The 131,112-nt window shown below is 36.6% G+C and overlaps 7 protein-coding genes, 1 long non-coding RNA gene and 1 pseudogene across 15 annotated transcripts; 5 read left to right on the top strand and 4 right to left on the bottom strand.

Moving 5' to 3' along the window:
* The first annotated feature begins 15,819 nt into the window (after window positions 1–15,819).
* LOC142605333 (DUF21 domain-containing protein At2g14520-like) lies at window positions 15,820–20,945 on the top strand. Its single transcript, XM_075776789.1, has 11 exons — window positions 15,820–16,134; window positions 17,455–17,531; window positions 17,628–17,711; window positions 18,102–18,215; window positions 18,314–18,400; window positions 18,727–18,866; window positions 18,962–19,049; window positions 19,725–19,798; window positions 19,930–20,054; window positions 20,223–20,494; window positions 20,593–20,945. The coding sequence occupies exons 1-11, from the start codon at window positions 15,957–15,959 to the stop codon at window positions 20,635–20,637; spliced, it is 1,284 nt and encodes a 427-aa protein (XP_075632904.1). The 5' UTR covers window positions 15,820–15,956; the 3' UTR covers window positions 20,638–20,945.
* Window positions 20,946–26,506: 5,561 nt separating this feature from the next.
* LOC142643855 (uncharacterized) lies at window positions 26,507–30,233 on the bottom strand. Of its 6 annotated transcripts, none has more exons than XM_075818578.1 (5): window positions 29,793–30,233; window positions 29,135–29,244; window positions 27,950–28,123; window positions 27,100–27,355; window positions 26,507–26,982 (listed from the first exon to the last, which is right to left on the bottom strand). In XM_075818578.1, the coding sequence occupies exons 3-5, from the start codon at window positions 28,116–28,118 to the stop codon at window positions 26,655–26,657; spliced, it is 753 nt and encodes a 250-aa protein (XP_075674693.1). In that variant the 5' UTR covers window positions 28,119–28,123; window positions 29,135–29,244; window positions 29,793–30,233; the 3' UTR covers window positions 26,507–26,654. The 6 variants fall into 6 exon arrangements, with proteins under 6 accessions (XP_075674693.1, XP_075674691.1, XP_075674692.1 ...); XM_075818576.1 differs by having other exon boundaries at window positions 26,507–26,988; window positions 29,793–30,167; XM_075818577.1 differs by lacking the exon at window positions 29,135–29,244 and having other exon boundaries at window positions 26,507–26,988; window positions 29,793–29,977.
* LOC142643858 (uncharacterized) lies at window positions 29,982–41,025 on the top strand. Its single transcript, XR_012845926.1, has 2 exons — window positions 29,982–30,755; window positions 40,930–41,025. It is a non-coding gene; the product is annotated as an uncharacterized LOC142643858 (long non-coding RNA).
* Window positions 41,026–64,695: 23,670 nt separating this feature from the next.
* LOC142643276 (LL-diaminopimelate aminotransferase, chloroplastic) lies at window positions 64,696–75,359 on the top strand. Its single transcript, XM_075817823.1, has 10 exons — window positions 64,696–65,166; window positions 65,291–65,367; window positions 66,285–66,352; window positions 67,002–67,118; window positions 69,312–69,374; window positions 69,535–69,639; window positions 69,841–69,891; window positions 70,626–70,946; window positions 73,817–74,023; window positions 74,680–75,359. Exons 1-10 carry the CDS (start codon window positions 65,087–65,089, stop codon window positions 74,971–74,973), a joined length of 1,383 nt encoding a protein of 460 aa, XP_075673938.1. The 5' UTR covers window positions 64,696–65,086; the 3' UTR covers window positions 74,974–75,359.
* Window positions 75,360–76,018: 659 nt separating this feature from the next.
* LOC142644660 (uncharacterized) lies at window positions 76,019–79,997 on the bottom strand. 2 transcript variants are annotated; one of them, XM_075819235.1, is made up of 2 exons: window positions 79,883–79,997; window positions 76,019–78,140 (listed from the first exon to the last, which is right to left on the bottom strand). In XM_075819235.1, the coding sequence occupies exon 2, from the start codon at window positions 77,967–77,969 to the stop codon at window positions 76,218–76,220; it is 1,752 nt and encodes a 583-aa protein (XP_075675350.1). In that variant the 5' UTR covers window positions 77,970–78,140; window positions 79,883–79,997; the 3' UTR covers window positions 76,019–76,217. The 2 variants fall into 2 exon arrangements, with proteins under 2 accessions (XP_075675350.1, XP_075675352.1); XM_075819237.1 differs by lacking the exon at window positions 79,883–79,997 and adding an exon at window positions 78,232–79,868.
* Window positions 79,998–82,651: 2,654 nt separating this feature from the next.
* LOC142644763 (uncharacterized) lies at window positions 82,652–83,356 on the top strand. The gene has a single exon (XM_075819336.1). It carries the CDS (start codon window positions 82,719–82,721, stop codon window positions 83,283–83,285), a length of 567 nt encoding a protein of 188 aa, XP_075675451.1. The 5' UTR covers window positions 82,652–82,718; the 3' UTR covers window positions 83,286–83,356.
* Window positions 83,357–85,927: 2,571 nt separating this feature from the next.
* Window positions 85,928–90,701, bottom strand: LOC142644181 (squalene monooxygenase SE2-like; annotated as a pseudogene).
* Window positions 90,702–95,028: 4,327 nt separating this feature from the next.
* On the bottom strand, window positions 95,029–99,898 carry LOC142643294 (squalene monooxygenase SE1-like). The gene is made up of 8 exons (XM_075817847.1): window positions 99,501–99,898; window positions 98,014–98,125; window positions 97,687–97,861; window positions 97,114–97,282; window positions 96,679–96,897; window positions 95,996–96,271; window positions 95,537–95,815; window positions 95,029–95,383 (listed from the first exon to the last, which is right to left on the bottom strand). Exons 1-8 carry the CDS (start codon window positions 99,732–99,734, stop codon window positions 95,279–95,281), a joined length of 1,569 nt encoding a protein of 522 aa, XP_075673962.1. The 5' UTR covers window positions 99,735–99,898; the 3' UTR covers window positions 95,029–95,278.
* Window positions 99,899–124,841: 24,943 nt separating this feature from the next.
* Window positions 124,842–128,662, top strand: LOC142641964 (uncharacterized). 2 transcript variants are annotated; one of them, XM_075816288.1, is made up of 10 exons: window positions 124,842–125,184; window positions 125,628–125,692; window positions 125,787–125,848; window positions 125,944–127,008; window positions 127,126–127,201; window positions 127,304–127,426; window positions 127,513–127,623; window positions 127,707–127,793; window positions 127,905–128,110; window positions 128,204–128,662. In XM_075816288.1, the coding sequence occupies exons 1-10, from the start codon at window positions 124,848–124,850 to the stop codon at window positions 128,472–128,474; spliced, it is 2,403 nt and encodes an 800-aa protein (XP_075672403.1). In that variant the 5' UTR covers window positions 124,842–124,847; the 3' UTR covers window positions 128,475–128,662. The 2 variants fall into 2 exon arrangements, with proteins under 2 accessions (XP_075672403.1, XP_075672402.1); XM_075816287.1 differs by having other exon boundaries at window positions 127,513–127,632.
* The last annotated feature ends 2,450 nt before the right edge of the window (window positions 128,663–131,112 follow it).

Below are 131,112 nucleotides of genomic sequence, written 5' to 3'. Positions count from 1 at the left end.
CCTTAACATTCGGAAAAAAAAAAAAAAAACGGCTGCTGATGCTTGGGGGAAATGGTTTCAATTTTCTGGTCGTCGTCTGGTTGATCTTGAGCAAGAGTCTAGCTTTCATCCACAAGAGGAGCAGTGACGGCAAACATATCTTCTGTACTCTCTGAATGGACGGAGTGAGCTAGTGTCTGCCCTTGAGCGTCTACAGAGACATGGGACACGTCCAAATCAGGATATGAGGCTTTGACCTGACGGAGGGCATCATCAAATTCGTCAGCAAAGGATCTCCCAAGCTCTACTAAAAGAAGGTCGGAGTCACGATACTCCTGGATCGCCTCTTCTTTAGCATCACGAATCTAGTTCCTGGCGTCCGTCACCTCCTTTTCTTTGTCTTTCAAAATTTGTGTCAGCTGCTCCATCTGCCTCTCTAGCTCTCCTCTAACCTGCTCCGAACAGGTGAGTTTTCTCTCCATATTGATCTTCCAAGCTTTTAGATCATGAAGCTCATCCTCTATCAGCTTATTCTTCTTCCTAAGACGGTCCAAAGTTGTCTCATGACTAAGACAACGGCCCATCAGCCCTTTCATCATCAACATGGCCTGAAAACAAAGTCAAAGTAAATATGATGTAAACGACGGATAAGGAAGGACGGTTTCGAGGTTGAGGACGGGTTTAAAATACCTGAGCAATAGTAAAAAGCCCCGTCTCTCCCATTGCCTCTGTAGCGTGGTTACCAAGGTCCTCATAATCATCAACGGTGATGATAGACGAGAGTTTTTCCAAGGCATATTCAGAGTCTTCTCGCAAGAGGACGGGTGGTTTCTCACCGGTAGGAGGTGGACCCTTCATCAAACATTTACCTTTCCCATGCCTCATGGGAGTGACCGTTCTTTTGGTCTCGGCCTCCAGCGCTACGACGGCCTCAGGGGTGGTCTTCTGCTTCTTTTGTTGACGGTCCATCTTCTCCGGTTGCCTCCATTTGGATGGAACGGATGAACCCGTCCCCTTAACTTGTTGACCGGCCTCTTGTTTCTTCTTTGCTGCTTGCTGCTTGATGAAGGCTCTTCTCTTGGCAGCGTCCAATTATGCAAAGAAAAGATGGATGTGCAGCATTAGAAAAGAATGAGTAAAAGAAACTGAAAGCGTTTATGACGGGCTTATGTTTGCGAACTCTACTGCCGTAACGACGGGCGGCAGAAGTTGGTTCGAGGCCTTCACAATACCAGTGGAGTGTGTCGAGGGTGACTAATTGTGCCCACGTCCTCTCTTCAAGCTTCGTCTTGTTAAAAATCCTCTCGAGGAAGCTCCACTCCTCCAAAGTAACTTGCGGACGGTCTCAAGCTGCAAAAGAAGACGTTTAGAATAACTTACAAAAATTAAAAAGTTTGAACACACGGGAACTAAAAGCAATTGCATACCTGACGGAAGCATTATGCCCTATGTTGTGTTGACGGGCATATATGTGTTATCCCCTGGACGACACATCTACTCGTCCCCTTCCATGAAAAAATACCTACTCTTCCAGTCCCTATTAGAGTCGGGTGTATCACGGACAAGCCTCAACAACGGGCTCCTAGCTACGAAACTATACATATCCTTTGACTTTATGATCTCAGTAGGACTGTAACAGTGAAAGAATTTTTCCACCGCCAGCCTTCGTGCACCGTCTGACATGGCCCCGTACAAGACCTCCACGCCTATGAAAACCCTCCAAGCATTTGGGGAGATTTGTATGACGAATAGACCAAGATACTGAAGTAGTCGACGGTGGAGAGAGCTTAGAGGAAATCTGAGCCCTGCCTTTAGCGCTTGCTCATAAATCCCAACGCCGTTAACACCCCTGTAGTAACATTTCTCGGATTTGTGGGGGAGACGGAGACGGACGTTGTCTGGAATTTGGTACTTTGCCCTAATTGTTTTGAAATGGGATTCGGTGACCGTGGACCTAAAATCATTGACCGTCCACAGGGGTAGCATGACGAACTCCCTAAGGCCGTCAGGACCGATTACAGATTGAACAGGGGGATTGACGCCGTCTAGGCCATCACTTGAAGACTCCTCTGAACTATCCGACTCCAAACCTTCGTCATTTAAGAAAGGAGAAGTAGCGGACAGATTCCTTTCTTCACTTGAAGTGTCAGGGTCTCTTTGACCTAACAGGAATCCCTCATCGTAGCCCGCCCCGTCGCGGACAAACGATTGATTACTCGACACACTAGACATTACCTACATATGACGGTAAAACCTAAAACACTGACGGATCTACAGAAAGTGCACGAAAAAGAGAAAAAGTTCAGAAGTACATACCGGATTGAGATCAAGCAATATAAGATGACGGAGATATTAGCAAGATGGTGCAAGTGCACAATGTAAACGACGGTGGCGCTCCGATTGCAAAATTTCTATAAGAAGGTGAAAATGAAGAAAGAGAAGGCAAGCTTTTATAAAGCAAAGGGCATGGAATACAAAGGGATGCCTCGCTTAGGGTGAACAGCCAATCAATAAAGGCCGCGTGTCCATTGTCATAAATAACCCTGGCCCGTCTGTCTCGATATGTGGCCATGAGAAAGGAAGACTGCCACTCCATGAGTCCATCTAGTTTGTAGCAACGGACTCAAGGAGTGAAGGGGCAACTGAAGAGGATCAAATATGAGACGGATCTCTCTTCGTGAAGCACGACGGTACAGTCTTGACATGTGGATGGTCGATGGGTCAATACTACTAGGACACGTAGTGGACGGCTGTAACATTTGGCCTCCATCGGCATTGGTTGGGCTTCATGGATTCCTAACCGGAATCAACTTGCATTTCGCGATAAGTCTGATATGGTTTTGCTTGATCCACACAAACGTGAATAAAGCGAGTTCTTGCATTACACGTTTGACCACAACCAAAAGACTCCTATAAGGAAAAGAGCTCTATAAGGAATGCAGAATCGAAGAAGAATTATCCTAAAAGGAAAGGGTTTCCTGGCCAAGGCATGGATGATAACCCTACACCAATATAAATACCCCAAAAACCCTCATGAATCGAGATACGCATAATTAACTCGACTCTGGCACCCTAGCGTTGTGAAAAGACTCTAACTTGACCTTCAGAGGGTTTTTGGCCGGCACCACACCGGTGCTCTCTATTAGGTCTTCTATTTTCTTTTTGTAGGTGTTGTCTCGGTTTGAGAGTGCTTGTAGCTTATTGGTGATTTTTTTCGGCTTCATCAAGGTCTATATTTGTATTATTTTGTTTTGTTTTTTTAAGTTAAGAGGCCTTTGGCCCATCTTTCTCTTTTGTTCAAACCTCAAATGGCCCATCCTTAGTTTGTCTATAGACCTATCCTTGTTTTGTCAAAATAATAATTTAAAACTTTCTGAGTTTACAAAATGATACAGACACCATGCAAGAGGTATGTTGATATTTAGTGTGTTTGTAATCTAGATCAATCGTATAATAAACTAATACTAATTATGTATCAACGAGAGGGCACGTTGTAAATTGTGTGAGGTTTTTTTTTTTTCCAGTAAATTTACTTGTATGATATTAATACAGTATTAAATCCATGGTCAAGAGTTAGTAGTGTAAATTATCGATTGAATTTTGTCATATTCAAGCTTGTTTCAGCTGGATTTGAAAAAAATTAGGGTTAAGTATTTACATTTTTATTTTAAGGGGTCAAAACAAGAAAATATTTTAAAAATATTATATATAACATTTTTATAGTCAGTTTAAGGTGTTCATTTGAACCCCATAGGCTTCAAGTGGAGCCACTCCCGGCCACAAGGGATCATTCAAACCAATAAGTTATGCCAAGAGCCTGATATCTTAGTGCTATTGCCTATTCTCTTTTATGATGGAGGAATCATAATCAAATATCTCTTTTTTATTGTTGTAACTTATAAGTTGTAACTATCAAATTATTTAATATAAAAAACATATAATTGCACCAACCTATAATGGTGAGGGCTGACTAATAAAAATTATTAATCTCTTGGCTCAAGATAAGCTGATAAGAATCTTACTATACAGTTTTTATAAGATAAGTAGATAACCATCCAGCTAAAATGCACTTTTGAAACTCAGTTGATAGTTACTAAAATAGATAATAATTTTATACGAGTTGATGTGAATGCTCTCAATCCTCTTATACTAAAAAAGTATCAGGAGCAATATTCTTATTAGTTACTTGCTACCAACTGAATTTGTCTTGCCTAATTGTTGGGATTGATTATTGGTTGTATAATCCCTATTCTATACTCTCGTTCTGTAACTGTGCCGATCCTTATCTACTTGATATTGATATGCAAAGAGATTTTGATGACACAAACATATAAACCAAGAAACAAATTTGCCAAAGTCAATAGTAGTAACACTTTGCTAGTTCCTTTATTTTCAAACACCCCCCCTACCCCTTATCTCTCATGTCGGGAAGGGTATATTCGAACTTAACTATGAGGATCATTTTAAGGTTTAGGAGCCACCAGGCTATCTCAATACTCAAAAAATCAATTGAATTTGTCACAAATATCTTGTCATAAAATTATTAGCATTAGTTGGCTCAAATGATTCTTCCTTTTTATGATAAAATTTAATTAGAAACTAAACTCTTTTACTTAGCAATTTTCTTTTCTTTTTCTCCGGGGAGGTTAAATAGATTGAAATCTTTAACTCATTTGACCTTCATTCCATTTGAATAGGAGAAACGTTCTTATCAAAAACAAAATAGGAGAAATGTTTTGGTCATTACAAAATATTTTATTATATAAGAGTTACAAACTGATCCATTTCTATACCCAAAAAAAAACCAAAAAAAAAAAAAGAAACAAATTGATCTATCCTTTAAATTTGAAGCACAAAAATGTACAATATACAAGTATCATAGGTTACATTTGACAATTGACATCATTAAAATGATTATTAGGTGTAGGGACGTTATTGGTGCCTAAGCCCAAAATAGGAAAGAGAATGGGCCCAAAGAGCCCAATATAATGAATTTATAGAGAGTGGGTTGGAAATCTAGGTTCTAATAAGTTTAGATAACAATCACAGTGGGCCAAAATGACAATAGAGTAAAGATGAAGCAATTTTATATAAGGAAAACCATCATCGGACCCAATCCGAGGAGGCTAATTCTTCTATTTATCTCCCTTAGGAACAAAATACAAATATTGTTCTTCAGTCTACAATGTTTTTCTCCCCTTCTTTCGATCCCCATCCTCTGGGTCCTTTCTCAATATTATATTATCTTCCCCCTCTGCTTCTACCCTCCACATGTAGATCAAATTGCTAGTATTCATCCTTATCTCATCAGCACATTCCTGAAGTCTTTGGGAATAGCTGTAAGGTTGAAAACTGCTGCAAGGTTTAAAACTTTTGCTCAGGTATCACTTCCTCATTAATGCGGCCAGAGAGTTAGCTAGAGAGTATTCAATGTGGTGAAAGCAGCTTTCTCTTAAATATTTCATAGTTTTTCTTTGTCTTATGCTCTCACGATATATATCCTTACCACCCCCTACCCCCTTATCTCTCATGTCGGGAAGGGTATATTCGAACTTAATTATGAGGATCAGTTTAAGGTTTAGGAGCCACCAAGCTATCTCAATACTCAAAAAATCAATTGAACTTGTCACAAATATCTTGTCATAAAATTATTGACATTAGTTGGCTTAAAATGATTCTTTCTTTTTATGATAAAATTTAATTAGAAACTAAACTCTTTTACTTAACAATTTTATTTTCTTTTTCGCCGAGGAGGTTAAATAGTTTAAAATCTTTAACTCATTTGACCTTCATTCCATTTGAATAGGAGAAATGTTCTTATCAAAAACAAAATAGGAGAAATGTTTTGGTCATTACACACAATATTTTATTATATAAGAGTTACAAACTGATCCATTTCTATACCCAAAAAAAAAACAAAAAAAAAAGAAACAAATTGATATATCCTTTAAATTTGAAGCACAAAAATGTACAATATACAAGTATCATAGGTTACATTTGACAATTGACACCATTAAAATGATTATTAGGTGTAGGGACGCGATTTGGTGCCTAAGCCCAAAAAAGGAAAGAAAATAGGTCAAAAGAGCCCAATACAATGAATTTATAGAGAGTAGGTTGGAAATCTAGGTTCTAATGAGTTTGGATAACAATCACAGTGGGCCAAGATGACAATAGAGTAAAGATGAAGCAATTCTATATAAAGAAAATCGTCATCGGACCCAATCCGAGGAGACTAATTCTTCTATTTATCTCCCTTAGGAACAAAATACAAATATTGTTCTTCAGTCTACTGTGTTTTTCTCCCCTTCTTTCGATCTCCATCCTTTGGGTCATTTCTCAATTTTATATTATCTTCCCCCTCTGCTTCTACCCTCCACATGTAGATCAAATTGCTAGTATTCATCCTTATCCATATATCACTTCCTCATTAATGCGACTAGAGAGTTAGCTACAGAGCATTCAATGCGGTGGTAGCAGCTTTCTCTTAGATATTTCATAGTTTTTCTTTGTCTTCTGCTTTCACGATATATATCCTTACCAATAGAATCTCCTGGAACATTGCTTCTGAGGGGCAGACCACACCTTCTAACCTCTGACATACCCAACCAATGAGGCATCTCTCCTCAGCCCCCTCCTCAAACCATTGTGACTAAACCTGTTCTCTGTTCATTAACGCTGATCTCTATAACAATGTCTACCCCATCCTCAAACAATTGGGCATCCTCAGACCGGGCCCCCAGCCCAGTATACACTATTGGCCCTATCCTCCCTACATTAGTTTTTTTTTTTTAGAAGAAAACGATTATTAGGTTGTAACTTATGCTTACGCATGAAAATATTTAACAACAATGATGACAAGATAATTTTACCTAGTTAAGTGAGATTATCATCTCAACTTTTGTGCCAAGTATTATGAATCGGTGACTTCACACGAAAATTAAAAAAAAAAAAAAAAACAAAATTAACAAGTGATGCAAAATTAGACTACAATTAAAAGCAGTTTAGATTAGATTTAAATTATATAATTGTATTCCAATTATAATGTAATATATACGATGAGATATGGTATGATGTGATGTGAAGCTAAATAATACTTTCTTTTAAGTAGTTTTAACAACTCTTCTTGAACTCATTGGCTAAGAAAAATTGGACAAGTAATGACTAGATTATTGTGTGATTGGAGGGATTATTAATCCTTTAGGAAGTCTTATTAGTGTGCGTTTGGGAGGGGTTGAAACGCCCAGCGTCTGCGTTTCAGCCCCTTCCCTTTTTTTTTCACTGGGACGTGTATTGTGTACTGTTCATTGGCCATGAACAGTGATTTTAGACCAATGAACAGTAATTTTAAGCGTAAACAGTGTTTTTTATACATTAAAAATTATTTTGCTACAGCATTTTTCAGTTTTCAATTTCAGCTACATCCAAACGGATCGTTAATGTCTTGATTTTGAGATGAAAGTGTCGCCAAATCAAATAAGTCTAGAACCCATGATTTTTCTCTTTTATTTATTTTAATTCAACAGTTAGGGAAAGGAGAATTCTAAACTCTAGAGTCTAAACGTCATTTTTGGAAACATAATAATGAGAGAAAGTGCTCGAACTTGAAAGCTCATGACAACTTCATGATTCTCTTAGGCAAATGACAAAGCATATGATATGATATAAACAAGTTTTTTTTTATTCGAGCCAAATATAAACAAGTATATTATATCACAAAGTTGTTTGGGAATCAGATACGTGTTTATACTTTATCTTGGCGGTGTACCACTCGTCTTAATATTAACGAACCTCAAATCCTATCATGAGGCAGATTTGTACAGAGCATTATTATAAAAAGTGTTTTGGGTCCCCATTGGACAATGGGTCCAGTGTTTTGACAATTCCACTAACTAGTTTATCTAGGGTCATTTCGTGCCCAAATTCTTGGCCTGCCATTTGCTGTTGTCTTCATTGCTAAATTTAAAATTCAACTATTTTAGAAAACAATCGGCTTAATAAGTAATGACAAATGGTTAGGTCTAGCCATTTGTATTATAGGCATGTTACCAAACTATAATAAATGTCTTTTTCATGAAAGCTTGTTTGACGTTTACTATTTTACCGAACTAATTTAAGCTTGGTTTGGATACAGTTGATAGCCTCCACGTTTTGGTTTTGGGCGTTTCAGTTTTTTTTTTTTTTTTTTCTTCTGCTGCACGCGTCAGGGGGACACATTTTACTGTTTATGCTACTGTGCCTGAACAGTAGCCGCATATTGTTGACTTTTTAACTACTTTTCATCACATCAATGACTTTTACGATACTATTCACACATTTAAAAATTATTTTGCTACAGTGTTTTCAGTTTTCAGCTGTATCCAAATGGACCCTTAGTTTATTTCTACAACAGTCTTCATTTTTTTTTTTTTAAATTTAGATGGCATAATAGTACAGTAAAAATCACTTTCATAGTTTATACTTTATAGTTTCATACAATAAAAAATGATTTTGTTTGACATTGACGATTTTACATAAATAATTTAGTTTGTTTCTACTTCAGTCTTCATTTTTTTGAATTTAGAATAAAGAATACTACAGTAAAAATCAGTTTCATTCTATAAAAATTGACCCAAAAAAACCAAGTTGTTATTATCCACGGCTTGATTTTATAGTTTTCGAATATTTTCTAAAGAGCATTCACATTGATGTTAACCCAAAATGCTAAAAAGGCATGTGATTGCTACATTGGTGGTGGTATATTTATGAAATTTTACAAACGGTAAACAGTAAACTGTCATCTTTGCAAGTCTATTGTGGCAAAGGTATACAAATTATTTTTGTTTATTTTGGTGGTAGTGACTTTTCGTCATTAAAAAATATTCTCTTTTTTTTTTCTCAAATTAAGTGATAAAAAAATATAACTTTTAATATTGAGTATACTATAAAGTAAGATATTAAAATAAATAAAATAGATTTTTGAGCCCCTAACTCGCATGAATACTACTAGAGAATCACTTTTTAGTATTGAGTTCTTTTTTCTTTTTTCCTTTTTTGAACAGTTGCTTAGTGTGAGTGAGAGTGACCTAACTTGGGGCCAGAGGCGGAGCCAAGGGGGGGGGCGAGAGGGGGCAAGTGCCCCCCCTGACTCCTCCTAAAATATTTCATATTACTACTATTAGGAATTTTTTTAAATGCTTTACCTTCCTTGATGCAGAAATCAAACAAAAATCAGGGAAAATGCTTCCTGGCCTACTAAAATAAAGGAAAAATGACAAGCTTACCTAATACCCAATTAGTCAATGATAGCGTGTAAGGAAGGAAAAAAAAAAAGGGAAAAAGTTTTCTGACACAAGAAAAAATAAATGGAAGAATTTCCCTCAGGAACAATAACACACTCCAAGAGTTTTGACTTGTCAGCTATTAGCTTTTAATTATCATGCACTTACCATAATAATAATAATAATAATAATAATCATCATCATCGTGCATTTTAGTGTCTTTCTTATGACATTTCAATTGATAGTCTTATATTTTACACAATTTTTTTTAATGTCCTCAATTTCTTGACATTTCAGTTTTAAATTGTGGGTTTATGTTATGAACAAAATTTTCATTATTTTTTTTTAAAAAATACAAAGTCGAATTTTACATATAATTTCAAAAACAATTAAGAAAAGATAGTGAAACGTGTATACAACTTTGCAAGTAAATTGCTATACTTTTAATATTTTTCAAATTAATTTATTTCCGCAATTTATTTTATAGTATTAACTTAAATGTCTAACTATAGTTTAGGTTTAATTAGTTTTTGTATGACACATATAGTTGTTATTGCTTTTTTTTGTTAATATAGATTTTTTTTTTTTAATATTGACTTCTAATCTTGCCCCTCCTGGATTGAAATCCTGGCTCCGCCACTACTTGGGGCCACCAATTCTAGAAAGGATCTTCATATTAATGCTGTGAAATGAGGTTTGGGTAGCCTGGTGTGGGAATGAAAGGTCTACATAAGGGTGTATATTGGTCAAGTTGGGTTGGATTTGAGGTTTTTTATTTTTTATTTTTTAAAAAGAGTCTTAATATCAATTTCATGAAAATATAAAAAGCTATAAAAAAAATCAATCGTTTTATCTTTTTTAATAAAAAAACTTTTAAAATAGTTATTAATTAAACTAATACTACTCATTTAACTTTATCTTATAAGTAATTACCATACAGACAATGTTTTTGAAGTAGAATAAGTTTTTTTTTTTTTTTTTTTGCGCTAAACTTGAAGTGGAATAAGTTAGAAAGTATTTTGCGTTGCACTTGTATTTCATGATTGTGACACGTACGTGTTCTATATAAGCTTAATGGGAGCGAATGCTTGGTAAGCCATCTCTCTTCACAATAATATAAAAACTCTTGACAGTCCAACTCGCACTTTGCTTTCAAGTTTCAAGTGGACCCTACAATCCTTTAAAACCCAAATCAGCCCTATGCTATATATCATTATATCGATCCTAGCTTTATCATCAATGGCACTATAATTCCTCCAAGAGAATAAAGTTAAGCTTTTTTCAACCATTGGTATTTGTTTATTTCAATCATCCTCGTACCCTGCGTCGCTGGCATTTGTTTGCTTCCAAAACACCGAAAATTATATCTTATATACCGGCTCCCAAAACACAGCTTAATCAAATTCAAGCCTCGAACACAGTTTCGTGACGCTATTATAAGAGCATTTACATTCATTTTTCTTAATTCTATCTTATTTTATCATTTTAAAAATCACTTTATCAATTATATAAATATTATTTTTCAATTCACCAACATCTAAACTTCTATTTTACCATACTACACATTAAAATAATATTAAAATAACAGTATAAAAATATTTCTCAATTCTCTCTCTGATCTCTATTTCTCTTCCTCTATCAACCTTCTCAGTCACACCACCACGACCGTTCACCTTCTCAGTCACACCACCCACTTCTGCTGAGCAAAATTCATAGCAAAATCCAGCCAATCACTCGCCGATCTCCGATCCAAATCAAAATCAAAAATCTAAATTCAAATCCAAATCCAAATCCAAATCCAAAATCAAAACAAAAAAAACCCAAATCACTCGCCGATCAAAACAAAAAACCCAAAATCAAAACAAGAAACTCATTCCAATCGCCGATCAAAACAAGAAATCCAAAACACAATGAATCATCGAACTTGAAACCAACCCACACCACATACCCAGCAACCATCGTGAACACAAACCTTAACTACAACCCATTGCACCACCACCACCACTGATGAGCATGACTGTGAACAAAACCCACCACCAACAAAAAAAAAAGACCCACGGTGAGCAAGTGCAGACCTACGGCGAGCAAAACCCAAACCCATGGCGGCAAACCCACGGTGAGCAAATCCTAAATTTACGCCGGCAAACTCAGACCCACGGCGAGCACACCCAATCGCCACTCCAAAACCCATTCCAAAAATCCAACACAAATCAACACCGATCCATGTCGTCGTCGTCAACCAGAGAGAGAGAAACCAAGCCACGTCACCGTTGTCATCCATGCCGATCTACGGTGGCGTGGTGGCTATGGGTTTTGGGTCTGTAGAGAGAAGGAAGAGAGCAGAGAAATAACGAGAGAGAGAGAGAGAGAGAGAGAGAGAGAGAGAGAGAGAGAGAGAGAGAGAGAGAAAGTGTTGGAATTTTTTAATAAAAAGGAGGAGAGAGAGAGAATTAAATAATATTATTTTTATTTACCATTAAGCTACCGTGCATTCTACATTTAGAATGACACTGTAGCTTGATTGTAAAAAAATTTACAATTGTTGAGTTTTACAATAATCAATGGAGTGATGTTTTTGGGCTTAAATGGGAAATTGGGTTTGCATTTGTCATTTGTCCTATACGTTGTGGATGCTCTAATAGTAGTAAAAATGAAAGCTTCACCTACATTGGGTAGCCAAGTTGATTAAATACTGGCCAATAAGCCTTAGGATTTAAGTTTGAGTCCCAGCAACTAGTTGTGTGTTGTTACTTCTTATATCTTATTTACATCACAAACAGTCCAAAGATAATAAGTGATAATTTCTCACAGACCCGGAAATATAGAGTCTCTTCCAAATACAGGTAAGATGCTACTATAGTTACACTCAAATAAAAAAGTCACACTAATCACTCATTTTACCCATTTTTTATTCAAAAAAAAAAAAAGATGAAAGTTTTAAAGCCTTAAACTACTGTACTTTTAATATTAATAATAGGCGCAAGATATGAGGATCAATACGACCGATTGAGGGCCGATGTAATTCCTATGAATAATTGAGATTGATAGTTACAAAAAATAATTTTCAATCTCAACCATCGATTCAAAAAATTTAAGATAAAAATTAAGAGAAATAAAAAGTAAAAATAAAAAAAAGTGAAAAGTGTAAAAAATTTGTAAAGAATTTAAGTGAATTGCACCAATCCAAATCCCAGTACCACTGCCACACGTCTGAGTGTGAGCAGAGAAACGATAACGACAACGCCAATAGAGATTTTAGGACTGCATATTCGGATTTGAGACACCTCCTTTTCATTACTATATTCTGGTTATTAAGACCACCTCTTTGTCTTTTTCTTTTTGTAGTTATTATTATATTAATTATTACACAGCCACACAAATCAACGTATCATAACCCACATGTCACCCACTGATGACAATTCCGTTAAAGTAAAGAACTTAGAGCATCTACGGTAGTGGAGTTAAAAAATTAACTTTTTAACTCCACTAAAAGTTATTTTATCTATTTTACCTATATATATCTACACACATACTGCAGCAGTGGATCTATTTTAGCTTTCAACACAATAAAATAATATAAACATCACAATAAAATAATATATCTTCTACAATAAAATAATATATCCCACAACTCAAAAAACATTCACAACACCAACTACAATAAAATAATATTTTTTTTGTTTAGCTCTCATGAACAGTGCGCATCTATCTATAGATGTGCACTGTTCATTAGAGCTAAAAAAAAAAAGATTTAGCTCCACTGCTGGAGCATGCTTTTTGGTGTTTGAAGAGTTAAAAAATACCAATATACCAATATACCACCACTACTGTGAGTGCTCTTATAAGATGATATTCGGGTTTCACCGTTATATTTATGTAAGTATATACACTCACATGAATGTTGATGACAACTCACTCATATTCATACAGTGTGGTTTACATGCATAACGGTTCGGTTTACATGCCACAAAAATTGTGAAACTACGTACACTCACATGAATGTCGATGACAACCCACTCATATTCATACAGTGTGGTTTATATGCATAACGGTTCGGTTTACATACCACAAAAATTGTGAAACTTACCACCTCCTCGTACCTTTTAAGGGTCCCTACAGAAGAAAGGTATTCAAATGTGACGAACAACAAGTAATTTAAATATATATATATAATATGATTTGTATAAAATTTTTCCACTTTCAAAAAATATTATAAATTTTACAAATTATCAACCACAAGAAATTATTTAAATAACAAATTTTTGCTACAACTTACACTAGAAAAATTAACATTATTATATATTTTGAAAATTTAACAGTAAGATTTCATTTTATTTTATATTCTTATTACCCATGGCAAAATTTTTTGTTAATAAAATGTAATTTACTATTTTGTTCTTAAACTTATTTTTTATGTATAATCGTAGACAACAAATATTTTAAATTTAAACATTTGATTGGTCATATAACCATTAATCATTGATTTTTTTAAAAATTTTTTTGCAAATATTGAGGATATAAAAAGAAAATGTAATCTAATAATGAATTTTTCAAAATTCACATCTAATAAAAATATATTAAGTAGAGTTGTAGCCATTTTTTACAACTAAGTTTGTAGCCAAACTTTGTCTTTATTTAAATACTCATTAAGCAATGCTACATACACAAAATTTTTCACATTAATTGAATTGACAAGTTTTTACTAATTTTTATATGGATCCATTACTTATATAACTTTTTTACCTACCACTAACAGTCTATCATATCAACAAAATTTTGTGTCTATAAACTTTTTTATACTCATTTATTACTTTGTTGACATGTCACTAATTACAATTATTGTCACACTAGTTTGTAAAATTTTATAATAAAATTTATAAGAACTTTAATTTTTTTTAAAAAGGAATTAATTGAAATCCAACCAAATCATCTTTTAGTCGTATTAAAAAGTACGAATAATAATAATAATAATAATAACAACAACAACAATAATAATAATAATAATAATAATAATAATAATAATTGTGGGGGAGATAAGTCCAGGAGTACGTATTTATATACATATTGGGTCAAGGCCCAATCCAAGTATGTTAAAGCAGTCTGAGGATGCATGGATAAATATCTTACTAAAGATTCGTGTTGGTACATAGTGAGGTAAAGTTTGGTCATAATCATCCGAGAAGGTGGTCCGAGAATGAATACTTCCTCGGCTCAGCTAAGCAAAGGTCAGAATGGATTGTCTGCCGTCTAGAGGCAACATCCCATAAGACTCTGTTGATTAGGATATCCACCACTAGGGTATAGGACAAAAGGAAACTATGAAATATCTAAAGGGAAAGCTGCTACCACCGCATTAAATGCCCTATAGCTAACTCTCTAGCCACATTAATGAGGAAGTGATATTTGAGTAGCATGGCTTAGTCTTACAGTTATTTTCAAAGGATTTAGGAATGAGTTGATGGGACAAGTATCAAAGAAAAGAAGTCGATCCATACGTGGAGGTTAAGGAGAAGAGGTAGAAAGATATAAAAGGCAGAGGAAACCCCCAAAAGGAAGAGATCAGAAAAAAAAAAAAAAAAAAAGAAGGAAAAATACTGTAGACTTCATAAGAATATCTGTAATTCTAACCTTAAGAAGAAGAAAATATAAGAATCGACCTCCTCAGCTTGAGTCCGAGGATAGTTTATACTATACAATTTATTCCATCTTCATCATTTTGTCATCTTGGCCCATTGTCATTGATATCTACACTCATTAGAACCTAGGTTTATAATCCACTCTTTACAAATTCATTTTATTGGGCTTTTTGGGCCTATTCCCTTTTCTATTTTGGGCCTAGGTGTAAAACGTGTCCTTACAATAATAATAATAATAATAATAATAATAATAATAATAATAATAATAACCTTAGGGCATTCAAATCAATATATCTTTGAAAATTTGAAAAGGCTCCACATTTTGCTCAACTAATTTCCAAAACCTCTCGTACCAGTCTATGTATAATTGTATAAAATTCATTCACAACTATAGTAACCATGTAAATTTACACTTGCATTATTTATCTTACATTTTGTTTTTTTATTATATCTTTACATATCTTGAGAATGTTAGTTGTTGCGCGTGAAAAAAGAAAAACAATTAAAAAAAAATTAAGGAAATTTGATATTTTAATGAATAGAGTTTGAAATAGATAATTTGATTATTTTTTAAAAGTGATAATATAAAAATAAAATAAAAATTATAAAAAGTTGATTCTTATACTAAAATAAACAAGAATCTTTGCACGATCTCAATCCGTATTAGATTCACTCATACTAATTTGAGAATGTTGTGAGATTATTATCGCTGTCCATACTCCATATCATTAGTTACTCTAATTAATCGTGAAATTCCCCTCCCTTGCCATTATCATTTCATCATCTAAACACCGTATACTAATACGTGTATGTATATATACGTGCAAAAGCAAAATACATACACAGTATAGATTTGCCAACTGTTCACACTTTTATTTATTTTTTTAGTTTTACAGCCCAGTCTATTTCTTTCTATAAATTGCCCTCTCGATCTGTCTTTCTCTTTCTATTTCCTCTGTAGAATCCAGGTGGTTCGAGAAGCTATTATATAGCTTTGGAAATGGAAGAAACCAGTTGATCTTTTAACATCACTGTTGTCCATAGTCGTTGTTGCTAGAAGAATAGTGAAGAGAGAGTGAAAATGGCGGTGGAATACAGTTGCTGCGGACCGGAATTCTTCATTCACATACTGATAATCGTGCTGTTGGTGATGTTCGCCGGAATGATGTCAGGCTTAACCTTGGGGCTCATGTCCATGAGCCTCGTCGATCTCGAGGTTCTCGCTAAGTCTGGTACCCCTAGAGATCGCTTACACGCTGGTACTCATTCCTAATCTTGTTCTTGTTTTTTTTTTGCTTCAATTCAATTCAATGGTTTCAGTTTTTGATTGTGTTGTGTGTGGGACCACTCTAAGGATATGATCATTTATATGCTATGCTAATTTCCTTTTTTAGCTGTTACCGAAAGTGAGTTCAATTGCGTTTTTGGATAACTTTGACATTGAATTTAATTAATTGCGTGTTTTTTTTTTTTTTAAATTATAAATTGTTGGATATTTTAATAGTTACTCAATTGGTACTTAACTGGGGATGTAATCATTGTAAACTATTCTGGCTCAAAAATAGTAAAGTTTGGCAGCCTGAGATAAACTATTAGTTTAATTTTGATTTTGTTATTGGGGTTTCAAATTATTCTGAGAATCTGAACTCCTTGATGATGGATTGTTTATTTTTATTTTTTTGACTTCGTTTGAGCGGTAATTGGCGATTACAATAGCTGGCAATCAAACTTTATAAAGATAGGAGGGAGTTCTATTCATGAGTTTGCAAATTGTGTAGGTTTAGAATATCATATGAGCTCGATGTCACTGAAATGAACATCGGGTTTTTTTTTTTTTTTTCTAGGAATTTTAATTGAGCTGGACAAATTAATATTTGTGATGTCTTAGAGTTTGTGACTGTTTTGGTGTGGGTAGTTGGTTGCATTGAGGAAGCTAGATCAAAGAAAACCCAATTTGGACAGATTTGTGGATCCTTATTTGAATAGAAGTTATAAACGAGGACAACACTAGCGCAAATTGAAAATGCTGAACGTTAATAATCGGCCTTCTTTTGCTGTTTTGACTTTATAAAATCCATCTACATTTTCAAGAACTGACTGATCTATATGTATAGGACTTAAAAAAATTTGCATATTCCTATCCAATAAATTTTCTGATTTAATTATCTTCAAGAAAAAAATATATTGTTACACATTCCTGATTGTGAAGTTTAATGAATCATCTCTACGCGAACATGGGCCAGTTGAAGGGAAAGAGCAAAGATTGACTTGGCAAAAATAAATAGTCTATCTTCAAAAAAGATAAATGGGCATTTAACATTATTGTATGTCCTGTGCTAGATGGACCTTACAAACTCATAGTTTACATATAATTACCATAATTCTATAGAAAATGTTGAGGGATTTTTGCTTATAAAGGTGATGGTGAACAGTGGGTTGTGAAAGTGGTTTATAGTTACAGTATTCTGCAGTGCTTTTTAATGAGTCAATGCAAAATGCATCTGAATGATATTGTTTCAAGTGGAAGTTTATTGGTGATCGAACTACTTATACTAACTTCCTGTACTTTGTAATTACAGCGAAGATATTGCCAGTGGTAAAAAATCAGCATTTATTGCTTTGCACCTTACTAATTTGCAATGCTGCTGCTATGGAGGTATACTATTGAGATTTATTGAGCAAGGTATTTAGTTATGTACATAACGTATCACAAAAGATTAGGTAATATTGTCTATCATTTTTCCTTTGGCAGACACTTCCCATTTTTCTTGATCATCTGATTACGGCTTGGGGTGCTATTTTGATTTCAGTGACATTGATTCTTCTGTTCGGTGAGGTGAGGTATTTATCTGACTTTATTTCTGTATTTTTAAGAAAGCTAATTCAGGACAGATGGCTTATGTTGGTCTGTCTGATTTGGTATGCATTGCTTGCACATATGGATAATTTTTTTTTTCTGAGATGGCCTTTTTTAGGCCTGACCAATTAAGAAAAGTGGCCATTTTATTGGGAGGGATCTATTGAATGGTTGATCCCAGCCCCACTTACCACATATGCAGGATAGCTGACAATTTTCATCCATATGATTTTCCTTTAAAAGAACTACTTAAAAGACATGAATTTATGTTTTGGCTGGTTATTTTAATTTACCCCATTCACATGTATGTTTCATGCTGGTAGTGAAGTGTGTCTGAGTTCAGTATTTTCTTTTTATTTGTGGAAGCAGATAATACCGCAATCTGTTTGTTCTCGATATGGTTTGGCAATCGGGGCAGCAGTTGCTCCAGTTGTCCGTGTTCTCGTCTTTATCTGCTTTCCTGTTGCATATCCAATCAGCAAGGTAAGATATGCTGAGCACATTATTCATTTATGTCAGCTATATGTTGCGACCTATTATTAAAGTTTTATTGTTTATTTATGTTTTTTGTGCATTTCCAGCTATTAGACTGTCTGCTGGGACATGGGCATGTAGCTCTTTTTCGCAGAGCTGAGTTGAAAACACTTGTAAATATGCATGGAAATGAGGTGTGTATGACAGCTCCAATATTCTATAATTTCAAACTAAAAGCAAACCCCCCCCCCCCCCTCTTCAACCTTCTCTCCCCATCTTTTTCTTTCATCACTGAGCCCATATTTTCTTTTCTCCAAGTAATGCACTCCACTTTTTTCATGTGCTGATTTTACTTGTCATGCAATCACTATGCTGCACTTGTTAGTTTTCTCCTCTATTAAAGAGCCCTTCAGACTCATCTGATCCAATTCTTGTCATGCATATTAACTTATTTACCCCAATTCTTCCTGCTCCATTCCACTTATACTGTCTGCTTAACAATCATGTTTGGATGGTATAGGCTGGAAAAGGTGGAGAACTGACACATGATGAGACTACAATTATTGCTGGAGCACTTGAGCTTACTGAAAAAACAGCTAGTGATGCCATGACTCCCATATCTGATACTTTTGCAATTGATATCAATGCAAAGCTTGACAGGTGATTTTTTGGACGTATAATACTGAAAATCATCTTGCATCGGTTATGTTACATTTGAATAAATTAGCTTTCTCAAAATACTTGCAATCATGCAGGGATTTGATGAGTCTAATATTGGAAAAAGGGCATAGCAGAGTACCTGTTTATTACGAGCAACCTACAAACATAATTGGACTTATCCTGGTATACTGTTGATCAATTACCTTATGCATTTTTTATTTACCAGAAAAAAAAAAAATTTAAGCATTTTAGAAAATATTTTAGAGTTTATGGAATGATTTTATAAACAAATATTGGTCAAGAAGAGTATGTTAGTTTTTGTCAGATTTTTTTTCCCCTTCTTCTTGGAGGGATCAATGTTGATGACACTAAATACCACATGTGATATGCATATAGAAGACTTACCCCAAAAAAAGGATAATAATTTCTCTTTTTCATCAAATCCACCCCCCTCTGCCTTTTTCCCCTTTCCTCTTATTCAGGTGACTAGGAAAGTTGATAGGATGTTGAGTGAATGATGGTAAAGGAGTGGGATCGGATGACTAGGACTTAGGGGTTCAATTGTTACCAATAATTAACGGGGTTATTAGATGAATGGTCTTGATTAAGTGGAATTGTCTTATAATCAAGATTGGTTGTCTGTTCTTTCGCTTTCATCAAAAGGCTGTACACATTTAGATTCCATTTGAAATTTTTAGTTTGGAAAAATCAGAATGTTTTATGTATCTTGTTTGGTACTTTATCCGTTCATCTATATATTTTTTACACTTTTCATCCATTTTGATACATGTCAAGTAATTATTTCACTGCTGCCTTCCATCCATGCTTCTATTAACATTTTGTATTCTACTAGTTTAGGTCAAGAATTTGTTAACGATTCACCCAGAAGAGGAAGCGCCAGTAAAGAGTGTCACCATACGTAGGATTCCAAGGTATTTATGTTGGATGAAAGGAAGCAGTACATCTGATGTAGTTAAAATGAAAGTGATATTTAAAGTATTCTAGAAGCATTGGATGTACGTTATTACTCATGAACTGATGTTTGGCATTTTCTGTGGTATAGGGTGCCAGAAACTATGCCTTTATATGACATATTAAATGAGTTTCAGAAAGGTCACAGCCACATGGCTGTTGTTGTGAGAAGGTGCAAGACAACAGTGGAGCAGACCCCTAGCAGCCCTCTTGAAAGTAGGCACCAATTTCATATCTAACCTGCCTTTGGAAGATTTCCTAGGCCTAAACGTGTCTGAAAAAGCACCTAAGACGGAAATCCTTTGCTTATTAATTTCATATTATTTGAACTATAACTGCTCTCTCTCTCTCTCTCTCTCTCTCTCTCTCTCTCTCATGAAATAGATCAAGTGAAAGATGTGAAAATAAACATTGATGGTGGCATGTCTTCCAAAGAGAGGATTTTAAAGAGCAAGAGGTCATTCCAGAAGTTGAAGAGCTTACCCAACAGTATGAATAATTCATATAATAAGGGTGGTTCTAGGAGCAAGAAGTGGTCAAAGGACATTTACTCTGACATTCTGCAAATTGATGGCAGTCCACTTCCAAAGCAACCAGAAGAAGAAGAAGCTGTTGGCATAATTACGATGGAAGATCTTATTGAAGAGCTTTTACAGGTACAAGAGACCATTTTCTACTTAATTTCTCATATATTTAATATCTTTCAACAATATCTCATTGGTGGCATCTGACAAATCAATTTGGGATTGTGTAGGAGGAGATCTTTGATGAGACGGATCATCATGAGGAGGACTTATGACACCAGTCTTTCTATGCAGAAGGATTATCATGAAAACGTTGTTTTTGTTTTTGTTTTTGTTTTGGTAGTTGGCCTATATGAATGTTGTTAAAAAGTTGAAACCACCATAGGGATAATAGGGAGACCGTGTTGTATTAAAAGCCTTTGATCGTTAATGAAGCGAGAAAGAAAAGTATAATTCCTTCTTCTTTAATATTACATTAGCTTTATGAGTTGAAGTGTAGAACTATTGGTAGTGAAACATAGTCTTTCGGTTGGTCAATATGGACGAAACTTTGTACATGTGAATGATATGTGATTTTAATTTAGTTGTCTGCTTCGTATGACTCTGTCTGCACTTTCCGGCCATGTTTTAGGACTTGACGCACTTCATGTCTGGCATCCCAGATGGAAATATAGTAAGCAAAGGTTATAAAGAAATAAAGATATACACAATCACTGATCAGGAAAAGAAAAAGTTACAAAGATATTGTCATGCCCTAACAATTGTATTGAGTACGCAACCTGGAATGTCCAAGGCCTCACTAAAGAAGAAAAAAAAAAGTTTAAAAGTTACTTTACAAATGATTCAATACCGACTTCGCAGATTTTGTTCTTAAAGACAACAAAGGAAGAAGATTTGCTAGAGCAGATTTGGTTCTTAAAGACAACAAAGGAAGAAGAACTTGCTAAAGGCAGAAGAATAGTTAATTTACACGAATCAGCATATGTTGATAAAACAAATTATTGGGAATAAGCCTAATTAACTTGTCTGATAGAGCAAAATAATTAGAGGATTAAACCCTTATGATAACAAATGGTATAAGGCTATTTGTTTCCCTATTATCAATCTACTACACGCCAATTACAAATTAGTCAAAAAAAAAAACTATAGATTTGCTTGAAGAAATGGCTACAAGAAAAAATCTTGACATGCCATATGAGGAGTTATCTTTACTGGCAAATTATATTAAAGTACCACATCAAATTAATGATAACGAGAGTTTTGTTTCATTGTTATCAGAAGATAAAGAAGAATATTTATAACCTTATCATCTAGATTGAGGGATAAAATAAGCATGTGAAAAATATCGTAGACTTTTGCAAACAATAAAATGACAATCATGTATTTATATAACTATTTGCCCATGTTAATTAATGTGCAAACTTTTATTTTATGTTGTCATGAAAGCTAGACGCATATAGTCATTGTAAGTACACAATTGCACCTGAACCCAAAGAAGGTTATGGGCTCAAGCCCAATGAGCCTTAAACAATGAAATTTGTAGAGTGTGGGTTTGAAATCTAGATTAAAGGTACTGAAAACTTGATAACGGGCTTTTATAAGCAAGCACTTGTAAATAATGAATGATAATTGCAAATGGGTCTCCGAGGACTTGAGCCGAGGACTATTTCTTTACTATTTCTCTTTCTTCCTTAAAGATTACAATTCTTAATTTCTATCTTAGTTACCGACCCCCCATCTCTTTGGCCTTCACCCCCCTTAAATACTTCCTTCCCTGATACTTTTTGGATAGTGACTTCCCCATTAATGCGGCCAGGGAGGTAGGTGCAGAGTCCTTAATGCGGAGGTGGCAGCCTTTGCTCTTGATATTTTCTTTAACACTGGTGCATCTAGAAGGTTCGGGGCTTCCCCTTTTAACCAACAGTCTTTCCAAAATTCTGTCTTGACCTTTGTAGTGAATCTCCGAGTTTTTTTGGAACGGTCCAAGGAGGAACTCACCCTCGGCTGTATCCTCGGACCCTCGGCATATGGGCCGATTCATAATACTAACAAATTCCTAGCTTATGAACAAATCGGCCTTCCTTGCTAGAGCCTAAAGGCCCATATGCCCACTTGGGTCATTTTACTCTCCACAGTCATGATTCTTTCTTAATTTTTGACTATTAGTATAAGACACCTAATGTACTACATGAGTATTTAGTTTTTGTAGTCTTGCATCTCACTTCTCTATATAAAGAGATCAATCTTTGTAAAGGAGCAACGAATAAAAAATATTACTTTCTAAATTTTTCTATAACTCTTCTTTTAAATTTCTTACTTATCTAAATAATATAAATCTGTTAAACATCAAGCATCACCGCTCTCTCTCTCCCTAGAAATCTCTCTCTCTAGAAATCTCTAGACATCACTTTGCAAAGCCACAATTTGACTATCATTCTAGAAGTTGATTTGGACAAGAAATAAATAAGCTAGAGCCTAGAAGATTGTAGAACTGAAACTACAGAGACAAAAAGAAGAATACTCTAGAAGCTGTCATGGGTTAGAATAGAAATTAAAAAAATAGGCCAATGTTAACCATAAGTGCTTAACAAAGGGAGTCATATTTAATAAAAAAAATTAAATAATTAAAAAAAAATGACATAAAACTATTCCTTTTAGTTATTTTAATATTTTTCTCTGGCTTCACACCGAAAAAAATGACATAAGACTACAAAAGAAAAAGACAAAAAAATATCAAAAGGTGCTGTTAACAGTCACCTTAAATAATAAGTTGTTGCCTAGAAATTACTAGAACTCTATTGAAGCTAGAAGCTTTAACGTTGATTACTTAACCGACCTCCCGATTGTACAAATAGGAACCTTTGGTTCCCACTTGTGTGAAGTGTGTGAGGTGATGAGAAGTGATGTGCAGCGAGTGTAAAAGTAAGGTGAAGTGTGTGCCATAGGCATAGGGGCGGCGCCACCTTATGGCCAGGGTGGTCCCAGGACCATCTTGGCCTGAATTTTTTATTTTTTTTATACATAATCATTTAAAATTTTATATTTATCTACCTTTAAAATTTGAGAATTTTCTGAATTTTTTTTATGCTAATAAAATTAAATTTTGATTTATAATTTGATCAACTTAATAATATATTAGAGTCTTTCAAGCAAAAAGAACCACATGCTTTTATATTCTTTTAAGCCTAAACTACTGCTTTATTTTTCGTTTTTGCTTTACTTGACACATTATATGATTACGTTTTCTCAAAAATATTATAATATATATTATACAACTAATTGGTCAAAGTCACGTAAATTTAGCTTTTTTTTTCATTGTACAACTAATTTTCTTTTTTCTTTTACCGATAATTTTGATTAGAAAAAAATAGTAGTTTTAGTTAATTAATTAAATAAACTTAAAAATTTATTTAATTTTATATAACATCAATTAATTCATTATATATATATATATATATAACAAACATTTTATTCTTATGATTATAATTAAACATGTGATTGCCCATTCTAAGGAAATTTGATTAAATTTACACGAAAAGTGTCACCAAATATTATGTTTTTACATTTTGCTATCATATTATTAGTAATAAACTTATTATATTTTTATTTATATAATTTAAAATTTTATAAATTATATTATTTATAACGTCACCGGTTCGACCATCGGTCGGATCTCGGTTCGACTAAAAAACCAATAACCAGTCCTTTTTCTGGTTCTTTCACCATATTGGTTTATAAAACCATGGAAAAATCCAAAAAAAAAAATTTATAATAAAACCACTAACAAGGTCCAAACCAAATGCCAATAAAAAAGCCCATTACAAGATCAATCTTATCTCAGACTAAGACTATCACAACTCCAACACCGACACAATTATGTTTTTAATTCAACAAATATTAAAAAAAAAAATCTTCACTGCTTCAATGCCTTGAAGATTCACAAGTCATTAAACAATTTAAACTAAAACTAAATCAAACCTAAAGGTTAAAAGGAAATAAGAAACTCACTTACTTTCCCCAGCCATCGCCGTCCATCCTTGTTCAGCAACACTAACAACAACTACAACTGAACTCTAAGAGCTTTATGTTGTAAAACTTTATGTATTTGCGTATTTTTTTATTGTTGTTATTGTTGTAAATATATAAAATTTTCTTTTTATTAGATTGTGTAATTTACGCTTCTTGAGGAACACGCTAGAAAAAATTCCTAAAGCTGCCACTGCATAGGCAGCAAGTATTTAGAGTGAGTATAGTGAAATAAAGTCGAGCTAGTGTGTAGGTGTCTAAAAGTGAGGTCTGTGCAAGTGTATTTGGTGAGTAAGTGCCATGTGTGGAGTGCACTAGTGTTTGTGTACGTGAGTCAAGTATTAGTGCTTATAAAGTGTTGTAATTCAAATAGTCAAATTTTAAATAAAAACTCTTTGTTCAGTGAATTGTTCAACAAAATCTACCACTGTTGAGTGTTTGTAAATGAGTATGAAGCAACCTCTCTAGAGAGAGAGAGAGAGAGAGAGAGAGAGAGAGAGAGAGAGAGATAAATACACACACACACACACACACATATATATATATATATATATATCACATGCTTCATGCGTGCCCTTAGACTTTTTTTTTTTTAAGTGCCATAAATTTTCATTCATTTCAATTTAAGGTTTACAAGTTTTCTCATTAATATTAAGCAATTAGAATTTATAAGTGGATAAAGCAATTTGAAAATTAATAGGAGAGTGACCCTATTTTTTAGGCAATATTTTAGTGGGAGTTAGAGTTGTATTTTTATCGAATTTTCCTTTAATTTTGTCTTTACTTAAACATAGGGGTGTATGAGCATTTTTGAACAAAAAAAAAATGAGGATTCCAAGCCGGAGAAACCACTTAAATAGAAGTAGTATAGATATAAATTAATAACTAATCATGGATTTTCTATGGGGTGATATACAAACCTAGAACTTTCATTCTCAATCATGGAAGATTGTGAGTTGTAACTCGTTTCAGGATTAATTCCCACATCTAATGTGGCAATTAATGTCATAAAATGACTCGTTATGGACAAATTTTTTTTTTAATGGACAAAATTGATAAAACTTGGTTATTTTCCACATTGCTCTTTTCTTCTTCTTTTTTTCCACATCTCTCTCGCATATACGGTCAGCCATTTGAAAAGGCCGGAACTTAAGGCGTGCGCATTTGGCTTTTGGACCCAAAAGGTATGGTTACATGGTTACACAGTTTTGGAGAGCATGCCAAATGGTGCTGCCATAGCAACACTTTACTTCATCAGTTCATCAGTAGTCACTGCCCTACACAATCCAAAGTGGCAATTAATTATTAGTCTCTGGTTCACCCGAAACACACTCATTTTCAGACAGGAACTGATTCACGGATAATCAAACAAATCCTCAACCTTGCCATAGAATAGTTCTTTACTTGCATCCCTAACCATTCACATAGACCCAAAAAGAATATGCAGATTTACAAGCTGTAAGATTTGGATTACATATGACTTGAGAAATGTGATTTCAAAATGTCATTTTGGAATTTAACTCAATATTTGTTATTGTCATTCTTACTTCTAACCAAACCATCACTCCTTGGTTGTTCTCTCTTATGTTGGATTGCATGGCACCGGTGAATAGGTAATGGCAGGTGATACCTCAACATGGTACCATGGAGCAAACCAATGTGCAGATCTTTTGGCAAAATGGGGAAGTAATAAACAGTATAACAGCTTTATGCATATGAGCCCTGCCCACCTTTTCACATTATCTTTTGACGTACTCTTAATGCCACTTGAGCTGTTGTTAACCTTTATTTAATTAAACGAATTCCCTTTTCTTTTTATTAAAAAAAAAAAGGTATAACCACAAAATACAAGGTATCTAAATGGGGGCAGAGGAGAGAAGAGGGAAGGTCTCCCTCCATCCAAACATAGGGTATGGGACTTTGAAACATTGCAGAAACCTTCCCCTTCTTTTCTCACCTCTTGCCCTATCTCCCTCCATCCAAACATTGGGTTAGGAACATAGGGCAGTTGAACATTAGTTCCACAAATGCTTCTTCATGTTTGTTATTTTACATAGAAAGGAGGGAAAGTCATAATTCCGAGAGTGCATTGACACAATAGTGCTTGAAGTCCAAATGTGTTCAATCTATTTTCTTTCCTTAAATTTATATTATTGTAAAAATCTATTGTTAAAAATCAACTTTGTACAAATAGGGATTTCCATTCAAATTGACATACACTAACTTGTGACCTTTATGGGAGAACACAGCACAATATAAAATAGCCTTACTTGTGACGCTTATTTCTTTTCTCCTCCTTCCTCTTCTTTTTCTTATCTTTTGACTTATCTTTGGATCTGTGCTTCTTCGAGTGCTGCTTGTCAGAGCTCCCTGAGTGAACCTTCTTTGCCTTCTTTCGCTTTTGCTCATGAAGCTCCTCTTCAGAAGAATCATATGACTTTAATGAATAAGGCTTTTCAGGACCATAGACGACACGGCTTTTCCCTACACCAGGGCTTCTTGAAAGCTCCTCTTCCCTAAAGTCTGGACGATGTGGAAGGTAAGGACCTGTTTCATCCATTCTTGGCCCAACACCACCTCTGCCACGTTTTACCCTGCCACTTAAAAAATATTATGTCAAACTAATGAACTTTTTTCCCACATATAAGAATTTGTTCTGATGATGATAATTTAAAACTAGGTGAGTCAAGTGCAAGCACACGCACACAGACCTTGAGTGTAGAAACTTCTCAAGCTCTTCATCTTCCTTTGAATAGCCATTCTCATACCCTCTTTCATTTGATGATCCTGAAGCACTGGCAGTGTTAGCACTTTTGGGAGGCCTCTTATTTGTGCTTGTGAAGTTACTATCCCTAAGACTGCTGTCACTGCTGCTCCCATCTCTCAATCTGCCTTTGATCCTTTCGTCCAGCTCTATTTCTTTCTGCCGGACTCGCCACATCTCATTCACTTCCACTGCTCGATTTGCTGGTTAAAAGAGGAAGGGAAAAAATCAATCTGAAGCTGACCCACACACACATAAAAGCCACAATGGAAAAACTAAGGCACAAAGTTTCATATGACAGTAATCATTGCCAACTAATTAAGTTTTTCTGACTTAATGGATCCAAATCAAACTAATTGTAAATTGAAAGCTTCAGGTTCTGCCAACCACATATGATAACCAACACTAAAGTGATTGAACCAGTTGTTTATACATCATTGCAATGCTTTCCTCAACTCCTTGCTAACAACATTTCTTAATCCTTTTTTCATATTGGTCATGCTGCCATGCCCATGTTCAATATATAAACTAAAGGAAAAACCTATTAGTGAAAGTCAAGAAGGCAAAACTTATAAAGAACCTAGTACTATAATGTGCCACAACATTTATGAAGGCAGGCAATGACTTTCCTATTCATTTCTCCAACACCTTGATCTGACAGCTAGATCACAAAAAAGCAAGCATATCAAATGCTCAGCTTTCTACATGAAATATTCAAACTCATACAAATTTTTTTTTTTACAAAACATTGAAACACCAACTCATTAAAAAAGTAACATGGCAACTCTAGAACTAACCTTGTTGCACACCAAGAACAGTAGCAGTTAGAAACCGTGAATTAGGCCGAAACCTTTCTTTACGTTCTCGAAGATAGACATGCACACCTTCCCTCTCTGCTTGTCGCCGCAATTCTGCTGCTTCTTTCATAAGCATAGCAGCTATTCTGTTTTCCGTCTCAAGATCCATCTTCCCTATTAAGCAAGTTCCATAACACATAGGAGTGAGCAATTTATTGATCCACAGAAACACCCTCAAATAAACATGAAGCAGTAGCACTAAACTGAAAAGGTTGGGAGAGATCAAGTAAGAAAGAAACTTCTTATCAGTTTTCCAAGAACCTTACCACATACAAATTTCAACAACAACAAATGAATTCACAGAGAGTGCAAGTCACAAGAACAATAGGCAGCGTTGCATGCCTAGAAGAGGCAAAAGAAATGCAAAAACAAAAACCGATGAAGCAAGACAACACTGCAAAGCAAACTATATCCAACCAAGACTCCAAGATATTAGCACCCTTTGGGCTGCAGAGTCTACCATGTGAACTAGCACCATATCTTGAGAAGATAAGTGTAGAATCTAAAACCCATACATCCTACTCTGTCAACTCCAAAACCAACCAGAGGAAATCACAGAATTCAATGGTAACATATACCTATTAGGCCATTGGTTCATCAAAACTGCTACTATTTAGAACAGGCATTTCCAAACTAATGGGCCCAAATGGGTGGGCAAACGTGCAATGAACAAAATTTTTTTCCAAAACCCATTTCAAAAATCATCCACTAGTTCAAGAAAAAAACATAATATTTTCAGATTCTACACGCATACCCAAACTAATGGATCCAATGAGTAGGCAAAAATTGAGCAAACAAAAATTAAAGCAATTCTTGTAAAACCCATATCAAAGATCATCAACTAGTTCAAAAGAAACAATTTTTATTATTATATTCAACTCTCCATCCAAATTTTCGCAGCTACCAAACTGAACAATATGATCCCCATCCAAAAAAAAATTCAAAATTATTCACCACAATTTATTTTTGAGGGGAAAAAAATGCAAAAGTGAATACCATAATCTTTCCAAAAAAAATTAAATAATAAAAACAAAAGTTTTTTTTATGTGTCCTAAATTCAACCAAATTTAACATATGCTCTTCTAAAAGGGTTTCAAAAAAAAAAAAAAAAAAAAAGGAACTCACCAAATTGATCAAATGAAACAGCAAAATTTGTGAAAGCAAAGGTCTATAAGTGGTAATTTGAGCAAAGACGTCTGGAATCCTCTTTTTTATGCCAATGGATTGGGAAATTGCTACATGCAAAACCCTAACATCAGTTCACAAAGGATATAGACCCGTGGATTGGATCGTAAGCCTATCATTAATAAACTTGTCAACAAAATTGAAGTAATTTTTTTTTAATATATAATTTAATAGTTGGGGATGGGGACTTCGGGGCAAGAAATTTGAACTTTCGAGGTCTCTGTTGGAAACACAACGGGAGTGTCAGTTAAGCTACAGAGCTCGCTCTTGGCAATTTAAGCCTATTAGTCATGAATAAATCAAAGAATTGATTTTCGGGCAAAAGTTAAATTTGCAAATTTAGCCTAATAAATATAATGCATTAGAATTCAAAGGTATGAACATTGAACACAGTAAAGTTGTAATTTTTCTGTATGAATTTTCTAATTATACAATGTTTTATATATGAGTCCCAAGTTTTGGATTCCAAAAGAGTTGAACACGATTTCTAATGTTGTAAATTTCAGTTTTTCTATATGAAGCAAAAGATTGAAAGAACAATAATATAGAAACCAAACATAAAATCACCCAGATTGAAAGAACAGTAGTAGTAACTCACCCAAAACAAGATTATTGTTTGCGTACGATACCCAAAGAACAGCAATCGTGTTCGTGTGTTTCGACTTTCGATTGTTGTTGTCGAAGACGACCGACACAGCAAGTCTCTAGTCTCTACAATTGGGCTTAGTTAGGGCACCGATCGATCGATTTGGGAACAAAATTGAAGTTTCGCTTTTTCTCTTTTCTCTTTTCTTTTTCTTTTTCTTTTTATGGGTTTCAGCTGACTATAAGCTAGGGCTTAGAGTTGAAGGCCCAATAGCATCAAATTAGGACTGAGCAAGGGACCCGACCCACCCGACAGCCCGACCCGACTCAAGAGGTTTTGGGCGGGTCTGAGAATTTTTGGGTCTAAATTTCGGGTTATTTTCAGTTTAGGGTCGGCGTCGGGTCTCTTATATATGCTACTTCTGAACCCAATTTGCTTTTGGAAAAAAAAAAACCTACCTACTCTTTGTTGGTTTCTCTCCTCCTCCCTCAACTCTCCGCCTCCCTCAGCTACTCTCCCAAGTCTTAATCTCACCTAGTTCTATCTCTACATGTGTAAGGCATCTCTCTTTGTTAATTTAGTTGGGTTTTTAATACTTTAAGATTTTGGGTTTTATTCTATGTGAATATCCTGTTTGGGTTTGATTTTCTTGCATTTTGTGATGTGGGTTTAGCTTGAATCGTACTAACAGGTAGCAAAACTAGTTTTTTTTAATGACCCATTTCGATGCTTTTCAAGCTTTTGTATTTCAAGGTTCCTGAAAGTGTTGGTAGTAAGAGGTTTGAGTCTGAAAATGAGAGAGAGAGAGAGAGAGAGAGAAAGAGAGGGGGGTTAATTTTACTAGTACACAAAAAAAATGTTGAGTCTGTAAATGAGAGAGAGAGAGAGGGAGAGAGAGAGAGAGAGGAACTAACAGCTTCTGGTCAGTGGTCATCGTTGGTTTTGAGCTTCTTTTAGCACCCAGTAGTTGGGTTTGTGATTGACGGTGAATTAAAATGAACATGACGGATCTAGGTGGTTGATGTGACGATACAAGGGTGATGGATTGATAATGACAGACAAGGAGGTCGGATCCACAGTGGACGAACAGATACAACGCGGTAGCCATTGGCCTCAAGAACCCCTAAAGAGGATTTACACTTTATAATTACATCTGATGTGGCTTTGTTTGATCTCCACGCAAACGTGTATAAGAAGAATTCTTGGGTCACACGTTTAAGCCTTGATCAAAAGATTCCTATAAGGAAAAGAACTCTAGAAGGTATGTAAAAGGAAAGAATTCCAATTTTATAAGGAAAGGACTTCATGGTTAAGGTACGGAAGTTAACCCTACACTACTATAAATACCCTAAAACCCTCATAAATTAAGGTACGCATTATTGACTCAACTCTGGCACTCTAGGGTTGTGAAAATTCTAACTTGACCTTCGGAGGGTTTTTGGCTGGCACCACACCGGTGCTCTCTGTTAGGTTTTTGCTTTTCGTTTTGTAGGTGTTGTTTCGATTTGGGAGTGTGTGTAGCTTATTGGTGATTTTTTGGCATCATCAGTTGGCGCTGTCTGTGGGGAAACGCATCAGCATTGGAGGGTAATCAGCCTTTGCTCTATCCTTAAGACAAAAAGTTGCATGGTACTCACTCAATCGATGACAACAACCAACAATCAAGGCGACGAACCACACGCCACAACTTTAGAGAGGCAAGCCCAAACGCTTGCGGCAGTGATTGAGTGCCTAACCAAGCAGAATCATGATCTAGAAGAGCAACTGCGGCAGAGGAATGCACACCCCAGCGCACCAAAGGAAGACCAGGAAGGTGCAAGCGCGAATGGGAGGAACCCGGAAAGGCCTGAGGGTAGCAACACTCCGAGTAGACCGGAGCGACAGGACACTAACCGGCCATTCATCTCAGACACCCTACCACCTCACATAGCAGCTGAGATGCTGGAGATGAGGGAACGGATGGATGTGATGATGAATGCCCTAAGAGGTCGAATCTCTAGTGACCTGGATGACCTAGTCCATAGAACTGATTCGCCTTTCACAGCGCTCGTAAGTTCATGCCCCCTTCCCCCAAAATTTCGCATGCCTTAAGTGGAAAATTACGACGAATCCAAGGACCCATTGGATCACTTGGAATCTTTCAAGACCCTAATGCATCTTCAGGGTGTACCGGATGAAATCATGTGTAGGGCTTTTCCTACCACATTGAAAGGACCTGCGAGGGATTGGTACAGTAGGTTGACGCCTAATTCCATCGGCACTTTTAAGGAATTAGGCGCACAGTTCGTATCACACTTTATCGGAAATCACTAGCATAAGAAGTCTACCACGTGTCTGATGAACATTAGACAACGAGAAGACGAGACTCTAAGATCATACATAGCTCGCTTCAACAAGGAAGCCCTCTCAATAAACAAGGCGGATGACAAGATACTTGTAGCAGTGTTCACAAACGGACTGCGGAAGGGTAAGTTCCTATTTTCTCTGTATAAGAATAACCCAAAGACTATGTCCGAAGTGTTTTACAGGGCAACGAAGTACATGAACGTAGAGGATGCCTTGCTAGCTCGAAAAGAAAAACCTAGAAAAAGGGAAAGGCAGGAAGATACATGATCGGATAAGGGACAGAAGATGGCTAGAACTGGAGAGCGATGGGAAGATCGATGACCCAAACCACCCGCGGGAAGATTCACGAACTTCACCCCTCTCACAGCCCCAATCGACCAAGTGTTAATGCAGATCAAAGATGAAGGAACCTTGACGTTTCTTGGCAAGCTGAAGGGAGATCCGAACAAGAGGCCAAAAGACAATACTGCCATTTTCATGGCGATCATAGCCATGATACGACATATTGTTATGACTTAAAACAGCAAATTAAAGCCTTCATTAGGCAAGGAAGGTTACAGAGGTTTGTGAGGAAGGAGAGAATGGATCAACACCAGGAACAAAATCCTCAACGGGAGAACGAGTGTCCCAAACCACCTGTAGGAGACATACGGATGATTGTAAGGGGCATTACTTCTGCAGGGTCGTCCAAAAAGGCCAGAAAAACCTATTTGCGGATGGTTCAAAGCGTCTAGTTGACAGGTTCCTCACTGAAAATGGCGTGACATGATAACCCCAGCATCGGGTTTTCAGAAGAAGATGCGTGACGCCTTCACCACCCACATGACGACACGCTTGTCGTAAGCATACGGGCAGGGGACTACAACATGCATCGAGTTTTGGTGGATAACGGAAGCTCATTGGATATCCTCCACTACCCTGCATTCTAGTAAATGGGGATTGGTAGAGAACGACCGGTCCCAACAAATGCACCTCTTATTGGCTTCGGAGGGACAAGGGTTTACCTTTTGGGCATCGTCACGTTGTTTGTGACGGTCGGGGATTGCCCACAGCAAATAACCAAGGATGTAGCTTTTCTTGTGGTCGACTACTCTTCTGCTTATAACGCCATCCTCGGACGGCCCACTCTCAATACATGGAAGGCTGTAACCTCGACCTACCATCTAATGGCCAAATTCCCCACCGAATACGGAGTTGGAGAGCTGTGCGAAGATTAGGTGGCTGCACGAGAATGCTACATCACCATGATGGAAATGGACGACCACCTACAAGCAATGAATATCGAGGAACATCGAACGGTAGTAGAACCGGTGGAAGAGTTAGAAGAAGTACACCTGGATGATTCTAGGCCCGAATGGACCACAAGAATCGGCACCTTGGCCAGCTAAATAGTCCGACAAGCGCTTGCATTATTCCTCAAGGAAAACCAAGATGTTTTTGCATGGAGTCAAGAGGACATGCCTGGGATAGACTCGTCGGTCATGGTTCACAGGTTGAACGTGTCACCCTCTTTCTCTCCTGTCCGACAGAAGAAACGAATGTTCGCCCCTGAACGAGATTGAGCCATAGCAGAAGAAATACGAAAGCTACAAGAAGCAGACTTTATACGCGAGGTGTACTACCCTGATTGGTTGGCAAATGTAGTAATGGTCAAGAAGGCCAATGGGAAGTGGAGAATGTGTGTTGACTTCACAGATCTGAATAGGGCCTGCCCTAAGGATAGTTACCCATTCCCACGTATTGACACCCTGGTAGACTCCACCGCAAGACATGAACTCTTAAGCTTCATGGATGCCTTCTCCGACTACAACCAAATTAAATTAGATAAGGTTGATCAAGAGAAAACCTTGTTTGTAACGAGTCAGGGGCTTTTCTGCTACAAAGTAATGCCTTTCGAGCTTAAAAATGCAGGAGCCACATATCAAAGATTGATGAACAAGATGTTCACGCACCAAATTGGTAGAAACGTGCAGGTTTACGTAGATGATATGCTGGTAAAAAGTGTAGGAGAGTCCGATCACATGAGGGACCTCTAGGAGACTTTCGATACTCTTCGGTCATACAAAATGAAGCTGAATCCGAGTAAATGTGCGTTTGGAGTAACCGCAGGAAAATTCTTAGGATCTATGGTATCCCAAAGGGGCATTGAGGTCAATCTAGAGAAGGTGAAGGCGATAATGGAACTGGCTCCTCCAAGGACGGTAAAGAAAGTATAAAGTTTGAACGACAAGATAGCAGCTCTGAATAGATTCGTATCAAGGGCGACGGACAAATGCCTCCCCTTCTTTCACACACTGAAAAGATCATTTGAATGGACAAACGAGTGCCAAAAGGCATTTAAAGATTTAAAGGTGTATCTCTCCGCTCCGTTGTTGCTCAGCCCATCCATGCCGGGAGAAGAATTGTTCCTATACCTTGCTGTCTCCTTAGCAACGGTTAGTACAGCTCTTATTAGAGAAGAAGACAAGGTACAAAAGCCCCTGTATTTTATAAGCCGGGCCTTGAGAGGAGCAGAAGAAAGGTACCCTTAGATGGAAAAACTCACATTTGCACTAGTGACTGTAGCGCGGAAACTCAAACCATACTTTCAAGCGCATACCATAAATGTCCTGACAGATAAACCCTTGCAAAGAGCAATGAGCAGTCCCGAAGCTGCCAAACGGATGGCGCTATGGGCGATCGAGCTAAGTGAGTTCGATATTCGATACCAACCACGAGTAGCTGTGAAAGGACAGATATTGGCAGACTTCATCGCTGAATTCACTATCATAAAAGATTGGGGGGCAAAGAAGATGCCCATGTGGAGAGTCCATACAGACGAATCTTCCAATAGACATGCTGGAGGTGTCAAAGTTATACTCCACACCCCAGAGGGAGATAAGATCGAATGCATGATCCGCCTTGACTTCTCTACAACCAACAACGAGGTGAAATACAAGGCCTTGATAGCAAGACTGGACCTTACAATAGCTGCGGGAGCTAAGAGTACGGTCGTATACTCCGATTCTCAAGTCGTGACCAACTGGGTTAACGAGAGTTATGGGTGCAAGAATGGAAGGATGAAAAGGTATTTTGAGGAAGTGAAGGGTCGAATGAATAACCTCCAAATCAAGATGGTTCAAATCCCAAGGGAGGAGAACCAAGATGCTGACCGACTCGCAAAAGCAGCTTCAGCTGAACCTATGATCATCCCCAACCAGGTATTATCCTTCATCCAGCTCTCATCATTATTAGATGGCATTAGCATGTAGGAGGTAAGCAATGGGCGCCGTTGGACGGCTCCAATAGCGGCGTATCTTAAGGATGGCAAGCTGCCAGACAACAAAGAGGACGTAAGGAAGTTGAAGGTTAAAACAGCCCGGTTTATTTTGATTAAAGACGTCCTATACAAAAGAGGATTCTCCCGACCATATCTAAGATACCTTGGCCATGAAGAAGCGGACTACGTGATGAGGGAGGTCCATGAAGGAGTTTGCGAAAACCATTCTGGATCAAGGTCTTTGGTGCACAAGCTAATTCGTGCAGGATACTACTGGCCAACAATGCAGAAGGATGCCCACACATACGTCAGAGCTTGCAACAAGTGCCAACGATTTAGCAATTTCATAAGGCAACCAACAGAAGAACTCACTCCTATGACAGCCCCATGACCATTCGCACAATGGGGATTAGACATCATGGGTTCGTTCCCAATAGCGGTAAAGCAGCTAAAGTTCTTAGTAGTTGGCATTGACTACTTCACCAAATGGGTGGAAGTAGAGGCTCTGGCCACTATCATGGAGAAGAATATCTGTAGTTTTGTATAGAAAAGCATTAATTGCAGGTATGAAATTTCAAGGGTGCTGGTTTCGAACAACGGGAAACAATTCGACAACGACACTTTCAGAGACTTTTGTTCCCAGCTTAGGATCAAGAATCACTACTCGTCACCCGCCCACCCGCAGGCCAACGGACAGGTTGAAGTCACGAACCAGTCCTTGCTTAAGATTATTAAGACCCGACTCGAAGGGGCAAAGGGCATATGGCCAGACGAATTACCAAGTGTTTTATGGGCATACAGGACAACGGCGAGAACACCGACAGGGGAAACGCCGTTTCGATTAGCATATGGTAGTGAGGCCATCATACCAGCAGAAGTAGGTCTAACAAGCTACCGGGTGGAGAACAACGACGAAAGCAAGAATAACGAACAAATGCGTTTACAACTCGATCTTGTGGATGAAGTCTAGGCCGCAACAGAACAGAGACTAGTGCGATACCAGGACCTGATGGCAAAGTATTAAAACTCCAAGGTTAGGCACAGGGACATCCAGGTGGGAGATTTGGTTTTAAGAAGAGTACTCGGCACTACAAAAGATGCCTCCTAAGGGAAGCTAGGACCTAACTGGAAAGGACCATACAAGATCATTTCATGGCATAGGAAGTGAACATACTACTTAGAGACACTTGACTAAAAAAGACTGAGTCATCCATGGAACACGGAGCACTTGAAGAAGTACTACCAGTAGACGAAGAGCAAAGACAACAGCAACATTTACCTTTTCATTTCCAGTTTATTTTTTCTAGTAGATAGTTATGGTTTTTATTTCCTACAAGTACTTTTAGAGCCAAAAGGCGTTTTTCTTATTTTTTATGAATAATAGTCTATCAATCCATTGTAATAAGAGGAGTTTATTCAGAACATATGGAATGTAGTTTACTTAAAATCTACCGAGTCCAAACAGTGGACGGATCATCCAAGAAGGATGAAAATCTATCAAGTCCACACAATGGACGGATCATCCAACAAGGATGAAAATTTATCAAGTCCAGACAGTGGACGGATCATCCAACAAGGATAAAAATCTACCGAGCCCAAACAGTGGACGAATCATCTAAGAAGGATGAAAATCTATCAAGTCCACACAGTGGACGGATCATCCAATAAGGATGACATTTTATCAAGTCTAAATAGTGGATGGATCATCTAAGAAGGATGAAAATTTATCAAGTCCACATAGTGGACGGATCACCCAACAAGGATAAAAATTTATCAAGTCCAAACAGTGGACGGATCATTCAAGAAGGATGAAAATTTATCAAGTCCACACAGTGGACGGATCATCCAACAAGGATGAAAATTTATCAAGTCCAAATAGTGGACGGATCATCCAAGAAGGATGAAAATTTATCAGTCCAGACAGTGGACGAATCATCTAAGAATGATGAAAATTTATTAAGTTCACACAGTGGATGGATCATCCAACAAGGATGAAAGTTTATTAAGTCCACACAATGGATGGATCACCTAAAAAGGCAAGCTCACCAAGCCCACAAAGTAGACGAATCATCCCAAAAGGATGAGATTCGTAAAATCCACATAGCAGACGAACCGTCTTAGGACCACGTTCATTAAAATGATATAGTGAACGGGTCATTAAAAAAAAAGAAAAAAGAAATGAAGAATAAGAATTTCTAGTTGAAGGATAAAAATCAACAAGGACGGCCAAAAGAAGACGGATTCATTGAGAATTAGTCGAAGCACTAACAAAATATAACAAGCAAATGACAACGGCTGGAATCAGCTGTTCTCCCATACATTTCTGATATTCAAAATAAAAATAAATCATGTTATTCCTGAACCACAACGGTATCCTCGTTAGCATTAGAGACTTTGGGTAAAGGTTGACGGGCGTCGTCCTCAACGGGTCCTTTTTCACCAACCTTTAGGGCTTCGTCATCACCAGGACCTTCACCAAAAAGTTCTTCCGTCTCTTCAGAGTCGACGGGGTGGGCAGGGGTTTGTCCCTTAGTGTCTATGTTGATATGAGCAAGGTTCAAATCAAGAAACGAGGCCTTCACCTGATGAAGACAATCGTCGAATCCATTGCCAAAGGAGGAACCCAGTTCGGCTAAGAGGGCGTCGGAATCTCGGTATTCCTTTACAACATCAATCTTGGCTTAACGGATGTTGTCTTCATTAGTTTTCACTGTCTCCCTCAGTAACTCCACCTCTTTTTCCAAATTTTCACGAGCCTACTCGGACAGCTTTAGCTTCTGTTCATGGTGAAGCCTCTAGAGCTTTAACTCATCAAGCTCCTCCGCTGTTGCCTTAGAATTTGCGCGGACACGTTCCAACGTCCTCTTGTGAGCAAGGCACCGGTCCATTAATCCCTTAGCCATCACGACCGTCTGCACCAACAATATATAAGCACAAAAAAAAAGTTAGTAAAAACATGACGAAACAAGTAAATGACGAGCACTAACCTTAGTAAGTCTAAATAAGCAGGTCTCCCCCATTGCCTCCGTCGCATGGTTGCCTAGGTCTTTGTAATCCTCCTCTTTGATGATAGAAGTTAATTGACCAAAGGCGTATTGCGAATCCTCGCGAAGCAAGATGGGGGGCTTCTCTTTGACGAGGTCAGGATTTACCATCAGACCCTTGCCCTTACCTATCCCTAGATTAGGGGGCAACTTCGTCACACCGAACCCTTGACCAGCAGGCAATCTCGTCACCAGCTTTTGTTTCTTATTGTGACGGTCAACCTTTTCAACTGGTGGCCTTTTGGCGGACGGATGAAAAGAACCCGTCTTGGGGGGAGGGTCAACACCTTGTTTTTTCTTGAGAGCTTGTTGTTTGATAAAAGCTCTTCTCTTGGCATCATCCATTTCTGCAAAAAGTAGACGGGTGAAATCAATGTTGCGCGACAAAGCAACGGTTGAGAGTTAAAAGACTTACGCTTGCGTTTCCTGAGTCTTATTGACGGGCAGTAGCTGTAGGGTCTGGACCGTCACAGTACCAGTGCAGGGTGTCCAAGGTGACGAGCTTTATCCAAGTCCTCTCCGACAACTTGGTGGTCTGGAAGATTTTTTCTTAAAAGCCAAATTGTTCTGTTGTAATAGGTGGACGGTCCCTAGCTGCAAAACTGAATGGTTAGAGTAACTTCAAAACCTCATAAGAACTTGTAAAGTAAAACGAGGCTCATACCGGACGGAGGCATTATCCCCCAAGTCTTATCCACCGGCATATATTTGTGATCGTTAGGACGAAACATCCAATCATCTCCCTAAAGGAAGAAGTATCGACCCTTCCAGTTACGATTGGAATCTGGGGTCTCGGACACTAGCTTAAGCACCAGACTCCTCGGCACAAAGCTATACATACCCTTTGACTTTGTAATCTCAGACGTACGATAACAATGAAAGAACTCTTCCACTGTCAACCGTCTCGCCCTGTTAGACATCACACCATACAAGACCTCAACGCTTAGGAAAACTCTCCAAGCATTTGGTGAGATTTGACTGACGGCCAAACCTAAGTACTGAAGGAGACGATGGTGCAAACCACTTAATGGGAATCGAAGGCCCGCTTTGAGCATCTGCTCATACACACCAACGTCTTCAAGACCCTTGTAATAACACTTCTCGGACTTAAAAGGTAGACGGATGGGAATGTTATCAAGTATCTGATATTTCTGCCTAAGCGTATTGAAGTGTGGCTGCTTGATGCCAGAGATGAAATCATTCACCATCCACAGAGGAAGCATGACAAATTCCCTGAAATTGTCAGGACCTATGACGGACTGGATCGGCGGATCTATACCGTCTAAGTTATCGTTCGAGTCATACTCTGACCCATCCTTATCCTGCCTTTCATCTTACACATCACAAGGAGAGCTGGCTGACAGTTCCCTCTCCTCGCTAGAGGTGTCTTAGTCTGCTTGACTTGATGGGAACACCTCTTTGTAGCCCATTCCCTCGCGGACATAAGACTGACCACTTGACGCCTCACTAGACATCTGACACCTACATATGACGGGTAAAGGAAACCTAAGACTCTAAATCTATACTGACGACGGACCAACATGCGAAATAAAGAACAAAAATTAACAAGCGAAAAAGGTACTCACAGGTGGACGATATCAAAAGGCGACGGACGAGATGAAAGGAAGACGAATTTCAACTTCTTGCGGTGACGGATCACACAAAGTAGATGGTTGCGCTTTGATCAACAAAAGATTTTCCAAAAGTGTAAAAGTGAAAGGGATGGACAGTATATATAAAGGGAACAACGCGGTAAACGAAGGGGCACATTAATTCCAACAAACCACCAGTGGAATACCACCACGTGTCCCTAGTACATTTATGACTGTTCCAACATGTCTATCAAAACAATCCTATCACAAGTCAAAACTAACCGTCATTCCATAAGACCGCAGCGGAAACTTGACGGCCTCATGGAATGAGGGGGCAACTGACGATGAATTAAAATGAACATGACGGATCTAGGTGGTTGATGTGATGGTACAAGGGTGACAGATTGATAATGACAGATAAGGAGGTCAGATCCACAGTGGACGGACAGATACAACGCGGTAGCCATTAGCCTCAAGAACCCCTAAAGAGGATTTACACTTTATAATTACATCTGATGTGGCTTTGCTTGATCTCCACGCAAACGTGTATAAGAAGAATTCTCGGGTCACACGTTTAAGCCTTGATCAAAGGATTCCTATAAGGAAAAGAACTCTAGAAGGTATGTAAAAGGAAAGAGTTCCAATTTTATAAGGAAAGGACTTCATGGTTAAGGCACAGAGGTTAACCCTACACTACTATAAATACCCTAAAACCCTCATAAATTAAGGTACACATTATTGACTCAACTCTGGCACTCTAGGGTTGTGAAAAATTCTAACTTGACATTCGGAGGTTTTTGGCTAGCACCACACCGGTGCTCTCAGTTAGGTCTTTGCTTTCCGTTTTGTAAGTGTTGTTTCAATTTGGGAGTGCGTGTAGCTTATTGGTGATTTTTCGGCATCATCAGTGATGTTGAACTTCAAAATGAAAAAGAACATAACCTTCATGTTGGATGTGAGAGAATGAGGCAGAGTGGAGCAATGCGGCTGCAAATGAAGATGACACAAAGAGGAAGCGAAGCTTGTGCTTTCTTTAGGGTTTTGTTGTTGTTGTTTTTTTTTTTTGGGTTTTGGGTTTTTTCCCAAACAAATAGGGCCAAGGCCCAAACCTTAACAAATGGAGTCTGGCTCTTAGAGAGATCAGACATCAATAGTGGACTTAGCCCATTTAAGGACCCATCTCCAATTTCAGCAGTAGCAAGCCCATTTGGCTGATCCCATGCCTTAAAAAAGTCCAACCCGATACTCAAAAAACCGACTCGATTATAGACCCGACTTTTCGGGTCGGGTTTTGGGTCACAATAAACCCGACCCAACCCAATATCAGTTCTACATGAAATAGCCCATTTATGCAGATCCAATAGAGCAGTATATTTTTAAAAATAAATAAATAAATCATAATACACGGCTTCTTTTTCTTCTTCTTTTTATTTTTATTTTTTAATATAAATTTTAGGATAAATTGTAAATTAAAATCTGGGGTTATTTGAATTTTACACCATAAAATTTGAGAAGTTGAATTTTACAACTTAAAGTTTGGTTCCATTAGCAAAACTCCACCATTTATTAGTTTAAACTGTTTAAGTGACACGTTGGTGTACTAATATGATTATTTTATGTCAAATCAGCCCTAAAACGGCACTATATCACTTAATATATATATAAGAGCCAGCACAAAGTCAAATATTGGTGCTAGTACAACACTGTTTCAACAACTTAACCTAATTCCTAAATTAAAACCCCACGCACCCCATGAACTTGATAGTAGAGCAGACCCATGAAGCCAAATTAAAACCCATCTAGTGTTGTCATAAAGCTCAAAATTTTTTGCAAAAGAAGGCAGTTAGGTGACAATTCTTCTTTGTTTTGTATTTTCCTTTTAGCTCGAAGAAGGAAAAAACACTAAAACCAAAAGAAAGAAAAGAGACAAAGGGTTCATTTGGATAGAACTTATTACTGAAAACACTGTAACAAAATAATTTTTAAATATGTGAATAGTATTGTGGGACCCATTTTTAATAAAAAAAATTGTTAAAAAAAGTACGTGAACAGTGCGTGCACAGTGCGTGAACAGTGTGCACAGTACGCGCACTAACCCATTTATCCCCCCGCAATAGAAACGAAGAAAAAAAAGAAAGAAAGGAAAACACAGCCAGCAAAACGTTGGATCCAAACGGGCAAAAAGAAGAGAATTGAAACAAATTGCAATTGACAAAGCTCCGCTTAAGGTCCGTTTGGATACAGCTGAAAATTGAAAACTGAAAACATTGTAGCAAAATAATTTTTAAATGTGTGAATAGTACCGCGTGTCCCATTTAAAAAAAATTGAAAAGTGTGTGTACTGTTCATGAACAGTACATGAATAGTACTTGCACAGTGATGAATAGTGCTGCTTGTTGCCGGTTGAAACTTATGCACAGAAGAAAAAAAAAAAAAAAAAGAGGGCTGGAAATGCTGAACACTAGACGCGTTCAGCTATCCAAACCAAGCCTTAGCTTAACATAAGCATAAGCATAGCCATGTTGACGTTATGCCCAATTCAACAATTCCTAAGGTAATGTGCACCACTCTAATCAATCTCTATTCACATGCCACTTGTCATTTTTCTTTCAATCCGATCACCAAAGCTTTGGCTAGCAAAAACACACGTACAAAACCTATCAAATTCCAATTATTTTAGAGAAAGAAAGTTTAATAAATGTTCATCATCATCATCAACTTATAGTATAGTTAAATTGAGAGAGAAAAAGAGATCAGAGGACTTAGAGATCATTAACTTAGTTGGATGGGCTATGATATGGGTTCATGGGGTTTTAGTTTGGGAATAGGTTGAGTTACTAAAATAGTGTCATACTGGCACCAGTGTTTTGTGTTTTTAGTTTGGGTTAAATGACTTTGTGCCAACATTTTTTTTTTAAGTGAAACAGTGTCGTTTTAGGGTTGATTTGGCAAAAAAAAAAAAAATAAACTCATCAGCACACCGATATGTCAATTATCAAACTTCCGGATGTAAAATTCAACTTCTCAAATTTCAGAGTGTAAAATTTAAACAACTCCAAACTTTAGGGGTATACTTTGCAATTTACTCTAAATTTTAAGTTGAAGTAACACATTTTTATTTTTATTTTTATAGAAACGCCACATTTATTGTTCTTATCAATTTTTTCACTCCACTATTATATATATATATATATATATATATATATATATATAATCGAAGCCCTTGGCCTCTCCATAATTTTCCATATTAGCATTTTTTATTTATATTTTTTAATTTGATTTAATTAAAAAAAAGACTCACTAAAATAAACTTTAGGATTAAGAAAAGAAAAAATAGACTCATGTTAGGACTCTCTTTTATATATATAAAGACTTGAAATTTACAACTCGTGTTTCACCTCTAAATTTGGTGCATGGGCATTGGGTTTCTATGGAGGAGTGTATGGAAAGGATAATCCAAGCAGTATCCATGAGGGTGACCATTAACCTTTCGAATAGATGTATTCACAATTTGATCAGTAAAGTTCAGGCAGTAGTACTTCCTTCACGTGATTCTTCTTTGTTTATATGTTTTATTTTATCGGCAACTATTAAGTAGATAGCATGAAATCGCGCTAACGATTCATTATTTGCTCAAGTCTTCCTCGCAAATCAGGTTTGGACTTTTAATGAAGATTCTAATAATGGGCTTGGATATCTGGTTTGATCGTGGATTTTGATACGGGATTTCGATGGGGTTTCTGATGTAAGTTTCTTATATTGCGATGGTTTTTTTAAGTTATTTGGATCTATAGTTAGATCATATGGATGATATTGATAATGGTTTAATCATGGTTGATTTTGGTATATGTGGTGGGGTTGGCCAATTTTCTTTAATCTTTGGTGGCTGATTTTCTTCCATCCTTGGTATATTGTTTATGCAGTGATTTTCTTTAATCTTTGGTAGTTTTTTGTTTTTTGGAAAGAATTCTTTGGTAGTTTTTTTTTTTTAATTGAGAAGAAATTCTTTGGTAGTTGATGTTGTATTAGAAGAGATGGGAGTGCATTAAGAAGAGAGTTTTTGATTGGGTTTTGTTTTTAGGGAGAAGGAGAGTTTTTTTTTTTTTTTTTATAATTTCTAATCAAAATTTTTGTTTTTTTATTTATTTAAATAATGTTAATGTGTAAAAATGTGGGACCTCTAAAAAAATTCAAAGGCACATTAGCCACAGTTTCAGTAGGACATAAATTCAGATAATACATTTTTTTTCTCTTTTTATTTATATTTAATACTTGCAAACTAGACTACAATAATGTTCCTCATGTTATAAATATAAATATTATGAGTTAGGTAGTCGAATCAAGGTTTGATCAATTAAAGAAGTTTTATTTTTTAATACGAAATTTAAAAAAGATCATGCGCTAAAATATATAAAAAATGTTAATGGATGTCTAAAGACATTGGTTTAGAAACTATTTTTATAAACATTTTATAAAAAAAATGATAAAGTAATTAGTTTTTATGATAAATTTATATATATTTTTTAAAATGGTATAAAAATTTTCTTACTGTGGTTTATTCAAAATGACTCAAAATCTATAGATAAATATGTGAATTGCAAATCCATAGTAGCTATAGCACTTTTTTGGTTTGTTTAATTGGCACCGAGCTATAGTAGCTACATTCCTTTTTTTTTTTTTTTGATCATTGGTTTGTTTGCTTTTTTTTTCTTTTAAATATTTATATGAGCTAGCATATATATTATTATACTAATATAACAAATTTTACAATATTTTCACAATTATTAAAGTATCAATTTCTTATAGGTTGATATAAAATAATAAAATATGAGATTTTGACCAACCGCAATTGAAAATAAATACTTTGTCAAAATGTTATAACACTTGTTGTGTGAATGTGTAAAAACTACAGTACTTTTTAGTTTGTTCAATATGTACTGGTCATCACTTCATTGGCTTTTCTTTTTTTTGGGGTCATCAATTTGTGCTATTTTTTTTTATATTTATATGAGCTGATATATATATATATATATATATATATATTGTTATACCGACATAACAAATTTCACAATATTTTCACAGTTATTGAGTTGTCAATTTCTTATAGGTCGAAATAAAATAATAAAATATGAGACTCTGACCAACCATAACTAAAAATAAGTGTTTTGTGAAAATGTTGTAACACTTGTGGTTATTACAATATTTTCACAATTGTTGAGATCTCAGTTTCTTATACATCAAATAAAATAATGCTAAGTCCACAACATTTTCACAAAACATAAGTAAGCTACTGTAGGGACATTGGGCCCAGTAATTTACAAAGGATGGCCCAACAAAGTCTCTTGGGCTAAAAACCCAATCCGAGGACATCAAATGATTTAGGAGTACATGAATGTACCTCGTAAAGAAAATGCTAGGTAAAGATGTGATAACGTGTGAACAATTATGTCCGAGAAAAGTTTTGTTCTCGGATATTAAAGCCGAGGTCATAGGAAGAGAGGTTTAGTATCCCCAGACTATGTTATAAAAAATCCTGTGGCTACGGGAAGACACGGTACACGTGGAGGATAATAGAAAGGGCGGTGGAATATCTAAGGTAAAGCTGCTACCACCGCCCACACATTAAACACTCTGCAATTGATATACTGGCTGCATTAATGGAGAAATGGGACCTGAGCATGAGGTTTGGAACTTGGTCCCTGACCCTAGAGGACTTTGGGGAAATTTGATGGGACAAGTATCTAAAACCAGCATTATAACCATGAGGTGGAAGATGATAAGAAGAGAAAGAGGAAGTATAAATAAGAGAAAAGGCCTTCAGAAGAAGAGAGGCTTTTTCTGGGAAAAGAGAAAGAATAGTATATGATAATCTGACGATCCATAATTGTAATCAACCTTGAGAAGCAATATTGTAAACTATCCTCGGATTGTGTCCGAGGATGAGCTTTTATTCATATTTTTACAGATAACTCCTTGTTTGTGCCATTGGGCCCGTGGCCCGTTCTTTCTTTGTTATTTAAATCACCCTTGAAATCTAGATTTCAAGCCCACTCTCTACAAATTTATTGTAAAAGGCCTTTCAAGCCCATTCCCTTTGATTGTGGATCGAAGGTTCGACTTGTACCCTTACAATTGGTGCCGTCTGTGGGAATTTAGTCTTTGAGGAGGTTTAAAACATCATGGTGGGCTCAGGACCACAACGCCATGCAGAGTCTGTGGGCTCCCAACACGAGGATCACTCCTTGCATCCTAATCACGAGGAGAACCGGGAAGGTAATGTGCATACTATGCACACTACCAGAAGTACGAGTCATTCACAAGGGGGAAGCAGAGTTCCTCACGAGGAGAATACCAGGGCCATGCAGAAAGAGATTGACAGCCTAAAAAGGAAATTGCGTCATGAGAGGCAAAGGCGAACTCCTTCTATCTCCGATCCCTTTTCGGAGGGTTCCGAGATGACAATTATAGGCAGAGGTCCAGAACTCCCCCAGATGAATCTTTCTCTTCTGAGGAAGACAACCTGCATGGGAGGCAAGGCAGAAACTACTCCTCTAGGGGCTTGGGAAATGATGCAATGGGTAGGGCGTTGCACCAAATCTCTAGGTCACCCTTCACATGCAAGTTGGAAGAAGGGAGGTTACCTCGACGTTTCACACAACCGGCCTTCACTATTTACAATGGTCGGACAGATTCTGTGGAGCATGTGAGCCATTTCAGCCAAAAGATGGCGGTACATTCCAAGAATGAGACCTTGATATGCAAGATCTTTCCCTCTAGCCTGGGGCCCGTGGCCATGAGATGGTTTGATGGCTTGAGGGCAGGCTTTATCAATTCTTTCAAAGAGCTTACTAGAGCATTTGGCTCTCGTTTCATCACATGCAGTAGAGTTCCTCGACCTTTGGATTTATTATTATCCATGACCATGAAGGATGGGGAAACCCTGAGAACGTATTCGGATAGGTATTGGGAGATGTTCAATGAAATTGACGGGGACTTCGATGACGTGGTGATAAGGACCTTCAAGGTCAACCTACCTACGGAGCATGACTTGAGGAAATATTTGACGAAGAAGCCTGTCAGAAGCGTGCGTCGGCTCATGGATCGCATCGATGAGTACAAAAGGGTTGAAGAAGATCAGCAGGAAGGAAAGGGTAAGGCGAAGGTTATCCCACAGGAGATGAGGGATTTCAGGTCGGACAGATACAACAACAACAGACCTGCAAGAGATTTTTCCAGACAAGCTGGTCCTACAGCCCCACAGGTGGTCAATACCGTTTTCAAAGAACCAGTGCAACAGCTGTTGGAGAAAATCAAGCATGAGTCATTCTTCAAGTGGCCCAATAAGATGGCAGGGGACCCTTTGAGACTTAACCAAAATCTCCATTGCCATTATCACCAGGAGAGGGGTCATACCACCAAGGATTGTCGAACTCTGTGGAATCATTTGGAGCAATTGGTTAAGGAGGGGAAGTTAAAACAATTCCTATGTCAGCCTAATGGGCAAGGAAACCACTTAGGGGCGGTAAACCACGGGGGTTCTTCATCAAGACCTCCTCTAGGAACAATCAGTGTTATTTTCACGGCACCTGGAAAGACTGGCTCAACTCCTTTTAGGGTGATGTCTGTGGCTCGGACCTTGGCCGAGGAATCGAGAGATCAGCCGAAAAGGATTAAAGAAAATATACTACTAGTTTTGGGTTTCTCGGAAGAGGACAAAATCGAGACTATCCAGCCACATGATGACGCCTTAGTTGTTACCCTAAGAATAGGGAATTACAATGTGAAGAGGGTGATGGTTGATCAAGGCAGTAGCACAGATATCGTGTACCCTGACTTGTTTAAAGGGTTGAATTTAAAGCTTGAAGATCTTATGGTGTATGACTCACTCTTGATAAGCTTCGAGGGAAAGGCTGTCATACCAAAAGGGCAAATTAGGCTACCTGTACAATCTGACCTAGAAGTGGTAAACGTAGATTTCATCGTGGTGGACGCCTATTCTCCCTATACAGCTATTGTGGCAAGACCTTGGTTGCATGCTTTGGGTGCTGTTTCCTCAACCTTGCATGTCAAGGTTAAGTTTCCTTTTGGAGATCAGGTGGTGGAGCTGCTTGGAAGTCAATCTGTAGCTAGACAGTGTGTCACGGCTGCGATTTTGCGTCAACCTGAACTGGAGTCCTTGGCCTCGGCTAACGAAAATTCATAGCAATCAAAGTCTTTGGCCACAACCAAGGTAGATGAACCTGCATGTGAGGAATTAGAGAAGATTCTCATAGACAATGACCCTGAAAAGTTCTTTCAGGTGGGGGTTCAATTGCCACAGAAGGAGAAGACGGATCTGATTTTGTTTTTGAGGAGAAATATGGATGTATTTGCATGGAATGCTTACGAAGCCCCTGGGGTTGATTCGAGTTTTATTTGTTATCATTTAAAAGTCAATCTAGCTGTGGTACCGAGGAGGTAACCACCTCGGCAGTCCTCCAAAGAGCGTTCTGAGGCTGTGAAGGAGGAAGTGCTCAAACTCAAAAAGGCAAGTGCTATCAAAGAAGTTTTTTTTTTTATTCTGAATGGTTAGCCCATACGGTGGTGGTGAAGAAGAAGAATAGGAAATGGAGAGTCTTTGTGGACTTTACAGATTTAAACAAAGCTTGTCTGAAGGATTCTTTCCCAATGCCTCGGATTGATCAGTTGGTGGATGCTACTGTCGGGCATCCTCGGATGAGTTTTCTTGATGCTTTCCGAGGTTACCACCAGATACCTTTAGCTGTGGAGGACCAGGAGAAGACTGCATTTGTCACTCCTACAGGAAATTATCATTATAAGGTAATGCCCTTTGGTTTGAAAAACGCAGGGGCTACCTATCAAAGGACGATAACGAGGATGTTTGAGACACAACTGGGAAAAACTATCGAGGTATATGTGGATGACATGGTGGTAAAGAGTAAAGCGGTTTCTACGCATTTGGAAGAACTGAGCAACACTTTTCAAATGCTGAGAGAGTATAAATTGCGACTCAATACCTCTAAATATTCTTTTGGTGTAGGGTCGGGCAAGTTTCTGGGCTATATGGTGACTCACCGGGGAATTGAGGTGAATCCTGCTCAGGTTAAGGCCATTAGTAACTTACACCCACCTCGAAATCCTAAAGAGGTGCAGAGAGTAACAGGAATGACTGCTGCCCTTAATCGATTTATATCTCGGTCCGCGGACAAATGCATGCCTTTCTTTCAGTTGTTGAATAAATGGAAGGGTTTTGAATGGACTGAGGAGTGTGCGATGACTTTTCAATAGCTTAAAGCATATCTCTCATAACCACCCGTTGTGTCTCAACTAGAAATTGATGAAGTTCTGTTTGCATATATTGCAGTAGCTAATCATGTAGTTAGTTTGGTTCTTATACGGGATGATAATAATGTCCAGAGGCCAGTTTATTATGTAAGCAAGTCTCTGCATGAAGCCGAGGTGAGTTATTTGCCACTGGAGAAAGCGATCTTGGCGGTGGTGCATGCTACGCGAAGGCTTCCTCATTACTTCCAGTCTCATATAGTTATTGTCTTAACACAACTCCCTCTTAAATCTATACTTCGAAGTGCGGATTATACGGGAAGAATTTCCAAATGGGGCACTGTCCTAGGAGCTTTCGACATCAAGTATATGCCTCGCACCTCTATAAAGGGACAAGTCATTGCGGATCTTGTGGCGGAGTTTGCTGAGCCCCTATTAGAAGAACATATTGAAGGATTAGGCATGGGTAAAAAATCAGTAGGCATGATTTCATACAAAGAGCCTCCGTTATGGAAAGTAAATGTTGACGGAGCAGCAAATCAAAGAGGATCTGGGGTAGGGCTAGTTTTTGTATCCTTGGAGGGAATTACTTTTAAGAAATCTTTGAGATTGGGGTTCTCGGCCACTAACAATGAAGCAGAATATGAAGCCGTCCTCGTTGAAATGAACATGGTTTATAAGATGGAAGGGAAGATGGTACAAACATTCTCGAATTCACTATTGGTGGTAGGCCAAGTGGAAGGGAAGCTAGAAGTAAGAGATTCAAGAATGCAAGGATACCTAACCCAGGTCAGATGTATGCAATCCAAATTTGAGTCTTTTTCTTTATTGCATGTGTCTAGGTGTGGGAATACTCATGCCGACTCCTTAGCCACACTCGCAACGTCCTCGGCGCAAAGCCTACCTTGGGTCATCCTTGTTGAAGATTTGTGGAAACCCACTGGGACGAGTAATAACGCCACTCGAATTCTTCAAATTAGGACAGAGCCTAGTTGGATGGATCCAATTGTGATATTTCTCAAAGATGATATCTTGCCTAGAGAAAATTCTGAAGCAGATAAGGTTCGTAGGAAAGCACCTCGGTTCTAGTTGTCCAAGGATTAGAAATTATACAAGCGCTCTTTTTTGGGACCATATTTGTTATGTATGCACCAAGAGACAATGAAGTTACTTTTGGAAGAGCTGCATGAAGGGATTTGCAGAAGCTACACTGAAGGAAGGTCTTTGGCTCATAGAGCCCTTACTCAGGGCTATTGGTGGCCCAATATGCAGAGAGAAGCACAGGATTATGCGAAGAAGTGTGACCAATGTCAAAGATTCGCTCCGAACATACATCAACCAGGAGGTGTTCTTAATCCTCTGTCTAGCCCTTGGCCTTTTGCTCAATGGGGCTTGGACATTGTTAGACCTTTCCCAAAAGCAGCAGGAAACAGACGATGGCTCCTCATCGAAACGGATTATTTCACCAAATGGGTTGAAACTGAGCCATTATCAAATATCAGAGATATAGAAGCAAAAAAGTTTGTATGGAAGAATATTGTCACCAGGTTTGGCATCCCCCATACTCTCATTTCAGATAATGGTCTACAATTTAATAGTAAGGCCTTTAGGAAATATTGTTGTGATCTAGGTATCACGAACAGATATTCCACTCCAGCTTACCCTTAAAGGAATGGGCAAGCCGAGGCCGTCAATAAAGTGATAGTTAATGGGCTCAAGAAAAGGTTGGGTGATGCTAAGGGAAGATGGGTAGAAGAACTACCACATGTCTTGTGGACATATCGAACTACACCCCGAAGGTCCATAAGAGAAACACCATTTTTCATGACTTATGGAGCCGAGCCAGTAATATCTCTAGAAACTGAGTTCCCAACACTAAGGAAGAACTCCTTCATTCCAGACAGCAGCGATAATCTATTGAGGAGAAGTTTAGACTTAGTTGAAGAACGACGAGAGAATGCCATGGTTCAACTAGCTTATTATCAACACAAATTCAAGCAGGGGTATGATTCTCATGTAAAATTACGGCCTCTTGCACCTGGGGACTTGGTACCGAGGAAAGTTTTGGGTACAACAAAGAACCCAGCATGGGGAAAACTGGGGCCCAACTGGGAAGGACCTTATCATATTACTTCGGTTGCAGGCATACGGGCTTATAATCTTGAAGATCTAGACGAACATGTTGTACAACGTCCTTGGAATGTAAATAACCTACGAAGGTACTACTATTAAATGTAAGGCACTTCGGCCATTTTTGTTAACACTATATTACGTTTATTATTGTCCTTCATCTAAGTATTAAACTGAAGCTTGGTATGCCTAGATTCTTAGACCACATACCTCGTCTAAATTGATATTTTTTATCAAGTATCAAACTGAAGCTTGGTATGCCTGGATCCTCGGATCATATACCTCATCTAAATTGATATTTTTTATCAAGTATCAAACTGAAGCTTGGTATACCTAGATCCTCGGACCATATATCTCGTCTAAATTGATATTTTTTATCAAGTGTTAAACAGAACCTTAGTTATGTCTGGTCCGAGGATCATCTGTTTTGGAAAATTTAACATATCAATTCTTTCACTAAGTGTCAAACTGAAGCTTGGTATGGCTGGATCCTCGGAACACATACCTCGTCTAAATTGATATTTTTTATCAAGTGTTAAACAGAACATTAGTTATGTTTGGTCCTCGGATCATCTACTTTGGTAAAATTAACATTTTAACTTTTTCACCAAGTGTTAAACAGAACCTTAGTTATGTCTGGTCTTCAGATCATCTACTTTGGAAAAATTAACATTTCAACTCTTTTTACCAGGTGTTAAACAGAACCTTAGTTATGTCTGGTCCTCGGATCATCTACTTTGGAAAAATTAACATTTCAATTCTTTTTATTAAGTGTTAAACAGGTTCTTAGTTAAGTCTGGTCCTCGGATCATCTACTTTGAGAAAATTAAATAGTCCAAATCTTTTTACTAAGTGTTGAACATGGATAAAAGTCTCCCTAAGACGTGCCCCATCTAAATGAAATTCAACCACTTATATCTTAAAAGTCTCCCTGACATAGTGATAAATGGATAAAAATCCATGAGTATCACTTAATGCATCTACAGACATATTGAACATGTCTATGGTATAAAGTTCAATCCAGGTTGTTGCTTTGACTTTAGTAAATTAACAAGCGTAAAAGAATTATTGTTCTAAATATAACAAAACAAGTATGAAGTGGTATGATCAAGGCAAAACAAAGGCGAAAAGCATCAAAACAAAGGCAAAAAGCATCAAAACAAAGAAAGTAGAACTTGTGCTTTCATTAAATTCAAAATTCTTTAGAATTACAAAAGTACTTGCAAAATATCAGAATTACACTAAGTAGAAATAAAGAAAAAAGCTAAAGATGAGAGGAGAACAATCACTGCTTCAACTTTATCTTCAAAGGGCCTTTAGGGTCTTGAGGAAGTTGAGGCTGCACCAAAGACTCATCAGCAATTCCTTTGCCTTTTGGATCATCCTTCAAGGTTATCGGATTCGCTTGATCACACAGCACGTCCTTGGAAGACTCATTAAGGTCACTTGAGGGTTGTATGTCCTCTAGTGCCTTTCCTTCTATTGGATCAGCTTGCTTGGGGAGTTGATCTTCAGCAAGAATAGAGTCTTCAGCCAGCTCACCTTCCTTATCCTCAGATGGTAGTTAGGCAGCATCATCATTAGCTTGAGGAATGTCAGAGGCTCGAATGGCTGGAGGATAGTAGACACTCTCTGCTTTCCAAAGAGTAGAAGAAGCATCAACCCTAGCTTGGGAAAGTGCCTCGTTCCACACTTGGAGGCAGTAATGTCTACAAACCTCAGGAACCTGAGCCTTGAAGGTTTCTGTGATCTCCTTTACACCGATCTCATAACCTTCTTGTTCAGCTCGGTCTTTTGCATTCTCGGCCTCTTCTCTTGCCTTTTCAGCCTCTTCTTTTTCTTAAAGGGCTTTCTCTTTACTCTTGATGGCCTCCTCTTTGACCCTCTCAGACTCCTTCAAATCTTTTTTAAGGTACTCAACAAGCTTTCGTGCTGCAATAAGATTCTCATCAGTTGGCCTAAGCAGTAGTCATTGGACCTCGGTCTGTTTGGCAGTGGTTTTTAGAGCAGCCTCCAAACCTGACTTCTCACTCTCAGCCTTAACAAGTTTGTCTGAGACCTCCTACATCTTTTTCTTCTGTAGGTCCGAGATCCTTTGGGCGATTTCGCGCCTTGATTCTTCGGCCCTCAAAGATTTGTATGAGCTGATGGCGATCTCTTCTGCCCTATGGGCAGATTGAACAGCCTGTGAACAAAAAAAAAAAAAAAACAACAACAACAACAATACAAAAAAAAAAGACAAAGTTATAAGTTTTATGAAATAAAAGGAATAAAAAATGGGCAAAGTTTAGAAGAGATACTTACCATGGCAAGTTCCTTTTTTAGAATCATAAATACATTGTGGTCTTTTTTCTTTCTAAGCTCACCCATGTTCTCGGGGAGCAGCAAAGCTTGCTCCAATGCGTCTGCTACGCATGCAGCAGTCCCCTCATCAGAATTTCTAATGGATGCCTCAACAGTAACGGCATGATCATCCATAGTCATGTCAGGGAGCCAGAGGGGAGCATGTACGACCACGTGAGATTCGGTCCATCTATCTGACCTCGTCTACACGATGCAGGCTTGCTTTCCACCTTTTTCAATCTCAGGCTCTTTAGGAAGAGAGCCATTTCCTACCTCCATCACTTCTTTTCCTTTTTGCTGATCCCGTTTTCTTTTAAGGTCAACCGGATTGGTACGCTGGGGTTGGGAAGGAGGAAGAGGAGAAGGGAGCCTAGACTCAGGGCCTTTTTCAGCACCTTTATCATGGACCCTAGGGCGAAGTTCCTTAGGAGGCTCTTGAGACCCCGCTTGAGCCTCGAGTACATCTTTTAAACTTGGCTTGGCCTTACGTTGGATACCCATATGGTCGAACTGTCGAATAAAATCTTGTGAGACTTGAGAGGATGTGCCGAGGATAGAAATTTGGTCTTCGGGAGAGTGGGGTTGATTAAAAACCTCGAACTCATCCTAAGAATCAGATACTTCGACAATCTCTTCTTCTTCCTTTATGCTAGGTTGGGAAGAGGTTGCTTCACCAAGTATGTTTTGTGTTGAAATAGTGACTAAGGGAATCCCAACCGGAATGGGTCGTGGGGGTTGTACGGGTTGGGTAACCAGAGTACCCTGAGGAATAGGAGCCCCCTCGGGTAGCAGGAAACCTTCAATGGCAACGCTGATCCGGGGAAGACAGGGGTCCTTGGCTTTGATCACACACTTTGGCGCCTAGAAAGCCTTGAAAATGGGATCGTAGCCGAGGATTAGATGAGCTGCTCGGAGTTGACTGTCTGTGTGCATGAAAACTTCGGCTTGTAAAATTCTATCCATTCGCCCAAAATTGACAAGGAGAGGGTGACGATCCGCTGCGTGTGGATCTGTAGAATTGTCCAAAAGAAAGAAAAACAAGATAAGAATAAATAAAAAGATAAAAGGGGTCGTTTTTAAGAGTTTTAGATAAAATCCAAAACTTCACTTGGGGTCCCCTCCCTTGTCGGACAAGGTAAGCCGTCGTGCCAATCTCCTGATATGATCAGGAAGTCGTTTTTTTAGACCCTTATTGGATTTGGGTAGACACTGAATTAATCTAACTGCTGGATGTCTAGATTTTAGGTAATATTCATCTTTTTTTGTTAGGTAGTGGAGGTTATAAACCCAGTTCACATCATGATGAGTGAGCCCTAGGTTCATCCTCTCATTTAAGGCATCTATGGAACCTAGGATCCTAAAGACATTTGGGGCGCACTGGGTGGGAGCTAATCTAAAAGCCCTAAGATAATCCCTAGTCACAGTCCCTATTGGGATTCTCATTCCTCATTCGATGAATGCAATTATCGAGATTACTACCTCCCCCGTTTTTCTTTTTACAAAATATTCCTCTTCGTTACAGTACTAATAGATACGCTCGAGGGAATTTAGTATTTAGCTTTAAACTGCTCTATTTTTTCGTTTGAATCCACCAGGGATGCAAATCTACCCATTTTTGAAAAAGGGGGTGTAAAGAAACTAAAAAGACTAAGCCGAGGACAAGAGAGTATAGAGAAAAAGAAAAGGAAAGGAAGAAAAACAAAAGAAACAAAGAGCTGATAAGAAAGGGAGAGAGTATGAGAGAACTTACTTTAAAAAAGAAGAAGGCACGGTCACCTCGGACAGGGTATTTGGTAAAAAGAGAAAGCACGTGGAGGTGGCAAATGTAGCAGGTACGTTATAGGAGTATTGTGGTGTGAGAAGATTTGAAAGAAATTAGTATTTATATATCAATAAGAATTACGAAGCGGGAGAATTCCCGCCTCAACCCAAGAGCAGCTTTCAACCGTTGGATATGTGTTACATCGTTGAAACGTGGGGAACATGGAAACGTCAGAATTTAATTCAGGGACACTTCGCATGCCGAAGCGTCGGGAACATGCGATGGGTAGTTCAAAAGTCATTGTCCTTGTTAGCAATATTGCCAGAAATCCGCAAGATAAAAGGAGATTTAAGTCGAGATCATTTTTTCATCCCGAGGTGAAGAAATAAAGAATCTCAAGGGGCTATTGTAGGGACATTGGGCCCAGTAATTTATAAAGGATGGCCCAACAAAGTCTCTTGAGCTAAAAACCCAATCCGAGGATATCAAATGATCTAGGAGTACATGAATGTACCTCGTAAAGAAAATGCTAGGTAAAGATGTGATAACGTGTGAACAATTATGTCCGAGGAAAGCTTTGTCCTCGGATATTAAAGCCGAGGTCATAGGAAGAGAGGTTTAGTATCCCCAAGCTATGTTATAGAAAATCCTGTGGTTACGGGAAGACACGGTACACGTGGAGGACAATAGAAAGGGCGGTGGAATATCTAAGGTAAAGCTGCTACCACCGCCCACACATTAAAGACTTTGCAATTGATATACTGACTGCATTAATGGAGAAATGGGACATGAGCATGTGGTTTGGAACTTGGTCCCTGACCCTAGAGGACTTTGGGGAAATTTGATGGGACAAGTATCTAAAACCAGCATTATAACCATGAGGTGGAAGATGATAAGAAGAGAAAGAGGAAGTATAAATAAGAGAAAAGGCCTTCGGAAGAAGAGAGGCTTTTTCTGGGAAAAGAGAAAGAATAGTATATGACAATCTGACGATCCATAATTGTAATCAACCTTGAGAAGCAATATTGTAAACTATCCTCGGATTGTGTCCGAGGAGGAGCTTTCATTCATATTCTTACAGATAACTCCTTGTTTGTGCCATCAGGCCCGTGACCCGGTCTTTCTTTGTTGTTTAAACCACCCTTGAAATCTAGATTTCAAGCCTACTCTCTACAAATTTATTGTAAAAGGCCTTTCAAGCCCATTCTCTTTGATTGTGGATTGAAGGTTCGACTTGTGCCCTTACAGCTACTATTGGTAAATGAAGAAGTGATATCAGTTGTGGGTCCATTTTAAAATCAGAAACAACATGCCATCTAGAGTTTGTTGTGAAAATATTATGGAAATAACATTTCTATAAAATAAATAATAATATATTAGACTAAAACTTACCATGGCTGAAAAATAAAGGTATTGTGACAATATTGTGACATTTTGTTGTGTTCCTAAACTTCTTTTTTGGTTTATTCAAATTTGGTAAGCAAAAATTCATTATTTCACGTACAATTTTCTTCTATTGATTTTTTGTTTGTTGTTTTTTTTTAATACATAGTTTAAAGTAGTTGTCCCAATTAAAAATCAATAACAATTGACTACATAGGATTTGTTGTCAAATGTTGTGGATGTAGTATTGCTCTAAAATAAAATTATAAAATATCATACTAGGGCCCACCATAGCTAAAATAAAGGTATTGAGAAAATATCTTGACATTTATTTTGTTCTTGATTATTATTATTATTATTATTTTGCTTAGCCAATTTGTTAAGCCAAAATTCATTGTTCTACGAACAGTTTTCTTGGGCTGAATTTTTTTTAACACATTGTTTAAAGCAAAAAACATATATTTTTACTAACAAAAAATAATTATGGAAAAAAGCATTTTCCCCCTTTATGTCTGGGGTAGTTTCATCCCTCTAACTTTAAAGTTGAGTAATTTCCTTCTTTATATTTTGTAGACAAGTATATAGTCCCTGCTATTACTCTTTTAGATAAACCCTAACAAAATCTTATGATTCCTATAATATTTTGTTGTTAAAATGCCTCACTAAATTTTAATGTCTCAAAAATTTTCTTCGTGTATTTTGAGTTTTGTGTGTTAGTCATACTTAGAACATAAAAATAGTGATGTATGGTATTTTATTTGTTACATAGAGACCACTAATTTATTAGTAGTTTAAATCTTCTAGATTTGTAATTTAATCTGATAGAAACTTTAATGACATATGTCTTTTATTGTTTTGTTCTTTTTTATTTTAATACAAGATAAAATTTCTAATCTAGTCTAATCTAAGTGTATATGTGTGTGAAGCTTCCTCCTAGAGACATGAACACCGACTCTTACCTCTTACACCCCACAAGCACTTATATTTGTAGAGTGACCACTGCACTAAGGGTGTGCGGTGATATTTGTTTTCTTTCTTTAAAAGGTGTTCATTAAAAATTAAGTAAGCTAAACATTGTAGTTAGGCTTATAAAATAAATGATAAAGAAGGAAGTATGAAAAACAAAATATTCATTGCAAATAGTTGTAGGTATTTAATTTGACGAAGAGTTTTAATTGTAACATATGTCATTATTTATTGCGAAAATTTAAATATTGTGACAATGTTTTATCAAAACATAGTTGTTTTTGTTGGAAGATGATGACATTTGTTATCATTCTTAGTAGATTTTTTTGTGAGTAGATAATGTTTTTAGCAAATAAGTCGAAGAAATGAAAAAGTATTTTGTATCAAATGATACCACATCATCTGTATCAAAATCCAATAAATGATCAATATGTGAGCAAAAATAACTACTCACTAACACATATCTTTCAATTGTTAGTAGGTTATTTATTTTTTGCTAACATGTCTTACATTTATTGGATTTTGATACTGTTGACATGGTATCATTTGATATCAAATTCTTCCTCTTAAGAGATTATCATGCTAAATAGATAGCCATATATTAAATAGTTATTCTAAATTTAAACATATAGTTTAATACTACTTCAAAAAAAATTAAATTTTAAAATTTCTCACCTAGGAACAATTGCACGTGCTGCCCTTACTAGTACAATATACCCTTGTTTTTATTTTTTTTGCTAATATGTCCTTGTGCTCATTAAATCTATTGGAACTAGCAAGAGTAATCAACGTTAGGCTAACAGATGATTTCAGTGGAAAGAGGAGGTGGAAGTTTCAGTGGAGAGAAGTAATGATGCCCAGCAGATGGATTCAGTGCCAACTGATGAAGTAATGGAGCCTGAAAGGGGAGAGGATGGTCCTAACCTCTCCAAGTGACTGTAAGGCTCTCTTCCCTCTTTTCTTTGTCAATAATCAATAATGAATGTACTAATTTGGAATTGTCGGGGTGCCCTTAACCCCTCCTTTTGTTCAATTATTAGCGATATGATCCGCATTCATTCCCCTGCTATCATGATAATAACTGAAACTAAAGTCTGTGGTGATTAAGCTAAGAGGATTGCTGACAGACTTCCTATTGATGGTGCAATTTTCACCAATTTGATTGGATCATCTAGTGGTTTGTGGGTCCTCTGGGATTCTAATTAGGTGGAGATTTTTGAACTCTCATCTACAGAATATGAGATCCATGTAGTGGTCTCTACCTTTGCGAATGCTCCCTGGCTTTTATCTGCAGTTTATGCCAATCCAAGATTCGCCAAGTGTCGCCTCCTATGAGACAATTTGGTTGTGGTGGCTAGCCTTCACTCTATGCCTTGGGTAATCGCAGGTGATTTTAATGAGGTTCTTATGGGCGATGACAAATTCGGTGGTAATTCGATTAACATTAGCAGGGCCTTACGTTTTTAGGATTGTCTAGATTCTTGCAAGATGATCGACATTGGTTTTGCTGGTCCTCGGTTTACTTGGTCCAATGGCAGACCCCTATCCCACCTGGTTCAAGAGCGGATTGATAGAGTGTTTGAATGCTGAATGGAATGCGACCTTTCTTGAAGCGGCGATTCTTCATTTGGAGAAGGGCCACTTCGATCATTCCCCAATCAAACTTTTTCTAGATAATAGGCAAAATTTTTGCCCCCCCCCACCCTTCAGGTTCTAACCCATGTGGCTCTCACATCCGTCTTTTCCAAGGGTGGTAAGAGAAGCCTGGTCCAATCCTCCTTCAATTCAATATGCAGTTTCCTCTTTTATTGAGAAGGCAACTAGTTGGAACATGACTCATTTCGGTAACCTTTTCTAGAGAAAACAGAGAGCTCTTGCAAGACTTAAGGGGATCCAAATGAGCTTGTCTTTTAGGCCTAACAACTACCTTGTGAATCTTGAAAGGGAGTTAAAGGAGGAGCTTCTTGAAGTGACTAAATTGGAAGAAGAATTATGGGCAATGAAAGCCCGTATTTTGTGGCTTGTTGAGGGTGACAAGAATACGAGCTTCTTCCATATGTTGACTCTTGTTCTTAGACGACATGACCATATTTTATGTATGAAGGATAGTACGGGCAATTGGCTGGATGGAGATAGGGAAATTGCTAACTTTATCAGAAAAGGTTTTTCCACCCTCTTTACTACTAGTCTCAGTTGTGCCCCTAGAGCTAATTGCAGTTCTGGAAGACTTACCTAAAGGAGGAGGAGGCTAGGCAGTTGGACAAACCGGTTTTCGATGAAGAGATTACCGCCGGTCTTTGGGCGTTGAAGCCGTTCAAAGCCCCTGGTGCTGATGGCTTACACGCTGGTTTTTTCTAGAGCTTCTAGTTGCTTGTGGGAGAGCCGGTTAAAAAAGAGGTTAAAAGCATCTTCAATAGTGGCATTATGCTTGAGTTTCTGAATAAGACTCTCATCACATTGATTTTGAAATGTAAGAGTCTCGAATCTTTGTCTCACTATCGTCTAGGGGTGTGCGCGGTTCGGTTGGTGCGGTTTTTTTTTTCCAAATTTATTACCGAACCGATAGAGATTGGTTTTTTCATAATTGAAACTGATGCACACCGCCAAGGGTTGGTTTTTTGACCTATAGCGGTGTGGTTTTTTGCGGTTAGTTTAGTTGGTTTGAAATATTAAAAAAAATATTTTTTTCAATAATAAAAAAATTGGGCTTTCAAGCCCAATATCAATATATCAACCTATTCAAGATTTCAAGTAAACGCAAACTATTTTTTTATTTAGCAAGCCGTCAAAAATCTAGTCACACATAAAACAGAAGCAAAAGAAAAGTCAAATTTAAAATTTAAAAAAAAAGAAGTAAATATGCCAAATAATATTCTTCTACATCCAGCCAACACACAAAAGCATATTCCAACTCATACTTATACCATAAATACTCATTACTCAATTAGACACTAACAATATACATTACTCATTCTCAATTATATTAACAAAACAACTATAATTAGAATGTAATGCAAATAAAATTAATATCAACTTCCATGTAAAAATAAATAAATAAATAATTTTTTTGACCAAAGAAATGATTTACCATGAATATATACTACAACAAATAAACAAAAGCCAATGCCTAATAGGTAGTATGGTAGTACCGCAGTAGTTACACTAAGTAGCTCCAAATCCCCAAGTCAAAAAATATAAAAATACTGAAAATACTAAGCAATATATTGAATCATTAGTGATAATAGCTCAAAATCTTTCTCAGTGAATGATTGAAGAGTGATAGCTCTCTCAGTCTCCCTCAAAATCAAATTGCTAGGAAAAAAAATGTCACTTCTTGTGGACTTGTATAGAGAGAGGGACGAACCGGGTTAATTATTTGTGACTATGAAACTCACTGGTGGTGTTGCGGCGGATTGGCAGGGGGTGAGCACTAAGTAGCAGCTTCAGTGTTGCAGCAGCAGTGAAGAAGCGAGAGAGAAAGAGAGAGTTCTGAGGTAGGTTATGTGAAAAGAACCATTTATATGCTTGTTAAAATTTGTAACCCTAAAGTAAAACTACTTCGTTTTATTTATTTATTTATTTATTTTTTAAATAGCCCTATTAAACTGAAACGTTCCGTTTCATTAAGTCATATATTAGGAAAAAAGAATCATAGATTCATAACATCATCATCTTTATTAGAGCTGGACTTGGATCAGAAGAACTGGAGAAGCAAAGAAGTGGAGAATGATATACATACAGGTATCGGTTCAGTTCGGCATGTATTGGTTTCAAATTTCCAGCTCTGGTGACCGCACCGCACCGCATCGGCATCGGCTTCGTCAGTCGATTACAATGGCGGTGAGGGATGATCGGCGTTGGTCGGTTGGATCGGTGCCGATGACTTTCTGCTCACCCCTACTATCGTCCAATTAGCCTCTATAACACTATATATAAGATAGTTACTAAGATCATAGTGAATAGGATCCGCCCTTTTCTTCCAGAGCTTGTTTCTCCTTTCCATTTCGCTTTCATTCCGGGAAGGCAAGGAGTGGATAACGCTATCATTGTTCAAGAACTCATCCACACCATGTCTAAGAAAAGAGGAGTGGGGGGAGTAATGGCAATCAAGCTAGACCTTGAAAAGGCTTACGATCGCCTTGAATGGAATTTTATACGGGATTCTCTAAATCTCTTTAAATTCCTGAAACATTTGACCTCTTTGATTATGAGTTGTGTTTCATCTACTTCAACTTCCATCCTCTTCAATGGTGGAGCTCTCGACCCTTTCCTTCCATCAAGGGGTATTCGCCAAGGGGATCCTCTCTCCCCATACTTATTTATTTTGTGCTTGGAAGTGCTTGGGGCTTTCATTACGGAGAAATATCAAGCCATACAAGGGAATCCCATTTAAACCTCACAAGGGGGGTCCGACCTTCTCAAATATATTTTTTGCCGATGACCTCATGCTTTTTGTGAAGGCTGGCCGGAAAAATTGCTTAGCCATTAGAAAAGTTCTTGACGTCTTTTGCGACTTATCTGGTCAAAAAGTCAGTGGGGACAAGTCCTGGGTATTTTTCTCTCCAAATGTAGATCATGATATGCGCTCTAGTCTTTGCGATATTCTGGGATTTTGGTCTACATCAAACTTGGGGAATTATTTAGGCTTCCCTATTAAACACTCAGGCATCATGCAAGATTTCGGGTTTATTCTTGACTGAATCCAAGGTAAGCTAGCTGGCTGGAAAGCCAATTTGCTTTCCTTCGCTGGTAGACTTGTTCTAACTCAGGCAGTAACATCTACTATTCCCAATTATACAATGCATTGCATGGAACTCCCCCCTAAAATTCTTCAAGGAGTGGATAGGCTAAGTAGAATTTTCCCTGGGGATCGTCTAAAAAGAAGAAGAAAGTCCACCTTATTAGCTGGAATAAAATAACAAGGCTAAAAGAGGAAGGAGGACTTGGCCTCCAAGCTGCAAAATGAAAGAACACAACGCTTTGGCTAAACTCAATAGGAGATTCCAATCTGAAAAGCCTGTGCTATGGGTCAGAGTGCTTTCCTCGAAGTATTGTTATCAGAGAAGGACCTTGAGTAATCGGATTAGGAAGAAGTCGTGCTCCCCTGTTTGGTCTAGTCTTAAGAAAGGTACGCCAACCTTTAATAAGGGGATGAAATGGATTGCTGGGAGAAACAGTGGGTTGTCTCTTTGGTTCGAGAAATGGCTTGATAAAGGTACTTTAAGAAGCCAAATATCGGGGCCTCTTAATAAAGGGGAAGAGAGCATTATTAAAGGTTGTGAGCTTTTTTGGTTGGAACCTGGAATTTTTGTCCTTCTCCCCCCGACCTCAATCCTCCTTGATATAAAAGCAACCCCAATCCCCTTTTCTAATCAAAACGAAGATTGTGCTACCTGGATTTCATCTCCAAATGGGGAATTCAAACACTAAGACGCTTACTGCTTGGCGAATTGTGCAAAAATTGCTGCTAAACCATCTGTCCAGGGAGCCTGGGTGTGGAAATCCCTACTTTCCCCAAAATTAAATGTTTTTTATGGCAATGCTGTCATTTTAGCATTTCAGATCGTGCTTTACTTGCTGAGAGGGGCATGGATATTTCCCCGATTTGTTCCATGTATAATTCTGCTAATGAGACCATTATTCACGCCTTGAGGGATTGCCCAAAAGCCCAAGATTTTTGGAACTCCTTTTCTCCGCCAATGCAATCCTCCTTATTCTATGTCACCCATCTTACTGATTGGTTGAGACTTAACTACAAAACTTCTAAACCCAACGGTGTGTCTACCTTAGATTGGAGCGTGGTTTTCCCACTTGCAATTTGGAATCTTTGGTTACAACGTAATAGAGTGGCGTTTGGAAAATAAATTTAGCAAAAAAATCCGAGTGATATAGTGCTGACAAGTGCAGCGGAATTTGCTTATCTGGGGACCTATGGAACCTCTCACAAGGTGCGTGCTAAGGTCTAGGTGAAATGGCTTCCTCCCCCTCTTACCTGGTTTAAACTTAATTTAGATGGTCCGTCGTTAGGCAATCCTGGACTGGCAGGAGGTGGTGGGCTTATTTGGAACGATAGGGGAGAATGGGTGAGGGGCTACGCCTGTGCTATTGGTACTACTAGTAGTTTGGCTTCTGAATTATGGGTGCTAAGGGATGGGATTTGACTCTGTATATCGCTTAAGCTTGCTGCGGTGGAAATTGAATTGGATGCTAAAGTAGCAATTGAGCTCTTGACCAAAGATGGTGACAATCCTTATGGCAATAATATTATTGTTGCTGATTGCAATGAAGGCGTTAGGCATATTCCTCAGTTTCAAATTATACACTATTATATAGAGGCCAACAAATGCGCTGATGCTTTAGTTAGAAGGGGAGTTCTTCTTGCGCAAGGCTTCTCTATTTTTATTCAACCCCCTAATGATGTAGCTCTACTACTTAGTTTGGATTTTGTGGGAATCCTGTATGATCGTTTTGTACCCTCCCCGTTTTGTATCCTCCCCTTTGGAGGCTCTTTAGTTTTTTTTTAATCTACTATCCTTTTGACCAAAAAAAAAAAAGTTAGGCTAACCGATAGAATAATCAATATACAAATAAAGTTATGAAATAGTTACATCACTTCAACCTTATATTATTATCATATCATATCATCATTATTATTATTATCATTGATGTGACTGCTTGAAATAAAGATAAGTACAAACACCAAATCCAACCCCAAAAAAAAAAAAAACATTATCACGTTTGGTTCACCAAACCAAACCGTAGTAGTAGTGACTTGATTCTTCCTAGTTGCATATTATTAAAAGTGTTTTTTTTTTAATGATCATTATTAAAAGTGTTTATACTAATATATGCTTTTAAGATTTATATTAATAAATATTTTTAGAAAAAACTTTCATCTAAAGTCCTTGCCAAAAAAACAGATCTAGTAGGTAGGGCTTCAGCAATATAGTATTTGATAAACAGCAACATGGTTAGCGTAGGGCTTCAGCTGGCGGCGGCTTTGCCTTGAGACTGCTCTGCTGCTTTATTACTGCTTCATTAACATTTGTTTGTGATTGTGATTTCATTTGACTTGTGTTTGTGTTGTATACTGTACTGACTGTAATACACTCTCTATTCGGACTTTCCCCGTCTAATTTTGTCTCAAAAAAAAAGAAAAAAAGAAAAACCACAATCCCATACCTCTCTAACCTGAAAATATGTCTGCAATGCAACAACTCTCATCTCCAATCTCTTCATCTTCCTCAGCTTTCCTTTCCCATTCCAGCTTTAATTCCAGGTACCCATTTCTCCATTCTTCTCCCTCTCTCTCTTTTTTCGCTGTTTGGTTCTCTAGAAAATGAAAGATCTAATCTTTTTATATTTATGATATCCTATATTTGTGGGTTTTTGATGCTGTGCAGAAGTAAAAATGTTTCGGTTCCGGCAAAAAGAATCGGTATTTGTAAATGTGTTGCAGTGCCTCAGGAGGCTCAGACTGGTACCATTTTCATTGCCTTCATGTCAAATCTTAATTTTGAATTAATTTTTGTTGTGTTGTGTTCTTCAAAATGTTACTTTGTTCTGGCACCGATGTTATTATTGTTGCTGGAATGTGAATGGTGGGGGGTCATGAAACATGGAAAATGCCACGCGGACTACAGTTTTACTTCTACATAATACATTTCTTGACAAACTGACTTGGCAACTTATAGTTATAGGAATGGTGCCTCTTCAGGAACTTAGTAGTAAATGAATTTCATAATTATTTTGGAAAATATTCAATCTACTCGAAAAAGCCCACGCTGATGTGGGAGTAAATGTGATTGGTGCCACCTCAACACATGATAAATGTCTGTTTGAATTATTTTTTTGTGATTGGTGATACGTCAGTTTGTAAAACTTATGCTGTAAATTTTACAGTATTCCTAGCATTAATCAGTTATTTTTTGTTTTGTTTTGTGTATAAAATTTGATACATTAGGTTGTAAGCTTGTAGTAAGATTTGGTAGTAGCCCTGATATCACATGTTTAGTCTGGCAATGCCTATATCTACACTATTTGCGTAAGGTTTATATTGTTTATAGTTAGTGGTTGGTGCATTACAGAGTATAGGCAGTGTTCTTGTGGTGGTTTTGAGAACAGGCATTTAATGATTTGTTTTTTCTCCTTCCAGCAAGTGGGGGGGGGGGGGAGGGGGTGGGAGGGGTATTTGAACCAAAGTTCTATACTTGGGAGACAATCGGGCAATGCCATTGAGCCACTAGGCTCTTGGCCATGTGTATAATGAAATTTACTCCATGCACTTTTAAATTTTAAAAAAAAAAAAACTGAATATTTGCACCATTGACATTAATTTGATGGTGTTAAAACTTCATGGTTTGGAAACAAGTTAAACCTTTGCTGTTTTTTGTGAAGCTTACACGACAAAGGTTTCTCGCAATGCAAACATGGCCAAACTTCAAGCGGGTTACCTTTTTCCAGAGGTTTGTGATGGCATGTACTCTTACTTGTTATGTTGTTATGCCATTGTTGTTGATCTGTAAACGTCATTTATTTGACCTGTGATTAATATTAAGGTAAATCATTTGTTTCTTAGGACCATAGACTTATGATTTCCAGTATCCAAGATTTTTCTCCTCTATGTTCATTTAGGAGTAGAGTTTCCCCTCTCTATATGTTTATGTCTCTTCCATGATGTCTTCTATTGTTTACCAAAAATATAAACCAGTCTCACCTCCTGTATCTTCCTCTGTTCAAGATCTCCATCTAATCATGCATTTATTTTAGTGAAACTTTGAAAATTTATTTTTCACCATCTCTTTCTGTTAGATATATTTTCATGGAAATTTAATATAATGGCCTATTGCACCAGAGTTCCTATGAAAGTGAAGCAGAATGGTGCTTTGGATGTCTCTATCACCCTGTATTGGAATTTCATTTTACATTTTATTGATATAAAAAATGTCCTAGAAAAGCAAGGAAATAGAGAAAATAATAGTGCTTAGTTATATAGTTTTGTCAGTTTCTTTTATGTATATACTTGGCCTCCCAATCCACAAATCCTTTTCATTATCTTTATTTTAAATAAAGTTATAAGTAATCCTCTATTGTGCTTATAATTCTTGCAAATAGATTGCTAGGAGGAAGGCTGCACACCTGCTGAAGTACCCTGATGCACAAGTGATAAGCCTTGGAATTGGTGACACTACTGAGCCTATTCCGGAAGTTATAACTTCTGCAATGGCAAAGGTATGTTTGAATTTTTTTTTTTTTCATTTCTTGATGTTTCTGCAGTTCTTCATTGTTGAGAATATGTACAGAGAAGAAATGCTGAAATTTCTGATTTAAAATGTATGAAAGTATTGAATAATTTAATTTATATTTGTTCTAGATTTTGAAAAAAGTGATGCCAATTCCAATTTGTCCATATAGCTTTGTTATGCAAAATCAAAGTGCAGTTTCTGGTTTCTGGGACAAATAAAAATCAGACATGTTTCACTTCCTTTTCCTGCAACGATATGGTGTGTTTAGAAACACACCATATGGTTGTTGTTGCATTTGCCATGTCTCACATGACAAAAAGGAGAGCATCTTACATTCATTCTGGTGACAATTTTTATGAACATTGTACTCGTATAAAAAAAAGGAAATTTTTAGGGACATTATTTTTTCATTTTCAAACAGTGCTTTTAATTGTAAAAAGTAGAAGAGTGATTTAAGTGGCCATTTTGAGCAGTTTTTATACTTAGGCTGAAGATATATCTGGTGAAAGCCAATGAACTCTAGCCCAAATGGCAAATCCTCTCCTTATAAGTACAAGGTGGAGGGTGGGTTTGTGAATTTAAAACCAACCGGTTGTGTGTACTGTGTAACATGCCAATAAAATAATTTTTTAAAAAACTAAATTGAAAATATAATGCAACAAGAAAAATGTTTACCATTCTATAGCCAGGAAAGATATGTGGCCATGAAATAGGGATTAAGTGGAACATAATTTCCAAATCTCCACAAGTAAAAGTTATGATATGGATGCTGTCTCATGTCAGCAATCTCTTCTATACATATGCATTCGTACATTCATAATGTACAAAGGTTTAAAAAGTGCGAATAATCATTTCAGTTAAATGTTCCTGTATCACATTACATTACCATTGATATTTGTACAGGTCATAGGAATGTATCACTATATTCTAGACATTGAAAATTTCAAGTGTCATGGGCATCTATGATGACAAACTTTGGAATGGTCTGTGGTTGATAAAAGGCAATGTTGATCAAACACACTTTCTTCTCTTCTTGATCTTTATTGTGTTTTTATTGCTGCCTTTTCCAAATGAAAAGTCTTGAGTTTGTTATCCCCTCTTGTTTCATTTATTTATTTGTTTGTTTTTCTTCAAGTGCATTTTATTCTTTGAATATCTTGCCCTTTTCAAGTCTACTTTTTTGTTCCTCTTGAAGTTTATTAAGAAGGAGATTCTGGTTAAGCTTCTAGCCTTGAGGATAAAACCCAAGGCCTGAGATTTGGGTTGTTGACAGTTAATCCCTGTTATTTTAACAAAAGAAAAATAGTCATAAAGCTGTTCACTAGGCATATAATTGTGCATGGTGAATAACAAGAAGATTACTTATTTAGGTATGAAGTATTGAAGTCCCTTTATATATATATATATATATATATATATATATATTTATGAGCTGCTCTTTTTCTCTTTCATAGGTGTCAAGTATGGATTTCTCTGGGATGCTTTTTGAAAAGTGACCTTGAAAACAAGTGTGGTTTTGTACCATTTATCTGAGCTAGATCTAAGGCTCTTGTGTAAATGGGGCTACTGCTTATTTTGGGGTTAAAGGCATTGCATTGCCTCTTCAAACATCATGCTCCACCCAGATTGGTTGTCTCTTAGTTGGGGTCAATTTGATTATAATCTTCAAAAAGAATTATTTTATTGGGCATCTGACATCTCCAATCCACAACTTAATTGCGATCTTCAGTTTGGACTCAATTAGGGCCCTTGCTTGTATTGAGGTTGAAATTTGAGCACTGAAGGTGCCATATCATGGAATGGCTAGAGGCATTTTTTACATCATTGGATGCTGTTGTCTTTGTTTTTTTTTCATGCTTCTGGTTTTACTTTATTTTTTTCTTTTCTTTAAGGAAATCTCTTCACGCAGAGATGCTTGATAGTTTTGTGAAGATGGATCTCTCTTCCTCGTAATTGTTAACTAGGCCTTTTATTTTCTACAGATCACAGAATTCTTGCTCAAGCACTAACCCAAACAGCATTTTTAGGATTGCTATTTGATTAACATAATTAAAACTATCATATGGTTTCTTGTATGTTTTGATGATATTTTAGCACAGTTTGATATCTTATATGGTTTACAATTGAGCAGACCCCTTGTTCGTTTTATCACTGATTCAAATTGTTTTTACTTTGGCAGAGAGCACATGAATTGTCAACACTAGAGGGTTACAGTGGTTATGGAGATGAGCAGGGTGAAAAAGTATGTGGCATTCTTGATTCCTAATTAAATGTTTCATGGAGTTGAACTTCACTGTTAATTGTAGATACTTCTATTACAAATGTTGAACAGATTGTCTCTAATGTGTCATTGTAATTATGTCCTGATAGCTGTAGACTAAAATTATTGCTGATTGGTACAGGCTTTGAGAGCTGCAATTTGTTCAGCATTTTATAGTGGCCTTACTGTAGAGCAAGATGATATATTTGTCTCAGATGGTGCAAAATGTGATATTTCCCGCCTTCAGGTTTGGTTAATTTTTCACATTTTGGTTTTGAATTCCTTACATTAATCTTTGCCTCTGTTTATATTTGTTTGCATGCGAGAGATGTTTTTATTTACCCATTGATGGATGATACTTGGTTATTGTACTTCGTGATAATTTGTATCATTATCAATAATGTATTATTCAATACTATCTGAATGTGCTTTCTTTCTACACTTGTAGGTTCTTTTTGGGGCTAATGTTACAATGGCAGTGCAAGACCCATCATACCCGGTAATTCATTATTCTACAAAATAAAAGAAATTTTGTTTAGTCAGTTGCATTTTACTTGTCATTTTCCGTTTTCTTCTTAAATTATCTATTTTCACTATGATATATAGGGTTAGGATCAACCTAGGAAGCACAGGTGCGGCATTTTGGTCGCCGCACCCATGTCAAATACATTGGGACGTGGCGTGTGGTCTGGATGCGGCTGCATGCGTGTCCCAGACAAAATTATTATTACTTTTTTTTTTCTTTCTGACGCGGCCCGATACGCCAAGACGTTGCCCGATATGCCTGGACATGGGAAGCTTATTGAAAAGGTGAGCACCTCACTAAAGGTGCCTTGCCTAAGGGCTTCAGAGGCCATCTTAGTGGCTCCTTGCCTTGCTTGAGCGCCTGGATGAGCACCTTGCTAACCTTTGACTACACTAATAAGGGTTATGCCTAGTAATTCACTTACAATTGAGAAGTGTTGTAGATCTGATATCTGGTTTATTTTATTTGGGCTACGTTTGAATTTTGACAATTAATTTGGTTGTTGTTTAGGCAGTCCTACCACTTAATTCATAATTTCTCACCATATTGACCATCCATCTCACTTTCAGAAAAATAGAAAAAAAATGATTTTCTTCATTGGGCTGGTCTGTTAGATAAGGTATTAGCTACCTGGGGTATCTTTCTAGTGATTAAGATTTTAAAGGTGTACAGGATAAATTTCTTACTAGAAATGGATGAAACTGCAGGCTTATGTGGACTCAAGTGTTATCATGGGCCAGACTGGACAGTTTCAGAAGGATATCCAGAAGTTTCAGAGGATTGAATATATGAAGTGTACTCCAGAGAATGGCTTCTTTCCTGATTTATCAAGTGTTCCTCGAACAGATATCATATTTTTCTGTTCACCAAACAATCCTACTGGTGCTGCTGCAACCAGGGAGCAACTGACCCAGCTGGTGAAGTTTGCTAAGAACAATGGGTCAATCATAGTCTATGATTCTGCCTATGCCATGTATACGTCCGAGGACAACCCCCGCTCCATCTATGAAATTCCTGGAGCCCAAGAGGTAACTTTGGAGATGACCACTTGTTTTTAGATTTTTTCTCAGCAAATCTGCCCTTGGATGCTAATTTTGTTTTTGTTTTGCTAATTATATCCTTGTTACTGCATTGGTCAACACTGGGAGATGCTGTGTGATTTCAGATGAATGAGATTAATAATGTGTCTTAGAAAATATGGCTGGGTGTACTTTCCTTGCTCGTAATTGACAAATTTACATCTCTATTAAATTGATTTTGTTTCATTTTGCCTACCTAAGCCATAAAGACACTTCTGGAAAGCTTCTTAGGTTATGGTTATGTAATTTGGAAAATCTTTTCTTTTCTTAAGTTCAAAATCCATACTTATAAGAGAATTATTTTTATGTCAAGGATATGTTTGGACATCTTTCAAATGAATTTTTGAATGATTTTGATGCAGTCATGGAAGATTAATTTGCTATTATTTTGCAAATTTGCCTATTTGAGAATTGTTTTAAGGGTATAATTCTAGTTAGTAAAAGTCGTGTGGCTTTAAAGGTCTAGGCATGAGTCTTTTAGGGTAATTTTTTCCTTTTCTCTTCTCTCTTTTCTTATTCTTTTCCTTTTCTCTTTTCTTATTCTTCTCTTTCTTGAGGTGCTGTTCACGAATGCTGTTCATACAGTCCCTGAACACCATAAAATTCACTCTTTTCCTTCTTCCTTGTGACCCCAATCAAGTCCTTTCTTTTACGGTTTTACCCCTCAAAATCCTAAATTCCCATGTACTTTCTTTTGATAAATAGCCATCAAACAACTCATCAAACTGCCTTCTAATTCCTAACACAACATCATAACCCTTTCTTCAACAACTCTAATTCCAAAATCCACAAATAAACCCACCATAACCACATGTAGACAAATTCCCCAATTTGTCCCATGTCAGATTTTAATATATTTTTCATAGCATTTAAGCTTATTTCTTTTTATTTATTTATCTTTCCTAGGGAAAGACTTATGCACCTGGGGGGTTACTGACTGCTCAATGCTTGTGGGTGTGGGAGGTGCCACTTGTTCCAAAGGTCAATTTAAGCATATTTCTTATTGAGCATGAGGCCATTTTTAAGGATTGCTAGTACTACACTTGCTATCTGGCTCATGCTTACTGTACTGTTGGGGGAAGTATGAACTCTTTTGTTTTTGTTGGTGAAAATAAGTCATTACCACTTTGCACATTTCACTTGATAGGATCTAGTCTATCCACCATATGCCACCTGAATATAGCTCAGAAGATCAATTCTCTCAAAAAGTTTTAAAAAATTTCAATTTATCCTGATTTATATGCCATAGTTTAGATTCTTGCATTCTGCTACTTTTGCTTTGAAAATCATTGGTGTTGATTGCTATAACTTTCTCTAAAATGACATCATGCTAAAAAATGAATCTGTCATATAGCACCTCAAAATATGTCCTTTGCATGAAGGAAGATGATGCACTGTTACCAATTTCCATCTCCTCCTTTCAAGTACTTTATGCTATACAATTCCAAGCGATTTGTTCCTTACGGCACCTCAAAATGTTTCCTTTGCATGGGGTAGCTGATGCATCTTTTTTTTTTTTCCTCTGCTTGCAACAAGTGGGGGTAGAGGGATTTCAACTCATGTTCTCCCTGATGGGAGGATTAGGCAATCTCATTGAGTCATAATACGTTTGGCTTTTATCTCCTCATTTCTAGTACATTATGCTAGACAACTCCAAGAGATTAGTCTAGTGGTTCCTAAGCTCCATGAGATACATGAGGTCCTGAGTTTAAGTATTTGATCAACACCTTGAGTTTCGGTTAGTGATTCTCCCTGATTTACCTAGTGTGTGTAAAATGGGGGTACTGCATACATGGGCGATTAGTCAGGTGTTGATAGAGCATTGGACACCTATGTCAGAAAAAAAGGAATATATGCCAGACCTGTATCTGAGAGCTATTCTTTGGAGAAATGTCCTTGCTAAAACTTTATCCCAGTCTGTAACTCATTAATGAAGGCGCCAACTTTTCAAACCTTTGTCCCAAGCTCAAGCCACATCAAGGTCATTTCTACATTTATTTTCCTTTTACTAAAACAATGCTGTTTTAGATCATCTGCATAATCCTAAACCACAAATTCATTTCTCTCCTCATCTCTTCTTCAACTGCCCCCCGCCCCCCAACTCATCCCTCATCTTCACTCCACTCTGCCTACATCCTCATCTCATATGGCAACATGGGCCTCAGTGGCTCCTCCATGCATGTCACCCTTGTCATGAATGTGGAGTTCCCAAACCTCACTCTCCACTAATCCATATATGCTGAACAGTTCCTCCTAACCTTCCCTCAACATCGGACGGTTTTTTTGTTCCTCCTCCATGGACCAGGTGAATCCTTTCTTTTTTCTTTTAATTTATAGGTTTTATTTTGAGCTTCGCCATTCATTCAATTTGGTTTTGGGTTTTTTCCCCCCTCTAATCTGTTTATATGTGATGTGTTTGCTTGATTTTTATTTTGTTTGATTGCTAAGAAAATAGATGTTGAGGGTTTTATTATTATTATTATTTGTCAAGGGTAAAAAAATAAAAACCAATTGCACCGAACCATGGCTTGCTCAGTTGGTAGTGCAGTTCTGTGGGTGTATCGGTTGGCTTCGGTTGCGAAAAGCAAAACCAAGGCCCTTGTTTAAGGATAAAAATTCCCCTTCACACTGACCAAACCAAACCGATATAACTGTACCAAGATGCAACTGTCATTTTATCTTTTTGTTGGTAACAATGATATGTGATTTGGGCAGAAGGAGGGTGCTTGCATAAATATATAAATATATTTTCTCCTTTCAATGTTGTGGACAGAAATGTTCATAAATATATAACTTCTATGTTCAATATTGTGTTGCAGGTTGCAATTGAGACATCATCATTTAGCAAATATGCTGGTTTCACTGGAGTTCGTCTGGGTTGGACTGTAGTTCCAAAGATACTTCTATTTTCAGATGGATTTCCTGTAGCCAAGGACTTCAACCGTATTGTTTGTACTAGCTTCAATGGTGCATCCAACATTGCCCAAGCTGGTGGTCTGGCTTGCCTTTCACCAGAGGGCCTTAAGGTCTGTTTTGTAGTCTCATTTTCTCTGATTGGTTACCTAGATATCTAATGATATAATAGAAAACTGGAAGCATTCAAGACTTTTTTTTTTGAACTTCCTTCAGTGCTGCTACATTAGTTTTTAACAGTTTATGACTTTTCCATGTCAACGTTATGATTTTCGAAGCTATAAAAAATACTATTTTCTTACATATTAGTTGAAACTAATTAGAATTTGTTGTTTTATTAGAATAAAGCAACCTAACAAGAAACGAATTCTAATTTAATTATGTTTGGTCTTCTCTAAACAAATTGCAATTTAATTATGTATTCTCTTTTCTACAAATTCTCTGATTTGGCTTTTACTTTTTAAAATATTTATTGTATATAAACTTTTTTTTTTTTTGATAAACCTTTGGGTGTATCCCTGGGGTTACTGAATAGTTTTTTTTTTTTAAGGAACCTTTGTCATCATATATCCTGTTCTCTTTGTAAAATTGTAGGAGATTAAAAAATTATATTTCTTTATTTGTTTACTTTATTAATATTTTTATTTATTTAATGGTAAAAATAGAGCAGTTTAATATTGTTTTTGACATTACTCTTTACTAGCCAAACAGACAGAAAAACGTTACCTATTCTGGATATAATAAGATCTATTGATTTATACTTTTGCAGGCAATGCATGATGTAGTCGGTTTCTACAAAGAAAATACTAATATAATAATGGAGACATTTGATTCACTTGGTTTTAAAGTGTATGGTGGGAAGAATGCGCCATATGTGTGGGTTCACTTCCCAGGCAGAAATTCATGGGATGTATTCAGTGAGATTCTGGAGAAAACCCATGTCGTCACCACTCCAGGCAGTGGTTTTGGACCTGCTGGCGATGGGTTCATCAGGGTAAGCGCCTTCGGTCACAGGAAAAACGTTTTGGAGGCTTGTAGAAGATTCAAGCAGCTATATAAGTGAACCAGGGATCCAACTTGTTCTGCTGCCTCCTCTTTGGAACAGAAATGGACACATCTGCCTCCATTTACTTTGATTTCTGCAATTGATTTCTGCAATTGTATGACATTAGTGATCATGTTTTGGACTTGTATTTTTAAATTGCAAAATCATTTCGTCAGTTGTAGAAGTAGAGTTTACTTTTCATTTGTCATTTTAAATTGAAAGCAGATGTTGTAATATTTTGTAGTTTCCTACAAATGTCCAAGAATAGTGCAGTTCCAATGTCAGAAATCTGTGTTAGTAAAATATAGGAGATCCAAAAACACTCCAAGGACAAGAAAAATAATTGAAATAAAAATAATGAAGCTGGAGCCTTGAAGCATTGAGCTATGGTTCAGTGTAGGAAAGTCCGTTGTTTGGTAATTTAGTTTGGTTTTGGGGTTTTGCCGAAGTTGGTGGTGGTTTCATTAGCAAGGTGTTCGGAGAGGTTCTTTGATTCTATATTTTGGTGAAGATGACCAGCTACTACAAATCTTTGGTGAAGTCTGCCCATTTCAAGTTGGGAGTGAGATTTAATCATTGAATGTCTGAATATCTCTTCTTCAGTTTTGGTGATGTAATATTGGTAATGTCTTTGGTGATGTGATTCTATGCCATCGTAGACTTTGACCAATGTATTTGACATCTAAGATCCTCTAGAGTTCATAGGATCATTTAATTGTGGAGTTCTTGAAATCTTATTCATTTGTTACAAAATGAAAGGATTGGATCTTGTTACGTCAACAAAAACTTTAAAATAAATGCTAAAAATGTGTTTTAGTCCATTGTATTTGTTTAAATGATGGTGACATGGTAAAATTTAATTCACTAATTTCATTTTGATGAATAAGATTTTATGAATTTTACATATCTTAAGAACTTTAGAGAATTTTAATCTATAACTTAGTAATGGAAGTCATCTTTCAGTGCTATCTTTCTTGGATATGGGTTTGCTCTAGTAAATTGTAGTAGACATGATATGGACCCATGTTTGATTTTGAAAGTACACGTAAATGGAATTCTAGAATGAAACTGAATTTTTGAGCATCTAAATATGACAATGAACTATCTACCTTTCTTCAAAAGTCATAGCATTTAACATACATTGGGAAATACTATGAGATCTATATTTTACATGACCTGACATATAAGTATGGCCTACATACAGCAACACTACACTATTCCTTGAGAATACACGGTGATCTACAGAGTACAAAATTAGTCACCTAAAACTGTTCAATACTTTTCATAATCTCTGCTTTGCAAGTTGTCTTATAATGTCCAGTTTGATTACACCGACTGCAATGCACAGTATGTTTCTCGCGATTAAGGTCCTCTACACAGATTCGTTTATTTTCAGGGCGTCCTGGTGGTCGACGAAACTTGGGTGGCCGCACAACTTGAGGGTCATCATCCATGGGAGCCACATCTCCCCTTCTCCATTCAAGTCTTCCAGGGATAGGGTGTATCTCCTCTGCATATGTCTGGCGGTAACTAGCAACAGTAAAACACTTCTCTGTAAAGGCATATATATCCTTTCGACAGGAGATGAGAGCTGCAACCGCATGTGAGCAAGGTATTCCATGAAGCTGCCAATCACGGCATGAACAATAATGGATCCCAATATTCACAATGTCTGATCGATCTGCAGATATAACCTCAAATTCTACTTCATCTGATCGAAGGACTTGATATGTAGAAGCACGGTCTACAGCTTCTATCATACGCTTCTCAGCAGATGGGGCAAGTACAGAAAACCAGGAACTGCTCTTTAAGCGTCGATCTTCAAACTCAGTCATCAATTTACTTTGAATCTGCTCAATAACCTGGATTATGGGCAACTCTCGAGCTTCAAGAATCCATCTATTAAACTCTTCTAAATTTGAAGAGAGGTGACCATACCGAGTTCCTTCAAAGTATACTAATGCCCAGTGTGAAGGAGGAAACTGTTGCATATACTTAGCAGCTTCAGGAGAAACCTCCTCGATTTCAGCCATTTTTTGTTTGAAAAGAATGCTAGTGGTGGCATATGCAGCTTTCCACAGAAGATGAACAAGCCTTGAGTTCTTAAACTCTCTGCCAACGCTTTCACTCAAGAAGCGCATGCAAAATGCATGACAAGAATTTGGGAATTTCCTTCTTACTGCATCTACAATGCCCTTTTGTCCATTTGATAAAAATGTGAGCTGTAATATATTTTCACTATTCATCTCCAGTGCTTTATGCAACTCTGACAAAAACCACATCCAACTCTCATCATTTTCTACATCAACAACACCAAATGCAAGTGGAAATAACCCACCATCAGCATCAAACGAAGTTGCAGAAAGCAAGGTGCCCAGGTATTTGCTCTTAAGCTGGATAGCACCAATCCCCACGATAGGCAAGCACCCATTCAGGAACCCATATATGGATGCATAAAATGAAACAAAAAGCCGCTGGAACCGGTTATCAGCACCTGCGGTAAACACCTCTGCAATGCTCCCAGGGTTAGTCTTTCTTATTTGCTCACAATACGAAGGAAGTAGGCAATATCCTTCTTCAGAAGAGCCATAAATTGCTGCAAGCCCCCGTTCTTTTGCTCGCCAAGCTTGCTTATATGGTATGGTGATCCCATATTGTTTATGAATGTCGTGCAGTATATCCTTTGGTTTATAATTAATGTTATCCCGAAGTCGTTCCTCTATAAAACTCACAATCCAATCTACAGAAGCCTGATGGTGCCCGTTTTGTGCATTTCTCCCACAGGTATGTATCCCTTCAAGGCTTCTTATCGTGAAAGTAGAGGCATTAGGAAGCTTAACTGCACGGATGCGCCATGGACAACCCTCGGCAGCACACTTTGCAAAGTAACGGATCAGGTCACTTTTTATAATACGTAGCTCAAAGTGTTGTGCAATTGCAGCTTCTTTGATTGCATTTCGGAAAGATTTGACATCAGGAAACTCTTGACCAACAACAAAAGAGTGGTCCTCCATGTGGTAAGAAATACTAACTCAGAAGTCCTATTTTTCAATGTATATGATCAACTCTTCCAACATTTTGCTTCCCAAAAAGGCAAAGAAGTTATGAAAAGCATCATCTTTGCAATATATACATACTTCTGACTTGGAAGCTCAGAAATAGGTTTTCTCATCAGAAAAAAAAGTCTGCAAGAAGCCGAGGGGCTATGTTTACAATCTTACAAAGGGAAAAATTAATTTCATTCAAGGAAGAAAGCAATATTCACTAAGTGATTACCATTAATCACAATGAAAACAATGACAATGGCTTCCCAAATAAAGTAACACCACAGAAAGATATACGTATTGATACAAACATAGGCATGCTAAGTAATTCTGCCAATGTAGACCGATGAATATTCCCCGTATCATTAGGCATGCTCCTAATTGCACAAGCATACATGTAATTTTCAGTATTTTCATATTGAATGCCAAGTAGGTTCATTAAAATTGGGGGGGGGGGGGGGAATCTGAGGAGCTTTAGCTGAATATCATCATGAAATATGTGAAATGAGGTGACACGTCCCACTCTTTTGAGTCAAAAACTACAGTGATTATGCACATGGAAAATGACATGAAGTTCAAATTAGTAAAACTGGATTAGGATAGTCTATAGTTCTTAGGGTAACATCACTACGGAAATTTCCTAAAATATTGAAAGGATTGGATTTTGCCACGTCATTAACATTTAAACAAACATGGAATATTACCATTTTGGTATCTATTTAAATTGTTTATTACGTGACAATTCAATCCACTCATTTAAAATGAATGGATAGGATTTTAGAAACTTTATGCTGGAGTAACCCTGAAAGCTCTAGAGGATCTTAATCAGGTAAAATCAATGGATCAGAAATGTTATATAAGTTGTCCAAGTTACAAGAACCATATAATAATTTTTATTTTATTTTCTTTTAAAGTAAATAACCAACTGCTTTGAAAAAAAGAAAAAAAAGGCATTAGGTTGGTACAAGGGAAGATTCCATAACGGGTAACAAAAATTGGGACTGCAAGAAAACTTGTGTGTGTGCCTCTATATATGTGTGTGTGTATATATATATATATCATAGTTAGATGAGCACCATGCAAAAGAAGAGATGCTTAAAAGTTCATTACACTAGTACATATTCAATAGAAATATTAAGGACAGTAATTATAAGAAAAAAAGCATAGCATCAGATAGAGGGGTTCATCCTACTGAAATTCAAATCCAATTGCAGGAGTAATGCCACAATTACAAGAAAGTTGCATCCATGTCAAATATTTCACCCCTTCTCTAAAGCACAATTTGTTAAAATCAAAAGCATCTTCCTTCCTCAAATTACTGTTATGTTTCACCTACCAGAATATCATTAAGAAAAATGCTATTTACAATATATTAGAAAAAGAAAAAGAAAAAAGAAGAAGATTCTACTAAAGTCACTTTGCTTTGCAAGTAAATCAATCTTACTGGTTACTATAATTATTGCTGTTCTTGTTGTTTTTCATCAACAATGTCCTATGGGATTTCATTTCCTGCCATTGACCCAATTTTTAATATTATTTAATTATAATAATAAAAAAAAAAAACCTTATTCTCAGCTAAAATTTGTAACCAATCCCAAAAAACAATGAAAAGTTTAAAACATAAAATTAAAAATAAAAGTATATTAAAGAACAGAGTTAAGCTAAAATTGAAATTAAATTAATGTTGAGAAAAACCCAGATATAAAAAAGAACAAAAGAAGTGAAAGAGGAAATTTAGTAACAAAGAAGGAACTTCTCTGAGAGTCCTAAGATCTGAAGCTGGAAAACCTTAATATGAAGATAGAGGTGAAGCATGAACAAGATAAAACAAACCCATTTACATAAATGCATAGAACCAAACGTATATAATTCAAAGTACTGACCTTGGAGGATCTTTTAGAGATTGAGTATCGAAACACAGAGAAGAGAGATGATAGAGGACCAGTTTTGGTATTTTTACGAAAGTTTAGGGATTGGGTCACAGACTCACAGTAAAGGGTATTTCTGACATTACATTTCACAAATGAGGGTGCTTTGTAAATTTCCAAGACATTGCGATGCCACGTAAGCACACTATAAATTTCTGATGGGATTTCCAACTGAGTAAAGTTGGAAAATGCTAGAGAAAAAAAAAAAAAAAATCACAATTTTTACTACCGTGTGAATAGTAAATGTCAAATGGTAAGTTTATACTTATCATTCACAACTCGTCGTATGGTGAATTGTGATAAATTTTGTACTATTTTTTATATCTCTAACTTTACTAAGTAAGGTGTGATACCACAACTATTTCTACAATTTTGTCAAAACTTGCATTTTTCTTTTTCTCTTATAAGTTTTTATGCCAAGAAGATTTGGTCCAGGGATTAAATTTAATTTCAAGCAATTGCAGGACTTCAGGTTGGATTGTTATTTTTCCTTGTATCAATGTTCTTTTTCTGATCTTGTGGATAGTAGTAGTCTTCTGTGTTAGTTAGGTTTCTTTTTTTGAATCATATTGTCAACCTTAAGAAGGTTTGGTTTAGAGATTAATTTTGAAGCAATTGGTTTTCAATGTTTTTCTTTTTCTGATTTTGTGGGAAGTAGTATTTTTCTTTTATGTTTTCTATTTTCTTTGGTACTTTGGGAATCCCCCAATTTGTGAGCATTAGTATTGAGTCTATTGACAATGATATTCACATATCAGTTATTTCACACTGATTTTAAAAGAATGAATGTGGGAGAACAATTTGCCACTCTAAGTAGATGGGTATTTTGCCCATGCTAGTAATTCTGATTTCTCTCCACAATACATGAATAAAATGTTTATAATTTCATTCCCATTGAATATAATGGTCATCTAGTATGTTTATAAAAGGAAACGACACTCATCATTCATCTAGAAAAGTGAAGGAAATGTAACTCTTCATTCATTGCCCCAAGAGGGGTGGCCCAGTTGGTAGAGATCCCGCAAGCAAGCACAAGGTCCCTTGTTCGAGTCGTGGCGGATACCATGTGGGGGGTGGGTTCCTAGCTTGCTTTGCGCCTCCTCCGCTGGCTCTCTTGGGGTGCTAGGGTGAGGTCTGTGGCACCCCAGTCATAGTTGCTATGGCTCAATCCAACATTCCCTAGCGGGGGGTGCCTCTATTAGGTCACGCTCTGGGGGGTAAGCCACATATGGTCGCCCCCGCCCCCCCTTTCGTTCATCAAAAAAAAAAAAAAAAATCTTCATTCATCAGGAAAAGTGAGGGATTGTTGTGATTGGAGTTTTTGGCCTTTCTAAATTTATAGGTTTTGACTAAAAAAAAAAATTATTGACATTCAACTTTGAATTTGTGTACCAAATACAATTATTAACCACTCCACTATAATACCCATCTTTTCACTTTTCGTGTACCAAATGGAGTTTAGCTTTCTAATCAAAGCTTTCTCAAGAAAGTTGTTCCCACTTCCACCAATGGTGATAGCATATTGAAAGCGTCTATACCCTTCCCAGGTTTGCTGTCCCATGCCTCCCTTTCAAAGCATAAAATAATGGGGAAAAAGTCTCTACACATTGAATGAAGATCAGTTATTATAATCACATATCTTCCCCAAGCGAATGGGACTTCAAGATTGTTTCTCTCACTGATCCTTCACAATATAAAAATCCAATAATGGGGTATGCAATTCATGAAATCCCATATGGGGAAGCACATGAGACTGCTTATAAGGAGTGATTTCCCTTTAATGTGTATAAACTTTTTTTTTTTCCCACCGTTGTGTGCTTTGGAGGGAGAACAATGTTTTGAACAGAGACATCAAGATATAAATCTCCTCACCCCATCTATCAAGTTATACACACACACACACACACACAAATCCCTTAAGAATTTACATATATATATTTTTTTAAAAATTTTAAATGCAAAAAATATAGGTCAACCTTAAGGGTCATAGGTTTTGTGATGATGACCTAACCCTGTTTGTCAAGTTTAATTTTGTATAACTAGAAAATGCCTCTTTATGTGGGTCAATCTAATACTAACTTGACCCAAAAAAGTAAGGGTTTGGGACTTAGAGCATTTATATCAACTATTGCAAAAAAAAAAATCTATCTATTTTTGCATAAGAACTTTCCTATTTAATTTTACATACTTACTTTTTCAAATATCTCGCATTAGATTATTTATTTTACACTATATTACATTAAAATATCAAATTTTCTTGATTTTTAAAATAGTTTATCTTTCTTTATACACAATGATCATCATCCACTCTATTCCTTTAGTCATATGATACATATAAATAAAAATAAAAAACTATATGTAAAGTGAATAATATCAATATAAATTTACATAATTACTGTAGTAACTTTGTAAATTTACATATTCTTAGCTTAATTGATGTGTGTGATTTTGAGAGTTTAAAAAAAAAATTATTTAGGATAAAGACTGAGCAATATTATTCAAGTAACAGGAATATAACAACTAACAAAACTAGAAATATCTGGTGGAAAATTGAATGCTTAAAATTGATACATTTTTCTATTTTGTATTAATCGATGCAAACGGGTCATAGCCTCATAGGTTTTCTAACTCTTTTATGACAACCCGTTTCCGATCCGAACCAATCTACCAGACCCGTTACCTGGTCTAAATAAATATAACATTAAAAAACGCCTCTTTCTCTTGTGTCTCACAAAACCCTAAAACCTCAACTTCTTTTCTTTGTGTAGCTCGCGTCGCGAGTCAATCAACCATGGCGTGCACGCTCGATTTCCGTGGCCTCGACGAAGGTTTCGGCGGCAAGACCTACAAGCGAAAGCGAGAGGAAGCGGAAGCTCACTACACCTCGGCCTCCGCCTCGATGGAGATCGACGAGGCGTCTCAGCCAGTGGCGAAGCGATCGGCGGTGGCGTCGGAGGAGAATCCCGACAAGCCAATCATCGGGAAGCCGAGCTACGACGGCGTGATCTCCGGTAGAGTCTCCGGGCGGAAATGGAAGCAGACGAGGAAGCACAGGGCGTCGGCGACTCAGGTGAGGAAGGGCTCGAACTTCGAGGAGAGGAAGAAGGAGAAGGAGATAAAGAAGGCGTACAAGGAGAGAATGACGGAGCTGAAGGAGACGATAAGGCAGAACAAAGTGGAGAAGAGGAAGAAGAGAGAGGAGCGCGAGAAGAAGAAGAAGGAGAACATTCTTAGGTCTGGTACTAAGCTTCAGAAGATTACCAATCCCAAGACCTTGAAGAAGATCGCTAAGTCTAAGCATAAGAACCTCCTCAAGGTTGTTCCTGATGATTTGCTCGGCAACAAGAAGAAAAACTAGTCGCTTTTGTTATCTTAAATTCTCAATTATCTGTTTTTGTTTCAAGTTTTAGTTCATTTTGTTGGTTCTTTTTGTAATCTCAAATTTTGGATGGGATTTTCCCTGAGTTTAATAGTGATTGGATTAGATAAAAAAAAATTGTTTATATATTGGTGAAATTTTATATTTTTACCTTTGGTTATCTAATTTCTGAATGGTAGAAACTGCTTTTGTAATCTCTAATTTTGTTTTGTTTGCGTTTCATCAACTCTGCAAACCTATTTTGATAATTCGATAGTTGGGGGTGGGGGATTTGAACCCCCAATGGAAACACTTTGCATAGTATTGTTCAAAGTTGTATGGTAGTAGTCTCACATAAAGTTAAGATCTTTTTGAACCAAATTTTATATTGTGTGTATAGATAGATGAAATGTACAAAGGGAAATTGTAAACCATTCTATCATTGTCAACAAAGAGATCTGTTCAATTTCAACAGCTTATGGGAGTATTCTGAAGTTCAATGACATAATGATGATGTAACTATAGGTCATATTAACACAAACGCCCCAATAATCTCTAGGTCAACTTGGTTCAATTTCCCCCATTCCCCACTTGGAATGTACTTTAAAAAAAAAAAAAAAAAAAAATTAACACCTACCTGTCTAGCTACCGTGATGGAATATGCATCTGGAGGAGATCTCTTTCAAGGATGTGCAATGCTGGGAAGTTCAGTGAGGATGAGGTTCTGATTTCTTATCCAACATGGTGATTTAGTTTCTGATATCACCTGTGTATTATATATTTGTAATTGTACTCTGTCTTGTGTTGCAGGCATGCTACTTCTTCTAGTAACTTATATCTGGAGTTAGTTACATCATGCAATGGTATGTAAATTAAGTTTCTAGTTATAATGTAGGCCTTAAATAATAATACTATGTATAAGATGGGTTTCTTTTTCAGCATCTCTTATGAAGCAAATATGCCATTGTGAGTGTTTAGAGATTAGTGATTTTGGGTACTCCAAGGTACTAATTTTCTTTTCTTTTCTTTTCGTTGCCTTTATTTGTACATATCTGGTGTGTTTTTATGATTTAAAATCTCTGGTCTTTGCATTTGAAAGTTTCAGAAGTGCACCATAGGCTGGAGATTTGCATGTTCATGAGTGTTAATAGACATTTCTTGTGATATTTCCTGTTTTAGTGTTTAGTGATTTCATTAAGAGTTATATTTGCCACTTTTTTAGCAAAATATTGGTTTGGTATATAGCAATTGGTTGTTCTTTGAATGTGCTTTCCTTTGTTACCTTCTCTGTGAAAAACTAAATAGGTTCAAATTGGAGAGCTCCAATACAATTGGCATGCATATGCACATAGGCACATACATAAAACACATACCTTATCTTGCCTTCATTTTGAAAATTTTTAAAAATGTTAGTGGCTATCACTCATTGCATAACCCATAGGCCCAATTGATTGTATGTTGTTGAATTAATGGGGTAAATATTTCAATGTGAAGTTAGCATTGTTTAGGCATTTATAAAAGTTGATGTATAATTTAAAAGTGAAGCCGTAAAAGTGATTTTTTTTCTTCTCATTCACCTTTCATCATTAACGACTCTGGATGGTACTGTGGTGGGTGCATTTATCTCCATCGCCACTAGGATTTTTGACCTTTTCCCCTCTTGCCTTTTCTTCAATTTCCTCCCCTTCTTTCCGCCTATTAATTAGTTTATGATAAAACAAAAAGAATCTATTGTTATAGGATATAGGAAAATTGAGGTTAGCTGTGTCTACCCATGGTGGGGATATTTCTAAATGTACATGTCCATCTCCCTGTATGTGAGTGGGAAGAGAGTGGAAGAAGAGGGGTTTTTTTTTGGGGGGGGTGGGGGTGAGGGGGGGTGGGAATGAGGGGCTAGGGATAATTATTAGCTAGATGGTGCTTACTTAATGTTGCACCAAACTATGGTTCTGGAGTGATTTCCATCTCCCCCATTCACAGGCTATTTATGAGAACTGAAAATTTTAATGATTTGAATGTCTCTCACAAGAATGTTAACAATGAATTTAGCTAGTCTTGGCTAGTACATGATCTAGTAACAATGTCAGATTTGAAATGCATGTATCACAAAATGCTTGCATGGTGACACCATACTATCCTACCTTGAAGTTATACAATGACACTTCCATGCACTTGCTAGTGAAGATTGTATCTGAACAGCCAGATATAGAATTTTCGTTTGCAAATAAATATATAGTTTGAATCCTAGGAGAAATAATTACAAAACAAGAAAATTTACTGATAGTTCTTATAGAAGGAATTCATACAAACTTAGAGAGTGGAGTATTAGGCCCACAACTTGTATTTTACTATATCCACAGCTGAAGGTTCAACAATTACTTTATTGATTAGTGCTAGCAAAGCTTCTCTTGGACAACTATAAAGTTGCGACTGCATTAATGTTTTTCACGCTTCATTAATCCTAGTAATTTTTTTAATAGAATGACTTTCTTTGTAAGGAAAGACATTTGTCTATTTCCATTGGCATTGATGCTAGTAGTAGTAAGAAAGATAAATGGTGCACCCTGGAATGATAAAGATAAATATATAAGAAAATTTATATTATTTATTAACAAAAAATGACAGAAATGGCAGGAGGAAAATCATGTATACACCTGTACCCAAATCAATTTAGCAATCAAGCATATGCTTTTAGGTGTAGGGAACGGAAGCAGCAAGCAACCAGTGCTATAGCTACATAAAAGAAAAGAAAAGCTAGGCTTAATGGTTGTGGGTTTAGGCCTGCGAGAAAAGCCACTAGTGCACTAGCAAAATTACTGCCGAGGCTAAAATAGTTGAAAATTGCTTGTCTTACTTCCTTCTTTACTTCATTATCAGGTGGAATACAAAACACCCTCTGGAGGGTTGCTGCCAATGTATTCATTGTAATTGCCATTGGCTGAAAACAAAACCAAGTCACATGAAAGTTAGTTGATAATGCCTAAGCAAGTCTTGGCTTATAATAGCTTAGTATCTAATCTAGGCTTACAACAAGATGTACTAATCTTATTTTTCATTGTTCTAAAAATGCCTGTTATCATCTTTTTAATGAGAATCCCACATTTTTACCAGCATTTGGATGGTGTATTGAAAATTGAATTTGCAAAATTTATACGTAGAAAATTAAGGAAAGCTGCCACCTTGCGCAGGGTGTAGAAGGATTGGAGATATTCGCACAATGCGGATGCATCATTTAGATTATTCAGAGGCCTGAGAAGATCCCGAAGTACAACATCTTATAGAGTCACAGTCATTCCTCCTCCTGTAAGTGGATGCTGTGTGTTCAATGCATCCCCCATCAGAATTGCACCCGGAGTAGGATAATTAGGTATGGCTGACAGCTCAAATCTGGCATTTTTCTAAAGTTTCCTTCATTGATTGTTGATATGAAGGCATTATACAGCTCAGGTGGAATCTAAACGTACACACATTCCTTCATTAGTGCAAAAGTATGAATGACCAAAGAAAATATTAGAATAATAGTTAAATGATTAATTCACCATTTCTTATCATCTTAAATTTTTGGGACAAGTGATAATTTATCATGTTGTTAGAGTTATTAGTTTATGTTTTTGAGACGTATGGTAATTTTTCAGAAGGTATTTTAGATGAACCAGTTGATTCTTTGAATTGGGGGTGGGACTGAAAACATAAAGGTAAACAAGGCAGCAAAACGGAACTGAAACAGTTTTCTTTCATTGTTCTGGGTGTTTGAAGTATGCTATGCATCACTGTATGTATGTATGTACGTTGTTTGTTTATTTTATATTATTTTTTTGGTGTGTGGATAATTTGATAGTTGGGAGAGGGGGATTTGAACCCTGAATGTCTTTGTTGGAAACACCAAGAAATGTCAATTGAGCTATAAGGCTCTTGGCCACTGTATATTGTAAGACACAGTTGTTAACATAGGCCAAACATAATCAAAGGATTGACATGAGATAATCTTTGAAGATGTGGAATGATTCTATAGGGTCAAGTTTGGAGAAATTAAAAACTTAAATTAGATAGAGAAAAAATGATAATATTTGCAAGAATATAAGAAATTTCCATTGAATTGTTTTCCAGACTCTACAGGATTGTCATAGATGATTGTAAAGGATTCATGTCAATCAAATTAAAAGTACCTTTGGAGCTACCGCAATTATCATATAGTGAGACAATTCACCCTTAGAAATGGAAGGTAAATGCTGCCCTGGTACACCATTAAAACATCGAGTCTCTGTGCCGCTGATTGGTTAAAACAATATGGTGAAGGACTTGCTAAAGTTATATGTCCATAGTTTGGATATGGAAGCTGACAGTTTTTCATAAGCCATCCAATGGTATGAGCAGTCACACACGCCTGACAAGAAGAATAATAATGCCTATCATATTTAAGTGAAATTCCAAACTGTCCACCTGAGCATTCTTCTGAGGTTTCTTCTTTGTCATACAGTAGAAGCCTATTTTTATACATGTGATTGACTTAATATCTCTTTCACATGAGTTAGCACTTATTTTATTATTTGTCGATCAAACCAACCCATATGAACCATTGTGAAAAAAATTATGAAAAATGTTGTGTTGTTTATTGTAATATGTGTTGTGTACATAATGGGACAAATCTCTTCACCTTAGATTCGCAGAGAAACCTTCACAAATTTGAAAAGCAACCATCAAATACAATTGTAAGAGAAGCATGTGCTCCGCTTACTTGACCAGTCTTAGTCTTGAACAACACCCCTTTGAAAGTTTTTTTTTTCTTGAATCATAGATGTTACCGTTCTTTGTTCAAACCTCACATTGAAAAGGAGTTAATAGCAGACATGAACTGAATATGGAAGATCATTTCAAACTGACAAACATGGCCTGCTGTATAATTTTAAGCTAAATAGACTCATAGTCTCTAGGTATAATGACGGGGTATTGTATTGAGCACCAATTCAATTGCCCAATAGGCAATAGGCAATAGGCAATAGGCAATGGCATAAATGATTAACAGTGTATTCATATCACAGCCAGAAAATGATCATATATGATTTAAACAGGAAATCTGGACTAAAACTAACAAGCAATTCCAAAATTTTGTCAGACAACAATAAGTTGTAAATTTTGGTCAAAGTGTCCCTTAAACACCTCTTAAGGCTTCGATTGGTTGGAGGTGAAATAAGGAGATGGAAAATAAAGGAGAGAAAACAGGTGAGAGGTGCTTGGTTGGGAAGGTTGGGACGGGGAGTGGAAGGAAATTTTGATGGGGCTTAGGTGTTTTTTCCCTTGGTTCACCAAAGTCCTATCTCTCCAATTTGGAGAGAAAACTTGGGGACTATATCTCAACCCAATCAATTACATTTTTGCCCCTTTTTTTGTAATGTTAAACATAAGAATCTCAAATGGTTGTTGGCATTTGATTCTGCTTCAACCAATTTAATAATATGGAAACCTCAAATGGTCGTTGGCATTTGATTTTGCTTTAACCAACTTAATTATATTTTCTTATTTTTTGGTTCACGTTGTTCTGGTTCATCACTTTTTTCTTTTCATGTTTTTTATTTTTTCTTCTTCTATTCACTGTTCATTCACTTCGTTGTTTTGGGTTTCTCTCTCTCTTTTTTTTTTTTTTGGGTGCTCATCTCACTTTTTGTCTTCTTCTATCCTTTGTTTTTATCAATTTCTTCCATAGTTACCTTCTAGTTCTTTTTTTCACCAGTTTTGGATCCGACTTCTGCCTTGTAAAATAATAACTTGAAAAAAGTGAAGTGTCCATATATATATAAAATAAATAAGTGTATAAAAATTGTGTTGTCTTCTCTTTTATTTAATAGAGACATATTGTAAATTTATATCAATTTTATTTTTCATAGTTTTCCATCTATTTACTTTTTCATCCTTCCAACGAAATACATAAGAGAAAAAACTAAATTTTATCTATCATCTAACTTTTTTACATCCTTTCCATTTTCTATCATCCTACTTTTCCAGCCCTCCAACCAAACAAATCTTTTAAGTTACTTCAAGCTGTGAATGAAATCCTTATATTTTAACTAAAGCAAAGTTCATTCTTTGATAGGAAAGGAAGACACTTAGGAAGAGAAGCAGCTTTCTTTCGCATCCTCTGAATGAAACGCCCATGGTGAAAGCTTTTCCCAGCCACATCTGAATGAAAATCTTTTAAGGGATAAGATGCTCTAGCGTGTTTCCCATCCTTGTAAACAACATATCCGAGAGCTTGTTGAGCATCTATTTCCGTTACAGAATCTGCAGTCCCAAATCCATGTACCACACATATTGACGCATGATATAGTTTGCAAAAAAGATAACATTTCAATAGAAGAGAGCAAGGAATATTTTACAATGGCGTAAATTAAAGTTGTGGGGTTTTCTTGCTTACCCTCAAGACCCAACTCAAGTAATTTCAGATAGCCCCCAGGCTGTAGAAGTTCACCAACTATTCTGTTAGGCATTGTCAAGTCTCTTTCGATCACTTGAACTTGGCGACCATCCTAAAATGAATGAACAGGAAATCAAACTTAGAAACAATAATGCTCGTTAACAAAACCTTTTCAAAAATTTACTCTTCCATCCCATATTAGGAAAACAATCATCTTCATTTAAAATTTTGGAGAAGATTTGAAATTTTGAGAATCCTATTTCTTAGTATTGTTGGTCCTATTTATATAAAAAAGACTAAAGTGTACTTTTGGCTCTTAAGTTTGTGGTGGTTATCATTTTGACTTTTTACGTTTTAAAATTTTCTTCATGTTTAATTCCGTTTTTATAATGGCTTGCCATACATTTTCGTTATTTGCCCTTCATGTTTAACTATTTCATGAAATACTTGCTCAAAAATATTGTAGAATGCATGAAATTCATTGTTGTAGGGAAAAAAAATTATTGATATTTCCCAACGTACCTTCTATAGCTTTTCATGTTTAATTTTTTTTTTTTTTTTTTTTTTAATTTTAAAATTCATGCTGGAAACTGTTTTGTTATTATTGTACGACTAGCAAGGAGCTGAACCAATACAGGGAAGGAACAAGGCATGCATGAAACTATACTAAGTCAATGAACAACTTCTCTCTTGTCCATGGAAAAAACAGAAAGAAAAAGTGATAGGACAATGCATATTACACGCACGGAACACTCATGCTACTGTTACACATCGTGACTTGCAGTCACGATTTCCTTGAAAACCAAGTTACCATTTTTGTGCAAAAGTGGCGTCTGCAAGAAACATTTCCCATGTGATACTGATAGGCGTATCTATATATATGGATGTTAAAAAACAGTGATAGTTATAAGAATGTTCACCTTGCCAAGAGCATAAGCAAGAGGAGAACCTGCCACCCCAGCTCCAACAATTAAAAAAAGAAATTGTGCTGCACTGACACCGTGCATTTGCTGGGCTAGCTTTCCATGTTCTCAAACCTCTAGCTTTCCATGGTCTCCATAAACCGCACAGAACATATCCCAGCACAAAAGTGACGAGCCATAAATTGTACTGACAAATCATATCTTTGGTCATTGCAATTGCAAAAATGCAATGTTTATTTCTGTCTCGGTGTCTCCTCTGCTTCAACTTCATCCATTTCTTTGTTTGTGGCTGGCCTTTGGTTTGCATGTTGGGTAGTGTCTTTCAATTATATTGAAAAGGTTGACAAAACAATCTATTTATCAGTATATCACATATATTTTATTAAAAATATTAACAATAGAAAATTGTAAGGACCAAAAATCATGCAGCTAACTAAAAGCCCATTAGGAACCCACTAATTCAAGGCCCAAAACAAAGAATTTGTAGAGAGGGAACAACATAACAAAGGACGGTTGCGTCTTGAGGATTTTACTTCTAATAAAAAGGAGTAAGCAACACTAGTTCTCAGATTTTGTCCCAAGGAGGAATTTATTACATGCAATTATCCATATTCTTTATCTCTTTTTCTCCGCCCCTCCTTCTAGCCTCTTTCGTCCCTATTTATACTCCTTGCTTTTGTCATCTCAACCATTCATCTCCCACCTAACTATTTTTTTGTGTTGACACTTGTACATTTGCTTGCAGGAGGTGGTGGAAAGAAGTGGCCTAGCTGTGACTTGCACTGTTCAGGTCACCTCCACATCAATACAATTGATAAAGTTGGTGTTCCTCATTTAATGCAGCCAGGAAACTAGGTGCAGAACATTCAATGCAGAGTTCACAGCTACCTACCCTCGCACCCAATATTCTCACCCTTTCTGCCATATGTCATGTACTTCTCCATACAACCATATCTTCGCGTCCTCGGGTCCTCGGCTCTCATCCCAGTTGAGATCTCCTTTGTTCTTTAATTTTCCTACTCGGTCCTCGGGCCCCCACAAAAATCAAAGTACAAAATTTATAAAAAAAAGAAACATATATATTTAATTTTAATTAGGAAAGATCAAACCTAATTATGCGTGTCATGCGCATACTTATAGCAATTGAATACTAAATGATACTTTAAAAGTTTAATGTAAGAAAAGTAGAAAAAAAAAAAAGCACACACACACATAAACATATTCATTATATTGTGTTTGTTTATTTGGGTTTTATTTTATCACATGAATAATCCATTTTTCAAAATTTTCAAAGTTGAAATTCAAGTTACAAATGGAATCATTTTTAGTAATTAGATAAATATAGAGTAAAATATATGTGAATTTTTGTTATTTTTGGGTAATATAGACACATAAAATGTTTAATAAGTTAAAATTATTACTTACATTATATAATTATAACCATAGTTTAATGTGTTATCCACAAACTTTAATGAAAGAGAATAAATTAATAAAAAAAGAGATAGATGCTATTATCATTGTTTTATGCTTCTTAACCATGGTTGTCAAAATCCCGATCTGGATCCTACGATCCTACGATTTTACGATCTCACCTGCTCAAAACGATTCGGATCTTTTAAGGATCTTTGCGATCGTTCAGGATCAATAGGATCACACGATTCTGACGATCCCAAACGACCTTTATTTCTTGTAATGTTTTTAAACTTAATAGATTGCTCAGTTGGACTTAAATGAAAAATAAAATCTCAATAGACCAAAATTTTCAACTCTAATGTAGAGAGTGTGCCAGTTGGATCCAAATAAAAAATATTCCAATAGAGTGTCATGTTTTGAGATTTTTGACCTCTTTAAATGATGCTTATAAATGAATATAGTGATGTATGGTAATTATATTAATGAATGTATAATTTATGTGATTATTTAACATACAAATGTTTATTTTTTTTGTTTTTTTCTCAAATAATATAGGATCTTACGATTTACGATCCAATCCTACGATCCACAATCTCACCTACCTCCTACGATCCTACGTAGGATCCCGATTTTGACAACCTTGTTCTTAACTATGTGTCCACATCAACAAGAAATTCAAAAAAAAAAAAAAAAAACAAACAAACAAACAAACAAAGGTGTAGTTATGTTATTATTTAAATAATTTTCTTTTGGAGTGGGCTAGGGGCAATTGCTATCCTAACTCCGCCCTTGTACATAATAGAATATGTGTTTTTTAATGATCAGTTGAGGGGCAATAGAGTAAAGTTAGTCGAAAATCGACCAACTCTACTTTACTCACTCTCCTTCCCCTTAATCCAAACTACCCTTTAATCTAACTTGCCTATCCTTAAATATACATAACCTCCTTTATATTAGGTTGATGTTATATGTTATATAGTGCCATGAAAAAGCTTGATGTGATGATTTTTTTGATTAACAAAATAGGTTAATTGGATAAGGGGTTGGTGCGGTTTGAACTCCTGTGCCTAAGCACTACAATAGGTACTAGGATTAATGGGGTATCCCTCAAACCTTGATGTAATGGTCTTCTACAAGAGAGATGATGTTGTATTAGTATTGTAGGGACCAAAAATTATGCACAAGCCCAATAGCCCAAGGGAAGTCCAATAATTCAAGGCCCAAAACAATGAATTTGTAGAGAGGGAATAAAACAACAAAGATAATGGCATTCTGATGATTTCACTTAGACCCCCAATACGTGTCCTCTTACTTTTTCTCAAAAGGATTGGCTACATTCACTTGTCTCCACTCTTCCCTTTTTCCTTCAAAAAGTCCCCCTTTCTAGTCTCCTTCCTCCCTATTTATACTCATTGCCTTTGCTATCTCAACCCTTCATCTCTCACCTAACTAGCTTCATTTGCTGACACTTGTACATTTGCTTGTAGTCAGTAATGGAAAGAAGTTCTTGTGCTATGATTTGTATTGTTCAGGTCACCTTCACATCAATGCAAAAGATAAAGTTGGTGCTCCCTATTCAATGTGGCCAGAAAACTTGGTGCAGAGCATTCAATGCGGCGTTCACAGTTACCTACCCTCAACCCAAATATTTTCAATATCTCCATTATGCATCACCAATTACCCTTTGTACTTCTCTGGGTAATCCCACTTCTGCATTCTCGGATCCTCGGGCCCTTGACTTCCATCCTAATTACCATCTCCTTTATTCCTTAAGCTTCACATTTGATCCTCGGGTCTTCATCCTAGGTCCTCGGGTCCTCGGGTCCCCACAAGTATATATAGGTATATACAAAATAGTTTATAATTTTTGTAAGTAAATTTACTTTAAAAGTAAAAAGAAGAAGATAATTTTTTAAATTAAAAATATCACTCGAACCTTGATGTAATGGTCTTCTACAAGAGAGATCTTATATATTAGGTATATATAAAGTAGTTTGTAATATATGAATTATGAAAGCAACTTTACTTCAAAAGTAAAAAGATAGAGAAAATTTTTAAAATTGAAAATATCCGTCGAACCTTGATGTAATGATCTTCTACAAGTGAGATGTTATATATCAGGTACATAGAAAGTAGTTTGTAATATATGTAAGTTTACTTTAAAAAGTAAAAAGATGGAGAGAATTTTTTAAATTATAAATTCTAATTTAGTGGGTCGATGTTGATGAAGCATGATCAATCAACACAACCCTTTTTGAAGTGCTTATTAAACCCTGCACGAACAGACCTTGGGCAGAAAGGCTAATGCAAATTAGGTGAAATTTTTTGGCCTCACGAGAAAAATAGAGAGAGACGCATAGGGTTTCTAAGTCCTTTAAAAGTTTAAACAAGTGGACTTATCCTAATTAACTAAAGGCTTAGTAAGAAATAAGTTTATTTAGCAAGCCCATATAAAGTTTATTATCGAGTCAATAAACAAACTGAAGCTTGACAAGTTTTGTATTTAGTCCAATAATCCAATTGTTCACAAGCGTGTTTATGAAGAGTTTTTTTGTTTGTTTGTTTGTTTGTTTGTTTGAGTTTGGCTTGTTTATCAAACAAACTTAAAACTAAGACTCAAGTTTGATTTATTTATAAATAAACAAGTACGAATCAGTTTTTTATTGAGTAAAGCAAGCCTAAGTTGTTCAAGAAAAACTTGGTTCATTTACTACCCTCGTGTAAAATGTGTGACTAGAAGAAAGAAAGAAATTAGTACATACAAAGATAGCTGTATTAGTTAAAGCACTAGAAGTCAAGCTTTGTGCATTTTTCGTGCAAGGGAAAGCAATCACGCAATGCGAAAGGTAAAACAATAGGGTTACTTGTTCAAAGCTGAAACTTGCAAGATTAAGTTTTAGTATTTTTCAAAATCTAGTGAAGCACTAGCAGGTGGGGTAGTTAGGATTGGATTGCAAAAGTCTGGAATTAAGCTTGTAATCTAATTGGACCCTAAAACTTATTTGTAATGTTGCTTCATTTCAACATAAATTGCCAAGTACAAGTTTGTGGGAGATCTTTTTCCCAAATAAAGCAGATTCTGATTAGTACACATATTGCACACTTTCATTCTGCTAACTGTTGCCTAGACCTCACTTTATTTCTTTCAAAGGGAGGATTTCTAATTTACAAATTAATTTCCCTTACAGGAATGAAATCCACATGCTATTACATGTCCTTATATTTAGAAAACTTTTCTTTTAAACATGCTAATGAATAGGAGGAGCTCTGTAATAGGCCGGCACGGTTACAGGGAAAAACATCTGTCTAACTCCTTCGGCCTTGATTATGGGGAAAATGATACCTGATGCACCCTGGATAATGAAAAGAATGTGATACAGGTTAGAAATTTTAATATGCATCTACTTATCAAAAGTAGTAGGAAGAAATCAATATGAACAATATAAGCTGAAAGACATATGGAATGGACTCTGATTGAAAACAAAGTGGTAAATGGAAATACATACATAAATCAATCTAGCTCCAATCCAAATGCGTTGTGGTGAAGGATATGGAAGTAACAAACGGCCTACACCAAAGACAGCCACAGCGAAGAAATGGAAAACCAAATTCAATGGGCGAGGGTTTAGACCGGAGAGTAGTGACACAGGTCCAGTTGAGCAAACACCTCCAAGACTCAGATAGTCAAAACATGCTTGGCGCATTTCCTTCCTTGCTGGATCAGGTGACGCGCAAAACACTTTGTAGAGGGCACCTGCCAATGTATTTATGGTAGATGCCACTGGCTGCAAAAAGGTGAAAAAAAAGTGCAATCTAGTAATTAATTTGATAATTCACCTACAATTTCCAATATCTGTCATGAAGGTGTTCGTGTTTTATATGCGTAAAAATGGTACAAAACCAATAGGCATTTGTACTTCATGTAAACCAAAGGAATCAGATAGCAAACATATAATGCAGTTTACCTTGCGTAAGGTGTAGAAGGATTCAAGATATTCACAAAGGCCAGATGCATCATACAGATTTTGCAGAGGTCTAAGAAGATCCCTTAGTATAACAATATCTGATAGAGCCACAGTCATTCCTCCTCCGGTTAGAGGGTGCCTCATGTTGAATGCATCCCCCATTAAAAGTGCACCAGGAGTAGGATGGGGAGTGGCAGGCATGCTTCTATTTGGCATTGATTTTATGTTTCCCTTATCGACTGCAGCTATGAAGGCATTGTACAGCTCAGGGGGAACCTGAAACACAAATTTCATTGATTAGTGAGAAAAATCAGTCAAGTAGGAATTAGATATCACAACAACTATTAAAGATGAAATTTCCAAGTCAGAGTGAGTAACCAATAGCTGAATGAAAAAATAATTTTTTTCTTTCTTTTAAATCATAAGAATTTAAATGCATGAGACTGTATATTTAGTCCATCACTAAAGATCAGAAAAAGTACCCTTGAAAAAGGATTGGAATTTCAAAACCAGATTGATTTAGTCTCAATAAGTGCATAGAAAAAAGCATATACTTGATTGAAATCATATTAGTAAAAAGCAAGACAAACATAAACAGTTCCCAATTAGCAAAGAAAACTTTTTTTGAGTCTTGTGGTTCCTGGATAAATGTACAGAAATCATGCCAAGAAGATTATGGATACCTGGGGAGCCACCACGGATTTCAAATACTGGGCCATTTCGCCATTAGAAATGGACGGCACTTTTTGGCCTGGAACATCAACCAAACATCGAATCTCAGTGCTACTGATAGGATAGAACAAGATAGGTGAAGGATCTCCGAGAATAACATGTCCATGATTTGCATGTGGAAGATTGCAGTTTTCAAGGATTAAACCAACAAAACAGGAGGGGTTATCAACCTGCAGAGTTGATAGTGGAGCAATGTTAAGTAAAATTAGAATGTCCTAATACTGAGTTACTAGCAATCTACACCCCAGGCTTTGGCGACAGATTGAATGTAACTTTATTGTAGATTGAAAAATGCACAAATTCCTATTTTAATCAATAGTGTCTAATTTGAAATCTTGATAGATTTAAACAAATTCTCTTGTTATTTTATAAGAACAAAAAATTACCTTAGGGTCGCATAGGGAGCGTCGCAAATTTGAAAAGCAACCATCACATACAATTGTGAGGGGAGCATATGCAGTCAACTCTTGACTAGTCTTGGTTTTGTAGTGCACCCCTTTGATAGTTCCCTTTTCTTCAACTAAACCTGTTACCGTTCCTTGTTCCAATCTGACACTGCATTAAGTTAAGAAAGAGAGATTGTAACCGTTGAAAATAAGAACTATTGAAATAATTATATTGTATCATAATGAGGCAGGGGATTGATCGGTCATACAAACAACATTGCAAGCACCTAAAGTTTTCATAGTTACTCTAAAAGTAAAGAATTGACATGTAAGGCAGTATACTTTAAAGAATTCATGAACCAAAACATGAGTCAGAGGATAATGTTAAAATTCAGACTTTGGTACAAATTTGCAAACAACAATCCTATAGACACAACAAATTTCACCAAAAAAAAAAAAAATGTACAGTTTAAGATTGCATATGTATCAAGTCTTTATCGTAATAACCAATGTTTAGAAATAGGAAACTAAGTTGACTCCTGCATAGATGAGTTCAAAGTGAAATGAAGATACTTTGGCAGAGATGCAGCCTTTCCCCTCAATCTTTGTATGAAACGGCCATTGTGAAAGCTTCTCCCAGCAACATCTGCACTGAACTTTTCCAATGGATAGGAAAGTTTTGCATTTTTCCCATCCTTGTAAAGAGCATATCCAAATACTTTCTGAGCATCAATTTCATCGACACAATCTGCAGCCAAAAAACTCCTTTCCAATTAGAATGGAAGGCTATTGCAAGACAAGTAAGGAGAGTTCTACTAAATTAATATCAAATTAATTTGATACAAACATAAACTATAGCAAACTTTTGCTATCATACAAATTGCAAGATAGCTTGCTTACCTTCAAGACCCAACTCAATCAATTTCAAATAGCCGCCTGGTTGTAGCAGCTCACCAACAATTCTGTCAGGTTCACTCAAGTCTCTTTCAATTACATGCACTTGAAGTCCTTCCTACAATATGTAGCAGAACACAAAGTTTGATCAAATCACACTAAGAAAACAAAAAGGCACAGAGGCATATTCTATTTTCATCAAATTAATAAATTTCTCCACAAATTAGAAACCCGCCTTACCAAATAGTTCGTCTTCTATTTCACTCTATAATCATCCCAAGTTATTTTGAACATGATTAACAATTACACAATTTATAATAGTAATGCCTCCGAAGTGAAATTTAAAATCTGATTCCTCTGCTTATAAAATTTTTGACTCGACAAATTGGATTTCGGACTGCACTGCAAGCAGTAATTCATCAGCATCGAGTAATCCTCAATGGGGCCAATTCAGAATAGCATCTTATTATAAAAATTATTTTTAAAAAATGGTATAAAGCATTCAAAAGGCCTATTGGTTTTAGGCTTTTAGCCAAAACTTCAAATTTTATTTCAGCTTTATTTAATGAGAGCCTTTCACTATCCTACCAACTAAGTCAAGAAAAGTGATACAGATTTTTGATAGATTTATAAATCAACCAACCTCTCTCATTTTTTTAATAAGTTTCTCAACGTGAAACTTTATAATTGCACATGTGAATTCATTGCAAAACAGAATCAAAACAAAGAAAAAATTCACAACAAGAAGTCAACGGACTGCTCTGTCATTATGAAAAATAAGAGAACTTTTAATTTTATTTTTAAAAAAATTTTAAATTGACTTTTAAGGTATTGACTACGTATTGTACTATTATGAATTGATTTAGAAACCAAAAAAATGAATTGATCTAAAGCTGACTGTTTCCACAAAATCAAATAGGAAAAAATGATTTACTTTTTCCTTCCTTTTACCAAAATTCCTCTGCAACCAAAAAGAACCCAAACTAGAATACTTCTCAGTTCTCACACACCTCCAAATTCTCAACAAGATAAAAAGAAAAAGAAAAATCTACCTAAGTTGTAAAAAATCATAATCATATCCACTAGCCAATGAAAAAAGCACGCAGCTTATAGTCCAAAAGAAACTGTCATCATATTCTAATAAAAAAATCTCTCCTTATCTCAGCTAGTATTATCACCAAATAAAAGACATCATATCAAATTCCGCTTATGCAAAAAAGAAATTTATTGGTGTCGTATGAACAACAGTATAAAAGTTCAAAAAAAAAAAAAGTATTGTAAAAGTCTTGTAGTTCATCTTACACCTTTTAATATTTTCAAGAGAAACGTTTGGATTCAGATCACTATGGACTCAACTAAAAAAAAAATTGTGGCATCCTAGATTCAAGTCAAGAACTTTCAAAAGGAGTTGTGGGTTTCTCTTCTTTTGACGAAAAAAGAAGAAAAAGAAAAGAAAAGGCTAGTATGTTGAGAAATTAAAAATAAAGAATCACCTTCCCAAGAGTATAAGCAAGAGCTGCACCGGCAACTCCAGCACCAACTATTACCACGTCGGTGCTTCTAGTAATCTCAGACTGACAAGTACTGTTATTTAACATCTTTACAAACCCATTTCTTGTTATCTCCATTGAAGCTCTTGTGGTCTTCTTTGCTTTGACACCGTACAACAAAACAAAACCCAACATAGTAGCCAAAACTACTCCACCGAGTATATACTCGTAGATCATCTTCAAAGATTGGTGACTGATTGGATGAAGAAGAAGAAGAAGAATAGGAAGAAGAACAAAAAGAATAGATGACAATGAAACTTTCTACAGTCTTGTGGTGCAAGCGCTCTCTTAGCCTCACAGGTTTTGTACTTCTAACTTTCTCTTTTTTACGTGTGAGTTCTGTTTTGCAAGTAAAATGGAACGCTATTATATAGAAGGTAGGTAAGGCAAGGCATTCTACCAAAAAAAACGTTTAGTAAGGCAAGCTTTGTAAGTCAATAATGGCTATTTTTTTTTTTGGTTGATAATTAGTCAATAATGGCTTTTGTTGGCCTATTGGGGATTCTTTTGACAATTTAGTACTCATTGATTAGTACTGTTATTTTAACTTTCTCTTCAAAACTAGCCACACAAAAAAAAAAAGGAAAAAAGAAAAAAAAAATTTGAGAAAAAGAAAAAAGAAAGTTAGGTATAATAACATAAGTGTTTTTGATAGTACGAGTAAAAAGGGATAAAATGAAAACTTAAGGGATGAAACTTCTAAACGTAAAAGGTTAAAATAAAAATATTATTGAATTTTAAGAAATATAATGTACGTTTGGAACCGATTAAAAATTAAAAATATTTTATTATTTAGTTTATTTTTACTAATATTTATGAGTCTCATTGTACTTTTTGATACTATTTATGGGTTCCACTGCACTATTTCAACTAACTTTTACATTTATCTACAATATTTTCAACAATAAATTTTCAGTTTCAATAAAATAAGCGGTATCTAAATACACTCTATAATATATATTTTTGAGAAGCTTTTATTTTTTATTTTTTATTTTTGAGAAGCCTATTGTTACCCTTTCTAGTCGTAGATCTTTACACCTGACATTGATTCACAGTAACAAAAGATGGTGCTTCAGGTATAGTATTAAAATTTTGCCTAAAATAATATTTTTTTCTTTAAATTTTATTAAAAGTTTTTTTTTTTTTTTTTGTCTCTAAACTTAAAAAAAAAAAAAAAAAAATCTTTTTTCATCTTTAAATTTTTATGAGTTTTTTTTTTTAAAATACTTTAAAGATTTTATATGGAGGAAATTTTTTTTCAATAATTTAGCAATAAAAAAAAGATATTGTTTAAAGTTGATGGACAAAAAGAGAAACATTTTCAATATTTTAAGGACAAAAAACAAAATTTTCAACAGTTGAAGGACGAATAACGAACTTTTTAAAGTTTAAGGATGAAAACAAACTTTTGACAAAATTTAAAAACCAAAAAAATATTTTGGTCTAAATTTTTTAGTCCAATCAATTAGTTACCATGAATATATGATATTGGGGCCTATTCTGATCATAAAATAAGAGACATGTTGTTCAGTGTGAAATAGTCCTAAGTCAAAAGAGTTGCACTGGAAATGGATTTCCAAGAAATAATGGATTGGTCAAAGAGAGTTTGGTAATATGGGAGGATTGGATGATGGCCGATGACTATGAAATTGTTTTAGTAAGGTTAAAAAAAAAAAAATCTAGGTTTCTGAAAACAATGGGAACCAAACAGGGGGTGATCACCCGTTTGTAGACACTTATTCCACAATTGATACATAGCTAGTAGACACTTTATAGAATCAGTCCACACCCGTTTGTAATAAACTAAATATATGAAGTTTGCCAAAGAAGAGGCTGGTCAAGTCAGCTCTCAAGAGCAATGTTTTGCCAATTTCCTCTCCTTCATTAGAAACTATAGTTATTTTTCTTTTGTCAATGACTTCAAACTTGATTTATTGACTTTTAGGTTCTATTGATAAAAAAAAAAAAAAAAAAAGCTCTTTGAGTTTTCTATTTTTCTCGAACTACCTCCATTTTTTTTCCACTGGCTGATGTTCCGTGCCACGCATGTAGAAATTATTAGTTCATTTTAATAAAATATATTTTTATGGTTCATGTAAAATATTTCTTATGCTCGTCATCAATTACATTTGGGAATCACCATATATTATAAGGTAAAATATTATTTTAGTCTCAAAATTTTACCAAAAGTTTGTGTTTTATCTCCATATATTATAAAGTTTGGGAATATAAAATTTATCCCCATATATTATAAAGTTTGTGTTTTATCTCAAAATTTTACCAAAAGTTTGTGATTCCCAAAATTTTACCAAATCTTTTGTATTCGTTTACAATTGTAAAAGATTGTACAGACTAGGCATACATTTGTACTGAAAAGAAAACTTTTGCACAAATTGGGTCAGCAATAAGGGGATAATATATATAAACTTCCAATTTAGAGCAAAAATAAAGATCTCATTTCTTACTTTAGAGTGTTTCACTTTATATTTTATCAATCACAACTAATTACATATCATTTTTCTTTCTTATAAAATAAGCTAAGTTTCAAATTTAAAAAAAGAAAAAGAAAATAGACGTACAGGGTATGGTATAACTAGTGGGGTATGGTATAAATATAATTAGTAGATTACATTAAATGAAACATTAAAGTCGGATAGAAAGTTTCTATTAAAACGTCTTAGTCCTAATAAGAATGGTGATAACCTACCATTGGTGGTAATAGGAACACGTATGTTTTCCTGTCATGCATTTAATTTGACTTAAAGGTCGGCCTTAAAAGTAGGTTTTAGTTACACTCTTACAACAATATATGAGAAACTTGGTTTTATACTTAAGGCTGGCTTTGGTTTATTATTGTTCCAACCGTTACATCATTGACGTTGTAGCCAAAACTCTTAGTTTATTACTATTTTTTTTTTGGACTTGGTTTAGGTTCAACGTATCTAATGCACTAAACTCGGTTAGATAGTAACATGTATTTAGATCTAGTGCATTTAGTGTATTGGATTTGGTCAAAAGGTGACATGTGTCCAAAAGTAGACACGTGTTATCATCTTAATGGGTTCAGTACTACTGGATACTGGACCTAAGCCTGACCCTTTTTTCTTTCCCCATTTTTTTAAAGTCAAATAGTTTGGATCCATTATAGATATTGAATGAAATATAAGTTGGTAGCTAATGCAGCAGGTGGCTTAGTGACAAGGGATTTGGTTTAACAAGACTTTGATCTTGGGTTTGTGTGTCTCTCTATTAATGAGCATGCTAGTGCCTCTCTCATTTTTGGTTTTTATGGTCGTGCAAGGGCCACCCCAACCCCTATGCATCAAATATGATTGTTTATTACAAAACTAAAAAGTACAAAGGAGCCCGACACCTCTAATGCCACCATACACAAAACTAAGTTGTATTGATTACATTAGGAGCTAGACTTGAGCACACATTTTAGGGTGCGGCTTGTGTCTAGTGGCAGTTGCCACTTTGGACACGTGTTCGTATCCTAACGTATAGTGGCAATTGCCACTGGACACAAGCCATTCCCCACATTTGACACATGTTTTATAAGATAAGGATTGGGTTTAGTGTGTAGTTGTACTAAACCCATCCAGATGATATCATGTGTCCACTGTTGAATACGTGTCATCATCTAAATGAGTCCAATGTAACTAAATGTTGGACCCAATCTAAGTCATGTTTCACATGAATCGTAGTCATATGGTTTTCATGACCATACTAGATTTGTTCTCTTTTAATAGCTAGCTTTACCTTAGCTGGAATTTCCTCATCACCGACTAGCATTTCTTGCCAATTTAGAGCTAGCGCTAACATCAATAGAGGTTCTCTATCGTTGGTTACAATAAGTAGGAAATGTGGAACTATACATGTTATCCACATGAAATAAACAAGTCTTTTTTTTTTTTGTTGAGAAGATGAAATAGCAAGTTAATAGCGTTGAGTTACAAATCTCTAGGCAAAATTAATAAAGCTTTCTTCTATTACACATAATTAATTGAACAAAATTTAGTTACAAAATTAGCTGTAGCTTAAGGCTACAATCTTACTCAATAAAATAAACATTACTACATATTTTGAAAATCTAACCGTTGAATTGCATGTTTTTTACGCTTTTAATAAGCATGTCAAATTTTGTGTCAATTGGATATTATTTACTATATAATCTATTAGCTTATATTTTATGCATAATTTTTGATGGGGAATAAACCAAGTGTATCTCGTTCTTGAGTTGTCGTCCATAGGAAAAAAGAAGCCACGATAAGGGACCTGCTCTAGTCCGTCCATGGTACCGTTTATAGGTTGTCCTAGTATAGAATATCATCCAATATGAGGAGGCCATCCAAATTAAGGAAGGTTGTCTAGACATGGGAGCTCGTCTAGACATGGAAGCATATGGGCGAGTCTACAACACTTAATATCTACGGAATGAACTCATACACAAACTTATGTTTTGAACTACGTCCTACTATTTTAGAGTGTAAACGAAATACTTGCTTATCACACTAACTTCTCATCAAATTTCTAACTTCCAAAGGCAGTTATAAAAGATGAGATTAAATCTTCTAACTCCTATAGCAATTGTAGAAATTGTACTTGAACCTTGTAACTTCCGTGTGGTTTGAGGAAGTTACCAATCAAATAACTACTCCGACTCTCACTATATAAAGACTGAATCTACGTCAAACAAAAGGTAAGTTCTCATTATCCCCAAAAAAGTTGAAATTCTTGAGTTTGAGAGAGAGAAAACTAATTTAAGAATCGGAGGGTTTTTGACCGGTTCACCCCGATTTCCTTTGATCTTGTGTAATTTTTTTTTCTTCTAAGTCTTGCAAGCAATCACTAGCCCATTGAAGCCTGGTGCATTCAGCCTACTGATTTTCTGTGCATCATCAATTGGCGCCGTATTATCTTTCCTCGACAAAAGGCTGCATGGTTCGAACAAGATCAAGGGCCACTAACCCAAGCCACCAAGAGAGTAGGGATACTTCTCGTAATCCCCACCGTGATCATCAGTCAACACCTGTCACGCAACCGCCTTCCATCCAACACATACAGTCCATGGCAGCCACCATGGCGAAATTAACTCATCGGAACCAAGAGTTGACTAGGAGATTAGTCTAAGGAGGCAACACTATGAAAGACACGCAGAAAGGCAAGCCCAGAGTCAAGAAAGTAGAGGAGAAAATGCAGAGCTCGAGAACCATTCTAGGGGTACTGCTTCACGAAAGGTGCTACATTTAGAGAGGGAGATGGACCAAATGAGAAAGGTTATAGACGAGATGAGGGAGAACATGAGAAGAGTGAATCCCGTAGATAATTTAGTTCATCGAACAGACTCCCCTTTCATGGCTTCCATCAACAGTCACCCCTTGCCTCCTAAGTTCAAAATGCTTTCCTTAGATTCATATGATGGGATGCGTGACCCTTTCGATCATATCGCCACCTTTAAGACTACGATGCACCTTCAAGGAGTTCTAGACGAAATTATGTGTAGCCTTTCCTACCACTTTTAAAGGGCCGGCATGAGTGTGGTTCAGCATGATACCTCAAAATAATGTGAGTTCTTTTGAAGAATTGAGTAAGTTGTTTGCTAACAATTTTATCGGAAGACAAAGGCATAAGCGTTCCTCGTCTTGCTAACCATAGAGCAAGGGGAAAATGAAAGCTTGTGATCCTTCATTACTCGTTTCAATAGGGAAGCCCTAGCGGTAGACGAGATGGATGACTAGTTGTTATTGGCAGCCTTCCATAATGGAGTTAATTCTGATTTATTCATCCATAAGCTTTATGAACAAGAGCCTCAAACTATGGCTGAACTTATCCATTCAGCCTAGAACTTTATGAATACAAAGATGCAATCATAGCCAAGAAGAGAAAGAAAGCCGAGCGCATGGTAACAAATCTCCTGCGCCATCCTGAGCAGGGTCCTCGTCCAAAGAAGGTCTGGGCAGGAGAGAAGAAAGATAGAGATAACAAGAAGGCAAGTTTTTCAGTAAGGAATTAACAATATACACCTTAAACATACCACTTGAACAAGTGCTTATGCAAATCAAGGATTACCCATCCTTAAAGTGGTCAGAAACAATGAAAGGAGATCCCAATGAGTGTAATATGAATAAATATTGCCGCTTCCACAGAGACCATGGACATGATACGGACGAGTGTTTTGATTTGAAGCAATAGATAGAGAATCTCATCAAGCAAGGAAAATTGAGAAGTTAAGTTGAAGGGAAAAGTAGAGGAGTTATCATGACTCCCACTTGGAGAAATAAGAGTTATTATTGGAGGAACCTTGACAGGGCAGTCTTCCAAGTCAAGAAAGACGTACCTAAAGGTAGTGCAAAACGTCCAACTTTTTGGATTATCTCCAAGGACAAGAGGAGCAGATGAGCAGACCATTACGTTCACGGACGAGGATGTTGAAAGGGTTCACCACCCACATGACGATGCGATCATCATCACCTTGCTCATTGCTAATTATACGATAAGAAGGGTGTTGGTAGACAATGGAAGTTCGGCAAACATCTTATATTACCCTACCTTCCAACAAATGAGGCTCAGACGAGATCAACTTCGTCCAATAAACTCACCATTGGTAGGATTTGGAGGGATGAAGGTAGAACCCGTAGGTACCATTACGTTACCTGTGGTGGTAGGAGCATATCCGTAACAGATAACCAAAGAAGTAAACTTCCTTGTTGTGGATTGTTCATCGTCATACAATGCTATCATTGGGAGACCGACTTTAAATAGTTGGAAAACAGTAACGTCTACCTACCATTTGTCTGTTAAGTACCCAACAGAGTATGGAGTAGGTCAGGTGTAAGGAGATCGGTTAGCTGCCAGAGAATGCTATCTAGCCATGATGGCTATGGACGAACACGTGCAGACAATGAGCATAGATGAGAGAAGGGTTACCGCAGAGCCCACAGAAGTGCTGGAAGACGATCCTTTGGATGAGTGTAACCCTGAAAAGTTTACAAGAATTGGCGCAAGCATGGAAAAGAAGACAAAGCAAGACCTTGTCCAATTTTTAAAGAAGAGTATTGATGTGTTCGCTTGGAGTCATGAGGATATGTCAGGTATTGACCTAAGCATCATTACCCATTGTCTGAATGTATACCCTTCTTCCAAGCCCGTACGTCAGAAAAAGAGAATTTTTGCCCCTGGACAAGACAATGCTATTAAAGAAGTCCAAAAGTTGACCACGGCAAAATTTATCCGGGAAGTTTATTACCCAAATTGGTTGGCTAATTTGGTAATGGTCAAGAAGGCTAATGGCAAATGGAGGATGTGCGTGGACTTTATTGATCTGAACAAGACTTACCCTAAGGACTGATATCTATTGCCACGCATTGACCAGCTGGTGGACTCGACTACAGGTCATAAACTGCTAAGTTTCATGGACGCTTTTTTAGGTTACAATCAGATAAGGATGGACCAGGTAGATCAAGAGAAGACATCTTTCATTGCCAGCCAAGGCTTGTTTTGCTATAAGGTGATGCCCTTCGGTTTGAAGAACGCGGGGACAACTTATCAAAGGCTGGTTAATCATATGTTTCATCCACAGGTTGGATGAAACGTGGAAGTTTATGTAGATGATATGTTGGTAAAGAGTTTGGATGAGGAAAAGCATCTAGACGACCTTTAGGAGACCTTCGATACACTTAGACGGTATAACATGAAGTTGAATCCGAGCAAATGCGCTTTTGGAGTTTCGTCAGGTAAGTTTCTTGGATTCATGGTTTCACATAGGTGAACTGAAGCAAATCCCAATAAAATCCAAGCAATACTGAATATGGAGCCATCAAGGAATATCAAAGAAGTCCAATCTCTCACCGGGCGAGTTGCCGCCCTTAATAGATTTGTCTCAAAAGCTACCGACAAGTGTTTACCATTCTTTGAGGTTCTTAAGAAGGCATTTGAATGGACGGACAAGTATCAGAAGGCCTTTCAAGACCTCAAAACCTACCTCACCACAACCCCTCTGCTAAGCCCGTCCATACTAGGTGAAGAATTGTATTTGTATTTAGCGGTGTCTCCACATGCAGTGACTTCGGCGTTGGTTAGAGAAGAAGGGAGGATACAGAAGCCGGTTTACTATACAAGCCAAGCGCTAAGAGGGGCGGAAAGACAATATTTAATGATGGAAAAGTTAGCCTTTGCTTTAGTCATGACTTCTAGGAAGTTGAGGCATTACTTTCAGGCCCATATCATCAATGTCTTGACAGATCATCCGCTGAAGAAGACGATGAACAAGTTGGAAGCAGTAGGACGACTAATCCAATGGGACGTAGAACTTAGTGAGTTTGATGTCAAGTACCAACCAAAAAGCGCGATAAAAGCACAGGCATTGGCAGATTTCATTGCGGAGTTCACTCTCAACTAGAACGAGCTAGACGAAGTGGATGGAGTTCAGAAGTGGGTCATCAATGTAGATGGCTCGTCCACGTTATATGCAGGTGGGATTGGAGTTATACTCAAGTCCCTAGAAGGAGATAAGTTAGAATACATAGCCCATCTACAATACCAAACTACTAACAATGAAGCCGAATACTCAGTTGATCATTAATCAAGTGAATGGAATGTCTGAAGCCAAGGAAGATTGGATGAAGAAGTACCTTAGCAAGGTGAAACGACTCGTCAAAAAATTCAAAGAAGCCATTTTTGTTCAATTCCCAAGGGAGGAGAACATGGAAGCATATGCTTTGGCAAAAGCAGCTTTAGCAGGGGGAGCAATGGACGACTATTACTAAGTCCAATATATGCCAAGCATAGATCTTCTAGAAGTACAAAAAATTAAAGGAGAAGGAAATTGAATGACTCAAATAATAGTTTATTTCAAAGATGGAAGGCTTCCAGAAGACAAAGATGAGGCTAGGAAGTTGAGGATCAGAGCTGCTAAGTATGTCCTCATCAACGAGGTGTTGTATAAGTGAGGCTTCTCTCAGTATTACTTGAGGTGCTTAGCTCTGAATGAGTCAAACTATGTATTGAGGGAAGTTCATGAGGGAGCGTGCGAAAATCATTCGGAAGCAAGAGCACTAGTCCATAAGGTCGTTTGTGTGGGCTACTACTGGCCAACTATTCAAGCAGATGCTAAGGCTTATGTCAAAATGTGTGACTAGTGCTAGCGCTTCAGCAACGTCCCTAGACAACCATCAGAGTATTTAACCCTAATGATGGCCCTATGGCCCTTTGAATGGAGACTGGACATCTTAGGTCCCTTCCTACTTGGAACCAGGTAGATGAAATTTTTGGTAGTAGGGATCGATTACTTCACTAAATGGGTGGAAACTGAACCCTTAGCGAAAATCACACAACAGAATGTCAAGATTTTCTTTTGGAAAAGCATTGTATGCAGATTTGGGATACCTAGAGTACTAGTATTTAACAATGGATGACAATTTGATAACACACCTTTTAGGGATTTTTGTGAGCAACTTGGAATAAAAAATCATTATTTCTCACCCTCCCACCCACAAGCGAACGAATAGGCAGAAGTAGTGAACCAATCCTTGTTGAAAATCATCAAGACTCGGCTCGAGGGGCAAAAGGAGTATGGCCAGACGAGCTACCAGGTGTTTTATGGGCTTACAGGACGACTGTGAGGACCCCTACAGGGGAAACCCCTTTCAAACTAGCCTGTGGAAGCGAAGCAGTCATACTTGCAGAAGTACACATGGCTAACCACAAGGTAATGCAGTATCAGCATAACAAGAATGAAAAACAACTTCGTCTTAATCTCGATCTCATTGACGTGGTAAGGATGGATGCGGAGCAAAGGATAGCAAGATACAAAAATTTTATGGCTAAGCAATATGATGCAATGGTAAAATCCAGACGCTTTAACATTGGGGATCTTGTCCAAAAAAGGGTTTCTTTGGCAACCAGAAATCCGGCCCATGGGAAACTGGGACCTAATTGGGAAGGACCTTACAGGGTCATTAATTGCAAGAGGTAGAGATCATACTACCTAGAAGCCCTAGATGGATGGAAGTTGGAGCACCTTGGGAACGTTAAGCATTTGAGAAGCTACTATCAATATAGGGTGGGCCTAGACGAGCAACATCATGGACGAAGTTGAAATGTTTCCCTCGTCTTTGTCTATGTTTATTACTACTACTGCATGTTTTAAATATTTTAATTCCCTAAAAAGTGCATTAGACTCTAACTTATGGACTATCTAAAGACAAGTTTGTGATGGACGAAGTTATGTACTTAGTCTATCTATTTGTATAAGTATTTTTAATTCCCTAAGGCACTAGCCTCTAAGCATGTGTCATGCTTGTGGACGATGTTTAATGTTATGTATATGCAATTTGGATCTCCAACGTATGAGATGCATAAATCTAATTCCCATAATTTCTTCCACAAGGAGGCTAAGGCCCAAGACGAGAAAAATCTCTGGACGCAGGGATGTAACGTCTATAAGCTTTCCTCGAAATAAGGATAAAGCAAAGAAAATTAAGCTTAAGGCATACTCATCTAATCAATGGACGAGAAAACGTATGCTTGTCCAAGGGACGAGAGAAAACCTTGAGCATATTCGTCCAAGAAATGGACGAGAAAATGCTAACCAGCCAAAACAGTCTAATCTTTGGACCAGTAAATGCTAACAAAGTCAAATTTCTGGATGAATAAGCTGGTAAAAGCAACGCCATTCATAAGACGAGTTATACTTGTAAAATTCAAAGAATGGCAAAAATGTTGAACATGAAGGGATTCCTAGACAAGGACGAGCTAAACACCACAAGTGGACGTACCACACTTAAAAACCAGTACAACGTGGATGATGTAAATAAAGAAAAATTCGTCCATACAACAACATGTTCAAATAGTGAATAAATGAAAGTAAACATTCATTTATAAAAGTTTAAAAAATGGTAGACAACCACCATCCAAAAACCCTTACAAATTAAAGCCTAGAAGGTTTGAAAGCTCGTCACAAAGATTATAGACAAGAAGAATGTACTTGGATAGGTTTAAATGGTCTAAAACAGCGGACCTCACACATGAAAAAGAAAAGGGAAATGACGAGATACTTTTTCAAACATTTTTCACTGAGGGGGATCATCTCCAACATTAGGCTTGTCCTGGGTAGGCTGAGTGGTGGCATTATCTTCAACATTAACGTCTTTAGAGCTCGTCTGGAGTAGAGAGCTTGCAGCACCAAGGTTAATCTTGATGGAGCTAAAGTCAACCTCAGGGAAGTTTTCCATAGCGTCCATACGAAAGTCTTCAAAGCTAGTTGCGTAGTTGGTATCCAACAGATTAGTGAATTGTTTTGAAACTCTAAACTCCACTATAACATCTTCTTTGACCTTTTCGAGAAGGATACTCAACTCGTCATTCCTTTTTTGAAGGTAGTCAAGACGAGTGTCATTCTCAACAATGTCAGCTTTGAGCTTTTCGACGAGATTCTACAGTTCCTTGGCCTCGTCTTTAGCCTTGGCTGCCACCTCAGCCCACCCCTTGCAGTCATCCTTGACCTCCTAGACCCTCGTATCAAGCAAGACCTTTGTCCTGTCCAACTCCATGGCCTGCTTGGACGCGGTAATGAACTTTGACATTGCCTACACAAGTGATTAAAAATTCTATTAGAAAAATATATATACATATATTACTATGACAAGATGAGATAAAAGTAATTACATACCTTGAAAAGATCATGAACAGCAGAATCCTCAAATTCTCTCAAGGACATGTCGTAGTACGCAGCCACTTCCTCACTAGTCATAGCCTTCTCAAACCTTTCCCAAGCTAAATCCCCATTTTCAAGAAGGTTCATAGGAACCCTCTGAGAAGGCTAGGACGTGGTAGGCGCAGTGGTCTTGGACGGAGTGACCTCGATGGGAACAAACGAGTCTACATCATGGACTTGGACGGACGGCTGCTGAGAGTTAGGAGTAGGGAGGCCAGGCATGACAACCTCAGGCTTGGACGACCTGTGCTTTGCCCTCTTCTCCTTGCGACGACTTGGGAAGATTTTCCAAGTCAATTTCCTTTGATAAATTTTTTCATTTATCTCCAATGGCGAGACAAGGTTGAGATTGGGCTTCTTGCCTAGTTACCTCGTCCCCCACCTCCTTACCCTTGTTTTCCTTCATGGTTGCCATCCCTGAAAAAAACAACATCAGAGCAATTAAGAAAGAAATATATTTAAAAAAAAGAAAAAAAAAAAAAGAAAAGAGAAAGAAAAACTCACGTCTATGGACAGTGAGCTCGTGAGCTAAAGCTTCTGGAGATGGCTCAAGACCAAGTCCCTGGGTGGCAAGACGTTGAAGAGTAACCAGAGAGTGGAAATCCCTATCAGTGTGTAGACGAGCCTTCTGGACGCGTTCAAGATAGAACCTACTCAAGGATGGTCGTCTAACACTTGCAAAAAAAGAGAGCAAGAAATGGTTAGACGATTGTAAAGTAACATATATAATAAAAATAATAAAATGATGATAATAGGCATTCCTTCAGGACGAAGGTTTCCTAACTCTCTAGTGTATGGGGCAAATGGATCCCTGCTAACCTCAACAGGGTGTCCAGCCCAAAAACCAGAGACGAAGAAAAACTCTGTCTTCCTATTCCTATCTGATGTGACAAATGATTTTATCGGTCTACAATCTTTCCTTCTGGCTGTGAATTGGTGAAAGCCAAGGGATTGGTAAATTTCAGAGGGCTTGTAGTAGTAGAGGAATTCGTCCACAGTGAAAGGACGATCCCCTTCAAACACCTCCCTCCCCAAAATTTGCATAGAGACGACTAACCTCCACGTGTTAGGATTAAACTGACATATCCCTAAACCTAAACTGGTGAGTAACTCCAAGTATTAAGGGGCAACCTAAGACCCCTTAAAAGGTAAGCCTTATAAATACCTACGCCAAAACAAGGCTAACAACACCATTCCCCACAAACAGCCAACCTAGGATTTAGATTGTCTGGAGTTTGGTACCAACTCCTAAGGAATGTTAACCTCTTTTCATCCGTCTTAGAGTGGACTCCTACAGCACAGCTGTATATCGTCTCAACCTCGTCTAAAGGAGTGGACTAGGGAGCACTCGAAGTATCAGCCCCAAACCCAGACGCTACCCTCATCCTAAGTTGTTCCTGAAAGACCTCTAAAGAAACCTCAAGAACCCCAAACGTGTATTCCTCATCTGTGGTGTTCCCACTACTATTGTTGTTGATACTATTGGAGCCACTATAGCTAGTTGAGTCATGATACTCGTCTATCGCCTTATCAACACTATTACTAGACGAAGAGCTGACAATTTCAGATATTTTGAAGAAAGCGTAAAGAAAAGCCTAAAGACGAGTATGAAGAAAATACATGGCTCTAGACAAAGGAATACTATGGATGCGGAAAAACTTCTGGACGAGGTGCTAGATGACAAATGTAGAAAGAAAATTTTAGAAATGTGAAGGGTAGGAGAGGAATTCTACTATTTATAGGCAACGAGGATTGGTACTTGAAGCGTCGTGACCAACTAGGGGAAGCCACGTGGCATCTTTCTTGAAAGACGAAACGACATGATTGAATCAGGCTAGATTGGGCCACGTGTCAAAAAAAAATAGGAGAGAGAAGGGGGTGTTTTGATGACAAACAACACAAGGACAAGGGGCAACTGATGGGGAATAAACCAAGTGTATCTCGTCCTTGAGTTGTTGTCCATAGGACAAAAGAAGCCACGACATAGGACCTACTCTAGTCCGTCCATGGTACCGTTTATAGGTTATCCTAGTATAGAATATCGTCCAATATGAAGAGGCCGTCCAAATTAAGGAAGCTCGTCTAGACATGGAAGCATATGGACGAGTCTACAACACTTAATACCTACGGAATGAACTCGTACACAAACTTACATTTTGAACTACGTCCTACTATTTCGGAGTGTAAACGAAATACTTGCTTATCACACTAACTTCTCATTAAATTTCTAACTTCCAAAGGCAGTAATAGAAGATGAGATTAAATCTTCTAACTCCTATAGCAGTTGTAGAAGTTGTACCTGAACCTTGTAACTTACGTACGGTTTGAGGAAGTTACCAATCAAATAGCTACTCTGACTCTCACTATACAAAGACCGAATCTACGTCAAACAAAAGGTAAGTTCCCATTATTCCCAAAAAAGTTGGAATTCTTGAGTTTGAGAGAGAGAAAACTAACTTAAGCATTGGAGGGTTTTTGGCCGGTTCACCCTGGTCTCCTTTGATCTTGTGTAATCTTTTTTCTTCTAGGCCTTCCAAGCAATCACTAGCCCATAAGCCTGGAGCATTCAGCCTACTGATTTTCTGTGCATCATCAATTTTAAACTACAAAAACTTGCAATTTAAAAAATTTATTGATGACATAGATATTAATCTTTAATTTTTTAGAATTTTGCAAGCATAGAGGATATAAGAGGAAGATATAATCTAGTTGTGGATTTGTCAAAATTCACCTCCAATAAAAAAATATTAAGTAAGGTTATAATTTAAAGTTACAACCAGTTTTGTAACTGAACTATGTCCTAATTATAAATCTTTAGAGCTAGGTTTTGTGGAGTATAAATATTTCTTCTCTCCAAACACCCTAACTCTTTCAGATGCCTCACGCCTCAGTCTCTCTCTTGGCTCGCCGCTCTCAGAATGGTTGGCACTTTGCCTCACCAGTCACCACAGCTATCGTTGGTAACTCCCTCTCTCTCTCTCTCTTCGAACAATGAATATAGTAGTTTCTAACTTTTTTTTTTCTTCAGCATTTTGATTTTTTAGGTAGATTGAGTTTAGAGAGATCTCACTCTTCTTCAATCCTTCACCGAGAGGTAATCACTAAACACTAATCAAACACTCTCTCTCTCTCTCTCTCTCTCTCTCTTTCTCTCCGAAAAGTACTTTTTTTTTTTGCATTTTAAATTTTTAGAGAAACTGATACTAAGAGAGTTCTCACTCTTCTCCAATCCTTTTCTGAGAGGTAATCTCTAATCACTCACTGTTCAAAATTTTTATTTTAATATTTAGTAACCACTGTTTTACGATTCATATAATTAACTTTTATGTTATATTTATATTGAGAATAATATAATGAATTCCTTTTTAATTTATGTTATTATCTTTATGTGTATTGGAAAATTTTACAGGGAAATCAATATATAGATATATATATTTTATATCAATGTTTCTTTTACTGTTTTACTCTGCTATTGATTTTTTTTTTAATTTACTTTATTTAATTATTGAATATGGGATGTTACATACTTATGTTGGTTGGCCGATTGTGAACAAATAAATTTGATCTTGAGAAATATGATTTCCATAGACGAATACAATTGCATACATGTGTAAGTTTGTTTACAATTGCATTGTTGAGTAAGTGCCAGTATATTTGTTTCTTGGACTGTGAAACTCAAAAATTGGTTTTATCTAGCCTAGAAGAGTGAAAATGTGGATAAGTGCTTCCACAGCCGCCTGTATAGTTTGAGACTGACGTGGTGAAGAATAATGCTAATAGAGTGTGATATTAACAAAATTGATTGACTACTGTTATTGTTTTTAGTGATATAATGATTTTTTTTTTTTGGAGAAGGAATCTGTATGATTTTATTAACTTAAGTCAACTACATCTGATTGTAAAATAGAAACAATATGTGATGGGACATCTTCCATCTATACTTGAAAATCTGGTATGCATATAGCATGTTTCGCCAGACTATGAGCTACACCATTGCTGTTTCTCCTAATATGAGAATACAACAATCTTACAAAATATTTTGCAAACACCTTCACATCCTCTACCACCAATCCCCATGGGGACAAAGAATGCTCCTCTGACTTCAATACTTGAATTAGACCAAGAGAGTCACCTTTGAGAATAACGCTTCGAAAACCAAGTTCATGCGCAGTTGAGTAATGACTAATGACTATTCTCGTTGCCTTGTTGGATCTAACTGAGTAATTATTGATATTGTTGGATCTGGTTGTGACATTTATTGATTGAGAGTGAGTTATTTGACATTGTATTTACTAGAAAAATTATTATTTGACATTGTTGTGGAATTTTATTTATTTATTTATTTATTTTTGTGTTTGTTGGTTGGAAATTTTTTATATTAGATGGATGTCAATGCTCCACTTGGATTTGGTGCACCTAGGGACCCCCCTCCTCCTGCTAACCAACCTGAACCTGTAGCACCTATTGGACTTGGTGCATCAATTCCCCCACTGCCACCTAAATAGGGTGGTAAGAACCCATCTATAATATGAAATCACTTCACTAAGTTGCCCGATGGTGATCCTAAGAAACCAAAGTCACACTGCAATTATTGTAAAAATCAATATAATTGCCATGGCAAGACAAATGGTACTTTGAGAATGTTGCACCATGTGGATGTTTGTAAGAAGTGGTCTTTTTCCTGTGATAATAAGCAAAAAAACTTTGTCTTTCCAAGCTAAGAAGGAAGGGATAAGTGGTTCAAAAGTGCTAGTGGTTACAAACTATAGTGAAGAGAGGATAAGGATGGCATTGGCAAGGATGATCATTATTGATGAATTACCTTTTAAATTTATGGAGTGTCAAGGTTTTCAAAAATTTAAGAAAATAGTTGACCCTGGGTTTCCTATTCCCCATTGCACTACTAGTGTAAGGGCTTGTATGAAACTTTATTATAGTGAGATGGATATTTTGAGAAGGGTTTTGTTGGGTAACGAGTTTGTCTGACAACAGATACTTGGACCTCCATGCAAAACTTGAACTACATGGTAGTCACCACACACTTCATTGACAATGATTGGACTTACCAAAAGAAAATCTTGAATTTTTGCCCTATAGCTAATCACAAAAGGGACACCATAGGTAAGACGGTTGAGTCATGCTTGTTGAAGTGGGATATAGATTGGTTGTTCACAATTACTGCAGACAATGCTAGTTTTAATGATGTGGCAATTGATTATGTGAAGAAGAAAACAAAAGAAAGAGATAGTAGCATATTGGATGGTGAGTTCATGCATATGCGTTGTTGTGCGCATATCATTAATTTAATAATGCAGAGTGAGTTGAAGTCCATTCATGAATTAATTACCAAGATTTAGAATGCAATGTAATATGTGAGAGCCTCTCTCGCAAGGTTTAAGAAGTTTCAAGAATGTGTTTATATTGAGAAAATTAAAGCAAAATATTTGTTGTCCCTTGATGTGCCAACAATGTGGAATTCAATTTATCTCTCAAGTAAGGTTGTGTTTTGAAATTTGTGAGAGCATTTGATGGGTTGGAAGAGGAGGATGAACATTACAAACTTTATTTTTGTGAAGCGAATGGAAATGGGAAAAAGCCAAATGGTCCTCCTAGCTATCTTGATAGGGAAAATGTTAAGACCTTTGTGAAATTTCTTGGCATATTTTATGAGGCGACACTTAGATTTTTTGGGTCCTAGTTTGTCACTTACAATACATACTTCCATGAGTTAATTAGCATTGAAGATCAATTGCAGTAGTTGTGTAGTGTTGATGGGGATGTATGATGGGAGAGATGAAAAAAAATATATCCTAAGTATTGGGGAGTGATAGATAATATCAATTTGATGCTTTTTGTTGTTGTTGTTGTTGTTGATGACCCAAGGTATAAATTAAAGTATGTCAAATTTTGGTTCAGGGAATGGTATGGAAAGGACAATGGGGATGAGATGAGCTCTAGGGCTCAAGATGCGTTAAAAAGGTTGTATATGGAGAGAGTGAGTTAAAATGGAGTATCGAATTCTAGTGGTAGTGTTAGTAGTGCTTCATTGTCTAAGGACTCCGGGCCAAGTGTTGGTAATGCTTCTAATAACTTTAAAAGCTATAATACCAGGTTTAAGCAACACTTGGTAGATGAGGATAGCGTGGAATGCAGATCTGAGTTGGATAGGTATTTGTTAGAATCTTCTTAAGATCCTGATGTGGAAGATTTTGACATTTTGATGTGGTGGAAAGTGAACTCTTCTAGATATTGAGTCATTTCCTAAATTGCCCATGATGTGTTGGCTATTCCTGTCTTTACGTTATTAAGTGGATACATTAACGCTTATTGTTATTGACTCTAACACACACATGACACTAATGATATTATAAGCTACATTATAGTGTTTTGAGAGTTGAACTCTTATTGAGGCAATTTCAAAACTTTTTTTCATGGTGAATGAAATGTTGAAATTTGGACAAATTTTTTATATGTGAATAGGTTGGACAAGTCTATGATGAAGTTTGAACATATTTGAATAAGTTGAACAGATTGAATAGATTTTTATTTATTTATGAAGTTTATGAAATTTGGAAAGTTTTTTTTTTTGTTTTTTTGATAATGTGTGAATAGGTTGATGTATTGAACAAGTTGATATGTGACCTGCAAATAGTTTGTCAAGTGAACATTTTGCTTGAAATCTTGATCGTGTTATGGATTGGGCTTGAAAGCCCAATTTTTTTTATTAAAAAAACAAACAAATTTTTTATTGTTTCAAACTAATTAAACCAACTGCAAGAAATTGCGCTGCTATAGATCAGAAAACCGACCCTAAGCAGTATGCATTAGTTCTAATTATGAGAAACCGATCCCTATCGGTTTGGTGATAAATTTAGGATAAAAAAGAGTCGACTTAACTGCGCACACCCCTAGAAGAGAATTGAAATACTCTTAAACCACATCAAAGATAAGAACAAATTTAAAAATAGACTCTTTATTTCCTTTGGTTCAATGTTTCAATACTACTTTTTGTTAGGTTTTTTATTTAATATTTTAAGACTACTATTTGTTTTATTTAGTTCAATGTTTCAAGACTTTTCCTCTCTCTCATACACAAAAAACTTTTTGCATTTCCATTCACACTTTTCATTTCTACTCCTTTATATACACATGCTCATAGCCTTTCATGCCATCCCATCTCAAATACACACAGACAAAAAACGATGTCATTTGCCTTCAACCTCTAACATTGTAATACTATTTGTATCTAGCCCATATGAGTAGCCTATGACTAAGGAAAGGAGCTTGTGTTTTTTTATTCAGTGATGGTAGCTTACGGTTTTGATGTTGAAGTTGGATGTTGTGAATTTTGTGAATGCTGTGATTCACTTTAAGTCTTTAGGAGTTTAAAATTTTGGTTTGGGAAAGTTATAAATATATATTGTTTTAGAACTAAAGAAAAAGAAACATTCTGATCAATTATTTATGAAGTTAGCTTTTTTAAAAAAATATTTTGTGTTAGAACTTATACTTTGGAGGTTTATTTGTACGTTTTTTACTGTTATTTTGTGCGGTATGAGCCATAGTGATAAAAAAAAAAAAATCAATGATGATTTCAAAGTATTTTTCACTTAAAAAAAAAATTTATATGGAAGCCCAACTAAAGACAATTAAATTTTGATAAATGGATGTGTTTTTAGTCAATTTCTCTTTGTTTAATCACGTTTTATTTATGTTGATACTTACAAATGATTTTCTTAATTTTATGGAGATAATGAATTAGGTGTTTGTGATTGAAGTCTTCGTATAGTGAGAATAGAGTCGTTGAGGAAGCGTTTAAGAAGTTGCTTAAATTTATGTAATTTTAGGATATCAAAGCATTTTATACTTTAAATTCTTATTTATAGATTTCAAAATCATTTAATCAATTTAAAAAATAAAATCTACTTTTAACAATAAATATTATAATATGTTATAGTCTTATAGCATTATATAATTTTTTTTTAATAAATATGAATTAATAAAATCAAGTTTCAAAGTATTCAACAATATTGTGGGCAACTATAAATATTATACAATAAAATAAGTATTATATGTAACTCTTAATACATATAAAAATAATTTTCAAATAAAATTTGTAAAATAGTTCACGCATCGCACAAACATCATCTAGTTATATGTAAAAGGTAAACTAGTTTTTATCCTTTACACAGTATGTTAACTTTTATATCAATTTGCTCTAGCTATCAAGTATTAGATGAAAAATTCTGATTTAATATTAATAGGACCATGTTAACAGATGTCTTTAGGGTAATAATTAATAATCTATTTTAAGAAAGTTTAACACCATTTTTATAAGAAATAAAAAAAACTGTCAAAATATTAATTACTTTTCTTTACCTAGTAAATGGACACTTGTACAACCACATCATATACTTTATTATTATTATTATTATTATTATTATTATTATTATTATTATTATTATTATTATTATTATATATAAACCCCTTAATTCGGCCAAAATGGGAAATTAGCAATAATTTCCAAATAATATAATTAGTAGGCACTGTTACTAAACTATATTTTTTACTAACATCTCGAGTCTAAGAGACTCGATTTTGGGCCTAAAAATCGAGTCTTTAAGGGTCGATTTTCATAGTCTGCTCACGTCTGATGTGGCATTTTTTCCTCGTAGCGTCTACCTGGAAATCGAGTCTCTAAGGTTGCGTTTATTTTGGCTTCAAACAATTTCAGGAAATCCTTTTACACCTCTGTGGGTGTTTGGTACTTACGGAAAATACGGTTCACGTTGACCAGAAAATAAGACCCTTATGTGGTAAAATCATTTACGCTCTTATTTTATCTTCAATGAATTTCCGGAAAACACACCCGAAGAGAGAAAGTGGGAGAGAGCTCAAGCACACACCCGAAGACAGAGAGAGAGCTAGAAGGGAAAGTGAAGAAGACAACCCAACCTTCACCGGTATCAAACCCACCCACCGATCTCATCGCCGTCGCCTCCTTCAGACCCACCCACCGATCTCGCCGCTATCAGACCCATGTCATTGATCTTGCCTCTGCCACCTCTAGATTGAACCCATCGTGACCCTCGTCGACGAGCGACCCACCTGACCCAGTCGACGAGCGACCCACCTAACCCAGTCATTGATCAAGCACACACCCGAAGATAGAGAGAGAGCTAGAAGGGAAAGTGAAGAAGACAACCCAACCTGCGCCGGTATCAAACCCACCCACCGATCTCATCGCTGTCGCCTCCTTCAGACCCACCCACCGATCTCGCCGCTATCAGACCCATGTCATTGATCTTGCCTCTGCCACCTCTAGATTGAACCCATCGTGACCCTCGTCGACGAGCGACCCACCTGACCCAGTCGACGAGCGACCCACCTAACTCAGTCACGGTGACCCAGTCGACGAGCAACCCACCATGCCTTCGCTTGAGATCGCGCGATCTCGCCTTCGCCTGAGATTGCGCGATCTCGCCTTCGCCTGAGATCGCGCGATCTCACCTTCGTCTGAGATCGCGCGATCTCGCCATCGCTTGAAAATCGCACGATCTCGCCTCTCTCTCTTCCTTCCTCTCTCAACTTGACCGGATTTGATGAATTTTTTTTTTATTTTTTTTTGGTTTTGTTTCTTTTATGTAACTTTGCTGAGAAATGATGATATATATTTGTTTGGATGCTGAGAAAATGTGAGCAACAAGTAAAAAATGTATTTTCTATGGTATTTTCAAGAACACAGCGAAATACTAAAAAATATTTTCCAAAGTATTTTTTAAAATACCACCAAACACCTAAAAATATTTTCTTTTCCGAAAAATATTTTCATCTGAAAATATTTTACACTTGGAAAACATTTTACATCCAACCAAACACAGCCTAAGACTCGATTTATAAGCCAAAAAAAATTTAAGTTTGTCTCTCATGTACTAACCATTCCCAGAAATACCAATAATAAAAAAAAACACAGCACCTTCACTGTTGGCCCACCAGCCACAACCACAAACCCCAGTAGTTGAACCAAAAAAAAAAAAAAAAAACACAATCCAGCGCCTACACAGCACCACCAACACAGCACAACCATCGTCAATAAAACACCACCAACAAACTCGCAGCCACCACAAAACAAACCCACAGAACACCACAAAACAAACTCATAGCCACAAATCACAAATCAGACCCACAAATCACGAATCAAACCCACGCCGCCGAAACCCACGCCGATCAAATCACAAATTAAACCCAAACACCAAAACCACCCACTGATCTCAACCCTGAAACCGACGCACCCTGATCTCAACCCCACCGCATGCCCACACCGCACACTGATTTGTAACCCATTTGTCCCTGTTGAGAGAGATGTGAGAAAGGAAAGAGACGGAGAAGCAAAAAGGTGACAAAGGAAAGAGTTGTGTGAGTGAGAGAGAGAAAGGAGAGAACAAAACAGAGAGTGGGGAGAGAGGAAGAGAAGGGTCTGGGGCGTGGTTGGTGCTAACTTAAAAAAAAATTGGCTTATAAATCAAGTCTTAGAGATTCGATTTCCAAGTGGACACCACGTGAAAAAAATGCCACATTAGACGTGGTCAGACTATAAAAATCGACCCTTAAACACTCGATTTTTAGGTCCAGAATCGAGTCTCTTAGAATTGAAATGTTAGTAAAAAAATATAGTTTGGTAACAATGCCTACTAATTATATTGTTCGAAAATTATTGCTAATTTCTCATTTTGGCCCCCTTAATTCAGTAATTCACGTGCTTGCACTCTAGACTGAACTATCAGTCCAAACTTGAAAATTAAAAACACGAAAAGCTCCAAGCAGGAGCAGCCAACCACCATATCCAACCACCACGGCACGACATCACCAAATACAATAAAACCCAATCACAGACACATCAATCACCTAAATCTAACATCAAAGTCAAAGCCATTAGAAACCCATCAAAAATTCATATCCAATCCACGCAGGTTGACGAAGATCCATTTGTTGGGCGAAGATCCGATACTGAGCTAAGCGCCAGATCGATCTAAGCGACGATGGTTGGTGGTGGTGGTGGTTCAGAAGATAGTTTTTTGGGGAGTGGCGAGTGGCAAGGGTGTTTGTTGGGTTGTGACTTGTGAGTTTGCTCAACGTTTACAATGGAGTGGTGTGGAGAGGTGAAGGCCTGAAGCTTGTGTGCTCTTATTAGCCTTTGCCATTTGGTTTGGTCTGTCAATCACTTTTTAAATTGCAAATCACCTAATTTACTGACTGGTTTTTGTTTTTGTTATTTATTTATTTTTTTAATGTAGTCTGACATGGCTGTAAATCGAGGTGCCAAAAACAAATATTTTATTTGTATCATTTGTTACCGAATTTTTAATCCAGCAAGTGAATCGAATGGATACAGCACTGAAAAGTTAAGAATTAAATTAATATAATTAAAAAATTAAAAATTAAATTGACATAAAGTATAAAAAAATATGAACTAAATACATAGTTTATCATTATATAAGTACTATTAAACCACAAGGCACAATTAGATTCTATGGTCAATTGTTTCTCAAAAAAAAAAAAAAGATTCTATGGTCAACTGATACATTATCTAAGTTCTATTAATATTTTTAATTTGTAATTAAGTTGTATTACCAGATTTTCAAGATCCCATTCAAGTTTTTCTGATTTTCAACAATGATAAATTAACATTATCAAAAGATAAGAATTTTGTAAGATTCAAAAGTAAAATAAAATAAAAATAATAATACTTTTATGAATATCCAAATCAGAATTTTTTTTTTTTTTGAGAGAGTCCAAATCAGAAATTAAGAAACAAGCAAAGTGTCAAATTGGAATTTAAAAATTAGAAATTTTGTTCTATATATATAAGATGGAAAGATATTAGTACTATACTTTAAGATTTTCAAACAATAATGAAAAGTTTTAAAACTAATAAGTACTATTGGAAGCTACTGTATTTCACTGCTCTCTCCCCTAAACATTGCACTGTCAAAGTGTGGTGTGGTCCCTGGATTAAAAACACCGGCCTCAGTTGAGTCCAAAAGAGTAAAGCTCGAAAAGGTGTAGCCATTCTGGCTGGGTCTCTAACGTCATTATTTGAATGTGAAACACGCTTATAAAAAATATAGAATGTGAAACATCTCATAGGTCAACATTCTTTAAACAATTCACCATGATTTTTTTTCCCCTATTGTATTCAATTAAAACTAAATTTTTTACAAGAGGGGAAACTCGGGCCCTAAGCAAATAAGACAGGCCCTAACACCATTTTTTTTTTTTATACAAGAGCCATTAATTAAGCTTGAAATTTCTATATATATATATAAAAGCTTGAAATTCTTTTTAGAACAATCCATAGAATCCAACATGATTTATAGTGTTGGGGAATTTGATAATTGAAACAAATGTTATTTGAATCGGTAACCCCCAAAACAGAAAAAAAAAAAAAAAATTTTAAAAAATTCTCTATCTTATACTTCACTAATTATTATTTTTGATTAAAAGACAGAAGTCCACAATTAAGTTATCACGCAATAACAGATACCTTTAATTCTCTCTCTTTTTTTTTCTTTTTTTTTTTTAACATATTCCAATTGTTTAATGTTATCCTAGACAATATGTAAAATTCCATATAAAATTTATAACAAAGAAAAAAAATTCCATTCATCCTACTATTGGTGAATGGTGCTTTTAGGATATCTCATGGATGGTGAGTAAAATAATCTATGCATAGTTTTTTCAAGATATCTCATGGATATGGAGTAAAATAGTCTAATTTCGAGTTGTAAATGAACCAAATCGTTCATAAAAAACTTAGGCTTGACTTAATAAAATGTTTGTTCATGTTTGTTTGTTTATTAGCAGGCCAAACTTGAGCTTTAATTTTAGATATGTTTAATAAACGAGCTGAGTCAAACAAAAAATATTATTCATGAACATGCTTGTTAACAATAAGGCCTAAAAAGAAGCAAATCAAGCTTAGGTTGGTTTATGTACTTTGTAATAAGTTTGACATGAGTTTGAACAAATAACTCATATATTACTAAACCTTTAGTTAATTGGGCATTGAAATTAATCGTCCAAACCAAATAGGCTTAATAATCATTATATACTTAATGTTGTAATAATATACTAGTATTGGATCTTGATCTCATGAACTTGATATTAAGCTTGAACTCTGCTTGACTAATAAATCAAGTCAAGCCAAGCCAAGCTGAGCTCAAACTCAAGCCAAATTTGAACATTTTATATTTGTTGTCGAGCTAAACTTGAACATTCAATACTCAATAAAACTTGACTTATTTACAACTCTAAGTCTAATCAAAATCCTTCAAAGTTAAAATGCAAATCATCATGCAGTAGATGGCATAGGATGAAAATATATTGAATCTAAAAACAAATTCAAAAAAAAACTGCTGGGCTTGGGCTTGGGCTTGGGCTTGGGGCAATCCAGAAGAGAGGTGAAATGACGAAAACGCCCATAAAAATGCCGTTTCTCTTTCCAACCTGTCCGAATCTCCAACGGCTACTTCCTTACAAGAAATTTAAAAACTCTTCTTCCTCTTCTCCTCGGGATGCCAATCTCCCAGAGTCAAGAGTCAAGAAGACCCAAACCAAACCAAGAGAGTGCCTGCCACTCGCTCAACTCAACTCAGAACACGCTCCTCTTCTCCTCCACTCTCTCGAAACCTCTCTCTCTCTCTCTCTCAATGGAGGAACCACAGGCAATTATAATGCAGATCAACGGTGATGAAGAAGAAGAAGAAGAATGCTGCGGCAGCGAAAGCGGCGGAGGAGGAGGAGGAGACGAGTTCTACGAGATGATCGAGGCGCCCAAGTTCGTTGACCTCACCAAACCCGATCACCACCGCCCCGACCACGACGATCGCTTCTGGTTCTGCTTACGTGTCGGTCTGTCACTTTTCTTAACTCTCTACTCATCTCAAAGCTTTTAAAATTTTACTTCTACTTATATATGAGTTAGCCAAATTAGTTAGTTCTTATTTATTACAAGTAGATAAAAGTACCGTTATGCTTCAAAAAAGTGATTTTTAAAAACTGGGTATGACCAAATAAGCTAAAAAAAATTATGAACCAAATGAACAGCTCAAGTTGACTTGTTCCCCAAGACTTTCAAAGATTGGTGGTTCATGCAGCTAATGGGGTTTCCTGGTTATGTTGAAATTAACCAATCCCACATTGTACAAGGCTTTATCATCCATTTTTAATAGCTTAATTTAGTGCTTAGTGTTCTTTTAATGGAATTTGATTTGACTTCTGAGCTCAATATATGTCTCACAATTTTTACTCAATTGACTTTGAGTTGCGCTATGTTTATGTTAATTGTGTCTTAGGATGTGACCAGAAGCATGAGGAAGAAATCGATTCTGAAGCCATCTACAAAAATTTTGTTCTCCGGGTTAGTCCTTGTTTTTTGTTCAGTTTTTAATTCTTCCTCAAAAGTGGTTCTACTGTTGGATCTAAGTTAGAGATGATGCTTTTTAATTATACAGGTCATGGCAGCAAGAAGTCCCAATATACGCCTTCGAAAAGCCCTAAATAGAAAAGCCCCAAGGTACATAAATATATAGACAAGCACCAATTTAGTTTAACTATTTCGATTTTTGTACTTGGGCTTTTAACATGTTTCTCTATCTTCTTTTTTTTTAGTGCAAATGTGAAATGCCCACATACAGCTCCCCCGAAATCATCCAAGTCTAGAATATCAAGATTAGCCCTCATTTCTTCAATTTCTCAAAAAGTGGTTGATACCAAATTGAAAGCCAGGCCACCTACTAAGTTCAGTGCAACCCCAAATTTAAAGGCAAAGCAATCTTCTGATGTGGCTAAGGCTCTTACTACTCCAAGGAATCGAAAGCCCCTCTCAAATCCTAATACATTTAGAAGTGTTCGGAACCCAAAAGCAACAACAATTGCAGTGCCAAAGAATAGAGTCATAGCAAAGGCTTTAGTCTTTAACTCACCAAAGAAAGCAGTAAAGGCAAAGCCTTTTTCAGAATTGAATACTTCTGTGAGAACAATGTGTGCAGCAATGAAGAAGCTTGAGATCGCCAGTGGAAAGAAGCAAGTATTAGGCCATAACAAACCACTGCCTAGAGATGCTTCAAGAAAGCCATTAAGAGGACGAGAAGTTAAAAGTCGGGTTTTTAATTCCTTGCATTCTCACAACTGCAAGGTCCCGGAAGCCAAATCTTCAAGAACCTTGAAGAGAAAGAACGATGAAATAGGCACACAACCCTATCATGATCATGTGCCCCGTGAAGGGGATGATTCTAGTGACATGGATATAGACGAGAAATCAAGGGGTGGTTCTTTTGAAGGGTGCTCTGCATCAGGTACTTCTAATAGCAGTGAAGAAAATGGGCGTGAAGAGTGTTTGAAAACTGTGAAATCACAGAAAGGTGAGAATTCAGTTGATGTTTTCTCAGATTCCTCAAGAGGTGACAATATCGCCCTATCAAGTTCTGAAGAGAGGGATTCAGTAGAAAAAGATGTTCCCAACTCCCAGTCTCTTAGTGGAGCAGCTGAAGGGACCAATGAAAGAAGTGATTGTGAGAAGAAAGTAAAATCAAGTTCAGGGAAAAGGGAAATGCATGAAATCAAGGAAAGCGAGGATAAGGAAAATGCTCTCCTGACCTGTGATGATACAGAAAATGACCGTGAAGGCATAGATATTGATGACAAGGAAAATGCTTTAGCATCAGATGTTAACAGGTATTGAACTTGAGCATTCCAAATCTCTTGTTATCATGATTGTCTTTTCTTTTTCCTTTTCTTTTTTTTTCCTTGCAGCTCGTGTATCAACAATGTTTTTGTGTGAAATGACTGCAGGGTGCAGAATCAGAATAATGGCCACCGTGAAAGGATAACTCTGGGGAAGCATGAGACTTCAAAAGTTTCACAAAAGGTTGCCTCTTTATTATTAGCACATCATATTTATTTTTGTTACATCTGCTTCTAGAAAAACTGTTCATCATAGTCTCATCTCCTTACTTAAAAAATGACGCAGGTTAACCGAGTAACAGGAAAGACTTTAAAAGACAGTTCCATCTCTGCTGCCACCATTGCACAAGGGGTGAAGTATAGGAAACCAAAGCCCACAAATCCCAAGCCTTTTAGGCTAAGAACTGATGTACGTGAACTTTTCCAGCCCTGTTTTGTTTAAATAAACGTTTACAGTATTTTCCTTCACATCTGATGCCAATTAAGTTATTTTAGGAAAGAAGGATTCTTAAGGAAGCAAACTTGGAGAAAAAACTGGCACCTCTGAAAGAAATTACAACAGCTCCAAGGCCTCTTGTTAGAAACTCAGAAAGAATGCATCAGAATGTAATCCTAGTAAGCTTGTTTATTTACTGTTGTTTCCCCCTCATTATGACACCTCTAAATTGACACGTTGTTTATGATCTCAGAAAAATGAAAAATCCCATGGAATAAGTGAACGTGTGCATGAAGGTGGTGAAAAGAAAGTAAAAAGAACAACAAAAGATGATCAATCTGTAAGTCTCTAATACATAAAGAAAGTAAATAGAAGAAAAAATTATGTCCCACTCTACTCTTTGAAGTTTTTTATTTATTTTGAGACTAAAATCTATAGTGACAATGTACAGATAAGGATTGGAAGTACTTGCATCAAGGCTACAAAAGTAGATGTGAAACGCAAATCATCTCCTATGCATAGACGAAATGTTTCTACATACCAGAAAGCCAACCTTCCTACTTCACTGGTGGAACATGGAGCAGCTCAAAAATTGAAGGTCAGTTTGAAAAGGACTAAATCACCAATGACGCAACAAAAACTTGCAAAGCCTGGAGGGTAAGTTGTAAGCTATATCAAATTTCCAGTCCTTCATGACTTAAATTTATGTGGACTTCTGAGATAAATTTAGCTGAGTTCTTTCTCTTGCAGAGCTACGCCAAGCAGGAAAGAAATGGTTTCCCGCATGACATCTGGTCAACTCAGTGTAATTAAAGAAACCTCATCAACAGTTTTAACACCCCAAGAAGAGGCAAAGCCATGTGAGAGTGATGCTTCCCCAGGAACTAAAGCTTCTACTCAAACTACTTCACGGTCATTGTCACGGGGAAGAAGGCCCCTAACCATTCCAAAGGAGCCAAATTTTCATAGCATCCATGTGCCCAAGAGCTGCACAAGGAAAGGTGATTCCCATCAAAGTTAACATTTTGAGGGTATGATATCCTGTTGTTCAATAATATCATTGAATTGTATTTTCTTGTTTAAATTTTACTGTCTCCTGCTTTTAGGAATTGTGTGTATGTTGTAACATTTGAGATTCAGAAATGATTAAAGTATTTAATTATTTATTCATTTAAAAAGAGAGGCAATTTAATTGATTATTTTCCTACATCTATGTTTTTGTTTTGAATAAATGTTTTGAGGTATCTTTTCCAGTTCGTGGACACATGGAGACTGCTTTTTTATTTTTCCTGAAAATATCAATGAATAAAATAGATGAAAGCAGCCTGAATTTGGACACTTTTAGTTATGAGTAGTACGACAAAGGTGAAAAGAGAAGAGAAATATAGAAAACAGTTTCACTGCACCTATAATGATTTTTATTTCAGATTACTGATACCTATAAAAATATCAAGTATTTTCCCTAAACTATATATCACTCAAGTGGCAATACCTCGCCTAATGTTTCAGACTAAGTATTTAATCTTCTAATGCCACTGAAGGGGAGATGCCTCCCCTAATGCTTAACTTTATTAATCTTTTAATGTCATTTTCCAAAAAAAAAATGTTTTTCAAAAAATTGTTGGCACCGACCTTGAAAATGAGTTCAAAATGTCTTTTGGTGTTTGGTACGCACAGAAAATTCATAACATTTCTTAACATTCATAACATTCCTTTGATCCACATTTTCTCATGCTAAACAACTAGAAAACTCGAAATTATATTAAACAAAGTTTTCTGTCGAAACAAACTAAGTATAAGTATCAACTAGAAAACTCGAAATTATATTAAACAAAGTTTTCTGTCGAAACAAACTAAGTATAAGTATTAATTGGACGGAGCATAGGAGTAATGTATTATATAAATGTGCCACCCAAAAAAAAGAAAAGAAAAAAGATGAAATCTATTGATTGCACTAAAACTTTTAAAAGGACATTGCAACTTAAGTGACAGCTTAAGGTAAAGAATCTCATTAATAATAGTTTAAGTGACATTAACAATACATATATTAACAATAAATATCAAACCTCCCAAAATGAAAAACATATAAGTGCATTTCTGGCGTGCCCATACAAGTAGGAATATTGTAAAGAATCTCATTCTTCGTCACGCTATGGGGTTTGTAAGCAAAGTTAAGAATGAGATTGGGACTCATGTCAATGTAACTGTTTTGCTTTTATAAAGATGAAACTTGTTAGATCACAGTAGATGAACTAATAAAGAAGATCAACGTTGTTCTTTAACAATGTTGTTCCTTTGTAGCCACCTAATTTTCCTGATTAAAAACGTTGTGTTGTTTTACATGAACAATATGTTGTCCCATCGGTTATTCTTTTACAACTATTAGTCCCCATCAAATAAAATGTTCTCAAACTCAATTGTATATCATTTTCCAAAGAGTAGCATCTAAACTGAATGAGTATAGTTAGGTTTTTTAGCAATTGATGATTCCCATGTCAAGAAAATTATCTTATGAAACGGTTTTATAAGACATCCCTCTTCTCACAACGTATGTAAGTCCTACCTGTTGTGAAAGAGATGTCTCATGAGACCATCTCATATTGCTCAAGTAAAGTTTGTCGCAAAGTATTTATCATATTTGAAACTGTGTCTAATAACTTATATAGCTCATATCAACCTACTATAAGCCTTATGTGAGACTGATCACATAGCAGCACAATGCCTTCATAATCCAAATTCAAACACAAATACACAAGCCAGGGTCTCGCAAACTTTATTAGAAATGTCGTACTAATATTAGTTTTTAATCACAGTTGAAGAGGTAGAGTTGATGAGGACAATGAGACTTCCAACCTGCCAACTTTGCTTGCTTTCTATATCAAAAATTCAAAATTGAATCATTTCTATCTCTCCCTATATGTTTGATGGGAAAGCCCAAGTACCTTCCCAGAGGATTTATGGCCTGATCAAACCAGCATTGGGAAAAAAGGTTCAAAAGAAGTGGACAGTGATAAGAGTAAGTCTTGCAAGGAAAACAACTCTCCTCGCTTGACCAGCAATGGGAAAAAGGTTCAAAAGAAGTGGACAGAGAAGAAGTCTTGCTTAAGGAATAAAACACCTCTTGAGTTTACGTTGCATCTACCAATTCTTTCTTGTTAGATCCGGCAAACTTCATTTTTGACCATGCAATTTTTGTTCAAAAGACACATGGTCTATCATTTGACAGAGATTCCTGATAAGCACCAATTCTTTCTTGTTAGATCCGGCAGCCTTCATATTTTGAGTAGGTAAATTTTTGTTGCAATCCTGATATGTACAGACACTTACAGTAAAGATATTACGACCTCGATATTTATCTTCCCCAGGACACTGTTAGAATCTCCAACAATGGCCCAAGGGAGGTTATGAGGACCTGTCACCAAGGTTCTTCCACAACAGACATCTTTTAAAAAATCTAGGACTAGCATAGCTATAACTTAGGCGCCAAGAGTCAGTAGAGTCTTTTACATCCAAGGCATGAATTTCCTGCTTTATCAAGGAAAGAACTTCTACAACTACCCAGTCGGAATGCCAAAGTGGCCACAGCCCCCTCCAAAGCCAATGATATTAATAGTCATTGCCGCATCAAAAGGTAATTTTCTAATAAGATAATCAGCTTT

This window comes from Castanea sativa, chromosome 7, assembly GCF_040712315.1.
Source record: "Castanea sativa cultivar Marrone di Chiusa Pesio chromosome 7, ASM4071231v1".
NCBI classification, from domain to species: domain Eukaryota; kingdom Viridiplantae; phylum Streptophyta; class Magnoliopsida; order Fagales; family Fagaceae; genus Castanea; species Castanea sativa.
The sequence above is the reverse complement of the archived record's forward strand: the minus strand, read 5'-3'. Positions and strand labels throughout refer to the sequence as shown.

Excerpts from the sequence above, each read along its gene's own strand:
- LOC142644660 (XM_075819235.1), bottom strand. The coding sequence starts at position 77,969 with ATGGAGGACCACTCTTTTGTTGTTGGTCAAGAGTTTCCTGATGTCAAA.
- LOC142643294 (XM_075817847.1), bottom strand. The coding sequence starts at position 99,734 with ATGATCTACGAGTATATACTCGGTGGAGTAGTTTTGGCTACTATGTTG. Across the intron at positions 95,816-95,995 it reads CCTTCTACACCTTACGCAAG|CCAGTGGCATCTACCATAAA; the intron begins GTAAACTGCATT and ends ACCTTTTTGCAG. Across the intron at positions 95,384-95,536 it reads TTGGAGCTAGATTGATTTAT|GGTGCATCAGGTATCATTTT; the intron begins GTATGTATTTCC and ends TTCATTATCCAG.
- LOC142641964 (XM_075816287.1), top strand. The coding sequence starts at position 124,848 with ATGCCAATCTCCCAGAGTCAAGAGTCAAGAAGACCCAAACCAAACCAA. Across the intron at positions 127,202-127,303 it reads CTTCAAAAGTTTCACAAAAG|GTTAACCGAGTAACAGGAAA; the intron begins GTTGCCTCTTTA and ends AAAATGACGCAG. Across the intron at positions 127,794-127,904 it reads CAACAAAAGATGATCAATCT|ATAAGGATTGGAAGTACTTG; the intron begins GTAAGTCTCTAA and ends GACAATGTACAG.
- LOC142643855 (XM_075818576.1), bottom strand. The coding sequence starts at position 28,118 with ATGGATCTTGAGACGGAAAACAGAATAGCTGCTATGCTTATGAAAGAA. Across the intron at positions 27,356-27,949 it reads TGTTCTTGGTGTGCAACAAG|CAAATCGAGCAGTGGAAGTG; the intron begins GTTAGTTCTAGA and ends TCTTTTAACCAG. Across the intron at positions 26,989-27,099 it reads GAGAAGTTTCTACACTCAAG|TGGCAGGGTAAAACGTGGCA; the intron begins GTCTGTGTGCGT and ends ATATTTTTTAAG.
- LOC142643276 (XM_075817823.1), top strand. The coding sequence starts at position 65,087 with ATGTCTGCAATGCAACAACTCTCATCTCCAATCTCTTCATCTTCCTCA. Across the intron at positions 69,640-69,840 it reads GTGATATTTCCCGCCTTCAG|GTTCTTTTTGGGGCTAATGT; the intron begins GTTTGGTTAATT and ends CTACACTTGTAG. Across the intron at positions 70,947-73,816 it reads AAATTCCTGGAGCCCAAGAG|GTTGCAATTGAGACATCATC; the intron begins GTAACTTTGGAG and ends ATTGTGTTGCAG.
- LOC142644763 (XM_075819336.1), top strand. The coding sequence starts at position 82,719 with ATGGCGTGCACGCTCGATTTCCGTGGCCTCGACGAAGGTTTCGGCGGC.
- LOC142605333 (XM_075776789.1), top strand. The coding sequence starts at position 15,957 with ATGGCGGTGGAATACAGTTGCTGCGGACCGGAATTCTTCATTCACATA. Across the intron at positions 16,135-17,454 it reads TAGAGATCGCTTACACGCTG|CGAAGATATTGCCAGTGGTA; the intron begins GTACTCATTCCT and ends TTGTAATTACAG. Across the intron at positions 17,532-17,627 it reads GCAATGCTGCTGCTATGGAG|ACACTTCCCATTTTTCTTGA; the intron begins GTATACTATTGA and ends TTCCTTTGGCAG.